The 130,862-nt window shown below is 43.2% G+C and overlaps 2 protein-coding genes across 4 annotated transcripts in view; one reads left to right on the plus strand and one right to left on the minus strand.

The window, feature by feature from the left end:
• LOC308141293 (ubiquitin-like protein 7) overlaps positions 1-1,457 on the plus strand; it is a 3,423-nt gene extending 1,966 nt beyond the window's left edge. For both annotated transcript variants that reach the window (XM_080511384.1, XM_080511385.1), the window contains exons 7-11: positions 1-98; positions 379-428; positions 522-698; positions 827-940; positions 1,112-1,457. The exon at positions 1-98 is cut by the window's left edge and continues 36 nt beyond it. In XM_080511384.1, coding sequence (XP_080367510.1) covers positions 1-98; positions 379-428; positions 522-698; positions 827-940; positions 1,112-1,252 — 580 coding nt within the window. In that variant the 3' untranslated portion in view covers positions 1,253-1,457. The remainder of the gene's footprint in view (positions 99-378; positions 429-521; positions 699-826; positions 941-1,111) is intronic.
• A 10,520-nt stretch (positions 1,458-11,977) lies between these two features.
• On the minus strand, positions 11,978-118,827 carry shf (Src homology 2 domain containing F). Of its 2 annotated transcripts, XM_080494250.1 has the most exons (7): positions 118,074-118,827; positions 101,668-101,803; positions 43,090-43,308; positions 42,248-42,346; positions 22,250-22,424; positions 21,989-22,108; positions 11,978-12,165 (listed from the first exon to the last, which is right to left on the minus strand). In XM_080494250.1, exons 1-7 carry the CDS (start codon positions 118,506-118,508, stop codon positions 11,979-11,981), a joined length of 1,371 nt encoding a protein of 456 aa, XP_080350376.1. In that variant the 5' UTR covers positions 118,509-118,827; the 3' UTR covers position 11,978. The 2 variants fall into 2 exon arrangements, with proteins under 2 accessions (XP_080350376.1, XP_080350377.1); XM_080494251.1 differs by lacking the exon at positions 42,248-42,346.
• Positions 118,828-130,862: the final 12,035 nt, after the last annotated feature.

Genomic DNA, 130,862 nt, shown 5'->3' on the forward strand with positions numbered 1-130,862 from the left:
CATACTGGTCCTGCACTCGGTGGCCGGCAGCATGCCTGCTCAGTCCAGCGCAAGCTCATCGCGCAACGTCTCCACCAGCTCTTACAGCGACATGCCAGGTGCGCAAGAAATGTGGTTCGGTAAAAGTAGGCAGAGCTTACAAGCTTACAGGAGGCGAAGGAGCGATCTCATTACATTGTGGTCTTACAAGCAATCATGAGGGTATTATGCAGGATTGTTGCCTTTTTATTTATTTAATTTTTCTGTGCCAAGCCTTTCTCAAACCTACTAATTGTAACTGTACAGCCTTGCTTCCTAATTCCCCCTTTTTGTCATCGAGTTGAATTCATTGGAATATTCTTTGGGGAATTTACCATAAAACTGTCCGTTTTCTGGCAGGGGGCTTCATGTTTGAGGGGATGTCTGACGACGAAGAGGAATTCCAGTCCGTAAGTCGATACTCGACTTCACCTATTATCCATTAGCATGTTGCGGGTGGCCGCGCTGTTATTTGATTTGGCGTGTGTGGATGTGTGTGACAGGGGAGCCCAGCAGGTCCCTCCAGCAGAGGTGGCGTCACGGCAGGAATGCGACCCGTATCGCTGAGCCACAGCGGCGCCACGGGCCCTCGGCCCATCACACAAAGCGAGCTGGCGACGGCCCTGGCCCTGGCCAGCACCCCCGACAGCAGCGCCGTCACGCCAACGACGGCGAGCCAGGTGAGGCACACAATTACACATTAAAGACACCTTCGCAAAATCACGAGACCCCCCCCCCCCCCCACCCCACTGGCTGCATTACCGCTCTCCTTTGTTTCTCCTTTCCTGTCCCTCTGTCTTTGGTTAAGGCGGACCCCTCCAGTGGCGCCGCTCCCATGCCAGCAGGGACCCCGGTCAGTAACGATCTCTTCAGCCAGGCGCTGCAGCAGGCTCTGCAAGCCACCAACATGTCGGCTCTGCAGGTGAGCCACCAAGCACATCCTCGAATCATAGGGGGAAATATTATTCTTCAAAACGGGCTTTATATGCTAAGCAGGGTATCGGGGGGGGGGGGGGGGGGGTACACTGCAGCTGGGAGGGGAGCCTTTGAATCAAAGACTGGTGATCGGACTGTGTTTCTTGTGCGCTGGCAGGGCCGCTGGCAGTCCCAGATGCAGCAGCTGCGGGACATGGGGATCCAGGACGAGGAGCTGATGCTCAGGGCGCTGCAGGCCACAGACGGAGACATCCAGGCTGCCCTCGAGCTCATATTCGCCGGAGGCCCAGGACTCTGAGGCCGGACCCCGGTAGACAAGAGGCTTTTGTGGCGAAGAGGGCAGAAAGAGAAGGCTGGTCATCCTGCTGCAGAGAAATGATAAGAAATTATGACTCGCAGTATTCGAAGCTCTTTTTGTTCACGTTTAACTGTAAATATAAAAATGGAACGATTTGAGCTGAGCTCCAGGTGGTGACAACTTGTAGCCTTTCATTTTGATGATGTGACGGAACTTGTAATAAATTTGAATGATGTTTACCTGATCCTTTTGTTCAGTTGCAGATATCATATTTACTGTTTGTTTGCTCTTGTATTGTCATTTCATATCATCAAGACCCAGAACTTATAATACACAATTCCTTTCCATTTATCTTTGGAGATCCTGAGCAACTCTGAATATGTAAAGAGACAACAGATGAATTTTTTTTTTAAATATATATACTTGACTGGCTTTAATGAAGTACTATTCTAAAAATCATTTATTGTCTTCATCCAACTCACTGGGAAATGACATGGACAGATGACACAATGGATTTCTGTTTTAAAAATGAGAGACGGGTCTCCAAATTGTTTTAGGAGGGCAACGTTTCAATGGTAATCCAGATTATCCAACACATTGACCTAAACGTGTGAGATGGTTTTCAGAGCCACAATGAATTGAAATCTTAGTATCCTTGCTCAGCTTTTAAAATCTTTCAATGTAAGAAAGAAAATTACATAAACTAGCATCTTAACTTCCTGGGGGACGATCGCCCTCTTGTCTACTTTCTCTCTCTATTGTTGTCAGATCGAGCAGGGATGATATTACTTTCCCAACATGATGGTTTAAGCTGCTTCTCCAGCAGACTGAACAAAGCAAATTAACCAATGGTCAAAAAGAAAAAACCTCATCATAGCCTTCTAAAATGTGAGGTAAACTGGTCTTTTAAGGAGCTAAACTTATAACTATAATCCATTATAAAAGAAGTGCCTTTTTGATTTGATTATAATGGCTGTCGGTTTGAAGTTCCTTATAAGTAATGATGCGAAAACATGGTAAGTGCACAAGTACAAGATGAGGAAAATGTGTTTTCTGTGACATGATACATTTTATTTAGTGTATACACAAATTAAGTTTGATTGACTTTACAAAAGCGATAAAAGCAGCTATTAATATGCAGAAGAACTCAGTAGATATGTTGCATTCATCATACGCACAATAAAGCTCTATTTCCATTGTCTTTCTTTAACCTTAAACACAAAACAAATATCAAACTAAAACTGCTTAGGATTCTACAGTTGTACTCTTTTAAAAACAGACCACAAGAAAAACCTGTAAATAAAAAATTGTCAGGGGTAAGAAATCAGATCTCAACTAAGTTGGGAGATTTGACTACGCTGTACATCTTACTTGACAAAATACGTATATATTTCTGTGCTGAATTAATTTAAATAGTAATATCTGAGCTTTGTTTTCTCAATCACTCATTTGAGACTGATTTGAGCTTTGGCTCTGTAAAGCAGATGTAATTCCCCAGTCCGTCCACTAGATGGCAATGCTGTAATGTCTATATTTCTACTAAGACACACCTGGTGGTCGTTCAAAGATGCAGGCAGACTGCTGGTGTCTTTTCCCTACTATTTAAAATCAGGTTCTTGAACTGCCCTCTGCGTAATGCGTCTTGATAAATGCTCTTTTTTTATTTGTGTTTCTGTGCTGTCATCGTTCACAGAGGCCAGTGTGCGTAGACAGTCACACAAAGGAGATAAGGTGATAGTTTTATTGTCACCCACTCGGCTGCTGCTGTGCTTCTGAGGGCATTGTTACCATTAGCTGAGGCCTTATTACAGGCAGATACATTTGCTTTGTCTGGTTGTCTCCCATCAGGGTATTTTAGGGGTGGACATATTGTGTTTTCCTCCCTCCCCTCGGATACCTACCGTCCTCCATCTACAATAATTGCCCTGCTTAGTTTTATTACTGCATCTGCGAATGTGACAGCTCAATCAGCGGATTGGCCTTTCATGAGCGCAGCACCCAAACAGCGCTTTGTGTCCGTCTGTCCCCATTACCGTTTTATATGCATGCACACCTGCGGGCAATTTCCACCTCCAACTGCCTCCAAGGGTATTTAAAAAAAAGAGAGAGAAAAAAGCATTTCTATTATGCTGATGGAGACAGTGTCACAGCTCCACGACTGAACAATGGTGAATAAAAGTCTCATTGCCGTCCAAGCAAATTAAAAAGGAGGCAGTGGCGGCTGCTGAGAGAAAAACAGTGGAATTTGAAGCCAAGCGAGAACAATGTGGACTTGATTTTGTTTTCGTCGCTCCGATTGCCTCTGAGCTCGGGGAGCAGATGTAATATTCACTGTAGTATATCACATATATGAGCTGCTTTGACTGTATCTAAAGCTTTGTGAGCTTTACTGTTGCAAATCAGTGTGAAGTTGTCATGGAGACGGTCGATGGTGTGTGTGGAAAGCCAGCATGTATGTGTTCTGGAAGCTAAGTCATTACCGAGTGTATTAAGGTTCTCTTTGTTGTTTGTAGAGCGTCCTCAGTGTGTGGTCTCAAAGGTCTATGTGAACTGCAAAGTTCCATATGAACTGCGTTGGCCTGTCGACTTTGAATTCAGCCTCACCTCCTTCCAAAGCCTTGCCTCTTCACATGTGATGCTCTAAAAATCTACAATATCTATAGAGGGACGATGCATCCAGCCATCAACTCTCTCTCTGCTTTTTAGGAAACTGCTTAACAGTCTGAAAATTAATTCATTTTCCAAGTAGAATATTTAAATTCACATCTCTCTGAGTATTTTTTTTTTTACTATATCTTTAACATTCCGTCTGATCCATGCAAACACTCTGCTGGGTCCAGTCAGGTTATGACCAGTCGGATGTATCGCCTCTAACAACCTAATATCTCAATCGGAAAGAACAGACTCATTTTCCCTTTGCATTGGAAAGAATGTGAAGCACGTCACGAGTAATTATTTGAGAGCCAGTGTGACATTATTGTGAAGCAAAGGAAACATTTTGTGTGTTGGAAAAAAAATTAATAAGCTATGTAAAGGTTTGTACTTATTCATTCCTCTTCATTCCTGATCAACTGCTAAGACGAGATTTTGTGAGGGGAAATATATCAAGGTCATTCAAGACAACTGCGTGGAAACACAAAAAGTATAGTTCCGTAATACAGGAGTTTTAAAACAGACAAGTTTTATGAACGTACATAAGGTATTGAAGGTGAAAGTTGATACAGAATGTCGAGAAGAAAGAAAAGGACTGTGAAGGCACTAAAATCTACTGTAAGGAAATAAAAATGTTTCACGGGATCAAGTGAGAATCCAAATTATAATGAGGAAAACCAAAGAAGAGAGCCCAAAAGGAACCCAGCTGTATTGCAAAGGAACACAAAACCATTGTGCGATATTAAAAAAAAAACAATCTCCAGGAGGTTCCTTACTATTTTCTCTAGCTCACCTTTAATTCTTGTGGAAAGTCTGCCTGGGTTGTGTCATGGCCGCCTTCATGCCACTCCAGTCTTCTCCAGTCCAAAGAATCATATCACCACAAACATTTTTCCCAGACCTTCTCTGCTTTTGAGATTGAGATATTGTCAGGCTCGTGCGGTGAGGGCAATTTCAGGTGGACAAACTCACTTGTGAGTGAAGAGAGGAAACATCTTAAACACCTGGTCAGAGGGCGTCATAATGAATCCAGTCTGGAGCTTTTGAAGCTGCTGCAAATCTGCCCAATTACTCCCACAGCGACCCGGGGATTCAGGTAATGAGGGAGGTTTCTGTCATTGCAGCCAATATATTACGCCAACAGAACTGATCAACGCTGGGCTTTCTGAAACGGTGTTGAAGCTCATCTAATCAAGCTCTCGCAGATGAGCTGAACAATGCCAACGGCGTTCTCTGGAGATGAAATCCTTCGACGCGCCGAGGCAGCTTTAAAAGACAAGAGTCGGCATAATGGCCTCCATCCGCTTTTGTCTTTCTGGAAAGAGGCAACTCACGTGTTATTAACATGAGGTCTGTTACCTGAGATTGCTTTCTGCCCGACGTGACTGAGCGGAATATGAAATGAGAGTCTGATGGGCACCAGGCTGTTTTATACTCTTGTGGCCAATTCATCGCTTTCAAGCCCAGCTTTTATTCTTACCCCCTCTTTTTTTTTTTTTCCACAGCACTTTTTGTCCACAAAAGCTTCTTTGATGCATTTCATCCCAGGTGCTTTAACCCTTGATCGAGCTTTTCTGGAGGAGAACAGAGCTGTTGCTGAGGGAGACGCAAAGATCAGGTAGGAACAACCGAGACAGCCTGATGGAAAAACTGGAAATAACCTTTTTCCAGTCCTCGGTTTTGACTGAAATTGAGGATTTGATCGAGTGGCGAGGTTCGCAAATCCACAGATAAATCGGTAAGTACTTTTTATAATGAAAGGGACATTTTAGGTTTAAAAAAAAAAAAAGAAGCTCACGTTTGCACGCAGTTGCGTGGGTCTGTGGCCGCAGACACCGGCTTTCTGTGAGGAGCTGTCATGGCTGAGCTGGCGGCGTGTGTCTCTGTGCCGACAATCAGACGCCTCGAGAGGCTGCGAATGTTCAACGCTTCCTTTCATCAACCCCCTGCCTGCGCGCATCCTGAACGTCTGCCACTCGTTTTGTGTCCAAAAGGTTCTCGGTAAAAACAGGTTTTGTTGTCATCAACAGTCCTCAAAGTGATTTTCAGTGGAAGGGATTAGAGATTTCACAGTGCAAAGTCCCCTCTGCTGGACTTGACGCTGGACTGGAGGCCTCGGTGTCATAGGTGTGGCTGAAAAGCGAAGACGACAATGTTGTACCTTGCCGTCTCATTGGGAGGATGTTTTTCAATCTATTACCAGGGTTGTTGGGAAAGTGGAAATCTGTAAATGGCTCACTTTGTAAGTTTCATAGTATATGGATGTCCTTCTTTAATTATGTTCAAGAAGTAGACTTCCAGGAGATCCATGAGTGACTGACAGCATATTGCACATTTCAGTTTTTATATTTTTATGACATAATCAGTGATTTATTGATACTGCTTTTCTCTCTCTTTCTGTCTTTCTCTTGCCTTTTCAGGCCCTGTTTACACGACAACGATTACGAGTCTATCCACAAAACTTACTTCACTTTTGGGGGGTTTGTTTACACGGCACCAGTGTGCGAATCCACTGTATCCGCAAAGTTTGTAATCCGGCTCCCAAGGTGGAAAGATTCTTTCACGGCTGGTAATCCCTCCTGCAGAGACTGCTGGAGGCTATTTAGCCTGTGCCCATCTCTCCCCCTCCCTTCTCCTTCCATCCCTTGTAAACAAACATGGCGACCTGCAGTGGTATGACTCGCGGTCAGTATTCTCGTTTTATCGTCCATATCAGTAGTTTAATAGTTGATACTCTCGCCTGATAGCATCCGATGTGTCATCAGTCCATGTGGATGTCGGGTGCTCTTCATTTTCTGCATGTTTATAGCGTATTGTTCTCTGCACACGTCTGCGTGGTTTCATTCCAAAATCAAGCAACAGCGCCCTCCCATTATTTAACGGATTAGGTGTTGTCACGCGAAACGCTGTGTAAACAAGGCCTAAGTCATATTTTTTCCTTTAGGGTTTTTTCTTTTCCAAGTTTTTTTTAGCATGATTTTCTTACCTCTTTTTTCTGCTTTTCTCCTCCCTTGGTTTGGTGTTCATTGTTCATTGTATATAACTATTTGTTCATTATTGTGAAGATACCAATAAACAGATTTGAGGAAAAAAAAAGAAGGCAATGAAATTGTATTTTGCACAGCTGTTGCGCGAGATATCTTCTCAGCGAAGATAATAGCGCTAAGCTTACTAAAATGACACCTGCAAAGAGTTGGGGTGTAACAAGTGATGATGCTATAGTCTGTGTTTTTGAAGTTCATGTGCAAAAATACTATAAATGAGTTACACAGCCACACAATAGTGTTGTAGTAAAGTACTGTCACCTCACCTCACCGCAAGGCGGTTGCTGGTTTGAGTCTGGGTTGATTTCGTGGGGCCTCGCTGTGTAGTTCTTTTTCTGTGGATACTTTGTTTTCCCCTCAGATTAAAAAAAAAAAAAAAAAAAAAGCATTCTCTTGTGAATTACCTGTCGGTGTCAGTGTGAGTAACTGTCTTCTCTTTCAGTATTTGCCCTGCAACCCATCCACAGTGTACCCCACCTTTTCCATATTCAACATCCTGCAACCCAGAATTGGGTAAATATATACAGGTGGCATGCTTCATAACTGGCTCAGAGCATTTCTGGTAATGCAACAATGGAAAAAAAAAAAGAGAAAAAAAAGCCCAAAGAAAGGATGACCAGTAAGGTGTAGCAGGTTAGAGGTGTATGTGATTCTATGGGAAACATCTAATCAAGACATTGTAGTGGAACTTACTCTGATGCAAACAACCCACTTGTAAACCTCTGACATGGAAAAGTTTGATCAAAATGATGGTGGAATTCACTGATTTAAGATGAAAACACCCTGGTTCCAATACAACAGAGCGTTTGCGATGTGTGCAAGTCCACTGCAAAGGAAGCATCCACTTTACAACTTTCAGGACTTTAAGGAGACACCTTGAAGTATTTTTATTTTCACAGGGTCACTCTGGGGTCTGAGGAGTTGATGGTTTAAAGCAGTTTTGGTATCACCTGGGTGACCGACACAACATTAGCTGGGTGGTTTTAATGGTGAAAGTGATCGGCGATAGGAAAAATGTTTATCAACTGGACATCTGGTTGTTTCCAAAACATAAATGTACAAAATGTGTATTTTACCTATACATAGTGCAAACAAGCAAACAGGAATTCCCAGAAACCTTAATGAATAGTTTGAAAAATGAAAAAATAAAAAGGTCTTGAATCATATACGAGTTACACTCCATTAAATCCAGCCACGGATTAGAAAAGCTTATACGCAGATGTGTTGCCGCTATAATCTCGGTTACAGCAGCAAAACAACAACAGAGGCCTGCAGTGTGATAACAAGGAACCTAAACACTCGGTCAAGGAGGCTTCTGGCATATATCAAACAAATGCTACTGGGATGAACGAGTGAGTGAGTGAGTGAGTGCGTGAGGGGGAATTATATACAGGACTGTGCTCCAAAGTGGATCAATAGAAGACAACAAGTGCTGGAGTACTGGCTTGATAATAGCTTCAGCGCTGTGCCCTTGACTTAGACAATGGTGGCTCTTTGCTATTTACTGAAGGGCTTCACCATGGTTACTGGCAACCGCAGAGTTACCAGGTCCCCCCCCCCCACCTTTTTCTTCATGATTGTGTCGACTCTTTGTAAAACAACAGAAAATATGGACTCACGTGTTAAACTCATAAACCCAACTTTATTTAGTTTGAACCTCGATGCCTCTAAGTCCCCATACAATACATTCAGTATATACATTTGGCCATGAGGGACTGTACAGAGATATGTTATAGTAGTGCATACATACGTGGCACAAAAAATGTACACAAAAGAAAACTCATACAGGTACGTGCCACTTTACCACAGTAAAGTGATACACAAGAGACACTCGGGACAAGTCAATGACTGATGGCTGCTGACAGCAGTGCACACACACACACACACACACACACACACACACACACACACACACACACACACACACACACACACACACACACACACACACACACACACACACACACACACACACACACACACACACACACACACGCACAAGATTTAAGACACTTCTGAGGGAGGAGAAGGAGGCTCTTTCATGTTCTCATAATACAAATATACGAATGTGAAGAGTGCGTCTGCTGACTGCAGCAAATCCCTCCCCCTCACCTCTCCCTTTTTCATCCTCTACGTTTCTTCACCCCATCCTCGATTCCTTTTTTTTTTTTTTTTCTTCTTCTTCTTCCAAACCTAAGGCCTCTCATCAGGCGGTACGGCCATCACGCTCAGGCTCTCTACTCGCGTAGAGTAATACTCATCAGCAGCAGTAACTAAATAAAGACGCTCTACTGTTTGATCGACTCAACAGCGAACATTTGGGACATAAATGATAGGTCACACATAACTTCTTTTAAACTTGCATTTTGTTTTAGGATATCTTCTCTCAGGGAAATACATAGGTCCACTTTGACAACATACTGTTCCTCAGTAAAGCTGTAGATGCCACCAGGAGGCAGCCTCATCCGATGCACTTGCTGCACCAGTTAAATAAACTTCAGAATAAATCCTACTTATTCTTTTATTTATTAATTTTCTTTTTTTTCTTTTTTTTAAATCTTACTAATCATGTCACTCAGCTGATTACATCTTGGACAATTTGTACCATCACATTTGTCATAAACATCTGTCAGAGGCACAAAGTCGTTTCATTTCCCGTTCAACTGACTGCAGTACATAGTTGCATAGCGCACAGCGGAGATAGTCAAAGCCAAAACCGTAAATTGACTTTGTATATTCAGTGGTCATGCTTTTGTTAACGTCAGTTTCTTAAAGTGTCAGTCATTTTTTTTTTTTTTTTTTTTTTTTTTTTTACTTTAGCTCAGACGAAAACCTTCCTCACAACATTTATTTGTTCAAGAAACCACTGGATACTTGCAACTCATAAAATGATAAAAGCTTCCTCCTCCGAAGAGGCCTGACCACACATGCATTAGGCTCATCAGGCCTTCTTCACTCCTGTTGGCAAATCAGCTTTTATTAGCTGTACTGTAATTGGTCAGTAATATTAGATGTTTTGAGCTGAAATAGTATTATAACGAAAAGCTGCAGATAGGAAATAAAACAGATACGTTCTTCCTTTCAGCAGCTAAAATCAAAGGTGGTAATGAGGGGATTTATAAATACAAAAGAAAATCAGTGAGTCACAAGGCAATTTTTTTTGTTTTGGAGTTTAAGGGAGGAAAACAAAATTGAACAAAAAAGAAAAAAAAAAAGCTTGGAGCAACAGCTTTCAACAGGTACCAGCAGAGTCAAAAACATACAAATCCCGTACACATGTGCGTGTCGGACACGCGCACACCCACCCACACATGTATAGAGGGGCATCTGGAGATTTCATTACAGCGGTTGAAGTTAAGTGTTTATCTGGTTTGGAAAGGCTGCACTGTGATCGATGTCGGGGTAGGAAGGTGGGAGGTGGTCCGCCATCGTTTCCCACACGTTGCCGCGGTGTTTTGTTTTTTATTTTTTTGGGGGGAGTGGGGGGAGGGAGGCACAAGTGACTTGCATCCCAAAGCGAGGCCGAAGCTAATGTGCACAGACGTGCAGAACTGGAAACAACAACTAAAAACAAGCAAAGCACCACTGCAAAAAATTAAAAAAATTAAAAAAGAGAAGGGTGGAGTTGTCCCCAAAACACAATTACATCAGCACAGAACATTAAGGGGGAAAGGAGTGGTACAGGGAGAGGGGGGCGGGGGCACGGGCCAGTCACAAAGGAGTAACACATCAGTAATAATTACCCCAGAATAAATTACAGTCACAGAACAATTGTTAAAAGCAGAACTGGAAATCAGCTGATCTAGCGGACTGATTTGACCCATGCATTATAAGGCATTAACCAAACATTTGTTACTGACATCACACAGTATTATAATAGTGACTATACATACAATTGCTGATCTGAAAAAAGTCTCTCTCTCTTTTTTTTTAATAGAAAAAGAAATCCCAGGTTAACTGTATTAAAAAAACATGTTCCTTAAACCGATGGCAATTTTTTTTAAGGGGTTGGGGAATGTCGTGGGGGAGAGCGGATCGATATCTGCAATCCCATTGTACCTATTGATCTGCAGATGGGCGAATGAAATGGATTTTCTGAGGTAGACAATGCAGGCATATTTCATTCTCCCGATGCAAAGCCATTCTAAGCCTGGGTAGTGGGGGTAATTTGGTCCATTTGGACAGGCTCCGATCTCCAGCCTTGGCCAATTGTACTGTGTCAGACGGGGTCGACCCATCCATCACGCTCCCCCCCGCCTGTCTCACCACTGCGGTGCTTACACTGTCATTGGTGTGATACACCCACTCACTGATGGATAGCAGACAAGACGGGCTATGACAAGATGAAGAGATCAAGCCTGCACAGTTCACAGGCCCCGTTGTCTTCCCCACAGCTGGGGATGCACCATTCATCCGCGAGCCGGATTATTCAATATCCTGGACACTTGTATGAGGCCCATGTGGACAATACAGCTCAATGAACGTCATAAAACGCTGCTTTCCTTAAATGGCTCCTTGTAATCTTCAAGTCCCCTTTGAAACACAACTACAGTATCAGCAGAGCCTAGCCAAATGAGCAACTGAAACAGAATTGACACGACGTGCACTCACAGGAAAAAGGTACAGCTTATGATTCCCAGTGACAAATACTTTGTTGTACCTTGCTTTCTCTTTGAGTGTTAAGTGCTATGGGTAATCAGCTCAACAATCAATGAAATGATGCTCTTCAGACAGTCAGTCTTTGATGTGATAAGCAGATGTCCATCATAAATAAAATAAAATACAATAAAATAGTACAAACCTCCGCAACACCGAGTCTGTATTTATGGGCGAGTATGCAGTAGGCCTTGGAGACAGGTCTGGATTCTGCCGGCCTGTGAGGTGAGTCAGGATCAGCAGTTTGGGATGCCACTGTTGGTCTAGCCCTGAGCCTCGCGGGTTTCTCGTCTGGACGGACGGAAAGCGAGGACCTACAGGGGGCAGACAGAGGAATGCTGCAAGCCTGTAACTCCTGCGGGGCTCCAAGGGCACTATAGTGTCCTGATGGCCACAGGGTAGAGCAGGGACATGTGTTCGGCACCCTTGATGGGCAGCTTCCGGCTGGAGTAGAAATGGATGATTTCAGGCACGCTGTCAAAGGGGCAGCTGTTCTGGCCCAGGATGTACTTGTTCTCCTTCGTCCGTGACAGCTTCATGTGCATGAAGCCCTGGCTGCTCCTGCAGATGGACAAAGACGGGGAAAGATGGTCAGAAAAAAATGCTGATCCCAATATAAAAGATATTTCACTTTGAATGGTGCAACATATTGAAATATTTGAGAAATCTAAAACTCGAGACTCCATGACAGCTGGTAAGATGGTGAGCCTGATGTCAAATTACAAAACTGCAAGTCAACCGGATCAATGCACCTGAAATGAAGATTAGCTGGAAGATATCTAATCAGAGTAAAGTCACTGGGAAGAGCAAGTAAAAGATTTAAGTTGAAATTATTCAAGAAAAGCAGAATGTCAGGAAACAGTCGCAATGCCAGACATATTGTGGCTCAGAGATATCTGTCAAAACAAACCTTCCCCGGGCAGCCTAGCGCAGCATCACCACTCTGTACCATGAGGTGGCGTATTGAGTCACTAGCATCTGTCCTCAGTTTGGCCGCAGAAGAAGCAGAAAACCATGAGCATGAGGAAACTGCCAAAGCTCACACTCTGAAGGCAGAGTTAATGATACAGTGACTTGATCGTGCAACACAGAAGTGGCATTACTAAGCTGTCACATACTTTTGATATTGTTAAGTTATTAATATGTCAATAATTGCATTGGATCCAAAATGTGGGGCCATGTCAATAAAAAAATAAGTCGAACTCTACTGAGTCAGTTGTGAGCTAATATATTGGTTAAAAATAAAGTCTGTCAAGGAAAGAATCGGGCCTTTGTGCTGAATGTGTAATCCATTTAATAGCTGTTGAGATATTTAAGTGTTGACCCAAGAGGTGGCCCAACCTTTTCACAGGTAAACCTTGTCCCCGGGAGCCACGCCACCAGTGTGGCTTATAAACTAATTTTAGGAGAAATAACATGTTAAAAGCCTCAAGATATGGGACTCTCTGCAGATCAACCCTCTGCGACATCCCCGGTCTCATTTACGCCCACGGCAGCTGCTCCCTACAGTACGTGACAATGTTCTGAAAGCTGGATTACCTCTGATAACTTCACAGCTACCCGGGGACGCGGCTAAAAGGCCGGTTGCTTAAGGTGCTGGGTTTTACATGCAGTGCATAAGGATGAGGCTAATGAACCTCCAGGATAAATCACTTAAGCTACAGCAATAAATGCACAGCAAATTAAAAGCTCCCCGTGTGCTTTCTCTGCGCCCTTGATCGATACATGTAACAGCATGCCTGTAATCTTCAGCTCTGGAATAGAAAACTAGGGATTAGGTGATGCTACAGCGTGTTGGCCAGGCAATGATATTCTAATACGTTCTGCAAAGAACAACTATTGTGAATTTTGGTTAAAGAAATAACTTCTCTTGAGATGTGATTAGAATAAACTCCAAGGTCAACATGAAGTGAACCATGTGTTTTCTACACACTCAATTCAAATGCAAACCTTATAACAAGAATGTAAAGAAAATACAATTTGAATAGTAATGTTTTGAAGGGAAGGAAAAAAAAAAAACCATCCTCAAAGGATAACTATTTTTCACTCACATGTCAAGTAAGCATGACATGTGTGAACCTGCTTAGGTACCTAAAAGGGGGTACCAGCCGCTGCTTATCAGCACTTTGCATTCTGCGCGTGTCAAAGTTGTTGTGAGCAGGATTCCCGTCGGGGAACGAGCAACATGCAGGAGGCGTTAAGGAGCGGAGATGTTGCTTATTCCACCAATGCATCTGGGATGTGGGGATACGACTCTGGCGGAGATATATATACGTGAGCGCACATTTCTGGTCCGATGAGATAAATAAAAAGAAGAAAAGCTCAGCGGTTTAGTCTGGTGATGATGGTTTAGAAACTTCTGTGGCCTGTAAGTTTTTCAATTTTAAAGCAACTGAAATGAACAAGTGTTTTTTTTTTTCTCCACATAGAGTGAATGTACTCCAAGTGTAAATATACACATGTATTTATAGTTACACTCATTATCTACGAAAAACAGGAGCAAGAACTTGGCTTTAGGCACCTTGAACGTCAGGCAAGTCCATTCTTTACTTATCTGGTAATTGCACGCGTAAATCCAGCGGATGTATTTTGTCCCTGATGCACAGGGAGAAACCAGAACGAAGATAACACCACGGAGAAGGAGGTAAAAAAAAAAAGACTGTTGAGGGTTCAATTCGAGGACATACATCAAGAATAAGGACACATTTAAAACTGAGAGAATATTCACTATTTCCACAGATTACTGCGTTGAAGATGAGTGTGATTGCTATTATTAGCGATAAAAGACATGAAGTGGCATGAAGCATCGTATCGCTGTGCACTTTATATGACACCAGATAAAGAATAGACCAAATGTGTCAGAGCGAACACTCTTTTTTTTATTATTATTATTACACAAGCAGTAGCTTACTGAGCAATAAAAGGGGAGTAAACACAACTATCAGGTTTTTCCATTAAGGCGCCTCCAGCCTTGATATTTGTCATTAACGAGTTCATCACAATCTTAGGAGAGAGCAAGAGAAATTTCCCTTGCCACAGGTCTCTACGACTCACTGACTCTGTCAAGTGGCGCCAGGAGAGCTCATTTTGGAGAAAAAAGTAATAAATAAATTACAAAAAAAAAAACCTCATCTGCCCTGCAAAAGTGCATTTGATGAATCTTCACGTGGAGCGCCCTGGAGGGAGGTGTCATGTTACACGGGAGCCACACTTAAAAAGGCAAACACATCAATAGCATCGTTTTTAGATTCCCGGCTGATCCTGAAGTCGGCGTGCAGAGCTGCTTTATCAGGTTACCGTCCTGCAGAGACACACACCAGGACAACAGCAGCGCCGATAGAAGGAATACGAGGCTGTTTTTGAAGAGGACGCTGCCTTCGTGGCTTCGTGGTGTCATCAAATCCCAGAGTTTGTGGCCTTCTATTTGTCTAATCAAGATTAATCTCACCAGGGAGGTCTGCTGTCTTGTTTATTGAGGTTTATGACTTTGATTTGAACCGAGGAGCACTCGGACGGCCTGACAGCTTATCTCCACCTTCAGCATATTGGATTGCGGGCTGAACGATGCTCTCCGTGTTATGAATCTATGGCTCCAGAAAAGCAAAGTCATCCCACAAAATGACAGTGATCCCTGGAGGAGGCGATGACCCTTTTTAAACATTGCTGGCCATCAGATATCGAGTGGGTCTATAGTTTCATATGAACTGGAATTAAACAAGTCTAAGAATGGCAGGTTGGAGCACTTCCACCTTTTAGCATGATTTTCTATGGAGGCCTTTCTGTGTAGAGTTTTCCTCCTTAACTTTCCTCAATGTTTTTTTTACTCAAGACACACACTTGTAAACTTCTCCTAAATGTGTTCTTACAGGAAACTGCTGAATGAATTGGCCTTGACAGGGATCATCTACAACAATCTTTCAATCGCAACGCCTCAAATACAAATTGAGAGAACAGTTCTGGCAGGAATTACTTGGAGAAACATATTTCAGTTTTATTTTAGTAGTTTTAGCTCGCTGCTGATATGAGTATGAGTAGTTAACAATATTACAATAACCTGCTACAAAGTTGAGTCCAATGTTAGCAAACAGAGCACGCAATGGCAGATATTGATGAACTCAACAACCATCAACTTTGCATCATGAGAGAGATGAAATATCCTTAATCTTAAATATGTTTTCTCTCGGTGATGCAGAGTTCAATGGCAATTGCTATGCAACTACTATGATTTCTGCCTGAAATACAGCTACTGTCACAAGAATTACACTTCTGTGAAGGCTGAGTATATTTACTATCTTATATGACTACACCTGATCTGTTTATAAAAGTGTTGCATTTACACTGCAGCAGCAGACACACTGACAACGATGTAGTTATCATGGCGGGCCACAGGAGGGCGCTGTGTGCAGAGAACAACACGCTATCAACATGAAAAGAGAGAAGCCAACATTTGCATGGGCTGATGACAAATCGAGTCTCAACTATTAAACTACTGATATGGACAATAAAACGAGAATACAGACTGAAATAAGTTTCTCTTTATATATATATATATATATATATATATATATATATATATATATATATATATATATATATATATATATATATATATATATATATATATAGTATTAAAACTTCATGGATGCAGCGTGTTTGCACACTGGCGTTGTGTAACCCCCCCCCAAAGTTGAGAAAGTTTTGCGAATACACTTATATTTGTTGTCGTGTAAAGTTTTCAGCAAGTGTTGAGCAAAATTTGGACTGTCTGTCATCCTGGAGCTCACAACCGAAAGTAAAAGTTGGCTGACTTAGCAAATAAAATTGCAAGAAACAAAAGATTCCAACAGTTTGAGGCTTTTCTGTGAGGAGTTTTCACTTCTCTCTGTGTCGTTGCATATTTCCTCCAGGTAATTTAGCTTTGGAATAACTTGAAATCGCCAAATCTAAAATTCTGACTGCAGTGAAATAGTATGTATGCCAACATGGGATAAATCAGGCATCGTCCACTGATGAGATTTCAGAATTCTTTTGAGAAAATAAATCCTGTACAACGTAGTTTTACATATTTTTTATACTTGATATTTTCTATGTGTTTCATATATCGAGTATATGTCCATATATATTTAGTATAGTCTCCTTTGCACACATGATGCACCCCCCCACCAAAAACTTGGGCAGCACGTGCTGCGCTGCACATTCCAGCTCGCTAATGACTGTATCAGTCATATTTTAATCACGTTTATCATGTAACGTCGCTACTGCACGAGCCCCACAGCTCATTAACACGTCGGAGGGCGGGCTTACATGATGCACCTGAACACATCCCTCATAGCGGTCAGTGACGAAGCAGCGTTTTAACTTTTCAACTGTGCAGCTTATTTATTTTCATAAATACATTTCTGAAAACCGTATTTCTGAAGACCGTATCTGAGGCGCTCCACGGTGCACCCTTGTTGAGTTAGCGCTGTGGGCAGCTGCACACTTCACCCACAGCAAAATCAGACAACGATTATGTCTTGTGTCTAATATACTTAATAATCCTTCCAAATGTTTCAAATATACTTTCAAATTCAATCTTTCAAATCAATAATGCTGAAAAATAAAAGTCATGGACGAGTTTTCGGGAATCACATTTGTTGTCCACAAACAACTGGGTTAGATTGGGTTAGACTCTCTGATGAGGTAAAAATATTGTAGTATTTGCCGGTGCTCTGCTCACCAATCTCTTGTCAGTGTTACATAAAACACCCCATCCTGAAGACTGTCCTTGGAAGAGGAGTCGAATTACAAATGCAAAGATGTTTTGGCATGTTCTATGAAAGTTTCCGTGTGCACTCTGGCATCAAACAGTTTCTTTTGAATGGATTTTCCTCTCTGGCTAACAATCTCTGGGCCCAGCCGGTGGCTGCACGCCGTGCTCGGCTGTCATGAGGTGGCAAACAGGATGACACTCTGCTCTGAAAGACTTGTGAAGGGTTTAATGTGTTTCAAACACCTGAAAGGGTTCCTCTCCACCGAGATAATGAAAAAAAAAAAAAAAGAGTGAGAAAAGGAGAGGTGGGAGAGGAGGGGGTGCAGTTGAACAGAAAGAGAGGCGAGGAGGGCAGGACGGACAGAAAATGCTTTCCGTCGGGCCGCAGGACCCTCGAGGCTGGAGGTTTCGGCGACGTCTGTCTTTATCAATAATGCAATACACATAGGTGCCACTTCACGGCCTCATGCATTTTTCAGCAACCCCCGACATGGAGGATCTTCACCTTGGGTTCCCGCTCATTTTGTGAGGCAGCGGGGGCAGAGGTGTGTGTGTGTGTGTGTGTGTGAGTGTGTGTGTGTGTGTGTGTGTGTGTGTGAGGAGCTTGAACTCGCAGTCACCTCATGGCTTCAGTGTCCTGGCACCTGTCATTCCTCCAAATCAGCTGCACTGATCGCTTTCTAGATTTGTTTCTGACGGACGCCAAAGGGCGCAGGACGGTGTTCTGTGAAACCCCGGAGCTCACACACACACACACACACACACACACATGAAAGCACACGCACACAGAAGCAGAAAGCTTCAGGAGACATTTTTAGTGGAAATGGCTTGCCTGAGTTTTATTTTTTATTTTTTTACTTCTGCAGTTTCTTTCCGCTGTCAGCGACTCAGCAGGCGAAGACTAAACGCTGAGCAATTTTCTACTATTAGTTCAGATATGAATATATATATATATATATATATATATATATATATATATATATATATATATATATATATATATATATATATATATACTCACGGTAATCAGACTTCTACTAATGGTAGGAGATCAAGTCTTTTTCAGTTTCTAGACTGTCACAAAAAAACAGCCAACATTTTAAATCTGTCAGGGATTCACAGTTGTTCTTCCTATTTATGGTTCAAACATGAACAGATGGCATGGAGGGATCTTTTATGACAGTTATCATGCAACAGAACTTTTAACAGCTTCCCCTGCAAGACCACGTGCTGGGACAAATGCACTCATGGGAATGATATGATGGGAATTTTTTTCCAGGTGGGAATTTATGATTATTTCACAAAGGGGGAGCCTCTTTTTTAACAGTCTAATAAATATCTACTACAAGGATCTATTTCAGTCTGTACTGTATTCATACTTTTATCAAACCCAACTGGATTGTTTGGAGCTCTCCAGCGTTTGTACTCCAGAAACTGAGAGGGCAATCGCTGAAACCTGCCAAGTGTTAATAGTGTTTTCTTAAGGTCCTAACGGCGTCTTTTAATCCTCATTCTCAGAGGGTTAAAAAAAAAAAAAAAAGACTTTGGGCTGACTTGGCTGCTTGAAACCTAACAGTCATAAAGAAAAGTATTTCGAATGGTTAAAAGTCTGCACCACATCATGCAGCACTTCGCACTGAGTCACAAATATGAAACACATTCACTGCACACAAAAACAATCGCCTCAGCTTGGCTTTTTGCCTCTTTTTCTTCTCAGCGTGACGAACCGTTATTACAGGCGTCACAGAAACCATCTAACCACTCGCTTCTGGTTTCTGAGAGCCGTGACCTTCGGTGAAGCCCGGTGCCATGAGATCAGAAAATGGTCCATTGACGCCCATTAGCACAACATTTTACCGGCTGCTCTCTCCTGCTATTGGCTTTAACAGTGCAGCCTGTTATTGGGGCTCATCTGGGCATGTTTTTGATGGGACTGTAATGAAACCACAGGTTTAAATGTGATTTAACCACGACAAACAAAAACCTTTCTTGATATCACTGTTATTGTTGCCTGGTTGAGCTCAGTCTGAGGGGAATAGTCAGGTTTCCGTCACACCTTTGTGTAATCTTGCAATCTGCTCTTTCATTTGGAAATGGCTTCAGGTAACTCCTCTGTCACTAAGGTGGAGGCGATGGATAGATTAATTCTCTTTTATTTAAAAGCAGAAGGAGGAGAACAGGTTGGTGCAAACCGGAGGACAATTTTTTAATCATAGAATTGAGATTCATCCAAACTGGTTTTAGTCCTTAAGAACATATTGACACATATTCTCTGTTGATATACTGTATGTAATTCTCTGAGCTAATTGGTCACAGTTGTTTACATTTGATTATGGTGTGTGGAGCAGAACCTTTTTTCTCGTCTCTCTTGTATTCAGGACGAACAACGTTTTGTTATTTCTATTCGTTATTTAGTAAATTACCTGTTAGGCTTAAGTACATTTACACAAATTTACCTGTTTCAATGACACACTCATGGTTGGAGCTCTGTAAACTCACATTTCTGCTTAACAAAAGCAGACTGCATTGTTTCCATCATGAAATTATTTTGTATACAAGCTGTATATAAAACAGCAAACACTTTCCTACATACTTATGTATTCCAGCAAAATCAACAGGTATTATTTATTGTCTTGCTATTAGTCGAGAGGAGCAATATTTGATAAATTGCGAGATTTTTCATGTTGACCAGCTAATCTCAACGCGAACAAATATAAATCTTCGCTGGCATATTTCAGAATTAAAATGCGCATATGATGGTGTTATTGCAAAGAAACAATTCCAAATACTCGCGCTGCAGCAACTGAATCAACACACAGCATGTCTTTTACCCAGCTATCATTCTCGCGTTGACCCATTATATATTTGTATTTCTACGGATGCAGTTGAGTGCATCAGGTCAGCAGTTTGAAAGTCTTTTCATCAGCCAATGAGATCGAAAAAAAAAAGAGCATCACATGCAGACGATCAGTCAAACGAGACAGAGAGCTGAACAGGCCATCAGCTACTGCCACGTGAAGCAAAGTATGGAAGCAGCAAACAGCGACGGACTTTCCAAGACTCTAGCAAGATGAGCTTCATTGTAAGATGCTCATCAAAGTCTCTGTGAATCCTGTTGTTGCTGCAGGTGAAGACACGCTCACACATCTTTTGTCGCAAAGATGCAGAGGTATCGCAGGTGAGAGGCGAGGTGCAATCACCACAGTGGATCTGAAAAGCTTCCTCAGTGTTACAGATCTCCTGTAATGTTTCTGACACTGTTGCCACGGCGCCCGGTCCCGACACCCGGCCGAGAAAATCCTCACAACAAAACCCACCTAAGCTGCACATTCCCAGTCAAAGGAGGGCGTCGCCGCCGTGACGCCCCCTCCAGACGTCAGACTACCCTCGACCAATCAGAGCCTCTTCTTTCAACCCTCCGCTGGGCGCGGCGGGGGTCAGGGGTGGCCGATGAAAAAAGGCGCCAGTAACTCAGTTGTGGGCACGTCAGCAAATCAAGAAGCGCAACGCTGTGACAGGGGTTACCAAGGTGGGCTGGAGGACGTGGCGGGGAAGGACGGACGGTAGGAGGGAGGAAGAGGTCTGAAGGGTGAAAGTGATTACCATACAGGACAGGAGGAGTCAGCACTGGACACAGGTGCACGTGGACCTGGACCGTGTGAATTTGTTGCAGCCAAGACATTTACATCTATAGATTGTTGTACAAGTCAAACAAAGCCAACTTAAAAATACGTTAGGATACTGAAGTAACTGAGTTAGCAGCAGTTTGGCGACAGGAAATGTGGATGAAAACAATAATGACGTGGCAGCGAGTCCTTACAATTTAGTCCTGACGACCACTGTGATTTAATTTAATTTCATTGCTGTAGAATTGTCCAAAAAAAAAAAGTGAAACAAGTCAGTCCTCCTGCCCCTTTGTCCAAGATAACGTCTACTTTTAATAACCGACATTCATTCAGCGTGAAGGTCCTCGGAGCACTGTAATGACCTAGATATGGGTGAAAAACACTATTCCTCTGCTTTCTAGTAGTTTCTTTCAATTTTATTTTACACTATCATAAAAGGTCTGGGAGTTAAATTCATGGTAAAGCCTATTAGGGAGGAATATAAGGATTGAAGAAAGAATGAAGAGGGGTTCATTATGGAGCGATCGAGCAAACAGAGTAAAAAATTCTCCATCAGTGATATATTGAGTTGTAATTATGAGCTAAGATGTTTAAAGAACAAAAGAATATTGGGGAATTTCTTGACACGGCAGTTAAAAGAGTAATGCATTAGTTATTATCGTGCGCTCAGGAAGGACTGAATTAAGAAGATCATTGACTCTGAACACAGAGGAACAAACCAGAAGAAAGAAATCCAGGGCTGGATTCTGGAACATTTTGTGTGGTTTATATGTATTAAGAGGCGTCGGTTCAGGTATTTGGTGTGTCGGTGTGGACGTGTGTTTCCTTATTAGCCTTGTGACAAACGAGCGACCTGCGTAGCGTGGACACTGCCTTTGGCTGGCACCGGTACCTCAGTCTATGGAACTGCTACAGATGATGGAAGGAAAGGTTGGACTTTCTCAATGAGGAATCAAAGCTAAACTGTTATTACATTTCAGTTTGTGTGCGACAGTGTCGGCCTTACTTCAGAGAGAGGGAGTAGTCGTTCTTGCTGGTCTCGCTGTTTCTAACAAGGTAGCTGGCCTCCTTACACAGTCTGAGCAAAGACTCTGCGTCTGTTCGGCTGATGGCTCCGTGGTACCAACTGAAGGAGGGGGAAACAGATGGAAGGAGAATGAATCACACAACACAAGAAATCAAATTAGAAAACAAATAGTGCACGAGGACCGAAGGGGTGTGAGGAGAAACTGAAGACGTGACAAAAAAACGTCAAAATATGACTCACAACTGGCTCTCCAGGGGCATGGTGGGGTCAATCCGCTCTCCCAGAGACGAGCCGCTGTGCTCCAGTGACGCCATCTTGGTGTTAACCAGGCAGCCGCTCGAGTGCCGCTGCAGCGGCCGAGTCTTTCCATCCTTGGTGGGCGACATCCGTGACTTCTCCACACCGTCAAACTGAACTGTAACGAAGGAGAAAAACACGAGTCTGCAAGGACATACTTGATTTATTTTCCTATTTACAGCTCTCATGAAAACACTGTACGTCCTTGTAAATGCACTTCAGCTAAATGTCAGGGTGAAGGTCACCTGAGGAATCTACTGTGCTTAATAGGAAGTAGATTTGTAAAGGTCGCAGTACAAATTGGTGTCACATAAATCTGCTCAACGAGATCGGGGGAAAGCTGTGGCAACTTTTCTGTTGTGCTTTTTCACACACACAAGTGCTAACACACACGCGCACGCACGCACGCACGCACGCACGCACGCACGCACGCACACACACACACACACACACACACAGCAGTTTGGCAAATCAAACATTAAACTGACTTTTCAAACTCTCACGGTCAACTGTGGAAACGACAAGCTGATTTGGCAACCACACAAGGAAGTGTTTGATGGTATGCGGGGGCTCAGAACGCGGCTGGTGGAGGTCATGGGCGTCTTTGTAGCCAATCGGCACACAGAAAGGACATTTATTTACCAACACTAATGTGAGACAAACAGAGTGGATAACATTCATGAGGGCAAATGAAAGTGAATTTAAACTTCTGGTGAAGGGGTGTGAAGGCCGTGAGTAATGAAAGGGCGGGAGGAGAGGTGGGAGAAGTGCTGGTCATCTGTGCGTATGTGTGTTTTTTTTTTCTTCTCAGTCATCCATCACTATAATTGATGTCAAAACACCCCGAGCTTTGGAAAAAGTGTTTAGAGGCACTGACACGCTTCCCAAGCAATAACAGAAGGGTGGCGTCCTCCATCAACCCTGTGACAAGCTTTCAATGGGGGTTGTTGGCTGCTTTCAGGCTTAATATCAACACATCAAGACTGAGCCTGATGGAAGGGGTTAATGCAGCATGAACCTCACCGTCACTGGACAATGTCCACATCTTCGCCGCTCCGTAATGGCGGGTTTAGAACCTAGTGTTTAATTACCCACACTGAACATGCCGAGCATTATAGAGACAGACAGGCACTGTGATCTCGACAACACATCGATGGAGACGGATCTAACGTCTGTCTAGACTTTGCATTCCAGTCAGAGGATTGCATTACACTTTACAGTTTGTGAGCTTGCCAAGTGCTCTTGTATCATGCTGAGACGATGGGCTGTTTAAATCAATCAATTTAGGCTACAAAGAGACACCACCAAGTCAACAGATTTGAGGCAGCTGGGGGAAACAACTACGAGGGTCCGGTGACGCCTACAGACAGCAAAACGTCACAAGCTGGACTTTGCGGTCGACACACTTTGTTGGAGGCAAACTCCATAATGACAATACTTTATTGGACTCTGAGAAAATGGATATATTCAAGAACAAAATGCTGTTAGCGTGAGTCACCCATTTGTATGATTATTATTGTAAACAATAAAACAAAGCAAATGACTCCTTGCAATTATTATGTGTATAACTCTAACCCTAAAATCCAAAGAGGGACAGAAAAGAACGTGAACCTGATAAGAAAGCGTCCTTTGGGATTTTATGCAGTTTTCTCATCAGTTGGTTAATAAACAGATGTTCTATTATCAGTATGGGACCCTAATCCAAAAAACATAGCCCTGTCACAACCTGGTTCAACAGCCCTGATCATGGCTTGGATCTGTCTCGCAGTGCAATGTAATACTGAATGTTTGCATCACAACCAAAAGTATCACCAGTGTTTCTTTTGTGTTTAATCTAGGGTAACCCAAAATTGTCTTCAATGAGAAAACATATGACTGCTTGTTAAGTTCCTCGATTCTTCACAAATTTAGAAGAACAACTAGTTTGAATGTGTTTTTTCCCCCTAATACAGCAAACAGACTCGATTTTCAAGTTACTTCTCAGCCTGCTTCTTTCCAGAATCACACCTATTCGTCATCTCCTACTCACTGAACTCTGATGGAGAACTGAAGCCTATCACAGCTGATTCAGCAATTTTCATCAAACAGTCTTACACCATACCTCATCTTGCATTACTCCGAATACAAGATAAGGTATGTTGGAGTTCAATTTCATCACTGCTGGATTTCTTTCTGAAATAAAAGAGCCGCGTCCTTCCTCCTCTATCGCCTGTGGCGGAAGGACACTTGTCAGATTGTTGTTGCTACAGCTCTGAACCACCAGGGGCTCCCCTTCACCTCCACACTCTCCTCTGGGTTGAACCTGGTGGCCTCGGGATCACTGATGCGTCTCCCCAAACATAAACTCATGGAAATGATTACTCCAAATGACTCTGATCGTTATCTTGGCCTCTGCTCTGCTGCTTGTTAGAGAGCGACATCTGAGCCCCCAAGCGACAGCCAAATTGTGCTCTTGCGTGACAGCTGGCCAAACTGTGGGTCTAACCTCAGACCTGTGAGTTGAGGACGAGCTGCAGCTCGGCCGAGACCTGCCGACGCTCCCGCGCTGCACGAGAGTCCATGCGAAAGACATTATTAGTTCCCTGCTCTTTCATACAGACCATTTGTACGACACTGACTGCTGGGAATACAATGCGAGCCTGCCGAACATACAGTAAATGTGTAAAGGGTGAGGAATAGCGTTTCCATGGAAACTGACCACAGGGACACAGGAGATGCGTGTTTGTTCCACTCAGCCGCTGTCAACGCTGACAGATCACAACACCACGATGCAGCCAATTCCTCTCCCCGCTCGGCTCTCAATTTCTCCCTTCCTGTTTGCATATGTCCGGCCCTTCCTCTCCTCCTCCCCTCTTCACCTTCTCCTTTGATCTTCCCATCTCACACACTCGAGGGGCCCCCGTCGCTCTGACTCTCCCCGTCTCCTTCGCTGGGCTCTCCTGCTTGTCAGGTAGCGAAAAAGACGGTGGAAAATTAACTGTGCAGGAAATCTCTCCAGGAGAAAAGAGGCAGTGAAAGTACTTTGATTTGATATCTCCAATATGTCTGGTGGTACTAATGTGATGTTGTGCTTCTCAGAACTAATAAAACGTCAGAACTCCAAATATGAATTCTACTTTCAACACCCTATGATTGTTTTTTTCAGTTATAGAGTATTTTTAACTTCAAATGCTGAAATGTGTGGAAGAGCTTTAAGGATGAATGTTGGCAGGGAGGGCAGAAATCTCACATCTTTGTTTGTTGGGGGATGTTCAGAATCAGAAGACTGATTATTTTTAATTTAACAGCTTTTGTTATCCTATAGTTGTATCAAGTTATGTATTTTTTGGGGAAAGGAATAGCTTTTCTGTCCAGGACCCACAAATTCTGCCAAATTGTAGCCCCTTTTTTTAACCCCCACACACTCAATATGTGTATTTTATTTGAAGCTCGCTCAGCGACCTGTCTGAACTCGGCTCCTCACATTTCCTCCATTTTCCTGTTTCCCAGATGAATTCTTCCTCTTGCACAGATCTGACAATCAGTGCTTTATTTGACCTTGATTAAATGACCCCCCCCTCCCACACCACCATGAAAGGCTTGAGTGGCTATTCTCTGCGGATCTCACCCCGTCAACCTTTCCTGTCAGAGCTCAGATTGCTGCTCCACAGGCGGAGTGCATAGTTCTACAAGAAGAGTATTACCTCTGAAGAAAGAGTCTCCAAAACTAAACGGAACGCTATCCTCTTATTTGCTTGAGTGCCAATGGACTCGTGTTCGTCTTGTTCGCCAGACGTCTCAAAAGCGCCGGCTTCAAACTGTTGCATTATTATGTTTTAAGGCTGAATAACAGTTTTGGCGACAAACCAATTCCCCTCTTTCATTCTGCGGGAGCGCCGAGCACCGAGACACGGCCGACAGGAGATTGACGAGAGGATTGGCCTGCTGGAGAACAAAAAGCCCTGAAAGGCAGCTTAGGAAGGACGCAAGGATGAAAACATGCACACGCGCACACGTGACTGCACATAAACACAACAAGGCACGTACAGAAATCATCACGGGGCATCTGTGTGTGTTATCAGGATTGTTGCTTGTAAAGCACAGCAAATGGAATCTGTGTATCAGATTGAACTGTCAGTCGGATGGTGACTGATGGCTGAAAGACCTGTCCCCTTCAGACACACAGTTTCCCTTGCAGAGAGATCGAGAAAAAATAAAGAAAGAAATGAAAGGCAAACACACGGAGGTGGAAGGGGGGAGGGATGCTGCACGAGAGAGTGAGCTGATTGGGGAGGACAAAGATAAACATAAATGTCTAAAGGACATTTCCATGATTGCGCTGCAACCAATCCTCAAGATAAAACTCCAAGTGGAGCGAAGCACAGCTCCGACCCACAGTGTGGGAAACTGACCTTTCAAGTCTGACATGCGGCTGCTCTACACGGAAATCCACCTCACACACCAAATTATTATGTGTAATCAGTGGTGTAGTGGTTAGCACTCTCGACTCATAGCAAGAATGTCACCGGTTTGACGTCGGTATGGATGCATCTTCTCCTTGCAATTGCATGGGTTTTTCCTCCGGATCCTCTGGTTTCCTCCCTCAGTCCAAAAAACACGGTATTTTAAGACTAATTGGTAGGTGGGAATGTGTGGGATGGTCTGTCTCGCTGGGTTTGCACCCTGTGATGGACTGGTGACCCTTCTAGAGTGTATCCTGCCAGCTGAGATCGGCTCCAGTGACCAGAACCCTGAAGTGGATGAGGCAGGATGAAAGATACACGGATCATAATAATAGATAGACCACAAGCTAAACAAGTCCAACCATGGGTATGAAGTGAAAGGTACTTCATCTGATGCTGAATTTATTTGTGTTTCCCATCTGAATATGCCATTTTCTTGACTTGACATGTTCCTTATCTTTGTAAAAACAATGAAATCATGTGCAAAAGACATACTGTCCAAATGGAAAAGCACCGTGGAGACGCATGCAGTTTAAAGTAAACCCACTTCTATTTTTCTTTCCGTAGCTATAAGTTCCACCGTTCACCTGAACGCTCCACATGTATGGGTGGATTCAACACTACGCAAATGGTATCAAAAAGCCTTACAGGAATAAACTGCCTCCTATTTACCAGTGCTCTCTCAACGTCACACATGCAGGAATAAACACAGCCGTTGAGAAAAAGTCCATCAATACGTCACGTATGTCAGTGAGCACCTCAACTGACAGACGGCCCCTAAATGCCTCACATGCAGCGTAAAAGCCTGAAATGTATTGTTCAACAGTATTATGTAACGATGCTTCTGGAAAGCCATTTGTAGATGCAACCACTTACAAACACATCCCATTTCTTGGTAGAGGCTCCTGTTTACTGCTGTTCTGGTAATACCTGCATGGGTACAAGCCACAATGTGTCCTTACTGCCTCACTTACTTCATGGTTCTCTGTTTACCTGCATATTTAAGTTCCCGTAATGCTTTAAGCGTACCAGTAGACGCAAACAGCAACAGATTGTCCTTTAATGACTCATACTAATTAATGCAAACAATTTACAGATTTTTCTGTGAGCCCCCTCACATGATACAAGTTATGTAACTTTGCTAAATATTGAATATTTACCAGTAGGAGAGGGCAGAGCAGCTGCTCAAAGGGAAACGTCTTTATTTAGACTTCAGATTTATGTAAATTACATTGAATTAACTGCTACTTTAACTAGTAGGTTGAGTGAATTCACCTGTGATAATACAGAATCTTCTATAAAAATTGCACCTGCTGAGTAGAAATGTCCAACATATTACAAAATAATTCCTCAAGAGCAGAGAGAGAAGGTCTTACAGTGGAGATCCGATACCAGATAAAAGGGTAACGCTATAAATAGCCACAGGGTTGAAAATGCAAAGTGTGAAAAACAGTGAAAAAAAAAAGAAACACTCATCAGCGAGGACAACCTGGCTCCTCCTCGACACACACTCCGGCACAAATTTCTCTAATTAAGCTGGCTAATGAATTCTCCATTTACCGATGATACTCCTATCAAAAAGGGATGACTCGTCTGAGGGGTAAAGGCTGTCACTGAGCGCCACTTTGTGCGCTGGAAATTAAGTATTCCTGCTCGTATATATGAAATGATTACAGGGTAGGCTTCTTATTAAGATTCTGTACAAACTCAAAGTAGCAATCAGTGTACCCTGAAACAGCACACATGTGCACACGACATGCTATGCACCAGGAGCTCAAATAATGATTTCTTCAATGGCTTTTAAATAATATATGTTTTGAACTTCAAACTTTTTTTGCTGAATCCTCAAATCTAATCTCAAGAAACCTACCCATGAGGGATTATGTTCCAGTGTTTTATAAGGATTTGAGAATGAAACTAATTGGGTTTTCAAAGACAAAAGGACTGACCTTCCAAAGTGTCAGCAAGTGAATAGATTGAAAATTAAATCTGGGTATATTTTAATGACTTTGTTTTTCTTTGAGAAGTCTTCTCATATTAGTGCAGTGAGAAGGTAAGAGAAGGGCTTGAACGCGTGTATAATGAATTTGTGTCAAAAAACAAAGGCTGAAGGCTCTTTATTATACTACGACAAAGTGGCCGCCATTAATATGCAGATGTAATATCTGCTCTGCCAATTTGCATTTAGGTTTAGATAATGAGGTTTAACTAATGAGGAAGTTTTCCCACAATAATGGAGATGTTGCCCCCACCTCTCCCATAGTAAACGGCTGAACAAAGCACAACAGCTTTAACAAATACTCTGGCTCAGTAAGTCTGGAGTGCGTAAGTAATCCTGTGAAAAACGCCTTGGTGTGTGACTCAGTGTGTGTGTGTGTGCTGAGGTCAGGAGAGTGCATTGTAACTGTATTCACAAGGGTCGTGGAGGCCGTCGACACCCCCCCCACCCCCTCCCCTGCCTCCTCCCATGTCTGCCACATGGACCTTTGACCCCGACGATGTAGAATGGGGCCATGCTGCCTGAGACAGCGAGGGGATCACTTTACAGCTGGACGCCAATCTTAAATCCGCTCGCATCTCGGAGGGAACCAGAACCTTTCCCATGGATTTATGGACATAAATCAACGCCTCGCCCTGTCCTCGCCTACAGCACACAGTGGTGTCCTCTTACATGGCCTCACTCCCACTCGGCCGGGGGAAATCCCATTCCTGGAATTAGTTCTGCTGCATGTCCTTTTTCCCTGGGTAATTATGAAAGTCATGGTGTGAGCGGGTGCAAAGGGAAAGCAACTTAGAGCCTTTTGCTCATCTGTCGCGTTCGGTTACGAAGGTAAATATGGAAGCAAGTCGGGTGCTGAAATCGCCTTAAATCAGACAGATTTTCTAATTCTCACAAGCGACTCGTCAAGAACAGCAGGCCAGGGGGACATCTGGGACGGTTAAGAGCATGTTGACAAGAGGAAATGGGGGTCACAGCGAATGGCAATTACACATGCAGAAGGCAGTTCAGCACAATTAAAACTAATGAGCCTTCAGCCCGAAACCTGCACAAGAGTTAGTGATTTTCTGCCACATGTAATCCAGATGGAAAAGTGCAGTCATTACTGAGCTAATACCTACAGTCATATCATTCGGTGCTACTTCCGGATGTGAACACTTTCAGGACGTCATCACTGGCTGTAACATTTCATACAAACATGATCATAACATGCCCTCTCCAAATGCCAAATTTTTACAAAACCGATGAGCTCAGCTTGTTTGAACTTTGAACTCTCCTACAAGTTCTAAACAAACTTAAAATGACTGAAAAGGTGCAGAAATGTAAAAAAAGGGCCCGTGTACGTGTGTGTGTGTGTGTGTGTGTGTGTGTGTGTGTGTGTGTGTGTGTGTGTGTGTGTGTGTGTGTGTGCGCGCGTCATGCTTAACATTTGCACATATCCAGGCACCAAGTGAAAACTGCTTGCACGTTGTCTCCTGTGAAGATCAATGTGATGAGGACTCTTGCAACTGTGTCTGTGATGATGTTTACAAAACAGACATTTGAAATGAGTCGATGTAAAGTAGAACTTTGTTTGAGAAGCTTTGTGCTCTGGGTCTTTATATGTGTAGATAATGTATACCACTCTATCTGTGAAAATCAAGATAAATGACATATGAAGAGCAAATTAATGGTATAATAGATGTGTATTTGGCTGATGCCACTTTTGTGTTTTGTGTGGTGGAGGTGATTCCACCTCATCTCGGTTATTAGTTTCAAAACTTTAACCATTGCCATCTTTGTCTTGAACATTTTATATAAATAACTGGAATATAATTAGTAGACTAAATGCTAAATATCACCAGATAGGAGTGGACAAGATCAATCATTGGTTTTTTTTTTCCTTTAAACGTTTTGAACTAAAACCATGACGTATTGAACCTTCAATGGGAGATAGTGGAGGTTAAATCAATTCAAAATCTCACTTCATAACAAACAGATGGAAGGATGGATGGTTGGTTGGATGGACAGACAAATAAACGGGTGGATGAGTAAATGAATGGGTGGACGGACAAATGGCTGGATGGACAAACGTACAGGGGGTGGGCGGAGTGGGGCGGTGGGGTAATGGATGGGGAAGATGCTGGACAATGTGAACACCAACACCCACCCTGGTGGTGCTGGTCACAGCTCGTCTGTCCGGGCGAGGCCTGAGCTGTCTGTGAAGGAGACTCCAGCTCCTCCACCGGGGGAGGGCTGGTGGTGAGCTGGCCGACGGGAGGGGGCCAGGGTAGGTCCTTGATCACTTTAATCTCTACTGCAAGGGCCACCGCAGGAGAAGATGGAGGGGAGGAGAGGGAGAGCAATGAGAGGCATAAATGGACAAACGACAAAAGGAGTGAGGAAGGAGAAGTAATGAGAGGAGGGAAGAGGAGAAGCAGGGAAAAGAGTAAGCGAGCGATTCTGTAGATAAGAGCACAGGACTCCAGTCTTGTGATAAAGAAAAAAAAAGAGGTGGCAGACTCAGCAGCTGTGGATTAGAAAAGGAGGGAAAGAACAGGACTGAAAAAGAAGTGAAGTTAGCTCTAAAAGTAGGGCTGGATTTGTGCACAGCTTCACCTTTAGATCAAGTTTCAAGCTGAAAATAGAGACACCGGTGATGGCCTGGAAATAATAGAAGACAACTGAAAGGCTTTGGATTCGATATGATGATTGGATAGTGAACTCTAATTCAGCAAAATGCATTTTATCCTCAATTTGTTGGGAAATCTTCATCCCCACTCAACATATCCAGTGTCCTGGTTCACACCCAGCCTGAGTAGCTACTGCCTGCCTAAAGTCAAGGCACTGAAACCACTGCTGGTTAAACTTTATTATCCAGATTTAATATATTGCACAGCATCACCTTTGACACTTACAGTGTGGTTATGCAATGCAGCGCTTTAGGAAGAAAAAAAAAAAGATGCTGCATTTCTCCAAAAAATATAAAACTGCTTCAAGTCAAAACAGAGTTGGCGACTGATACAGTCCATCGAAATACAGCTTAATGGTATTCCTAGTGACTCAGGGCTCTATATTATGATGAAGAAAGTAGATTATATGTGTCACTAAAACGAACCTCAGAATCATCCATCCAGGTGGTGTACACTGCAGGAGATTTTCCCCTTAAATAAAGTATGTTCTCTGTCCAGCCGGGATATTAAAAGCCTAAGTTGAAACATCCTGCAGCAGCACATTTGATTCCAACGAGGGACGATTTGTTAAACTGCTGAGGACGCTGAACAAATGACAGGAGGAGCGGAATGTTTCATCTTCATCCAAGAGGAGGGCAGCGCTGGAAGCCAGGACAGATAAATAAATATAGTCCAGCAATGAGCCGGGGTTTGTTCCTCTGGAGGTTGTGTGATGTATGGCTCGATGAGGTTTTTTTTTTTTCTACATGGTTTTCTAAAGCACGTCCTCCAGCAATGCAACTCAGAAGGCTAATAAGAACAGCTTAATGTCACTGTCCATGGTGCTGGAGATGCTATCCATACCGAATGAATGTGGTGTAAAAGACAGAAAAATCAATGTGCTTTTACTAGCCTGGCTGATAATTTAAACTACTGGTGCATTTAAACAAATAACCCCCAAAAAACAACAACAATAAAACCAGAAGCATCTGCTGCCATCAAGACGGACAAGAACAAATCACTCAAGTTGCCCAGAAAAACCCAAATCTACTTAATACAAACCAGCATCATTCAGGGAATATAGCAGGAGAGAAAATCTGTATAACAGTAGTATGAAACTCCCTCAGTGGCAGTCTTTGCTTTCATTCATCAAAATGCTCTGAAAATGATTAATGTGGGAGCTGAACCACACATCATCTGCAACATCAGTCACGAGAGGGAGACGTCGGCTGTTCGTGACTCAGTAGGATATGGTTAACGGGGTTAACACCAGTTCATGCAAATATTACATGGATTAGGGAGCTTTCCTTTAAAGTGTGATATTCAAGTTTTGCGTTTAATGGTCACTGTTGTCTTTCTCCTCGGTCTGACTTTCCCATGTTTGCTGCAATCTCATGCCTTCTTGTGTCCTGTTGCGTTGGTCCTGCATGGTTTAGAGGTCTCACTCCTTCAACACACAAGGATCTAGAGATAATTTAATCACCAAGCTCTTACGAAAGATGAATAAAGAGTTGTCCATTGCAGTGGCAGGAGCTCTCCAGAACCAGGATTGGACACCCCAGGATAAAAAGCCACAAAGAATGAAAACATTTTGTATTTTTAAGTGATAATCTGACAGTGGACTGGTTGGACCTGTTGTTTTCATTAAGAAATCTAGTAGAAATTCCTGCAGCAGGATGCCCAGAAGTCTTAGTGATGTCATCCAATTCGCTCTGTGCAACCTAAGCAGAAAATCCTCCTTCAAATATAAGATTTTTCAGTCTTATTGCATCATGTCCATTATCAGTAGTGGGACTCTGTATATGACTTTCAGTTTGAGACTGAACTAATAAGTCAGTTTGTACCATTAAGTGCTTTGTGAAGGGCTTCAATTATTTTGTCAATGTTGGAGTGGAGTTAGAGTAACACCCCTCATTTACAAAGAGTCGACTACTTCTGCCGCCCAAGATGAAAAGAGTGCGGCTGAATCCATAACCGCCACTGTCTGCTTCCACCCGCAGGCTGGATTATAGTGGGAGGGTGAACATTATGCTATGGGCTTGTCTATATTCCACCCGGTAAGAAATCGAAGCACGATGGCGGTACAGGACACACTAATAAGAAGCAATATCTGCGAGCTGGATGAAGAGAGGGTGGGGGCCGGAGAAAATTCAATCCGACAGGCAATTAAAATATCTGGGCTTAGAGTGTGGAGGGGCTGATCCAGGGGAAGGTGGCTGGAAGGAGGTGCCACTCGCCGTCTTATCCTGAAGGGAGAGATGTAGTGGACTGGAGACAGAAGGTCAAAAACTCTGGGAGATAATATAACTTCCCCCGCTTTGGGGTGAAGTGGGAGACTCTCATCCTATGAGATTCAAAAGCCTAATGCTCATTTCTCATTGCAGATTAGCGTGTAATTGTTTGGGGAGCAGAAGGCTGCCTGCACTCTCGCAGCCTGGCTGTGGGGACGAGGCGATGACTTGGCCGAGAGCGGCTCCGACTCGCCCGGCTGCACCGCTGAATAATAGCATTTAGCAGGGTGAAAATTAAGGAAAGCTGATTCAATAGTCAAGTGTTGTATTTTTTTTTCTTTTCTTTTGAAACTTTGGGTACCTCATCACATAATATATGCTAACAAAGCTGCAGCGCAAAGGCCTAAAGTAAAATAAATGAGCGTACCTCGACACAACGTAGGGAATTCAGACCACAGCAGTTGCACAAACACACTCCAGATGATTTACACACGAAGCTGAACGCTTTCAGGGATGTGCTCGCAGAATACCAAGTCAAACGGTTCGTAGATTGCACTTAAATTGGCTGAATAATGTGTTTGTTTTCGTCTGTAATTCAGTTGATTGTTTCCTAATTGCAAAACATTGCTTGTGCACGAAGCACAACTTAAATTGTTGCCGTCGGAATCTATAACAAACAATAATTTAAAGTTGAATTATTCTCTTCATCTGCCGCAGCGTTCGTGTTTTGCCCGGAATGATAAGTAACCGAAATAACGTGGATGACTTTCTGAGGGAGAGTATGAAATACACCCAATCTTGTGTGCCATCTAATGTGATTGAGTAGGGATCAATATGTCATCCCTCATCTGCATAATCCTCAATCCATATTAGTACACAGCCTCTGGTGTTGACACAGGAATGGAAGCCATTACCGATGCAGGATCGACAAAACACCTGTCGCTCAAGTTAAGCAAACACAAGAGGCCATGGTTAGAATGTGAATAGGAAACCCAATCGCACAGTGACGTTGTGCATTTCTCCTGATGCGTCTTCAAACATGGAACATTTCAATACTGTCACATTTATGAGTTAGGTAATAGTACCAGCATAAACTTAAGCACACAATAAAATAAAGACACAGACTATAATATTTTCAAAGTACGGGCGTTCTGCTGCAAAGAATAGATTATACACTTATGGAATAATTTAAAATGGATGCAAAACCTGCTTTTTCCTTCTTTTTTTTAACATCTGTGACTTTCTAGAGTCAGTCAAACAATGTTATTTCAAGATAATATCAAAAGGTTTAAAAAGAAAAAAGTAAAATTCATCAAAATTAGTCATAGTGTGCAGCCCGAAACCTGCACAAGTGTTCTAGTGTTCTACCAGAAAACTGATGTGTTCTGCCGTGAATGTGAACTTACTTACTTTTAAAGAAACAATGAAAAAGCTGGAAATGACCATATATGGTCAGTTGCCCAGCAAGTGTTGAAAGGTTGTGAATTTTTTTTTATTTATTTTAGTCACATTTAAATCTGGTATCAATTATAAGGAGATTTTTAAGTTGTGAAATAAAATGTTCGTAATGTGTTTAACATTTTCGGTCACAGTTGGACCCCCTACTGGTGAAATGGACACATTTTTGTGACTCATACAAAGATATTAAAGTTACACACACCATTGCTTGAGGCTGGAGTGACTCACTACACCAGCTTGTGGTACAAAGTACTACAGGACAGGGCAATCTTATTTCAAATTGATTGGAACTAAAAATATAAGAGGTTATATCTTTAATGTTGCAGTTTCTCAAAAACACAAGAAAACAGAACGCCAGAACAACACATTTCTTACAACTTAACATATTTCCGCTCTATTCTTCCAGAAGCAGATTTATTTTAAAGCCAGGTATTTGTTTACCCAGGCTTTTCATTAGCCCATGGCACTTCCTCACTGTAAACAGTGCGGCACCATAAATCACCAGCAATGTTTGTCTCCACCGCCGCCATTTAATTTAGTTCTGCTTAATTTGGTTGGCTAATTGCATGCATATTCAAAACAAGCTGGAAGATTGTGACGTTTATGCCACACATTACGAGCGGAAGAGCTCACAACACAAAACCTGCCTGTTCTGGGGATGCGTTTGTTGCATCGACACTCACATCATTACAGATAACAACTGTGTAATGCTCCGGGGGAGCTGAAATGCCACCTCATAATTCTCCCCAGACTGCAGCCGTCACATTATGCGCTCCAGATATTTTTCAGGGAAACGATGTGCCGTGTTTGTAGAGGAAAAATGAAGGTGTCGTGGAGAACGGGAAAGGGAAGAGACGATAGGGAGGCCTTTCTCCTCGTCTGCGCCGAGAAAGAGTGGAGACGGGTGACGAGGGGCCTGCGAGCTTCGCTTCTGCACTTTGTGAACAAGGTTTGCAACCGTGTGTGTGTGTGTGTGTGTGTGGCCAATGTGTGTGAGTGAAGATAAGACGTGTGGCAGCGCTCGGTGGGAAACGGCAGGACGCATTCGAGGCTCATGAAAGAGGGGCTGTCAGAAAGGTTATCGGCGGGGCGGCGCAGCAGAGGCCAGGACGACGAGGCCGAGCCGGCGAGTGACGGACAGCGGGACGGGAGGGAGGGAAGCGGATCAGCCAAGCAGAGAAAACACAGGAGCAGAACAGCTGGCCTCTAACTCGGGTGCAAGTAACCAAATCAATTATTTATTTTAGGACATTAGACTTGAGTCTCAGATTTCTGGATCGTTAAGTCCGTGAAGATTCATTAAAAAACCATAAACCCGAAGGGCTGAAGCAGCAAGCGACAACAACGGTGTCTGATCTCCTGGTGTTAAACTCGCGGCGCCCCCCCGCTGGCCCGGAGCCAAGTGTAAGGAGCCACGAGCAGGTAACGGCGGACAGGGAGATTAGGTGACGGTGACTCCCAATCCCAGTCCCGCTGTGACGGGGCTCAGATTGCCGACTGTGAGCGATTGAGCCAAAACATACACACTGATGGACGTCTTCTCTTGTCCTGCCATGACGGATGTTTACAAACGGTCACATTTTTGTGTGTCTTCCTCGCTCTTCACCACCAGACTCATCCATCACCCGGCAGACGGGTGGAGGGAGGGGGGGGGTCGGTGTGGTGAGCCTGTGCTGGGTTTAGTGAGTGAGGTGGTGTGTGGTGGGGGGGATCGGGGATGAGTGATTAACCAAACCGCAAGTACACAGCCTTCCAACACCCTAACAAGGCTGGGAATTTACATTCCATTGCATACCTGTCAGGAGATAGTCCAGCGGTGAATAATAACAGCGGAGCAAGTGTTGTGAAGAGGCGAGCATGCAGGCAGGGAGAGGGACAGACGGGGATAGGGCTGCAGCAAGGAGCATTACTCTGCCCCCCCCCCCCCCCCCCCCCCCCTATCATTAATGAAGACAAATAGTCCATTCTACAGATTACATTAGGCTGTTATACAGTGGTGGGAGGGCGGCGTCGGCAGCACTTGGTACTGATTTAATCCTGCTTTTCTATTTCTTTTAAATCCACTTTATTCAGGTTGTGTATCTTTTTTCATCATCTTACTTTGGTAGATACTCTCAATTCCCACATAATTGTTGGAATATAAACTGCGACGGTTTTGCTGCATGCTGGAAAGTGCTTCTATATTCTGCATGAGGATGAACATCATTAATCATCAATGTTAGAGTTTCAGCAACTACAGAAACGTAACTAAAGAAAAGCTATCTTCTACAAGCCCAAAGCTATGTGAAGCTTAAAGATTTGCTTATGCGATTATGAGATTAGTAATTTCCCCACAGAAGCTGTTGAGCGATGACTGGGATTGAAACGTGGTGACATTTCGGTTAATCACTGGCATCTGCCGCAACCAAGCAGTCAAACGAGTTGGAGACAAACATCCAGCTCAAAAACTAGATTCCCAGTAAGGCTAGGCCAGTAGCTGTATATAAGTCAAAACTCAAAGGCTGCGATTTGAAAGATACGTACCCCCCCCCCCCCCCAAACACACACACCACCCAGCTATGCAAATAAGGGCCCGTCTTTCATCACTGAGTGACAAAGTCTTTTAATCATTAGAGTGAAGGAATACTGCTAAACAATCATCTACCTCCACCTCGAGCCACATGTGGATCTTCCCACCAGCAATACCTGAGCTGTTGAGCGCCGTGACTGATGAAGGATTGTGCAGGGCCGATCAGATGGGCAAGTCAATTCCAAAGAAGCACAATATAGAGAAGCTGCTCTGCAATACGTATGGCGGAGTCGAGAAGAGGAAAGATAATTAACCTATTTGCTCCAGCACTCAAAAATACACCAGCGGACTGGAACCTCGGCCGTATTTAGGCTGATGTAGATTATTTTTTCACCCACGTAGCAACCAATATTGTAATAATTGCAAATAGGGGAACAATTTTTGTTATTTTAACTATAACAAAGCCAATGATACAATATCTTGCCAATAGTGCAATGAAATATCCAAATAATGTTTTCCCAAGAGGCTGTTACAGTGTTGTACTGAAAATATCTTTTAGAAATGTAATAACTATAGCCAATAATAACTACAAAAACAGGACCTAATTTCTTGTAAATAACATTTAATGTTTTGCACTTTTTGTGCAGCTTGTTTATGAAAAACAGGCACAGTCACAATCATAGTGGCTCTGTGTATTCAATGAGGATACTGTATGTACGATGCATTACTTTTTCTCAAAGATGGAACTGAAATTGTATTATACTCATTATTTCATTGGCTTGATTACATTTAAAATAGCCAAAATTGTTACACCAGACTCATTGTCTTGCTGAGTGAGCCGTGTCTGGAGAAATCTGTGATGAAAGACGATCTAAAAGATGATTCCAGATGAAACCCGAGCTTTCACCTGAAGGTAGCGGAAAAGGGAGAAAGCGTGTTTCAATCTCACCATGTCTGGTATGGACAGTGGCCCAGAAGGGCCAACGGCACGACACAACAGTAAAAAGCCACAACACAACAAGAACAAGTCATAAACATAATATTATGACAATTTCAACAATAGTGACTTCTGAAAACACATAATGACATTATTCACAATCATCATCGTGATCAAAAAACGCCATCTGCTGCCACTTTTGTTGTTGTGGCTTTTTTTTGTTGTGATGTGACTTTTGCAGTTGTGTTGTGCTGTTGGCCCTTCTGGACCACCGTAGGCACCGACGCTGTTTCCTCACAGTTTGTTGCAAAAGTATTCTATTCACACTGAGAAAATAAAGACATAATAGGTCTGGATTTACCTTCATAGATTCATATTTTGCCACTTGCATTTTCAATTTGGATCATTTCAGTGTGAAAACTTTTCAAGAGACAGAACCAAGGAAAGATTATTATATCTACCGTAACCCGGACCCACAACAACTTGAGCAATACATCTGCAAGAACCTCTAAATTACAGAAAACCAAAAAGCTGTATGGCGGCAGTCCGAAATTTCATTAACTCCACGTAACCCTTCCTTCAAGACAAATCAATAGTGCCTCCCGGAGACCGCAGAACGGCCCCATTAATGTGAGTGAATGGGAACGGTGGGACAAAGCTCAGTAAGCTTTAGACAGAGCCAGGAGGGATGACTGCTGGGAGAACCGGCTCACAAGTGGAATTATGAAGCGAAGTGGTGCGTAATTTCTTGACGTTGGAGATAAGCTGGTTGCAAAGATCAGAGACTTGGGAAGCTCAAACCTTGAAAGGTGGGAAACTTTGTTTTCTAAGCCCCTTGATGTGGGGAATCGGGGGCCGGTTTACACAGACACCTGTGAAGGCAACAGCCATGTGTTGACAGGGCTTGTCCCAGACGCGTCTTTCACATCTTTCCTCGCCCCCGTCCCTCCCCCCCTCCCTCTTTCTGTCTTTCAAACAGCGGGGAATCACTCCCGCATGAATCGAACGCAGCGCAGGGCGACGACGTGCCATAAATCAAAGAAAGTTTCTCGACTGCAGCTTTCTTTCTGTGAGCGACGTCTACGGGACTCGTCTCCTCAGCTCCCCGCCAACACTCTGACATCCAGTGGAAATTAAATTAATCATCATCAAAAGGGGGATGTTGTCTGTAAAGAGGAACGTGTTAGTAAACAGCGCCCTAAACAAACTCTTCCGAGTGGCGCTTGACAGAAAAATAATGAGGGAGAGAAGGAAAGTGATTAGGAATGCAGTGACTTATTTAACTAATCAGAGGCAGAACAGCAGGCCTCTCACCACAGAGAGTCAACAGGACAGAAACTTCACAAAACGTAAAAAAAAAAAAAAAAAAAGATATACGTCATACTTTTAATAAATACTTAGACACAGTTTTACTAGTGGCTGCCTGAACCTCAATGCACTCCTTCTCGAATCACAGTGGGACTTCTTCCAAAGCAAAATAAATCCCGCCGAGTGTCTCCCGCCTGCTAAAAACCTTCAGCCAAAAATCTTTCAGTGGACTGAGATCATTTCCTCGTGTTCGCATCTGTTTCGAGAAGCGATACTATCTTTAAGTACTGATGGTTGGTACAGAGCGGTACTCTCATTACCTGCAGGTATGCACTAAATACTCCCTGGAGCCTCTTCTTCTCCTTCCACAAATGAGATTGGTGAGCCTGCTACCATAGCGAGGAGATTTTACACACACTTAAACACGCTACATGTGACCGCGTGGTGCTGATCTGTCGTTCTCATGACGACTGAGAGACTTGAGAGCAGATCAGTTCACAACTAGACTCTCATTGTGTTCGTTCTGGTGATATTTGATAGAAATGTTTGCATCTGTCCAGCTTGAAATCTGTGTCTTTAGACTTGATTATGTTTTGCAATTGATGAAGTATTTGCATACAAAACAAAACTGTGGTGCTTTTAGATTTCAAATTTTAACTGGAGCTACCCAATGTCAAGATGTGATATTATTCACCATATATAGAAACACTTTTTCACTTCTTCTCTGTTAGACAATTGATTTATTTGAAATATTTGATTATGTATTTTTGTTTGGTGTGTATGTAAGACAGTATTTATCACAGCTCAGTCAGTTATTTGAAATATATATATTGCAAATGTTGACATTGTGATAACTATGAATTTGGGATGTATTGTGGAGCCATCATTTTAAAAAGTTTTGTAACTTTGCTTTCACCATGAGAAAAATAATCCAATCTCCGGAAAAATAACATTTTAGTCTTCCTGACGTCTGCAAATTTGTGACTGAACACACCATCTTGTGGTGAGCAGTGGTATTAAAGGGCCTGTTTAGTTGGTTTGCTTGCAAAGTTTTGGAGATATTCGTGGAGCACATACACAAATACATTTACTACATTGCTGATTCTGGAAACGAACAAAAAACAAAAAAGCTTTATATTTGTAATGTAATTTGCTGGAAATGAGATTATTGTTCCTCCCTTTTTACCAAATTGATTTATATCCTTAATGGTGCCCACTGAGATCGCTGGTGTATTTTCTTTCTCCAAAATAAATGTTATTGTCTTTAGATGCTTGTTGAAATGATGGAGAAAAAACTGCCGGAGGTAAATCTCAGAACAGAGTAAGGAGGTCATACTTAAAATGGCTTTAACTGACATGGAGATTCTCTGTATCATTGAAACTCGTGAATGCAATGAGAATTTCCTTTGGGGGGAAAAAAAAAAATAAAAAATTACACAAGGAAGAAGGATTTCTGGGGTTTCATTGATATTTGGGAGTGAAAAACACAATATTAGTTATTTATGTTTTCCTCATCCTCTGAAATATGTGAAAATAATGTGCTTGTGCTTTATTTTCTCATTTTGTTTCCCTGCGTGAGATCTGATTTCCAATCTTATGAACCTCGGTCTAAAAAGCAACTTACTCCAACTGTACGCTGCAGCGAGCCTTGAGGCGATGGATAATCTTAATGTGTGTTTCTTTTCCCCCATTCAGCTGTAATTAGAAAAGAAGTGGCTCATTCGCTGATGAGTCAGTCGCCTTGATCTTATCAAGTGGAAGACGCTTTCACACTCAAGACTTTATGAATCTTTAACAAAATAATGATCTGCGAAACCTATTATGGTTCCAATGCTGGCGATGGCTTTTCATTTTATCAGCTTTGCTTAAAGATGCACAAGCGTGGAGTGAATATGTACGAGAGGCAAGAGGCCACAGCATGTGTCAGTGTTTATCCAACTGCACTGTTTTAATTATTGCCTTTTAACTGGATTGCATGTCGCTCACTTCACCTCTTCTTCTGAGGACCAACAGTAAAGTGTGAGTACTAATTCCACAGGCTGCGCTCACACGTCTGTTTAAAGACCGATCTGAAGTATGATCACCACACCTTTGTCTTCTTTTGGGCCCCGACGTCCAGCACCGGGCAAAGCAGGTAGCGTAACAGTAAAATCATTCCAATGAGGGATAAAATCCAGAGCATTTTTTTTTAAATGGGTGAAAGTAGATCAGGATTTTATAATAGATGACATTTCAAACCACAAAATACACATGATATTAATATTTACCGGCTATTTCAGATTTAGGAGCTTTGAGAAGAAGAAAACACATCTGAAGTGCAACTCTAAGGTTCAGACATCACTGTCAAATCTAGAACAAGAGTACAAAAAACAGAGAGACAATCCCCAACCCCGTCTCCAATGGTACCTGTGAGAGATTTAGAAGTGGAGTCCTTTCTTCTTTGGGGACCTGATCCAGTGCCACTTACAGAGCCCTCGTAGCTAATGCAGTCATAACAAAGCAGAGCTGTTCAAGGATGAAACAAAAAAAAAAGAAAAAATATATAAAGAGAAAAAGGGGTGATGAAAAATAGAGTCAACGTTTGCTGATTCACGTTCAGTTAAAAAGATTGTTGTCCCCCCCTCCCCCCCAAAGTTTTGCAGATTTTGGGAGCACACCTAAATTCCAAAGCCACAGTCTTTCCAGGAACAGCCCTGTTTGATGTGATGGCTGTGTTAGCCATGCTCAAGCTCTTAAACCACAGTGACTACCTGCACCTACATGCACCTGCACAACCAGTCATGCCCCCGTCCCCAGAGAAGCAGAGGTATCAACTACAGTTTAAACAGGCAGCAGATGGATCAGAGCTGCATAGAGTAACCTGGACACCTGCAGAACCAAGGGAGTGGGTGCATTAAACGGAAAGAGAGAGGGGAGGGGAAAAAGAAGAAGTTTGAAGCAGCACAACCTGACAAGAGGCCATAATCAAATTGGTTAGAGCTGGAAAAACAGACCATTGCGTTAGTAAAGCCACAGAAAAACACAGGTTGAGATCTAACTGTGATAAGATGAAGCAACCCTCAGATGGATAGAGATCTGGCTCAACTGGTTTGGAACAGTCAAAAGCAGAATTCACCGATACGAATACTGACAAGCAGGCAGAGCTAAAAGACTTTGCAATTTATATGAAGTATCTTTAAGAATTAAATATGTATGCATATTTCTTTTTTTCCCCTCAGTGAGTCTTAATATTCTGTGCAGAACGTTACCTGCAAAAGCTTTGGAAATCCTCTCCTTCTTCCACTCCCAGGGCTGGTCGTACTCCTCGGGCGGTCGCTCGTCGTCCTGCGGCAGCCGGCTTTCCCTGGGGCAGCGCGACCGCTCCGGGTCCGAGTCCCCGCCGTTCTCGGTGGGCTCGTACGGCGTGTCGTAGAGGGGCAGCTGCCTCACAGAACCCTCCTTCTGGCTTCGCCCGCCGGACCTGATCTCTGGAAGAAAAAGAAAAAAAAAAGAGAGGCTGATTGTTATTGCTCGGTCTGGGACATAAAACTTTATAGATGAAAGCTATGAAGTTGTGCCTGTAGGTGCAGCACGAAACACAAAGGCAACACAATTCATAATACAAGACATATAAATAACATCATATTTAGACGTTAAGCTGTGTCAGTATTGGTTATTCGGCGGCTCGATTTCAGGTGCTGGAGTCACATTTAAAAACGAAAAGGCTCAAGTTCATGTTATCGTCGTGTTAGTCTGTGATAGAATAAGATGAGGACAAGCTGGGCTTCGCCAAAAGAGAAAGGAGAGATGTTAAAAGAGAAGAAGGAGGAACTGATGATTCCAGAAGACGCCTGCAGACGGTTCAGATGCCGTGGTGCCAGCTACACACTGTCAACAGCAGATGATGGGCACTCTCGCCTGTTCTCGTTTTTAAATGCAAATCTACCTGCCAGTATTACGAAAGATGCAGTGCATGTGCATAGTGAGGAATGAATCAAACGGCGGGTATTATAGATGGCCATTATCCTGAAGGATGGCGGCAGTTTGCCATTGCTGCGGCGGCACAGAGGGGGAAGTGAGACAGGATTGAAATAAGGAAAGAAGAAGCTGAGCGTCAGCAGTTGCACACAAGGGGTACAGGGAAGAAAAAAAAAAATCACATATGAGATCTGGGCCTTGCTGCAGGCTGCACGTCCTGCACTCCCACGGCGAAAGAGAAACCGGCAACGCTTGAGGACTGACTGCATGTCTGTAGTTTTAATCAACGCGCATGTATCTAACGTTTTACCTTCAAATAGACTCCAAGTAATATTAAATGACTTGATTGTGCCTAAAATGATCATCATCCTATCTGTGGATCCAATCATTTCAACACTTACATGCCTGCAAGGCATAATTACAAAGTTTCATTGTGATCAACTTCACACAACGTTGCAAGAAATTCTCCAAAATTACTGTACAACCTCAGATAGAGGAAATTCCTCGACGAAAGAATGAAGAATATTATATATATATATATATATATATATATATATATATATATATATATATATATATATATATATATATATATATTCTGCTCAAGAGCTCTTGAAGTGCAGCCTCTTGGAGGGATGAACTACTATGCAGCATGTGCCACTCACCCAGCCACAGAGGAGAGGGGGAGAAAACAGTTGCGAGGAAAAACTACTACTGGTGCTTCAACGTGGCGGGAGATTCTCTCTCCCATGGCGGCTTGGCCAAAAACAAATGTGGGCGCAGCAGGATTTCACCTCGAGTCATCTTCACACAGAGCAGAGACGAGAAGACGCCACATCTTTTTAGATTTTCTGCAGAATTTGCACCAGTAAACAGTTTCTGGACTATTTCCAGATCTGCTGCTTATCTGAAGTCAGGAGTTTGAAAAAACCCCAAAACAAAACATAGATTCTACTGCACACATATACACACACAGGATAGACAGAGCCTGTCAGGTTGATGTTTTTACACTGATAATAGAATGGGAGACTTGTTAATCTGAAGGTGATTGAGTTAAAAAACTACTCTCAAGAGTGTTTTTAAGAAATGTGTATTGTTTAAAGGTAAGGCACATGTATTTATAGAGCACCATTCAAACACAGGGCAATTCACAGTGCTTTGCAAAGATAGAACAGGAATATATTAATAAAAGAAATACATTAAAGCTTTCAAAGAAATTAAAGAAATGCATCAAAGCAAGTAATGAAGAATCTTAATCTAAAGTCAGTGTTAAACTCTGATGTGCCATTTATACACTACAATAGGTTGAAAAAAGTTCACTGCTATAAAAGAATGACTACATTCTATTGAGCACCATTGTCCTACTTTATAATACATAAAAATCAAAAATATGAATGATTAAAAACAAAGCCTTTTTTTGAAACGAGCACAAGTTTTATGGATATTTTCAGTTTGTTTATTTAATTTTTTTAAGTTAAATACATCAGTCAGATTAATTGAATGAAAGGAAGATATGTTTTGTTGAACCAGCATCTTGTTGATCATCATGACAAATCAAATCATGTGTTATAGGACACAGTTTGAAAGAAACTGAAGTTATCATATAAAGTGCCGCTCTCAACCTGCTGCAGTACTCAAGCCTATTCTTTTAAAACAAATCATAATTTACCCTCTTCCTGAATGTCGCCTTCGGCTGTGATAAACCCTCTGCACTGCCCTCCAGTCCAGTGAATTTCATCCACAGTTTCTTCAACAGACACGAGTCTCACTATTTGAACGTCACCCGTTGATGATCGATGATCAGGGTCACGAGTTCAGGGCACGTTTCCTTGTTCTCAATCTACTCAACACCCGCCCACCAAAACTAAGTTGCATGCAGACCTTTTTAGTCGCTGTAAAAGAAGGTGAAAGAGACCTGACTGCTAATGAAGGCTTGTGCCCTTGAGAACCCCTCCTCCTCCTCCTCCTCCTCCTCCCCCCCCGCCGCCGTCCTCCACTCGCATGAAGCTGTTAGCAGCTCTGCACCCTTCCTCCTGGGCCATATGAAGCTGTTAGCAGCTCCGCGCCGCCATACAACTATGCACTGTGAAGAGAATGAAATATTATGCCACACTACTGCATAATTGCCTCTTAGCCCAAGGGAGCTCTTGCGGAAAAATGAGCAATGCGTTGAGCCTAATGGAGCTCCCTGCTGCTGCTGGTGGTGGTGGAGGTGGTGGTGGAGGTGGTGGAGGTGCAGACGGCGAGGTGAGGCTGCCAGGTCCCGCATCTCTGTGTAATCCCGCATTAGGCAAACTTGCACTCTTTGATCTGAGCAGTTAAAAGACTTGGTATTATGAGATCCTGGCACGATTAAGTCCTACCTCCCTTGCAGGAGAACAAATAGCCCTGGAGGAGGGTGGAGAAAAGGGAAATGAAGGCTGCCAATAGGGGCAGAGTGAAAAGGCGCCGGGTAGAGCGATGGGATTCTGTATGTAAATAAATCTTATGGTAAGGAACCCTTTAATTGGTGGCATGCTGCCTTCAATAAATTGCTGCGGTGGACGGAGGCTCCCTGCTGCCTCTGGAGGACGAGGGCAAAGGAAGTCCTACAGCTCCCTTTATCTTCCTCCTGGCTCTGCGTTTGTTTCCGCCTTCTCTTCCTCTTCTTGCTCCTCCAACCAGCTCCTGTTGAAACCTGCTTGGCGAACTGGGCCTGGGCGCGTCCATCAGGCTGAATTACAGTGATTGACATGACAGTGGGTTGCCTGCTGCAGCACAGCTGCAATCCATCTCTCCAGTTTTGACCTCTAACCTCAGTCGAGGACCAGAGGTCAATCACTACCCTCCCTTGATGTACCTCGTACGTTCCCCTCCCCGGATGTTGCAGTTTCCGTCCAGAACCCTACTTTTTTTTTTTTTTTTTTACAACCCCGACACTCGTGCCTCTCCTGAATGGTTGCAAAAGCTGATCTATTCACTCGGGAGGCCAAAAGGAGGGAATGACGCTCAGCAGCATCTCTGCGTCTGACAACAATGCGCTGCTGCTCCAAAGTCCTAAGAGCTCCAAGTATTTTAGGAAACAATTAAAGTTTATATAAGTATAAATACAAAGTGTGCTGCCACCAGCGGGGTTTCAACGGCCGTGTAGTGGCGGCGGCCTCACTGACCACAACCATCTGTTTAGTGCCACTAACAGAGATGTGGGTGTGTGTGTGTGTGTGTGTGTGTGTGTGTGTGTGTGTGTGTGTGTGTGTGTGTGTGTGTGTGTGTGTGTGTGTGTGTGTGTGTGTGTATTGGGGGGGAGGGCAGGGCAACGTGCTGACAACCCAACAGCTGCATTTAAGCTCTGACCCATTCCTCCTAATGAGCGAAAGACGAGGATTCTGCATGATATAATGTGAGCATTGTCAAGTGAGCTCCAAATCTGAACGCGGTGACAAAGACGCTTTGACACAAGTGGCAGATCCAGTCTTGCTTATCATTTTTTCTGCGGCGGTTCGTGAACTCGGAGGACTAATTCCGAGAGAGAAGACGAGAGGAACATTTCTTTTCGCAGTAAATCCGCGGAGGCTCCCGTTCCACTTACGACAGGAGGAGCCCTCGGGGCATATTACCGTGGCAGCAGCGCGGGCAGACGCGGAGCTCTGGATTAAATCAAAAAACATTAACTGCAACCGACCTGGCAGCTGCATCCTGCCGCACAAAATGCACTAACCGAGACATCGAGCCCTCATCAGCCACACTCGCCGTCTACTCAGATTATTGCCAGGATTGCATTTGCAAAAAAAAAAAAGAAGTAGCTTTACATTATGAGACGTGAATGAGAGGTGTATACGTTCATCCATCTCTCTGACAGCATCAACCCTCTCTGCTGCGGTGAAGCCCTCGCAGGGGCGCCAGGGAATATCTGGGTTTGACTGAGGGCATCTCTCGTACTCTAGTGAAGGATTAATTGTGATTGACTTTACACCCCTGCAAAACAATGGGGACGGAAAAGCCAGGCTTTAAGGATTAACTCTGCCTGCACCATTGGCTCTATCGCTCTTAAAGAAATTAATTATTACCATTTGAAGTGGCTGAGTTATTCCAACACAAGACTCGGACGACGCAAAGACAACATAAGTGACTGACTGGATTTATATTACTTAGATTACATAAACCCATTGTGCACTTTTCAGATCATTTTTGATTGATAAAGAGTGTTAATATGATAGTATTCCAGCTAATTCTGCAATAAACAAAAGCCAGCTGCTGCACAGGCTCAGGCAGGTTTGAGTGTATTCACACCATGTCACACCATTTTGCTTTTTCAAAATTTGAGGAATCATTTTTTTCTTTACTTCATAAATAAAGTGTAAATGTTGAGTTTAAAGAGAGAGGATCAAGCAGACAAATTGTAGTTGAGCTCAATTGTTCAAATTTCAATCTCACGGTCAATGATGAAAAAAAGTTCAGAATTTTTCTTCTTTCAACTTCAACAGTATTTTCTTTTGCAGTTCTTCCCACGTTAACAAGATCCTCAAGAATGGAATCAAATTGAATGCTTTTTTTCTGAAGGTTTCCACTTTCTTTTTTTGACTGTCACTATTTCTCTGGTTTTCTCCTGAGATAAACATTTGGTTGAATTCTCAGGACTAAAACCTTGACTTCCATCTCGACATTGTGAGTTTATTCTCAAAAATGTGCTTTTGAATTTTTTTTTTACATGCAAAGTCCATTCTGAATTCATGACTTTATTACAAATGAAAGTTTCCTTCATTCAACGTCGTTCAGACAAAAACGATTTTAAAATACTACTGGAGCTGCTTCACACCACAAACACACTATAAAGTGTCTCTGAGGTTCCTGCAACAGCAGGAAAAATGTGGGGATACATGGAATTTTTAATATTATTCTATATTAGTTGTTGTCTTTTGAGACAAAATCATCATGGAAACAAATAAGACAAAGTTGAAACTAATAAATACTGAATTGCACGTGTAGTAGAATTAAGTTTAAAAGGAGGAGCCCTATATTCAACCAGAAACGATTGTGATTTGCAAAATGAAAATAAAAAGATCCTGCTCTTTATGTGTTCTCTTCTTGAATCTAGTCCTAATATACCGTCATGCACACATGGCAGGAGGCCACCGAGGCCATTAACAAGCAGTCCCACTTCCCTGCACCTCTCATTTCACTGCGTTTGATTGCCCCGGCCTGTGAAGAGGGCTGATCTTGAGGCGGCAGAAGGGGATTTGAGCGATATCGGGGGGCCACCCACAGGTATTGTGTGTGTCAGTCAGAGAGCCGGCTGACAAGTGAAGGTGTTTGCTCCTTGACCCGTGGCGGCCCACTGGTGAGTGTCATTTCGCTTAGCGAGTGGAGCTGAGAGCAGCCTCTCGCCGCCGACTGCTCCTCACACACCTCCAGGAGAATAGCTGCCATAAACAAAGACAAAAAGCAACCCGGCAGCTTTTGTGCTCGCGTCTCGCCCCGGTTTTGATTTTCATTTTTACATCTTTTCATTTGTCTCTTGGACGAACAAAAGCTGCAAAGACAAAGGCATGAATTAGCATGCGAGCGTCTTCTCTGGGCCTTTTTTCAACAGCCTGGATGATTTGATATTTGTGTGTGTGCGTGTGTGTGTGCATGTGCGTGTGCGTGTGTGTGTGTGTGTGTGTGTGTGTGTGTGTGTGTGTGTGTGAGTGTGTGTGTGTGTGTGTGTGTGTGTGTGTGCGTGTGCGTGTGTGTGTGTGTGTGTGTGCGTGTGTGTGTGTGTGTCTCTCCTGCAGAGGCAACAGAAACCATCGTCCTTTGTCTCAGTTCACAAAGCTCCAGGCTTGTTGAAACACAGAAGTCTCAAACCTTTATCATGGTCCCGGTCCAGCGGCTGCAGTATTTTCTAGTTTTACGACATTACTTTTGGTTTGTGCCTTATTAAAAGAAAAAAATAAGCCTTCCAGTTTTCCCTGAGAGCTCCACTCTCCAACAGATAAATGTCAGCGAGGGCTACTTTCAGCCAGACTCACTCGCTAATGACGGAGTCTGTGTAAATTGTCTCTAAACAAGCCACAAATGTGTTTTCATTTGTTTGCAGAAAGTGTAGGAAGGTAGAAAATTAAAAGAAAGAACTGTGCAGGAGTCACATGTACTGGTCGAGGCGATGCACATGTCGGAGTGTTCACTTGTCTCTGTGTAAATTTGTTGTTTCCCAGGGCAGCTGGAGGGAACAGAAGCAGGGGAGCGTCTTCCACGACATCCTGGCATGTATATGGATTCACGCTCTCACTGGAGCGGAGAGTGAGCCTGAAGAAACAACGCAGAAAGGAGACGGAGGCGGGGAACGATGGAAGTACGGCAGACAAAGTAACAGAGAGAGAGAGAGGGACAGAGGACGAGAGGGAAGCTTCAGAGGGAGTGGAAATGCAGAAAAACAAAAGGCAAAGAGCCGTAGCGGGTGACAAGAAGGAGGGAGGGAAGAAATTGAAAATTAGAGGCAGGCAGGTGATGTAAGTTTGTCACAGAGGGGGAAATCAACACGAGGGACTGTGACAGGAAGTCGGGCAGAGTGATGGAAAATGAAAGTGGGAAGCACAGACGGAGGATGACAGTGAGAAGAAGAATAAATATGCACAGCAGCAAATGCCTCTTCATATCCAGAAGCTAATGAACTTGTATCGGTTGAAGACTCCAAAAATAGCAGCGAGGTGATTTTTGAAGCTCAGTATTAAGTCACTCCAGTGAGAATCAGTAAACTCGTATCCAAATCAGAAAGAGGGTCAAAAGCCTGGTTCATGTGCCAACACTTCAACATAGCTTTAACCATTGATAAACAAAACAAATCCAAAAGCACCAAACTGTACCAAAAAAATCCTCCAGTAGCTCCTGATATATTTCAGTTGCAAAAAGCCAAGCAGGTGGTGAAACTGTATGAGATCCAATACAAGTGTGGAAACGGGATTACCAAAGTCAATACAACAAAATTAGAAGCTCATAGTAAAAGCCTCCTGGCAGTCTGTTCTACAGGCATCAAGCTGTGTCACAGAAATGATGAATTATGGTGATATATAGCTTTATTGTCATTGTAACAAGTTCAAATCCCCAGAGAGTGAAAACACTGAACTGTTGTGTCACGAATGTCTTACGGCTGTAAAACCGAAGGAGAAAACCTAACATGCACATTTCCATGCTGGAAGTCCCAGAGTGGGACCCTGGTTTTAACCACTTCACCACAATGCAGCCAGCGTCACAAGAAGAAGGAGAAGGTCAGTAATTTCTCGCTGCAATATGCTCGCTCATGTTTTCCCAATATGATCAATCTAAACAGCAATCCTAGCGGGACACTTCAGTCTGGACAAAATGATGAAGTCCTTCCCGACAGGGTTGGCTGCTCATTTCCCAGCAGTCTTTGTGGCTCACGCTGCATATCTTCAAGTGCTGCTATTGGATTTACAAGCCTGCTTTGGTGAAACGGCCCGAACACATTTTAATTTCAAGTGCTAAAGCTGTGTTTTGTTTTTCATCTGGGTGGTGGACAGTGTTGCCACAGTTACCTTGAAAAAGTAAGCTGATCACTGACTCCTTTAAAAAGTAACTTAGTTACTTTACTGAGCACGATAACTTAGACTATAAGTTACTTTCAGCAGCCCCCCACCGTCTCAAAATAAATAGAACTGGTTTTTCCAAAAACTCTGCTGATCCCTGCTGATACATATTTAACCCTTGACCTTCATCCTTTATTGTATTAATATCTGAGTCATGCTTTTATTATCACATTTTTACTATTACTGCTATTTATTTACCCCGAGATGTAGTTGTAGTCTGTTGTTGCACTATTTATTTATTTATTTATTCGCACAACCTGCTCAATGCAACATTTTAATTGCCCGCCTCTCGTGGACAAATAAAGTCTTTTATTGAATGATTGATTGAAAAACAAAAAATACTATAACATTTCTGCAATTGTGTTATTGATGCAGTGTTAAGGTTTAGCGATGACAGTTGTTGATTCCGATTCTTTTGTGTCACCTGACCACACCGTTAGCCTGTGACTGGCTGAGAGTGGAGAAGGGGGCGGGTCAGATGACTGCATGCACTGCATGTGTGTGTCTGATTGGAGGAGAATGAAGGAGCAGCCCAGTTCTGTTTACTAATAAAGCGGCTTTGCAGCCAAGAAACTCATCCTGAGAGACGCTACAATAGAAACGCACAGTGACTGGGAAAAGTAACTTTAATGTGATTACTGGTTAGATTAGACTCGTTACTGAATACTGGTCATATGAGGGTAACGTGTTACTAATTAACTCGTTACTGGCATCACTGGTGGTGGACACACAGTTCCTGGTGGTTTTGAGTTACTTTAATAATTTTGTTCCCGGTAGTTTGTAGTTATACACCAACCAGGTTTTGGGGGGTGTCGTCCTCTTGTAGTCTGAATGCAAACAGCTTGTTCTAAATCAGGCTCCTGCTTTAAAACCAGTCCTCAAATCTGGGTGGAAAAGAGGTATATGTAAATACATGCTTACTCCAGGGCCGCTGCATAAAAGGTGGCATTGATCCCCAGCGGCACGACTACAATTACATCTCATTAGGATGGAGGTGAAAGCTGATTAACGGAAGATGAGCGGGGACGGCGTATTGGAAAGGTACCTACATGAATCACATAATAGCCCCCACAGCGAACACGCGCCGCTCGGGTGTGAACAAACAAAAAGACACGATGCACTTCAGCAACAATGACACAGTGACAGCGAGCATCCGTGCAATCATTTTGCGAATTGCTGACAACTGCACAGCGGTAATAGAAATTCCATTTGGCCGACAAGGACACACAGGGAAGCTGAGACGTTTCCTGGGCTCGGTGTGAAGCTGCGACAGGCTGCTTTGGATGATGCTGTTGTGTGCAGAGTGTCCCACAGCCTTACGGGAGCACAGAGATTCTTCCACAGGCGGAGGTTCTGAGCCTTGCATGCTCTGTAGCTATTGTTCCGGCGCTGAGATAAGACTGGCGGCGGATTAGAGGAGAGTGCACCCAGAGTTCAGGTTGTGTGTGGATGAGTGAAAGGAGGAGACGGCATTGAGAATGGGAGAGGAGATAAACAGAGGACTGGGAAGAGGAAAGGAACTCAAAGCAAATGGGATGGAGAGTTGAGCACCTCTTGTCACAATGCCCAGTTTTGCCCAGGAGGTCGCAGAGGAGGAGGAGGAGGAGGAGGAGGAGGAGGAGGAGGAGGAGGAGGAGGAGGAGGGGGAGTGTGATGACACGTGGACGTGTCCATGATGAATCGCCACTTCATGCTGCCATGATACTGGGGGTCAATGGCCCATTATTGAAGACAGGCCTCCAGCAACAGTCAGCAAAGTCCCACTCGCACCCCAGTCAACCTTCAACCAGCTCACATTCCCCCAGGGGAAGTCAGGACTGCTCATTTCACTCATCTCTGTCGGAAAGAGAATGAGTGGAGGAGGAGATGACACGGGGAACGAAAAAAAATCCTATTTGTGGCACCGGGGGAGCCGCGTACAAAGAAACCCTGCAATAATACAGACGTGGGTCAGAGAGGGGTCAAACACAATGTACATGCTCGATGCTGCAGCGCAAAGCAGAAGTGGGCCACGATTCTCATTCGAGGATGCTTTATTACACGCTCGGATAATGTCGAGAGCTCCCGGTGGGAACTGAACCTGTGGCTTTTAAATCTGCAAACAAAGCCAAGAGACACCTAGACTGTCAGACACTGGAGGAAGTAGGCCAGCAAACGGAGGAGGAAGCCTTTGTGTACCGTCAGGTATTTCAATTCTTTCTTTGGAAAATTTCCTTCACACTGTGATAATCCCATAATCTCCTCGCACCGGCGTATGCAGAAGCAGAGAAATCAGAGGAAAATATGAAGTTCCATCATCCCCGTGCCGAGCCGAGCTGACAGCCGTTGTTCTCTCCCTGGGTTGCCGCTCATTAGCTGCAATGGATGCCACTGAAACACTGACATATTTTACTCCCAAACTGGGTTAGAGACTGAGAGCACGGAGGCAAATGTTTTTTCTTTTTTCTTTTGGCAACGTAGCACAACCTGAACTTTATACGACCTTCGTTTCAAGACTGGGTACCAATACACAGCAACTCACGAGCCCAAATATACCTCAGAGCATAAAACAAAGCATAATGCCATTGTTAGTGTTGCTGGACTTCAAAGTCGAGGCTCATTATGAGACATAAAATAAGGATGAAACTGCAGCAAACCAAAAAATAAAACTGTGTAATTAGTTCAGCAGAGAAGCATAAATATTTATTACGTCAAAATGAAAAAAAAAAAAAAAGATCCAGCTGGATCTTGGGGCTAAAAGGGAGTGAGGCAGTGAGACGCCACAACGCTCAGTATTGATTTGTTCTCTTTATCCGAGATGGCTACGTCTGCAGGAGCAGCACTGTGACCTGTTTACCAATCCTTCCAGTCCAGAGGACGAGCGAGTGTGTCCTGGGGGGGAAGAGACACGTGCATCAGCCAAGGCTCTGGCAATGCAAATAGTTGCACAGCAGTGGCCACGGTCCTCGCTCTCTCAACGCGCGTTTGCTGTTTTGACCTTCAGACGAGTGGTCGGCGCTCCCCGTGTGACTGTACACGCCGGGTAAATACAGTACGGGTGGATTATCACTGTAAGCTGCTAACCATGTTTACATGAGTGTGTGCGAGCTGATCCCCGTCACCCTGCTTCTGGGCAAATGAAACCCAACATGACCGCCGGCAGATTAAACAAAGGGAACATAGAAAGAGAGGGCCTGGATGTTTAGGAGAGGTGGCGCTACACCGCGTTAATTTAAAAAAGGTTTCTAAAAGCAGCTGCTCCAAGTTAAAGAGCATAAAAATCAGTCAACCAGTCTACTTTTACAATATATGCTATACAGCTATTAAAGTGGCGTAATGCCACATGTGTCCCTGACTCAGAAAAATGATGTTTTACGGACGACATTCACTCCAATGAGGAGATCATTTTGTACAGTTTTTTTTTATTAAAATGGTAATACAGTGGTGATGGGTGTAATGGCTGAGATACTTCCCCACACTGTGTGGCTTAATGAGGCATTTTACACATCTCACTTACTTCACCACTTCAACAGAAACAAAACGCTCGCCCTCCATTCACACGCTCGCACAATAATAGTATTAGAGCGGTCCCCTCATAACCAGCAACTTGGGGCTCAGAGTCTTGTCTCTCTGACACGCCTACAGGTAGAGCAACGGTTCAAACCCCCAGTCTCATGACTGGAGGGCCCACCTGCTCTTCTGCCATAATTAGAATTTTATAGCAGCACAATAATCTTCGCCTCTGGCCATCAGGCGTGTTTACATCCTTTCATGAGAATGAACAGAAAATCCTTTAATGTTCTCTTTTTTACCCCCAAGATTAGGATAAATAGATAAAGCCAATTTTTTTTTCATGCTTTATTTTCCCCGCATAGCAGCATGATGGATTAGTGGTGAGCACAGTCATCTCTCATTTGATTGGATTTTTGACTGTTGGTGGAGGTGTGATGCTCTCTCTCTCTCGCTCTCCCTCTCTCTCATTCTCTCTCTCTCTCTCTTTCTCTCTCTCCATATTAGCTCCCTGAACTACTGGTGACATGTCCAAGTTGTACCGTCTTTCCCGTGGTGTCAGTTTGTATAACCTCCAGCTCTTTGTGGTTCTGAAGCAGATAAAACTGATGTGGATGGATGCTCCCCATTGCATGCACACAGTAAATGAATTGTCTATGACTGGAGGTCATGCATCTATTGCATCCAGAGCAACCAGGGGTTTAAAATATTAGATTTAGTTTGCAAAGAAAACCCACGACATGCAAGCCTCACCAATGCAGAACAAAAAACATGATACGGATCGTCTCTCTGCTGCTCCGTCTAAATAATGTCTCCCCGCTACAGTCCTTGTCTCTGCGTATTTGTGCTGTGTGTGTGTGTGTGTGTGTGTGTGTGTGTGTGTGTGTGTGTGTGTGTGTGTGTGTGTGTGTGTGTGTGTGTGTGTGTGTGTGTGTGTGTGTGTGTGTGTGTGTGTGTGCGTGTGTGTTCTCTGCCCTCTTCAGCTCCTATTACATCAGACATCAGACAGCCTGGAGAAAAACTTCTGATAAAGTCCAGTCAGACCTCTCAGCTGTGTTGGAGCTGATTCTCTCTGACAGTGCAGACAGAGAAGTGCAAGCGGGGCACAGGGAGTAAGACCTGGCTGGGATGCTAAAGCTTTCACAACTGAACTAGGAAAGCATGATGAACAGTTTTACGTGCAAAAAAAGGGGCCTTTCTACATAAAATTAGAAACTGATTAGCCACTAAACCTCTTGAACTTGATGTTGGCATATTATACACAATTACTGTGAAACTAAGCAAAAAGGTGTGTAGAAATAGTTGTATTTTCTTTAAAAATCCGGACAAAAGTGTTTCCCAGCATTTCATCAGTCAGAGATTTTGAGCCAGTGTAGTTTTCAGAGTGTGCAACACATTTCAAAGTCGTTATCTTCTGTCAAAACTCAGATACATACATTTTTACTGCAAATATGGTACAAGCGTAAGCACATTGAAGTTGGCGCATCAATAAACGTTCAGATAAAATGCTAAACGTAAATCAAGTTAATAGTTTGCCCAAATTTAACAAGCATGTAATAACATAGTTTGTGTGTGTGTGTGTGTGTGTGTATGCTTTATAACCTATATAACCATCTTGTCAATGAATGTACAGATGACCCACATTAATATCAGTGGGAGCAAACATGTAAAAGATGCAGCTGTTAGCAGACCAGAGGAACAAACAGTAGTAGCAGATGGTCATTTGCATCCTTTTCCTGTTCGCCATCGTAGCTCTAAGGAAAAAGCAAACACACAGTATGGGAGCAGGTGTTTCTGGCTGTACCAGACCTGCTTAGGATGAGGAAAACGTATCTTCATCTTGATGGTTATAATGAAGGCAATACGTCAAAATACATGTTGAGATAGGCTCTGGAGGACACATGTAGTGGGATGTTTCACATATTTGGATTCTATTTTCATGCCAACGAGAAAATAAATGCAAACAAGTATGTGGAAAAGTTTGAGAATGCCGTTCATGGAGAAATAAGCCTCGCCTCTTTCTTTCATCCACACTTGTCTTTCAAACGAGTGCAGCAATATCACAGACACGCATTCCATTTAGCTTTTATCAAACCTGTTCTTTTTGTTATTTCATTACACATTCTTGGCTCTGACATTTTGTATCTCTCATAAGCTTCTGATTGATTTGTCACACCACATCAAAATCAAAATTCCAGATCCCTTGTTGGTATTTGAGTCAATATTTGACAACACTGCATGCGAGGATGCATCTTTTTTTCCCCCCCTTACAAGGGATACATTTTAAAATTTCATTAGCTTTCACGCGGCTCACTGTTAATCAAAGGGCTTTAAAATTCATGGCGAGAGCGTGCACATCAATACTGCTGAGCACCGGCCCCCCGAAGGAGTAAACAACATGACACAATAGCTGGCGGTAAAACAGAACACAGACAATGACAAGAATACATTTTAGGGCTGTTGTCAATCTCCGCTGTTTGACCAAGCGAGGCCGATTCTACAATCACCTACTTAACAGTGACGTGTGGTCATGGTGACGCGCTACCAAATACCTTCGCGCTAGGATTGTGTGTGCACCATGACAGCCAGCGACACAACTCAAAATACCGGCTCACTTTTCTTCCAAATCAACTTCCTCGTTCCAATCTTCTTCAGATTTGCTTTATTCACTCTCTACAAGGAGCTATCCCATAAAAATACAAAAAAACAAGCTCATTTTCCTTAATGACTCAAACATAGAACAAAAACTGCAGAAGACTGAGACAATGAATGCAAATACACCCTGAGGGCACGTTGTAGAAAATACGCTCTTGTAAACAAAAGTGATTACCCGCAAAGGAAAGCTGCAAAGTAAACCTTGACTAAGCTTCTGTTAGCGCTCTGCCACTCTTACAGATGGTCTGATGTACCGTAGTTCATAAAATGGTTTATAGGCTGCAGATTGATGGTGTCTGGGAATTAGAGTCAATTTTTTATTTTTTATTTGTTTTGCTTATTCCTCAGTGGACTTGGGTTGACATTGTAGAAGTAAGAAGCCTTAGAATTTTTATTTTAAAACTCGATCTGCATGATTGCTTCTGAAAATGTATTAGAACCACAGCACAAGGTGAAATTCAGTCTGTTTCGTGGATAACATTTTTGACACTCTTGTGGTTTACAGTTTATTTCGGCAGCTTCTGGTTTTTGTCACTAATATGTGGAAACGTATGTGGAAATGTTCACATAGTGCTACTCAACCATGCCCAACGCCAGCACCCATGTCAATGTGGTAAATAAGTAGTCTTGCTGATCATGTGGAAAGAAAAACAAAAAAAGAAAGAAATCCCAATATTATGTCAACCTTGTCATGCTAGTATAACAAATTCCAAAATCATGCTTGTAATGAAAAGCTCCAACCCCTTCAGCACTGTTAAAATGACCATGTAAGGAATAAGACTTGATTGGCTGAGATTACGCAAAGACAAAGACAGATGTGTTCATTAGCGTCAGCACGGTAATAACACTATGTTGCTCCAGTTTTATGAGTCTTCTCTACTGGCTGGACCCCAGACATGTGGCTGCAGCGCGCCACGTGGGCCGCTCCAACAACTTTGCCAGCAAGCAGCACCAGTTGCTCAGGAACTGCTGCCAAACATCCCTCAACACATAACAGATTTTTTTTTTTTTTTTTTAATCTACAGCGAATTAAATTGCAGCTCTCAGGCTGATCGTTGCCAAAGCTGCATTTTGGGCAAAGGCAGTGTCACTGTTGCAGAAGATTTAATAACATGTGACTGGATTCAGTGTATGGGAATTACATAGCAGTGCCCTATGGAGTATCTTTGTACCCTGTAGTTGGAGAAAAGAAAAAAGTCAATGGCAATCCCGTAAAAACACTCATGCCAATAAAAATGAGTGAGTTGAGTGAGTAATTTCTGCCCCATCCCATTCCCGGATCCAATAATGTGCTCCTGCCATTGTGAAGAAAAAAAGTAAAAAAAAAAAAAAAAAAAAAATCACAGCTGAATGTGGATTAAGTCTGCCAAACCACAGCTCACCGCACTTACGAAGCAGCAGCGGTTTATGTGACAATACATGTCAAAATAACTGCTTGTTCAACTCGTACACTTACAATGTCAAGGGAAGAAATTGTATTTGTCAGAAAAAACAATTCTCGGATGACTTTTAAAACCTAACTCAAAACAAATTCTCGCTGGTAAACGTAACCGAGTGAGTTTTGGCTGCTGCAGTTCTTAGAAGCCCACAATTAGACGCCCCCCCCCTTTTTTTTTTCTTTTTTTCTTTTTTTAATTTAAGGTTTAAATGAGGGAAGCCGTTGCCTGCAGTGAACATGCAATAAAGATGAGCCCAAGTAGGTTTTACTCTCTCACTGCATCCTCTGTTACCCTCAGGAGTGGAATAATCCTGTGTGTGGTTTGGCCGCCTCCTCTGGGCTCGGCAGGAACTCCTACTATGTCCCCCCCCCCCCCAAAAAAAAAAAATCCTTTTCGCAAAATGTGGATGCAAGCGAAACAAAAAAGGGCCTGACTGAGAAGCAGGATGAAGCTCGTTCAGTGACTGGGGCAGGGAGCACGTTATCGCGGCGTTATGAGCGGCTCCCGAGCACGTTTTGCAAAAGGAATGCCAATGTTGACTCAAGCCATCTCCCTCTATACGTCATGCTAATCGGAAGAAATACCACGTCGCCCATTTTCTGCAATAATTACCCTCGCACAGGCATAAACATAAAGGCCTAAAAACTCCGCCTTGTAGGGTGAAACCATCCATTACCATGTTCCAAAATACCACGACAGGGCCTCACTAAACTGCATATATGCTGTTCAGCCGCTGAGAAGGGGGGAAAAAAAATAGTTTTTTTCCCTCCTCCAGCTGTGTGGGTGACTGCACTCGCTCAAGTTAAAGCTGAGGAAAGGTCAGCGATCCTCCACGCAATATCATGAGACACACGGCTCCCCGCACACAATGAAGGGCGCCGACGACTGGCACCAACACCAGTACAGTAAACAAGACGGCCTACTGAGGGCAGACAACCACACGGACGCCCACGGACGTGTCACACTGCCCGCCTCGATGCACCTCCTGCCCCCACCCCCCCCCCCCCCCCCCCTCGCCCACAACCCCCACGACTCCTCCCCACTGTGTGCCAAGGGTGGGCTGACAGGACCCATCCCGCTCAGAGCTGCGAACACATTCCTGCACCTGCTGCCTCCCTCCTGACTGCCGCTCATCTGCTCTCCTCGGGGAGAACACACACACACACACACACACACACACACACACACACACACACACACACACACACACACACACACACACACACACACACACACACACACACACACACACACACACACACACACACACACACACACACACACACACACCAACTGGATTCCACACCCGTGAGGTGGCTGAATGTCGAACATTCATAATCTGTCTGCTATGCGCAGTTGTGCTGTTAACCTCTGACAAGTGTAATTCTAAGTCGAGTTCTCTGTTTTCTCTGATGAATAAAACATGTTTTAACTTCTTTTTTAACAGACCGAGTCGCCGAGGGGACCGACAGGAAATTAGGCAGATGAAGAAAAAGTTTGGGCGCAAGCAATCACTGCCAACTTTTAAGAGAGACTTTTTGATTTATGCTAAGTTTGGAATCTATACTGTGTAATCGAGTGTCAGCTAGACGTGCGTGCGTGCGTGCGTGCGCGCGTGTGTGTGTGTGTGTGTCTGTATGTGTGGAAGAGACAGAGGCTCCAGTCCTGTGGGCGTGGAGATGAAAGACTGAGAAGTCTGACTTCTTGCACTTCCCGCTGAGCCACAGGAAGCTCCCCGAATCCTGTCAGGAACAGGAGGGGCCGACTCCTTCTGGCTCAGATTCTCCACAACTTGTCAGTCTTTCCTTCACACACCACATCCGACCAGAAGAAGAAGAAGAAGAAGGAAAAAAAATAGTGTGACGAATGCCCGTTTCATTGTGTACAAGGGGAGATAACGGCACCAGAAGAACATCTGAAAAACCTCACATGTGTATGAAGCAAGAGTTGTAAGATTTGAAACCTGTAAACCCAGAGTAGAGAAAACTGTGACAAGGCACAGAATGAACCCTTTCTAACACAATCAAGAAATAAGCTACTTTTTTGTCAGGACAAGAGGCGATTTTGTAATATTAATGCTGCAGTATTGTAGTAATATCATGACTGAATTAATCCTGAATGACTTCAATGAGCTTAAACACAATCAGGACTTCGGCTCACAGAGAGTCAACATTAAACACTGACATTTTGAGTGTAAAAAAGGAAAATGCTCAGAAACATTTATCACAATTTAGAATCAATTATTTTCAGACATTTTGTATATTGAGTGTATCAAGAGCCATTTTAAGCCTTTATTTACAATTTTCAACAACTGTATCAGATTTTAAACGAAGTTTCTTAACGCAGTAGTCTGGAGGTTAGTATTTACTGTTCCTGCATGTTGTTGTGTTGTCATGTGTTAAAGAAGCAGATGTTGCAGCATCATTTTCATGATGGAGTGTATTGTCTCTCAGACTGGGCGGAACAAAGGCTTAACGATATCGACCTAACCTGAGCATGGTGAGCTTGCACTGCGAGGAGCAGCACATTTAGATTCCCGTTTATAAAACAATGTTTATGCGTTTTTTGTTTTAGAAACGTTTTGTGTTCACATGTCAAGTTTTTATTCTTAATCTCGTAGTTTTTTTGTTTGTTTTTTTATTTTGCCTTGTCTCATCAATACAAAGACCCTGAGGGTTTAGTTTGTCTGTACAGTGTATCATTCCCTTTGTTATTGTCTTTGTTATTTGTGTATGTATGTATGATTGTTTTGTTTAAATTTAAAAGGAAGATGAAAATGATATCTGTTTACATGAAAATGTCACAAACAACATGTGGTATCAAGTCCCAGGAGACTATGGACTGGGAGTCATGACACGGCTGCCGTTGTTGTTGTTGTTGTTGTTGTCAAGCTACTCGCACATGTGCAGAAAAACTATTTACTCTCTACATGCTGTTGTTTTCATTTTCTGGATAATCATTCTGCCAATCCTCACTGCTTTAGTGAGACGACATCTCTTCGTCTCTTAAAGTTTGTAGCAGAGACATGCTTTGTAAAGTTTATGTACTTGTATGAAAGTTGAGAAGAGATAGTCGAGATACTCACTGAAGTAATAGTGACTTAATCAGCCAGTCATATTTTACTGATTAATCCATTCACTCATACATTCATCCTTCCTGGACCTTCCTTGATGAGCCAGTCAAACCGAAAACCAGTGTGATTCATCACTTTGTGTTTCCTGACCGGCTGCTCTCTGGCAGGTCTTAATCAGTGCGAGATCGACAGGACTAAAGTCAGAATGGCCTTAACACCACACTCTCGCCACTGACATTTTCTACAGCAGCTGTGTGAATTCTTGAGGACACTCTCTGGAAGAGGATGCGGCACCGGCAAACACATCCTCCGCTGGCTAAATGATGGCTGACCTTTATGGCTGGCAGTCTGCGGAACAGGGAGCCCAGCTCAGGCATGAGTCCCGTCAGGACACGAGGAGCAGAGTGGCAGATGAGACTGAAGAAATATTGACGACTCGCGAGGTCTCATGAATAAAAACATGAAAGGGTGGAAACAGATGATGTGGTTGATGCGGATGAGGGAGGATTATCCCATTGCAACACTTTTGTTCTCTTGAAATGGTTACTTCTGAATGGCTGTCCACTCGCATTAGAGGGCTTCATTAATAACATTCATGAGCCATTCAGGGTCTATTTGGACGGAGCACCAAGAATCGTCAGCCTCCTGCAGGGCTCTAATCCTGATGCACTTACACAGGCCGTGTAATGCCTGCAGGACAATTCAATTAGGAAAGAAGCATTTGATCACCATTAAGACTCAAGAGTCACGTCCTAAGAGCATAATTTATCACTATCAAGGTCTCCCGTATGACAGCGGTAGATTAGGTGTCCTAAGTATTGTCTGGAAGGTGACACATGGCTTCGTAGAACTGTTAACGGTAAATAGGATTAGTCTTGTATGCTTCTCTTCTGAAAATGGATCCCGGCACAACAAAGAGCCTGGCTTGTTTTTTTTTTTTTTATTCTTACCTACAATAGATTCTGGTTTGAACATCAGCCATTTGCTGGCCTTCTCATCATAATTACACGGCTTTCAGACGGAGACAGAAATCGATCAAAATGAGCCCGTAAGCGAAACTCGCTTTAAATCATCCACAAATCAAGGCCATGAACTATTTTCACCTCGAATCAAACACAGGAGAAACTGTGTAGAAACAAAAAAAGGACTTCATGGGCTGTTTGCACTGGCTGAGACTTTGCCAAGTGGAAGAGAAACGAGTGAGAGTAGACAATGAAAATGGGAAACGGACACACAAAAAAGAAGGAAAAATTTTGATGCCAAAAAGCGAGAGAGGGTATTGTGGGAGCTGGTTTCCCCATCAGCTGACCCCGCTGCTGGCAGATCTCGCTGTTGGGCTCCGAGCTGCTCTAAACAGTATCCAGGCGTGGAGGGGGTCCAAGGTAATTTGTCCACTTGTTAGGATAATCCACCATCTGCCTCATGCGTACGGCCTCAAGCTCATCCACAAGCCTTTATGTTGGACTGAAATGCTAAACATATGGGGGTGAAGAAAAATAAAGTCCAGTTTTCTCCAAGGCTGCTTGGGGGGGGGACCCAAAAATATTCTCATTAAACCAACCAACAATGTTGTAAGTTATGCGATCGTCATTCTAACAACAGTTTTGCTTTTAAGAAAGTGTTTCTGATCAATGAAAAGCCTATTCCTCCTGCTCTGAAATGTTTGCTGTGTGAAGTGAGCGTAACGATCCAAAGGGGATGGGGACTATTTTATGCTTCCATCAACTCCAACATCATTAATAAATCATATCTTTTTGCAAGTCAATGGGTTTATTCAGTTGTTTTTACACAGAACATGAATATTCTAAAAGATTTGTGAAACTTTTCAAGTTTTTATACACATATACTAGCAATCAACTGGTCGAGCATGGATGGACCTAGAGTTTTCACAAGTAGTCCAAGCAGCCCTGTTGTCATTTCTGCATCATTAAATGTGGCATTAGCATCCTCAGAGTCAAACAAGTCAAAATATGACTGGAACCAGCTGCAGTGCGGCTTTAATTCCTGCGGGAAGCAGATGAGCATCGCTCCAGTTTATCCAACTCAAACAACTCTAATTAACAGAAGGCTGATTCTCGTCTGAGTCGGTGGTTGTAACCACAGACCAACTCGATTTGAAATGCTGGCTGCTGTTATACCTTCAGAACAGAGACTTTTTATATAAATGCTGACCAGCACCTCAAATGATTCCTACAAGCATGGTTTTACCTGGATAGTTTATTTGGGAAAATTTCACTCACTATGAAATCTTTTTAATTGAACGCATCGCTCCAATGTGAAATATTTTAGGCTTTTCATATATTCATTGATAAATAGAGGTGCTGATGTACAGCATACGTAAAACATTTGAATATAAATTTGAAACACAGCATCAGCGACCACCACGGCTGTTTACATTCTCTGCATCACAATGTCCATTACACATCTTGTTTACAACAAATGCATCAAGATGAGTTCCTGGGACTCGGTGGGAAAAATTGCTTTTCCAAAAGTATATTTCCCATACACGCCGTCATTCATTCATGCACTAGTAATTTCCCCGTCGGTGGAGGTGCTGATTAAATGTGTGTGGTGTGTGTTCTTAGCAGGAACACAATAGATACCGAACAGAAATTGCAATGATGATGTTGGATTTTCTGTCACCTTAGACTGAATCAGCTCGCAGCAGCATCTGTGCTGCAGTTATTCTTTCATCAATACCATTGCCACCTCCAATCTTACTTAGTACATCGTCTCTTCTCCGTCTCCACCTGACCTGGCGCCTCTTCAAGCATGAATTTGCAAGACGTCAAAGCACTGAGTGGTAGAACTCCCGGAAATGTCATAGAAATACCGATGGGCTTAATGGCATGTGGGGACTATCTATTTGACTCACAGCTTTTCCATTAATACTGTAGATTTGATCACTGGACCCAGCAGTTTCTCCAGCGGTGAACAATTAAAATACTGTCTGCCTCTTAACTGCACACTCTCTGGATAAAAGACCATCGGGATCCTCTGATGTTGTAAAACAGCCTGACGAGGAACCGAATGCACTCGAGTGAATCGAGTGAATCACAGTGAAAAAACCACATCTGCATCACACACACCAGCCTGAGAGAAGAAGATATTTGCAGAGGTAAACGAGGCATAGAAGGATAGGACAGGATACGGAAATGTCACAGAAACCCATCTCAGAAAGGTTTGCCATCCTATCAGAAATTATTACTTTCAATTTCCTGGATGTTTGTAAGGACGGGGAATAGAGAAACATGTGACGATTTATCTGTTACACGACAGGGTTCCTAAATGACCTTTAAGAAAGATCAGCAGAGGGACTGAATACTAACGACAGTTCTATTCCAGCTGGCTGTCAGAAATACATGATGACTTTAAAACGATCACCCAAACAGGCAGGGAAATACGAAAGTGTGCTGTACATCATCGGCTGAAAATAAAGTCCTTTAGCCATTTAAAATGTGATACAGCTCACTTATTGCACTTAAAGTGGTGGAGAAAAATGAGCAGGTGGGATGAAAGGAGACGAATGAAGCTTTGAATGAGACTCGACAAAGAGAAATCCACCGAATGACTTACTTTGTTGCACGCCTCAGATTGTACTTCACGCTATTCCTCTATTGTATTTCTTTGGACAACAGAGGAGTGCGGCACCGTCACACGGTGCTTTGAAGAGCCTTGAAATAACACAACGAGCACTTTCAGGATGTGTTGAGTCTCCGGTCAGCGGAGAGACCGGGTCTAAAGATGATTATGGAGGTAGTGAGGGGTGAAGGTTTCAGTCTGGTGGCTCATATTGGATGCTGAAGAGAAGCTCCAAGGAGAAAGTGACGTCAATTCAAGGTCACTTGAAATCGTAATCACAAATAAAACTTTGTCTCCTTCTGGCAACACCTGCAGGTTCCAAATAAAATCCACAGAGGACACGTCACTGTGCCTCTGACTGATTCGGGGTGATGGACGTCTTCCAAACGCCTTCATCACGACAGTGGAGACACTCGGCAAGAACTCCAGGATATTGTTCAAAAAGAGGTCAATGTACAACAAGCGACTGTTTCTCAGGGGAAATGTGTTGTCACAGAGTGGAAAATCTCCCTCAAAAAACTTCCCATTTTGTCTTCTTTTTGTGGTGCCATTTTGCGGATGTTGTTTGTCAAAGGATGTTGCTAGTTTCAGGACTTGTATGGGGTACTTTTTAAATCTAGGACAAAAGTAGGGAGGCGTTTTGTTAAGAGCCACTGAGTGCCGTTCGAGGGCAGACTCCCCGCTGTTTGTCCTCAAACAGAGACACATTGCCTGTGGGAAGTTCAGAAATATATTCTGATATAAAGTTAATACTGAGGATCAGGAGCAATGCTGGGAAATTTAGAGAAGAACGTGGTGTAAACCGCATTTCTGTAGGGATGCAGAGATAAAAGACTGCTCGGGTCAACGATACTGAGATAATACAAGTATCTGAAGCCAACCAGGACTAAAGTAAATACTGATCAGAGTGATTGTGAATCTGATTGTCTGATAGCTGAGGCATCGAAAGAAGCTCCATGACTTGATAACACACTGCCACTTTGAGAGATTCTGTTAAAAGTTCATGTTCGATTATTGAGTTGAACTGGGAAACAGAATATCACTGTTTAATCATTTAACTTTAAAAAATAAGATTTGACAGAAATTGTGTTAATTTTTGCCTTTTTATTTGCCTTTTGCTCTCGCCTTATGTAATGTTTGTTTCATTTTTTTTCCTCTTTGGAATCCATTTTTTGAAGTGACATTAAATTCTTTTGGTTTAACTTGAGTGCAGATTTCTTTCGTCTCAGTGGAGAGCTTTCACCAACTGGTGACATGGAAGTCGGTAGATAGATAGATAGATACTTTAATGATCTCCAAGAGAAATTCAGGGTAATCACATTTTTTGTTAACTAACCCTAACTAAAATGTGGCCTGATTGAGGCAAGAGACACACTAAAACTCTCAAAACCTCATTATAAATTTTATTATGAATCTTGGTGATCATGTATTGTTTGAGTTTACCATCACGTGCAAAATATTTTCTCTTGTGACTTTGAATTTTCAGCCATTTATTCAATTGAGATTGTTGTTGTGTACCTGGCCAAATGGAATCAAGTTTATGCATTACCAACACCTGTTGCCTGAATGTACAATTTGCCAAACACGTTTCATGAAGGTCTCTGTGCCAGCTGAATGACAGCAAGTCATGTTTTTTTTTTTTTTGAAGAGTGGAACTAGTTCGTTTTCTCAATGCTTACCGGTGCAACTTGAGCAACTGCACACACTCTCAGAATGCTGAATGAGTGCAAATTGCTATAATGAAGCTATTTCATTATGGGGATGAGCAGTGCTGAATAAACAGGAACAACAAGGCAGAGTGCTTCATTGAGCCATCTGTGGAAGTACTTTGGCAAAGAGTGCTGCTGTGTTTACAACACTAATGGCTGGCAGGAGGACAGAGACGACTTCTGGCTAAGTGGAACAACAGTCAATCTCAACTTCAGCTGATCTACAAATACAACCAACGAACAGCAGGAGACGACGGATGGAACTGGAAGGAAGGGCCGGGGAGCACAGGTCATTAAGATCCACCGAGAGTCTTGCTGGTGCAAACTTTCCTGAAAGTTTATTGCTGATTCTGTGGATCAATGACATGCCAAACCTTTGCAACGACACGACAATCAGGGTAAAATGTATCGACGAACAGAGACAGAAAAAGGGACATTGCACTCAAGCAAAGACAGAGATGCTTTTTTCATATTGGGTACTTGAAAATACTCTCCTGACTCCCCTAATGCTCAGGGACTGGGCATGACAACAATATGAGGTGAAAGTGATACAACTACACTAAAAAAGCTCCACTTTTGCTGACACCAATCAGTGTACAGGAAGCAGAAAATAAGCCAGAGGCAGTCTCAGCATGTTTTAGAGTTTGCCATGAGAAGCTGCGTGAGAATGAAGGAATGATAGGGATGGATCGAGGTGTATGAATATTTCTATTGCACCAGCCACAAATGCGCTTGCAACATTATGACCAGTGTATTTTTTTCTGCTATAGTAAGGTGTTTCACATTCAGGAGACTTCAGGTGCTCTGAGACTTGTAGGAACTACATTTTGCCCTCATTACTAAAATAAGTTATGTTAAAGTCAAAACCTTGCCTGATGCAGATCAGCTCTCCTCTGTTCGTATTTAGGATTTTAGACCTCAAAACATTGGTTAGGGGCTGTGAGAATGATTAAAAAAAACTTCCCACAGAAAAAATGAAACACATTTTTCAGCTAAAAAAAGAGGAATGCAACCCGCAGCATTTTTACTGGCGACTTTGACAACGTTTTCAGCATCAGCGTCCAGTAAAAACCAAAAATAAGGAACATTTTTAATGATTAAAATGGAGCCCTGCTTCAAAAAAACCCCTAAAAATCCGTACCTACTGTGCTGTAACAGAGACTGTATCAATCAGTGGCTTTTTATTCGCATCATGCTCCGCAGATGGGCGCCGGCTAACGATGGATATATCCCCATCACATGAATTGCTCTCCTCATTAATGCGCGGATCGGCTCATTTTCATGCTGGAGTCACATTCTCCAGACATGTCATAATTACTTGTCTCCTGACATTCATTAAGTAACATGCTGATTTCCCGCCTTCCCTCAATTGGGCTTAATTGACCGCTTTTAAAAGCCAAGCCAGTCCTTCCATTAGAACAAAAGCCAGACGGCTAAATGTGTCACAAGTGAGAGGCACGTCTGCACGAGTGTGTTTGTCCGTGTTTTACTCACTCTGCAAAGTCCAAAATGTGACAAAACAATAAACGCAGAGGGTCCGACCTATTTTGAGAGAAGGACAATAGAGAACCACAAAATGTTTTAACTATTTCTCGACGTTAAGACATGATGGTCATTATTGAACATTATGTCGCGTTGAATGTTATGGTAATGGGCTAGATAATCCTGCTGTACATAGTTTGTGTGATAACTTGTAATTCTCTTTATGTGTCCTATAAGCCTCAAATTGGCAGCTCAAAAATGCACGGCTCATATCATTTAAGCATTACTATTGGATTAATGTTCCATTCATGCTCACATGTTAGGGTCAGGCACTTATTGGTCATGACTAAGGTTAGGGAGACGCGATAGTGAAGGCATTATGTAAACATGAACGAGCCTCAACTTTGGTGTAGAGTCATGTCATGGCGAGGGTTGAGTTGAGGTGAAGGTAATGGTTAGAGATTGGCAAGTAGTAGTTGCAGCTGAGTAAGTAGGTCGGCAGGAAGTAAATATAAGTCACGGTAATCCTCGTGCGTGTGCACCATTAGAGTCAAAACAAAAGAGAACACATCCCTTTTCCCGGCAACATTTCAAATGTATTTAAATGTTAGTATGTAAGGTCCGGGCTACCAATTGAGTTCAGGGTGGGGTTCGTGGTTAGAGTACTTAGGGCACTTTAGTTGTGACAGTTAGGGTTAATGTATTGGTCTTTGTAATCCCTTCTGTTAATGAGAAGGACCCACAGAAACTGAGCCGCCAGTGTGTGTGTGTGTGTGTGTGTGTGTATGTGTGTGTGCGTGTGTGTGTGTGTGCGCGCGCGCGCACAGAGCTGTAATGACTCGGTGCAGCTGTTCTTAGGTCGGCCATCATTCTTGTGAAGATGATGAAGGCTTTATGGCCAGGCTGACCGCAGTCTGCAGCTCGCACGCCTTATTCAGGCATTATACTGTTTCTAAACAACACTGATGCAGAAGCTACACAACATGGGGGAACACTGGCAATCCTGAATTCGTCTGGAATAACGTTACAAACGTCATCAATGACTGTGCACAAACTGTTGTACAATTTGCATCTGAATCAGGTCTGAAATAATCCCAGACAGAGCAGAATGCCGGCGGCCATCGCTGCTGCTGCTGCTGCTGCTGCTGCTGAGAGTTTGTCGGTTCACAACTTGCCGTTTCTCATCCGATGTCGACAGAAATTAAACAAACACTAAATTTCTCTCCTAATCACCTTTCTAATGTTAGAAAACCAGATGGGCTTAACCCACAAGGCATCTATCTCAGGTCTGAACAGTTATCAGATCAACACATTCAGCAGTAACTTAAGCCTGGCTCTCTCTCTCTCTCTCTCTCTCTCTCTCTCTCTCTCTCTCTCTCTCTCTCTCTCTCTCTCTCTCTCTCTCTCTCTCTCTCTCTCTCTCTCTCTCTCTCTCTCTCTCTCTCTTCTCTCTCTCTCTCTCTCTCTCTCTCTCTCTCTCTCTCTCTCTCTCTCTCTCTCTCTCCATGCTTCTGTCTACGTGTCACGTCTCCATTACACCTGCTCTCACTGAGATGATGGGAGCGCCTTTAACTCTTGTTAATAACATTACAGGTCGCAGCCAGTCGCCCCATCACACGTGAACGCAGGTTTCAGAGAGCAGAACGATCTCGTCTCAACCTCATCCCCATTTGTTTAGCGCTCCCCTGTACAGAGAATGAGCTGATTAAAATATCTTTGGCCACTTGGGAAAATTGAGGACATTTTAATTAAATGCGTCTCGACTGAAAAGGTGTGTGCGCTGCTGGAATCCAGAGTGGCAGTCAGACTTCAGGCCATGCTATAATTGCTGGAGAAAAACAAGGTGGACAAAGGAGGAGGAGAGCAGCGAGGGTAATTGAAAGGTGGCTGGTTGGATTCTTGGTAGTTGGAGGAGGGTGTGTTGATGCTGTCTGCAAAATACCTCACTGAACATCTCTGAACTGTAGTCGGGCTTGAATAAATGCATGTAAGAATAGTAATGAGTGCCGTTACAGGAGATCCTGTGCATGAGAGAGCCATTGACCTTTTCACTAACCCCCGAGCAGCATGCCTCCAGTCGTAGCTTAGCAACAAGGGATGCAATGGATCACTTCTTCTTTTACCGCTTTCAGCAAAACATCCAAACCTCGGTAAGGAATATGACTGTGATGTGAATCAAACCAAACTTAAAGACCTCCTATTGTACAGCTTTTCAGCACCTTCACATGTCTTGTTACTCCAAAAATGTTGTATTCAAAGTTTATTGCCCCAAATTCAGCTTTTTTCTTGATTTTCATTTGAATGTTGGCTCATATGAGCTACAATCAAAATCTGCTGTGGTCGGTGTGAGCTGGACTGGCTCCGCCCACACATGCCCATCTTGGAAAGAGGAGGAAGTCCTTCTTCTCGTGGTGCCATGTGCCAGAGCAGAGCTGCCTGAGTGTGAGAGGGTCAAAAGGGAGGAGCCTATACCGGTTGACTTCTGATTGGCCCTTTGGTGCAAATGGGGATGATTATTACTCTAGGAAATCCACTAGGAAGTGAATTTTGCACAATATGACCCCTTTTATCTTTTAATCTAAACCAATAACTTTTAACATGACGGGAGGTTGTATCATTTGGTCATCTAATTGTTATCATGATAACTTGCATATATTTGCTTCTCCTTTTCAAGGAATTCAAAAAGTTTTACTGTAAAAATAAAACAACACAAAACATAAGAAAACAGATTATATGTGCTGCCAACACTTGAATATCATGCTAACTGGAACATGCAGAGGTACGTTCAGTTCTAAAAATGCATCAAACCTCCAATATTCAGTGGGTTGATGGGTTTTGTCAGATAACATTGAAATGTGACTGGAGGCTGCTCTAAATGGTTCAGTTGCTGTTGTTGGGAGGACAACTTTAATCCATTACTCCTCGTATTTCGTCTCTGGACCTCCACAGGAAAGTTGACCACCATTCTGACAGAAATGTACTTGATCGTGCAACGTCTCCAAGGAGGCGCTTCGCTGGGTCAGATTCTTATGAGCTCACGTTTCTTACCATCTTCATACTTGTCATCTACTTAATGAAGGAAATCTTTCACATCCGACCAGAAACACTCCATCACATAATGAAAGTAAATATTCACATCCATTAACTCACGGCAGTGGACAATATTTGGCTGTCAGAATTGGATCCCTCAAATTACACATATACAAACTCAAAAGCAATGCTGGAGGCAGCTGAACACCAACAACTCCCATATTTTCTGGACATGTCCTAAAATCCATTTGTTTTGGGGAAAAATATGTGCTATTCTGAAAAAGATTTTAGGTTATGATATATAACTTGATGTCAGACTCCTATATCTGGGTAGACTCGCAGAGAGTAATTGGTATGTAAAACTTTGTTAGTTGCCTGTAAAAAGGTGATTGCCAATAAGTGGTACAAACCTCCTGACCTCAAACAATGGATGGATGTGGTTAAAGGACTATTAACAATGGAAAGAAATTAATTCTCTCCGAGAAGTAGAACTGACTGTTTCAAAAATTGGGAAAAGTGGATTATGTACTGTGGACACACTGGTTAATTTAATTCTATTTAATTTATTTGAATATGAATACACTTGTATCCCTACTATCCTCTGTTCTGTCGTTTTGTCTTGGTTTTTTTGGGGGGTTCTATATAATGCCAAAATTATCAACAAAAAATAAAGAGTTAATGAAAAAAAAAGAAATAAATATTTAAAGCAACTTGGTATTTATTCACAGTGATCCCTCCCAGTAAGTAGGGCAAGTGGACCCAAATATATCTCCAATATAATTGGTCCAGCTTGTTTTGTCCTGAAGGCTTGCCAGTCTGTAATTTATTTTCACCTTTCAAAAATTCAATTTACATGAATAATGACTTGAAAGTCGCTTTTGTTGATCCCAGCATGAAATACCGAAGTCAGTACCTGCTGCTATATTCTGCCTGTAAACAAGAGCACGCGTACTCCACAAGGAAAGAGAAACTTGTTTGTACATAAGAAGTTTAATGTTTACAAGTAGTTACTGTCCCTGATTGGGCTGAGCCAACTCTCTGGCTAATCATATTTCCAGCGGGTAAACAAGCAGAGAAGTCAGTGGAGGTTTCCTGGCTTATCTTCACCTCGTATGACTTCAGCACAGTGTTCCTCTTATCATAATAACCGGCCAGGCTGAACTGAAAATGTCCTTTCTGTTTATTTAAAAAACACTTGAGCAATGCAAAAGTGGAAACGAAAAACTTTGCCAGGAGTGCTCCATGCCTCATTTCCCTCATGAGATTGAGGGAATCGTTCTGACTCCACTAAAGAAGACTGACAAAGATTTCTCTTTCTGCGTCAGTTGAGACGCTGTAACAGCCTCTCACAGGTTTTTGAGAACCTGAACCTCTGACAGAGAGCAGTCAGCTGTCAGAATCAAAACGCTACCACTTGGCTCGTGTCTGCGACGTCTGGTTTGTGGCATACAAAGATATTTTGAGCAACAAAAAAAAATAAAAAATGACAGGCTCTGCTTCAGTATTAGCGATACAAAAGCAGCGCTGCAGCGGCAGCGGCATCGACTCGCCGCTTGCCACGACCTGCGAGGTCACATATTTCATCACTACAAATTATATTTGACACCTGCAACATCTTTATCCGGTGATGCTGTGATGTGTGCACAGCCCTGTTTTGTAGGAATAAAAGAGAAAAGGGTTATCTTGTATGTAGGCTAAGTTTAGAAGAAGCGGTGACTTGTTGTTTTTCACTTGAAGAATTGAAATTAATCGCAGTGTTAAGTTGCATAGGAACGTAACAGTGCAGGCTTGGGGAAATTATTAGCATGAAAAAAAAAAAAAAACCCACCACCGCTGTGCTTAATTTAGAGCTTCTGCAGTGTTTTTTTTTTCTTTTCTTTTCTTATTAATACCGCTGTTGCATCAACGTCCATGCAGGAGCACTGTCTTAACTGTGTTTATCAAGCACAGGAATCAGCGGGCTGTTTCTGTACAACGTGTACAACCAGATCTTTCAAATATGAAAATGTGAGGTCAGGTCAGGGCCGGCGTGGACAAACTCTATGAATATAAATCAGGTATGAAAGAGGGCTGCCAGTCCGGGAGCTCAGATTTGACAGCTGCACACTCAGCCAGATGGAAGTGGGATACATGGAGTCTGAGGAGTCTCATAATGGCACAGCAGCCAGTGACCACAGCTTCTGGGTCAATAAATGAGGACAGAAATGAACACAATGGAACCATTTTCATAATAATGCAAGCCTTGCCTCATTTTCCAAATAAAACATGGCCACGTTTTACTGGAACATAACCACGGTGTGTGGAGCCGGAGCCTCCTCTCCAGCGTATTGTATTACAACCGTGTTTGCACCATTTGTCTTCCCGCTTGCAACATTAGTCAATAAAGCTGGAATTGTCGAGAACCAAACAAGTGCAATACTTGGAGTGTGCTTTAAAGAAGTCTAAAAAGAATACTTTTTTTTATTGAAGAGTAAGAGCTGCACCGCTTCATATGAGCTCTGGTGCGCGTAACACACTAATTCAGTGCGAGTCGTTACCATGGCCCCAATATAATCGCTGTATGTGTCTGTGGCAACTGCTGGAATTCAAATCCAACATAACTGATTCTTGGAGACATTTTATGCAGATTTTTTATTTTTTTTTGCTCCAAATTCTTTGTTATTTTACACAAGATAGAACGAGGATACACATGCAAACAGAAAATGGCTCTTAAAATCACATTGCACCTGATTACAGCCAGTGTGGAGAGACACACGGAACTGACTCACTGGCCAACCTGCAGAACAAACAGTCTGGAACACTATATATTGTTTCAAGAAAAAAGGTGGCAAAAGCTGTCTCTGCAATGTTTTTGAGAACAGCAATATTTTAAATGATACTGGAGTCCATTTTTGGAAAATTCTTTCAAATTTGTGAAATGAAAGTCATTACAATGGTTCTTAAAAAAAATTATATTACGTTTTTTTGGCCAAAATCAGGATGATCGAAGAACACATAGCTGCACATAGCTTCTAACAATGTGAACTGCATGTTTACATATTAATGAAAGCAACATTAAATTAACATTAAACATTAAAATATAATTTTTGCCTTCTGAGAAAATGCAGATTTTTGCCTAATTATTTGCAAACTGTTGTATTACAGTCGAGTGGCACACAGAAGTGAAGTCAGTGAATAATGTTTTATTTCATTTTTTTTTTTAGTTGTGTACAAAACAAATAATATGAGAATACGAGTGCAAACAATATGAACAGCAAAAAAGAGACAAGTATCCATGGGGTCTTGAATTAACTTGTATCACTCGACATGGGCTAAGTGTATGAATCACAAGGCCCATGTACTCAATAATATGTTTACTTGTGTGCCTAAATTCAGGTTTTTAGTCGAGGAAAATAATCAATGAGTTCAAACTGACTCATCAAATAAGAACAAAAGTTTTTGTTTTCAACACAGTTTATCTGTAACCAGAAGATCAGACAGCTACAATCAACCTAAAGTAGAGGCCTCACTGAACATTATACTGTTTATTTAGTCTATTGTTGGTCACAATTATAATGTAACATCAAAAGGAACTTTCCCTCTCTTGTACATATTTGCTAGAGCCAACCTTCACCTGAGTACGACTTGAAAGAAAGAAAAAGATATGATCCGATACTTTTTCAGACCACCACCTTTGTGACTGCTCTTCAAGTCGAAACATGAGCATGAAGAAAAACAATTTAAGGACAAGCTCAATTCCCAGTCCCATAATGACCCATCTTATCTCCAGCTCAAGTCAACAGGTACATTTTCTGAGCTGCTGTCAGGAGAGTGCCACTGCTGAACAATCCTTGTGGCCCATATCTGGGCCAGTCTGCAATTCAGAGCAAGATGAATCCATTTTAAAGCCCCTATATTCACCCGGTAGGAGACATAACTCCAGAAGCAAATACCTCAAATACTTTCAAAAGGCAAGACTTAGTTGTGGACTAATCAAGATTAGTTTTATTTTATTTTTTTAGTAAAGACAAATTTGAATTGAATAAATAAGCGAGGAAAGCCCTGTGATGCCTCGCTGTATCACAACACTCTCTCTTAGGCGTTTTCTATAGTGTCAAGTTTTCAGCAAGCCCAGCATTTAGAATGACCTCACTATTTACACACTCATCTCTTTGATTCAACACTTTCCAGGGCCCGCCTTGGCTCACTTAGGCTATTTTAATAATGCATCATCCACTGATCAAAGCCAATTAATAGGCAAAGCAGCCTTTTTGACTTTGTGGCTCTTAACCTCGCAAGGCCTTCAGCGCTGCTGAATAAATGATCAGGCGGAGGAATCTTGAGTTTGCACACTGTTGTTTGTCGATTGAAAGGTCTGCTGCGTGGGTCTTCTGTTAGACTTACTCAGGTCTCCTGGGGAAATCTAAAAGATTTAGTACGTCTGCAGCCTTGGCAATCGCTCTCTGTGTAAGAACCGCTGATAATCATCTGCTGGAGCGGTCCCACCTCGGCCTGTGGACAGCCAGTCCCATTAGGAAACATCATCAGCATGCTGACAGGGCGATCGGGGCTCGACAATAGTGATTGAGATTTTAGAAGCCTTCAGAAGAACAGGTATTCTCAGAGGGGAAATGGCGAGAAGACAGTTTATTTGTGCAGGAAAGCATACTTGGCCTTTGCCAGCGTGACCTTGTTTCAAATTCAACTATTCCTACGTGAATCTGACCTGCCTGGAGCGGGCCGTGTCTAACAGTTGTCCCTTAACAGTGTACAAACCTGGGTTCAGGGATTGAATTCAAAACTTGAATAAAAAGGGAGTTTCCCCGAAGCTAATAATGGACCGAGCTTTAATGCCCTTTAAAAGCCTTGTAAAACAGACACACCTGTCGTCTCCTGTTCTCATCCCATACAAGGACAAGCAGGGACACATAAAACTCACTTTCACCCATCGATGCGCATCTATTACTGCACCGCCTCCTGAACAATGTGCATAAACACAGTCGGCGAACACGTAAATCACAGACTCCATCCCAGAGCGCTCATGCAATATGATTTTATTAGAAAAATAAGAGTTTGATACAGATTCTATATTGTTTTTTTCACTTGAGAATAGGTGATTTTCTGTCAGATTTTTTGGGGTTTTTTGTTCAGGACAAAACAAAGTGATTAGTTTGTTACCCTGAATTGAGAGACAGAAAAATAAAGAAAGGGGGATCGTTACAGTTGGTGCCGAGACAAGCGGGATGCAAGACTCCCTTCTCTTTTATTTTGTTTTAAGTACATGACCTATTTCTTTCACTGACTCCCCTGTACATTTCGTCTTCTTTTTCGTGCATTCACAGAGCAGCGGCCTGAAAAGAAATGGGAGGTTTCATTCCGGATCTCTTTTTCAATTAAACTCCCTCGCTTTGCTCGGAGGAGAAGAGGTGTAGCTGTTATGCAATCTTCCTCATAACACTGAGGTTAAGTGGCAGAGAGAGAGAGAGAGAGAGAGAGAGAGAGAGAGAGAGAGAGAGAAGAGAGAGAGAGAGAGAGAGAGAGAGAGAGAGAGAGAGAGGGAGAGAGAGAGAGAGAGAGAGAGAGAGAGAGAGAAAGAGAGAGAGAGAGAGAGAGAGAGAGAGAGAGAGAGAGGGAGGGAGAGAGAGAGAGGAGTGAAAGGAGTGCAGGAGGGGCAATCCCCATAAGAGTCTGGCACTGTCTGACCCAGTGAGTGGTTTTCCTTTGTCAGGATATGGAGAGTGTGGGTGGGAGGGAAGTGGGGCGCTTCCGTCTTCATTCACACGCTCACTTCACAAGAGCGGTCACTCTGTCGCCACACGACTTGCCTCCATGCACGTTCTGGTAAGTCGAGCCAGGCGGCAGGTAAACACAAGAGTCACCTCCTCTGACATCACCAATCCTCTCACAGCCTCCAACCACTCTGATTAACAAGTTTCTATTGAGTTGGGGCTGTAGTGAAGGCAGGGTTGTAATAAAGAAAAAAAAAAGGGGGGGGGGGGGGGAACTGCAGAGAGACTTTGATAAATATAGAGGGGTGATAAAACTCCCCAGGGAGCGGAGATAGAGCTCGGATGACAAATGGAGAACAAAAGTGAGCCGCAAGGTTTTGGAAAAGTGCTGCGGTGGCTTTGCATTAAAAAAAAAAAAAAACCCTTCCTCTTCTTCCGTTTCTACACCACCACCACCGCCGCCACCGCCACCGGCCCCGTCTGCATCATCGGAGTGCTCGGCTGAAAATACTAGGTCAGATTCATCGCCTGCAGGCTGCTCATGCTGGGAGTACCATCACTCCAAGAAAGCCCAACGAGTTCAATTACACAAGATAGACGTGAAAGTACACTGACCGGCACTGTGACTCGCCGTATATTTCAAACGCACTAAAAGTTATTTAATTCACAATTTAAGTGTGATGGCGGAACTTCAGTAATGGACCCAGTGTTTTACAGAGGAAAGCGTTCCGCTCTCTTCACACACCGACAGAAGTGCAGACGCTCACTTTACTCTTTGCCCGCAGTCGCCTGCATAATCATTACCTGCATGCATGAATGTAATATTCACAGCAAACAATCCCACCGGACAAGCAGTCAACGATGAGGGGAGGCTCAGAAGAAGAGAGGCCGATAAAAATTCAGTGCATCTTTCAGGTGATGGGGATGAAGGCTGCCGCATTTTGCCCTGGGATGTATGCACACGGGGTGGAGCGGCTCTGCTGCAACGGAATGAGAATCCAAACACGGTATGTGCTTTGGACTTTAAAACTGTAACAGCAAAAGCTCAAACGGTTTAAAATAGTCTGGGTTCAACTCAGCAAAAGAAACGCACACTAAAGTGAGAATTTATTTATTGATACAATTTCCAATTTCTTCTGCTCATCCGTGCCCAGAGTGAGCAGCAACTCTAACATCTTTCACTCCAGCTGCTTTCATATTGACAGAAAGGGTAAAACAGTCTGCTCAGTGTATTGCTCCATTCTGAACCTGCCCTGGGGTCTCTCCAGTTGCGGACGCCTGGAATATCCTGACAGAGAGGCACACGAGGTGCATCCTAATCAGATGTCCACTTCCAGATGCTCAAGTTCGTCTTATCTCCAGTCAAGCTCACCTCACTCTAACCTGTATTTGCTCTCCTTATTTTTCCTTCGTCTTCTTCTCCTCTCAGTCAACAATATTCGGGAGTTCAATTTCATTCAAGTGCAGGCGTCTTCTTGTACAACATCTGTTAGGTGGGAATTAAAAAAATCCCCGGATTTAATGATAAGGAAAGTTTTCACTGGTCAGCATTTTTAAAATGTTTACTCTCATTAAAACTGTATGTGATTACCACACTTTGATAAAAACATTTGTGACGACTGCTACCTGTGTACAACGCCACAAGAGAGGAACAAGCGGGGGAACATATCTTGTCTTCAGTTGACAAAAAAATGACTTAAATTACTGTATATTTAGGAAAAAAATCAATTGAAAGTTTATTTAGTTTGTGACAGTCTTAGAAAATGAGTAAATTGGGAAAACAAGCTTGTTACAAAAGCATTTGATTATTTCTGTTCTATATTTATTCCAGTTCATGAGCTGGACCTTATATAATTGATGGGGGGAAATGGTAATAAAACATTTGTATGCAAAAGCTAAATGAGGAAAAATAATAACAAAATTAAAAAAACACTGTTGAATATAATAGAGCAGCTAATACAATAGCAAAAATAACATTGAGCAGTGAATAAAAAATAAATAGTATTAATGTCAGTGTGACATAATGAGTTGCTTCTACATTTCTGTAGAGTTCCAGAAAAAGAAAAAGAAATAGTTTGAAATGATTTGTTGAGTATGTACAGGACTTGTCAACAACATAGTGAAAATGTCTTCCTTCAGACCCTCCTGCAAATTACCCTGAGCCCTGATTCTTAGCCAGAGGGGCTTGAACCTCTGGCCTGGGGTAGGAATTATGTCCTTGTCCCAGAATGTCCTCTGTATTTTCTGACATTAAACAGTGGATTAGATTTAGAGGCCGATGACACTCACGTTCACAGATTCACATTTTTACTATCATCTGGCCCAAAGCATGCCAGAGGCCTGGGAGTCATGAAACCACAAACAAAATGTTAATTTAGTAGCTTGTTATTGAAATTTTCTACTCTTATTGATTTGAACCTAGAAACTCGGTTTCCACCACACCATGTCCTTGAAAACAGCCAGAATCTCTCCCAAATCAAATTTGCTTGCTGTTGTTTACTCCCCTTAACACTGCCGCCACAACACTATCATGTTTATTTGATGCCCTTTGAGATGGTTTTGGTATTGTAATCATTTGCCGTGTGCTCTGCGTAAAGGCGTGATCCAGGATGAAAAGAGCCCATTGTTATTCTGATGGTCCTGGAGACTCGACACGGCGCCTTTGTGTGGTCAGGAAATGACCCACCTGGTGCAATCCAGCTATAGAGGTTTTACTGCTCAAGTGTTTTGTTGTGCTGAATGCTGTGGCTACTGAGCAGAGGGTAAGGGTTTCTCCAGATAACCCCTGCCGAGGCTTGGTAGGTGTCCTCCCCGGGGAGTTCATCAGTATTACACATCAATGCATCTGTACAGCTGTGAGAGCGTGCAAGTGTTCTCAGGTGGGACGCATACCCAGTTTAAGATGGGGGGGGGGAATGAAAATGAGATCAGCGAAAAAGCATGAATACACCAATTGCATTTTATGCATGCATGTGTGGCCTGCACACAAATCACACCCTGAGTGAAAGCACTATTGGCAAGAAGTCGGACTGCCTCGGCTTTAATTGTATTTCCAAGAAGCAGACGAGTGGAAGCTCTTCGTCAGTCTCTTTTCTAGTTTGGTCACTCTAAGCACATTAGCCCACTTCATTCCTTCACACTTTGAGCAAAGAATCAGAGCTACGACTCTGTTGAATTAACATCACATGTAATGAGAATTGACTGTATATTACAGTCATCTCTCTGATGGCACTGTGAATACCGGAGAAAACCACGTATAAATGTTATTTTGCACTTGTCCTTGAATGAGAATTGCTATTCACCACCAGTGTTTGGCGTTGAAAACTGTGGAGAATCATTTTGACTAAAGTTATTCACTTCAGCCTGCTCTATTTATCTCGTTTATTGTGTTTACTAAATCCAAACCGAGAAGGCAGCCAGGGGACACAAAAGCTGCGGAAAAAGAAAAAATGAGGGGAGCAAGAAGGGAAAGACGCGGAGCCAAGTCTCCTCTCTATGTTTGTGGGTGCTGATGAGCTGGGCTGAGAGGATATGGAGAGGGTTTCCTGCGGGGCAGCAGTCTGCTCTGAATGGACCAGCTGTTCTCTGCTCATTCTCGTGTCCCAGTGCCCGCTGAGCAGCGGGGTTCTGCCAAAAAGAAGTACAGACACAGCCTTGCCACAGCGAAGGCAGCGACAAAGGCTGCTTTTACAAGGCGGTGCCATTCAGAGGTGACCAACAGGCTCCAGGATAACTAGGGAGGACCATATGCTCTGTGCGGGGCAGAGCTTCTGCTCCGTCTTCATCTTTCTCCTCAGGACGCAGACCACCTCCATTCAACGCCGTGACCGGCCAGGCCTGACCCGGCACGGTGGTTCAGTGGGCGGCATCGACGTCCCCGGAGAGGTGTTGATGGGCTTGGAGTCCGAGCCCTGGCGCCCTACTCGCGGCCTGCTGACAGTGACATGTGGGCTTGCTGACGGAGCACCGAGGGGAGTGTGGTCAAATAACGTGGCAAGACATCCGCGGGGCAGCCGAGGGTCGGCCTTCAGGCGGAGGGGTGGAGAGTAATGGATGCCTCTACTTTGTTTGTCAGCGAGCGCGAGAAGCAGGCGGCTTACAGGCAAAGCGTAAGGACATAATGGACCAATTGAGTGCAGCCAGTTAATCATTCACTTCTACGAACTGACTCTCTCAGTTTGTGAATGGCAGGCCTTGAACGTTTTCACTCTGCTGGGAATGAAACTAGTGACGGAATGCAAACGATCACCACGTTCAGGCCGAGGCGTCACAAGGCAGTGGTTCAAAAGGAACAAAAAAAACCCAACCAAGACAGAGCATCTTCTCTCTGAAACGGTCCTGCGATAAAAGGCAATATGTTTAGATAACTGCAGCATCACATTGAATGATGACGTGGTCTGAATCGCCTCACACAATCAACGCGAGGCAGCGCAGGAACTGTCCTGAGTAAACAAACTGAGTGAATACATTCACAAAGCCATAATCACTGGCTGTCGAGATGTAATTGCTTTTTAATTTCCCTTCAAGAGGAACTCCGTGGCAGAATCAATTCTTCCTCAGAAAGAAATTACGTGGTGCTTATGCCATTGTATGAACTATACTTGGGGTTTTAAATGTACGGTAATATAACAGCGTCGTCAGCGCTCGCATGACTCTTCTGTTCACGTCCGGCTGCTAAGCTACAACATAGGTAAGCGTACTGGATGAGATTTTTTTTCTTCTCCTTCTTCACATTTGTCTGCATGGTGTCTGTACAAATACACTTTATCATGACTCACTGGAGCATACAATTGGCTGACAATCCTCCTGCCCTTTCACAAGTTCTTGTACCTGAAATTCAAGCAAGTGAAGCCCAACAAGAAGATTTGAATGTCTGAGTTCAAGACCCGAAACAGGGGTGTTGAAAATCTGGAAGATGTGAGCCGAATATTGACAAGGTCACACAGCATACTACGATAAAAAGATACCAGTATCTTCCTTTTTGAAACCTATTCTTCAAACCCTTTCAACTTAAACCTAAACAGTTTAAGACAGTCAATATATGAAACCTGTGTACTCAGAGAAAACCCACCAAAGGCAAAGGGAAACATGGAAATTCTCCACAAGAAACCATGAAAGAAAAGCCAAGCAAAAAAAAGGAAAAGACCATACGACAACTGTGCCTCACTTAAATGTAAATACAAACATACAGGGATATACAAGTACTACACCTGCTACTAATACTATGCAGCACTACTGAGAAAGACATTATAGGAAGACGCAGATTACCTATATCCCCCACAGATGTGCAGTACGCGCGACATGCAAACCGGCCTATCTAATTCACCTGCTGCCTCATGCAGGCAACACATCTCTCTGTCTGCCACATCTGTTTGGGCTTAATGAGCTCTGAGGCTTCATAATGAAATTACTGCCTGCAGAGAAAAGCACAGAGAGGAGGTTTCCCTCCTCTGTGTGCACAGAGGACCAACCAAAAACAGACGTTCATATGCTGTCAGAACCCATTAATGGGAGTGCAATGCTGACGTGACTAAGGGGGGAGAAAAATCAGTATGTATATGACACGTAGATGTGTTGTCAGCCATCTTGTCTGCACTCGTTACCCGAAATACACTGACGTGTATCCAATGTAAACTGGTGCTGTTAGCAGTGGAGGAGGTCTCTTTTTCATTTACTCATTTTTTTGTGCCGCACGTGTTGCCGCACTTGAAGCGTCTCATTGGTTTTAGTTGTCTCTGACAGTGACCGCTGCTCCGTAAAGCCACTCGTAACAGGATGGAGGATTTCCTGCTGTCACTGAGGCCTGAAAAGTGGAAATGTCAGCAGTTGAGATTTTCTGTGATATTTACTATCAGGTTCCCCATTCATAGTCGGCCAAGCACAAAGCTTTACGTGCTTGTCACAGTGGCGGCTGGTGTCTGAGCCAAGCGCACGTCTAAATATAATGCAAGCTGACAGCGATCACAACAAACATGTTTTGACATTAATTGAGGACATGATGTAACAGTTTATTTTGTGTTTTCCGTGCGTGTACTGCCAAGAGGTCAGATATGTCTGCTTTATCTCATACATATAGGATTTAATATAACCTATTACCCAGAATGTGTGTCTCTCTCGATTTGCAATCATTTCCATAAAACTATTTTTTGTGACAACTAAACTGGAGGGCATTCAGAAATACATTCTATATCTATCCAGCTCCTGAGTCATCTTCACCATCCAACGCTATCCTCGAGGGTCAAATCCAGTTGAAAGTTGGTAATCACAGCTTATCAGTTGAGATAACAGATCCCAACCCCCACATTTCCTGGCAAAGTAGCCGAGTATGACAAATTATAACAGTGGCTCTGAGAATATAAACAAATGCAATGATATACGTGACGAAGATGTTTTGCCCACAGTGAGGTTCTGATTACTCAGCAGCCAGTGTCAGGAACTTGCTATAAGTGGCGCCAGGAAAGTTAGAAGAAATGTTGGGAGTGTGTTTCTGTGTGTGTGTGTCCAGCATTGCTTGCTCTCTGGCGCAGCCAGCAGTCAAGTAACAAGGTGCCATGTTTCTTCCGATGATGAGTCAGACCACAAATGACACGTCTGACTGGTTAAACCAGGACACATACTTGTTGAAAAGTCGGACGGATGTCATTTGAGGCCACGCCACTAATTATACAAGCTCATGGCGGACGGCAATTTGGACGGGACTTTTGCTGGAGCTTATATTTGTCAGAAGCAAATGCTTGTGACTAATGGAGCACTAATTGATTCATATGACATGGTAAAAAAAAATAAAAAATACTGGTGAAGAACATGAATCACCCTCATAGAGATTACATAATTATAATTTTTTTTATTGCAGAGTGCAGCTTTCTGCTGAAGATGGCATCAAGGTTACCACAGTTTAATGAAGTGTTAAAAAAAAAAAAAAAAAAAAAAAATCCTTGTTGTTTTATCCCCAGTAAAATTAAATACCGGTTCTGTATTCTGACGGCATGAGCCAGTGCAATCAAAAAGTTTAACCGTCCATTCATCAAGTGTGACGATCCCCCGAGCCGAGGTCACCTTCCCGCTGGATTTCTCTCAGGTAACTTCACATCACACATCTTGCTGTCACTCACCGACTCACTTGCACTTCTCTGATTTCTATCCCCGTAGGTTTATTTTTTTTTCTTCATGTCCCTGACTACCCAAGATGTCACTCTAGTCATGACTCAGTTCCAACACGTTTGTCCTGCCGGTAGATAGCCGGATATGGAGGGGAAAAAGCAGCTGGAGATAGAATCCAACTGTTGCACAAGCCAAACGAGCAACGAGATAAGACAAAATGTGAATAAGAGCCTTTGTATGAGGAACTGAGAGGCGCAGGATACAGAGAGTGCGACAAAATTACACAACGTTCACAGGTGCATGAACATATCGCAGGATCTCACTGTTGATTCACCCTGAAGCATTTCTGCTCCTTCTTCCACTATCAACTCTCCCAACGGTCACACAGCTAGAAGATCCACAAATGAAACAACGCAACAGTGCAAACGCAACTCATAACCATTGTTCAGTGAAAACCTGCTGCTTACTTTTTGGTTACGAACTTAAAGCATCGTTTCAAAAATAAAAGCTGCCAAGTGTTTCATTCAGTCCAAGTATCATTTCTCTTTCAGTTTTGTGTAGAAATAATGATCAAATAGCATTTTTAGAACCTGCATTTGATAAAAGTTTAAACTCCTGTTATCATGACAGCCGTGGTATAGAATTACTGGTAGTATTTACTCTAGATTAAATATCACACAGATATCTACAGTTAGGCAAACGAGGAAAATTTGAACCGAGCCCCAGAGAAGAATACAAACATTAAGCAGGTTATGTGGCTTTTTTTCATCAGGAAATACACTACAAACATTTCCTGTCACAGCTGCATGAGTAAACACAAGGAAGTGACGTAAAACTGGAAAATAAAGAGACGGCACTGGACAAAAGAAATCTATCAAGCTGAAATAAAGTTTGTCGGCAGCAACATTTCAAAGAGAAGCGATGTGGTTATATTTGCATCAGCCAGGTATTGTTCAGGTCTAAGAAATCTCAAAAAAAAAAAATGTACATGATGTACTCGAGAGGAACTGAGTAAGAAAAAGAGGCAAAAGAAACAGGTGGATGGAAAAAAACCAAAAAAAAAACCCCAGCACTCATGTGCTCTCCAGCCGCTGTTCCACATGGATGCAGCCAGCAGTGTGTTCAGATCACTGAGCTGGAGGGTTAACTGTGGCCCGGCGCTCTGGACAAAGGTCACACAGGACAGGGTTTTCTGTGAGGTCCCACCACCAGAGTCTGAGTTTCAGTCTGGCTCCCTTTAATCACCGTGACCAGAAAGTCAATACTGCGCACAAGTCAATTACCTCAGGAGCAGAACTCGAAGGCGCCACGTGATCCAAGAGTTTCCCTTATCCAGACCACCAATCTTCCTGACAGCCAAATCATGGGCAACTTATTGAATTCAGCGGAGAAGGAGATCTTTGCATTAATAATTCACTCTGTCTGTGGCTGCATCTCATCTCCCTCCGCGCTACCGAGAGTGAGACCCCACCGATGTACACCACGGGCGAGAAAATGCATCGCTCGACTGGAAATGAACCTCTCTCGCCAAGCCGCCTCAATCTCTCACTCTTTGCCTCCTCTGTCTTCTTATTTTTTTCTCAATTTTTTTTTTCTCTCCACCGCCTTTTTCATTCTTATCGACCTGTGAAGGCAATCCTGAATGTTTTGAATGTCTTTTCACTGCCACGAATTCTCAATCTGTCACGCTCAATTCAAGTGAGAATCCAAACAGACAAATATCTGGACGAGGTATATCTTCTGTATTTTCATTTCAAAGATTTCTTTCTAAGCGAAATAGCAAGTTATTCTGAAGAAGAGAAAAAGCTAAAAGTTTACTCTCATTTTGTGCTACAGCGATGTTGACAGGCCCGTATTCCCATCTCTCCATACATTATCCTCCTTTCTCTCTTCATCTCCTTTTGCTTCCATCCCATTTCTGTCTTGCAGGTGGGACCCCGCTGGTAATGCAGAGTCACATCTCCCTCTGTGAGCCGCTGTCTCTAATGAGCCTCCTCGGCCACACGCCGTATCAAATTAACAGGCTGCACCAAACTATTACAAACCCTTAACCCACCAGCCGGGCCCCGGGCGGACCCGGCTCCTCGCCACTCCGCTCCGAAATATAGACACCAAGCTGGAAGCCAGATTAAAGATAAACACAATTTTATTTCCTCCTGTTAGGAAAAGTATCTGCCTTTACAATGAGTAATTATCCTCTTAATGGAATAAGTAATGAGGGGAAAAGGTTGAAGATTGCCTGGGTGAAAAATGTCAGTTTTCTATCAGGCAGTGGACACTGCCAAAGACTCTCAAGGCCTCTCTAAAGTGCTTAAGCTTTGGACAAGCAGGCCATCTGGAAATGTGTCTTTTCCCCTTAAAATGCATGCTGCAAAATTTTTAATTTTTAATGTTTTCAAATCCTTGTCTTTCAGCATCAGGCTTAAAATTGGCTGCTCGGGATGGGGATGTATGCACTGGAGAGTGTGTTATGCTGTAACCATCCATCTGGCTAATTGGATCTCGAATCTTGGAACACACACTTGACATGCTCTGATAAGGTTATAATCTCCCCTGTGCGTTTGTGGTGCTAGTTCACTATTTTAATTAATTAGTCACATCAAGTTTAAGCGTGGCATTCCTTTTTAACTCTGTGCGCGTGTGTGTGTGTGTGTGTGTGTGTGTGTGTGTGTGTGTGTGTGTGTGTGTGTGTGTGTGTGTGTGTGTGTGTGTGTGTGTGTGTGTGTGTGTGTGTGTGTGTGTGTGTGTGTGTGTGTGTGTGTGTGTGTGTGTGTGTGTGTGTAGACTGAGTCACAGTGGACTCTGCAAGCATTGCAAATGCATCGGAGTCAGAATAGCGGCAGGGTGATACAGCACTAATTGATATGGTACACATCTGTTCATTGTCCAGCACGGAGAGCCATGCAGACGGAAAGGGTAAATGTTTAAATCAAGCTACAATAATGACTGGATTACTCTGCAAGGAGAGATAACGGCGCGTCTCTGGAAGAAAAAGAAACCACAGAAGGTCATCCCTGAATAAATGTCAGCAATAAATTAGCTTCCACGAAGGGGAGAAAAAAAGACTGCGGCGTTATTTTACAAGACAACAAGGTTCCCATAAAAGAACTTGGTTCTTGGTCTATCACTGGAAGAATGGGAATGTCCCAGTCTACTGCCTCCTGGCTGGACTGATAGAGCCTCAGAAATGCTGTGCAGGAGAGACAGACGCAGAAAAATACACCGCAGACAGCAGAGGGACAGAATATATTGAAGACAGATGGAGACGGAAGGAAGGGGAAAGATAGGCCCAAAAATGTGGAAAATTGAGATACGACACACAAAAGGAAGCAACAGAGATGGAACAAATTAGAGAACAGAGACAAAAGAGGGCGTTGAAATGCCATAAACAAAAGAAAGTGAGAAGAAAAAAGAGCTCTGAGGGTGAATGTAGCGCTGGTTTGAAATGCCCACTGTCTTTGCCAGTCGGCCACTGCGGCCGCATTATTCACACAACAGCAGCAGTTGTGGGTTGGAGACATCGGATAGCTCTGCTCACACACACACACCAAACAAAAAGACATGACATTTCAACAGTCCTATTTATTCATGATCGACGTCTATCATCAAATGAATCCCTTCAAGATGACTTGTAATTCTGAAACGCTTTAATTTATCACTACTGGAAAAGGTCCAGTTTAAAGGTTCAAAAGTTTCACCGACTACATTTGATTTCTACATTTCCAAATCATATTTGCCACAAATTTGAAAGCAGCATTGAAGTGAAAACTTAATTGCCAAAACAACTGTGTGAAAGAAACATGTGTAGAGATCCGCTTCGTGGCAACAACAAAAACAAAAACGTTCATAATCTTCATGATGATTCTTATTCAAAGTTTCAAATGAGAAGTTAAAGTTCATTTGAAATATAAATGTTTTGAGATCGTGTCCTATTCCTGGATCTTCTGCAACGGAGAAGCTCGTAACAAAAGGCAGCCACCTTCGATCCAGCTTTTCTGTCTGCAGCACGGCGCATCTTGTCCCCCCCTCTTCTTTAATCCGTCTTTCAGACTCACAAAGAGCAGGCCTTGGAGTGAGACGGGATACCGGTCCCGGGTTATGATTGAAAAGCCTCGTCAAACAACTCAAGGACAAGGTGAATCCCGAGGTATTGATCCAGTGAGCTAAACTGCAGATGAGCGTGCCGCAAAATAGAAGGTTACTGCTCTAACATCGGCTCGGAGTTCAGCCTCCCTGCTTTATCAGACAGTTTGCACAGAGTTTACGTCACACAGGAGCAGAAAATCCTTCCACTGCGCAAACTGCCCGTACTCATTTGACGAAGCAGGCTTGTGCACACTACAATTCAATTCACTCCGATCTTTCACATTCGTGTCTCTGTGAGAAGTTCATCTGGCATTCCTATGTCTTTTACTTTTTTTTTTTTGGGGTGGGGGGGTGGGAGGGTGGGAGGGTGCGCCCATCTGTTCTTGTTGTGCCCTTCAACAGCTGCAGAGTGCAAGCCGCCCACACGACACACACTCGCACCTAAAAGCTCCTCGTCCAATCGAAGCGTCAATGGGCCTGATTGCCACACCAGCTGGCGAGGGCAACAGGCGATTCCCCTGTACATCACCAAACAACTGATTCTGAACTGCTCCGTCTTCCTCACCGACCTATAACCTCCAACTAATAATCACCATCGAGTCACAAAAACTGCCACTTTAAGGGAAAGTTAATACGTCGACATATCAAATGACGCAGAAAGAAAGAAGTGTGCATGACAGCTGCTGACATCAACATCTGCGTATTAGCATGTGTGCTGCAGGGCCCGCGGAGCCTGCAGCAGGTATGAATTCAGCCCGGTCCTCCTCTGCAGTGGCCCAGACGTGGATTAATGGTGTCATTAATGTTACCTTTAAAATGAATGACTTCAGCACCTCCAACCTGCACCAAAGTGGCTGCCCAGTCCCTCGTCTCCTCTCTCCACCCTCTCCCTTCCCACTCAGCTGTGACCGATAGGTACTGAGCCTGCCATCCCATCCATCCTTGGCCTGGCACGGTTTGGCACGGTTTGGAACGGCCTGGCACAGTGGGACATCAGGGACCAGCAAGAACTCTTCTCGGGCTTTTTTTTTTTATATATGTCTTCATGTAGTACTTTAAAAGTAATTCAATGCAGATCTGAAAGCTTGTCAAACAGAATACTTCGAGTCCGACTGCCTGAGACTGTAGACAGCAGCTCAACATTGCGCCATAATCGATGGCAACAATCCAACAGGGGCCAGAAATTAGAAGCACAAAAGTCTAGGAAAAAGCTCAAAACTATAAAGTCAACAACTACTTGGTAGGCATGCGATCAAGAGAACATAAGAACTATAGTGTAGTTACGTCCAGTTGGATTGGATCCACAAAGAGTATTGTTAATTGGAAGTTAAAAAAAATCTCTAAGCACAAAGACATCAAAAGCATATTGTGTTTATTCATTGCTAGTCATATCACAATCACACCTTTTTGAAAGAGTGAGCACATGTTCTCAGTTTGAAGTGATTCTTTCAAGTTCAGAAGGAAAGTTTCTGACCACACTGGGTCATGTGGCCCCCAAACCCCAAAACTCAATGATTGTTAAATGAGAGTTTGTGGTTAAATTACTTAAATCAGTGACAAATTGATGGTTGATCTATTGATTAGGTGGCTGCGTAGTCGTACTGCGTCAATGTACTCCATCTTTCAGAGCCTGCTGATGGTGCAGTTCAGTGCAGTTTTGAAGCCATTGAAGACCCAACGAATTGGCAAAACTCCTGAACAGTTTGACGGATTATACAGCACATGTGCCATATTTTGCTCTCCCCGGTACGAGTGTCAATATCTCGCAGAAATGTCAACTATATCGACAACTGTGCGACACACAACTGCACAACGTCCACGTGTGAGGAACACAGAGCTCCGGAGCGGGGCGGCTTTCAGCGCTAAGCGAGGGGGAGGGAGGTTATCAGACTGCGCTGGAGATTTCTCATTTCATCAATAAGTCGTCAGTCTTCCTGCTCTTCCCCTCTCCTCCCACCTCCTACACCTTCCTCTCTGCAGCTCTGCCAAATGACCCTCCACACCACAGACTCTGCTGGCCATTATCCAGCGAGTCAGAGCCATAACACTGCTCGACTGTATGTCACTGCCACAGTCAGGGAAACACAGCAAACTATTTTTAAAACATCACTTTGAGGAGGAAATGTGCACGTGTGCTGTTTTTCTCTAGCTCCCCTCAGTTGCACGTCTCGGTACGAGCGTTCTTCGTTCACTGGCCACTGAGCATTTACGCAAAAATTACACCCCTGTCATGGAAGCTCAACAATAACGCAAAGTTTCCACACAGTCCTCTCAAACTTTCCTGAAGATCCTCTTTAGCTTCTTCACACAGATACGGTTGAGCGCGGGTGAGATTTTCTCAAGACAAATCGAAGAAATCAGGCAGGACAATAAGGGTCGTAGGTGTCGGTAGAAACGAATATGTCACTGGAAAAAATATTGCTTGAACATTTGTGCCCTCGTGATTGAGGACAAGGCTTCACAAGTGAGTCATAGAATTAGAGGAGAGAGCAGAAGGACTGTCAAAGTTGACAAATCTGGCAGCTGTAAGGAAAATGTATTAACGCACGTAACAGTTGGACAATTAATTACACGCATCATCAAGTCGACAGAAAATATAGCAAGTTTACTTCATTACTGTCGCACATATTTTGAGCAATGAAATGTACACGTCTGTCACATTGATCAGTCAAACATCACCCCTCCATTCATTAAGTAGAGGCGAAGGAAAGGCACAACATAAACAGGCCTCCAATTCGAACGTCATCAAAATACAATTTGCAAACAGTGACGCTGCAGCGGTTGCCACGAAGAAAAACAGATATGGAGCTCTGCTCTGAGAGCAGGGTCATAGTCCATGGGGATCTTGTTACGGTTCGGTTTCCCTCTTAAAGCTCCTGCTCCCATTACACAGTGCATTTCTGTTGACGAGATCATTTAAAAAAAGTTTGAATAATAAGTTTCTAACTACAGCATAATGCTCGAAAAAAAAAAGGGGAAAAAAAAAAACACCTGACACCACCTCTGGGATTGTGGAGGATTGGTTTTGCATCACTCCGTACTCTCCTGTCAGATCAGTGCGTAATAACTGTCAGTCATTTCTCATGGGATCATGTAGATGTGACATAAACAGGAAGCTCACTTCTGACAAAATCTGGCAAGCACTGAATGGGTCGCTCAGATAATGATCGTCGGGGAGCAGGGGAGAAGAGAAGGCAATTCCACTATGTCACCAGTTCTATAACGACATCACAGCCAGTTTGTTTGTACTCACGCAGTACAATATGAACATTACAACAATAACTTTCAGAAAGCCAAAGCTGTTGATGAAAAAAAATCCTGTTGTACCTTTTGTACTCATCACTTACTTCCAGGAGAACTCAAAAGTACTTTCACTTCTCCTCAGCTTTGACATTACAACAGGAAACATAAGTCATCGTTAGTCATGAACTCTGCACAATGTCTCTATTCTTATGAACACTTAAAACTAAAACAAAGGCTTGTAAGCGTATAACCTGCCAGGGTGCTTTAGTCACTGAGCTCCACTCAGCCTCTGCTCTGCCACTCAACTAATAAACCATAAATATGGGATTATGCTTCATTTTTAAAGCAGATTCCAAGGTGTGGATGCCCTTTAGATGGCAGGTTTTGTTCGTTGTGGTTGCTGTGATGTTTGTTATAAAACTCTTCAGCGCCCTTGATGACCTTAAAAAAAGCATTTCCTGTCGAACAGGTTGGTTCTTACATGGAAACATCTCCCATATCTCCGGTTCATTTCGTGTCTGTCACCACTTGTGTGGCTTAAAGCCCACACTATGAATCCTCCTTTTTCCAGTGTGGCTCGAAAAACTTTCATTTTTGATTTTTGAACTCATTACTTCATCTCATAAATGTTGTTGTAAAGGAAATCTAAGGTTTTTCCAAAGAATTATCGGCATGTCATTTGGTATTAATGCCTTGTGTATAGAGAGTAATGATACAAAACATTAAAATTTATGCTACCAGAAAAAAAATCCTGAAAATACTCTTCCCATAAAAGGCATAAAAGGAGAATAAAACAAAACACGAAAACAGGACCATTACCATTCATTTCTATACAGTTCAAACCCACAGTTTACTTAATTGATCACATCAAAGTCAATTTGTTTCCAGACAAACCGGGATTCGTAGCCATCCAGCATGTCTGCCGCAAGGGTTTCTGGGACATCAAAGATGGCGTTGTGGCAGCTCAAGCAAAAAGATCAACATTTGACCGATTCAGCCTCAAAAAAGACAGACTTCCTTAAAGAAAGAGTCTTCAGTCCATGACAATAGTCTGAAATGTTGTGAAAGGGATCGTAGATTGTTTCAAGTGTACAAACAGGATCTTGTCGACAACGCTTCGGGAAAGTACGGGAGATTCCGTGAGCGCCATCATGACGAACAAACCAGAGGACGTCCCACGAAATTTAAATGCTGAAAATTTGTGTTTGTGTGAGTGTAATGACGGACTTCCTTCAGAAAGGTATTGACGATGTCTTGACAAGGTACATCAACAATTAAAACTGGGTCCTAAAAATGTTCATTTTTTCCCCCTGTGGATTCTTGCAGTGCAACTTTAAAGCAAAATGTAGAGCAAGTCTCAGTAAAAGAAATGGCTTTCAGCGTATCCTGCATTGGGAAAAGAGCAGCTGTGAGTTGACCGCACAACCCAAACACCCTTAAACAGTAGTTGTGAGACGTGAGAAGGAGGGGTGTGTGTGTGTGTGTGTGTGTGTGTGGGGGGGGGGGTTAATTATTCACTTCCCCGTCCAGTTCTCAGCTACTGGCCTTGCAGCTCCTGCTTATTTATATCGGCCAATAATCAGCACAGGTAATGCACAGATGTGTGGTAAATGTGAAGTAATATCTGAAAAAACTTCAGATGTAAACAAAAACCAATCATGAGAAAATATGCCAGGATTATGAACAGCTCTTCTACCGTTCCCACACATCTAAAAAAAAAAAAAATTGAGAAGTGCCAGTGTTGGAACATGCTCCGGATATTCCTCAAGTTACAGCTCGGGGCAATAAAAGGAGGGTTACAGGCCAAGATATGCGCCGCCACATGTACCTGCCGTTGCCTGGGGTGAGTTTTCACTCTTGTGAACAAGTTGAGGAGGAGATGGAAACCATTCTGCACACCATGCCGCAATTCTTTTCTCCTAAATAAGTCGCCATAAACCAGCCCACAGGTGCTGCAATGTGAATTTTTTCCCCAGCCGCCCATGCCCCGAGCTCACTCCCTCATCACTCCCTCTCCCTCTACCATTCTTTCTTGACCAGTTTCGCTCTGTTTTGGTCCCACAATTCCACTTTCCTTTTCACTGCCTCCCTCTCTGTATGTCGACACCTAACATGTTCTCCCACCCACTCAGACCAGAGCCAAAGCTGCTAATGTTCCTGGCATCAGTGCTGCAGAGCCAGTGGGGGCTTTGCCGTGCATTATCATGAGTAATTGAAATAATCAACTCCGTCGCTAATGACTCATCTCCTTGGCACTGGATGCTACAGACTGCACATCATTGGGAGTGTGGTGCAGAAGGTCCCGGTGCCGGCAGACATTTCCCAGCCCATTTCTCAGACTGGGGAAGCGAGGAACGGCGAACGCAAATCCACCATGAGTCAACCATTATGGAAAACATCAAGATTTTCCTCTCCAGGCATTCTTGCCCCGTTGCTCAAGCCTCCCGCTGCTACATGACGAAGCACAACTTGAAAGATGGGATGTGGACAAATTGAGGTAACAACTCTGACGTGGTGTGTAATACATTCACCAGTAGGCTGATGCACACTTTTTGGTGCAGTGGCATAAATACAGCTTGAGGACTGTGCAGCACTGGAAGTTTGTTTGTTCGGGGGGAGGGGGGGGGGGGGGGGGGGCAATCATGCAGGCTTGTTTGCACAACAGCAAGCCTCTTCTGCACTGTGGGAAAACTCTCACATGGTCGCCGGCCTGCCTGGCTCACGAGGAAGCATGAGGGCGAGTGTGTTTTCATTGAGAAGCGACCTGACGCAGTGCAGCCCCATGTGCTCGTCAGGGTAACAAGTCTGAACAGCTACAACAATGTGTGACGAAAACGTCGAGTCGAGCGAGGCAGATGAAGGAACACCGTGAGGGTTGATTCTGGTTTTCCCTCCAACAGATCCTCCTTTGATGAGGTGTTGAGGTTTATGGGGAATGGCCCTGCTCAGAGGTGTGTGTGTGTGTGTGTTTAATTGACCGTAAAATGACAGGTAAAATCTGTCACATATGTTCAAAGTGCATAAATATAGAATGAAAAAAAATAGGATCCTTTGTTGGTGTGTTACGTTTGACGGATAAACACGGGGTTTAAAGATAGCTCAAAGGACGGTCGACGCGTGTAGACATGACAAACATTTAAGGCACTCTGGAGACACACACACACACACACACACACACACACACACACACACACACACACACACACACACTTGTTAAGAGACATCGGCTGTGCATGTCTTCACACACATGACTGCAGGTGGTGCACTGAATCCTGGCTGGCCGGCAGGCAGTGTGGAGGATAGATGAGGAGGAGGTGGAGGTGGAGGAGGAGGAGGAGGAGGAGGTGGAGAAGGAGGAGGAGGAGGAGGTGGGGCTGGCTTTTCAGGTTAAGGAAGTTGTGACATGTCCCTCCAGCAGGCTCATAAATCAGCCGGTTCAACCTCACTAAGGACGGCTCTTGGGGGGGAAAAAGAAGAGACGTGAAGTACACAACTTACGCACACACACGCACGCACGCACGCACGCACGCGCACACACACGCACACACGCACACACGCACACACGCACACACACACACACACACACACACACACACACACACACACACACACACACACACACACACACACACACACACACACACACACACACACACACACACACACACACACACACACAAGCTGCTAAGCCTTTTCATGCTCATGTGCAGAGACGCGTTTCTTGCCCTCACATAAGCCAACACAGGAAAGCACCTAAATCCCAAGTATAGCCTATTTTAAAGCATCATAAACACGTGAGAGCCAGCCATGATGGTCTATAACTCAAACCGGTTCTCAGACACATTGTTGCACAACTACACACACAAACACAGTTGTATTGATATTGGCATGATTTTTTTTAAATATAGGAAAACTGTCATTCTGACCCATATATACCTACTTCTCCCCGAGCTGTCTTGAGAATGAACATTATTAGTGACGATCTGTATAAAGTCACATTTCCTGAAACTTTCCGCAAACTTCTGCGACGAAGGTTTAACAGGTCCTCGCGGAGACAACAGCACAGTAGCCACATAGTATTTGGGTTACGCCAAAATGCAAGCAGGAACAGCCAAACTTCACCCTCTGTTATGTAAACGGCCATGGTCGCCTTTGCCCGCAGGCCCTACATGCCACACCTCCTAATGTGTTGTTGAGTGTCTTTATATCACCGAGGTGTGAATGTTGTGTCGTAAAGGAATTATAATCGTATCTGCCCATTCCCTTTTTGTCACTTCCTCCATTTCATACAGGTTTGTGGGCTTTCGATTAAAACTTGTTGAAATGACAAACAAAGCAGGAGGAAGCAACTCGGTGCGACAAGTCGTTCCACTTGAACAGACCGGAATGCCTTCAAACTAATTTCTTCTCTTGTGGACAATTAAGCTCAGGAAGGATTACTTTCCCTGTCAGGGATTCTTCAATACTTTCCTGCACTTTTCTTTGCAAAATAATGTTCAAGGACGGAATCTGCATCATCAGTATGTAAAGAGTGGAACAAGCTTTTAGAGCGCGCATCTCGGTAATAGATTGTCTTCTTGTACTTGATTACACTGTTCGCAGTGAACACATGGCGAAGCGCAGTAATCAATCAGGTTGCTTAGCTTGTGAAGCTGCAATGGCCCATAAAATGTAAATGTGAGGGAGAGTCTGCAGGAGTGCGGCGAGCCTTTTCCAATATGCATCTGAGCAACGAGACTGATCTCATACTTGTTGACGATGATGTCAGGGTCTTAAAGCACCTCCAGCACATCAAACGATGCACCGTCGTTCAAAGCTGCAGGCTTTGATAATACAATATTTGCTTCTAACACCTGCCTGCAGCAATATACAAAAACAACAACAACAACAACAACAACAACAACAACATGGCAAAACAATCCATGCTATCAGAACATTTTAAATCCTAAACACTCCTTGTCTGATGAGTTTAGACTTCCAACACACAGACAAGGTTTAGAGTGGAAATGTAAAAAAAAATCCAGAATCTGCTGCAAAGAACAAAACTGCATTGCACAGACATATATGTTTGGATTTGTGCCAGAGTAGAAAATGGTGACTGATCAAGTTCAGGCTGACCTTCTGGTGGTTTTCATTCATAAAAGCTGGAAAAATGCAGGTAAGCCGTCACAGTATAGCTTCATTGTTTGTGTTAAATCTCTCCAATTCTGAAGATACAAGCCTTGATCACGTAAATGGTCTTGGAATTCTTCTTTGCACTTCACATTTATATCCAAGTTGTAAGCTGTACATAAAAAAACATGCACTCTTCTACAAATACACTGCAACAAAATGGTGACCACCTTTTAATTTCCCATGGATAGTTTCCGAACAGTAATCACCTGAGCCCGAAACTTCTCAATATGTGGATTTATAGATGGAACAGCTTAGTCACACCATTGCGTTACAGAGCTTCCTATGCTGCAAATCCCTTGTAAGAGGAGTGCAAAGCCACAAGTAATGACTCAACAGTTAAGATACTAATCTGAGGCGCGCAGTTCCAAGAGTTTATGACAAGTTTGGCTTCTCTGTGTTTCAGAAAGGGTTGAAATTAGAGCCACAAGAAAGGATGTCAAAAGATTGATATCTAGTCCTCCTACATAAAATAAAAAAGTATTGGGATAATTGGGAGAGCAAGTGTGTGTGTGTGTGTGTGTGTGTGTGTGTGTGTGTGTGTGTGTGTGTGTGTGTGTGTGTGTGTGTGTGTGTGTGTGTGTGTGTGTGTGTGTGTGTGTGTGTGTGTGTGTGTGTGTGTGTGTGTGTGTGTGTGTGTGTGTGATTCACGAGGGCTGAGCTCTTAAGTAAATATTGTGTTGAAACATGCAAGCTGAAGGCTGTGTGGGAATTCACACTCATAGAGTCAGAAGTAGTTTGATTTACTCTCGTTCTACTTGGAACTCGCCAGCAACACGTTTCAAGAGGAAACTCTGTTTCATGCACCTTTGGATTTTACAAGTCAAGCAAAGTTAAAAGTCACTTTACGAGAAGCCAGACTGACCAGTTTATGGGTGGTATAAAAGTGGTTGACGGTAATTAAATAATTAAAAACTTGCTTCGACAGCCATAAATAGACAAGTTTGTGTGGCGCTGGCAGGTTTGTGTGCGTGTGTGTGTGTGTGTGTGTGTGTGTGGGGGGGGGGGGGGGGGGGGGGGTGTTGGTCGTCCATCTGCACCCATCTGTGAAAGCATGAGCTGAGGAGCTGCAACTCCACCAGTCTGAGAGATGAAGAAAATTGAATAATTTACTACGCATGTTGTCATTGTGTGGAGAAAAACCTTGTGAGAGTGGAGGACATGAGGATAAAAAATAGTGATGATGACAGAATTTGAGTTGGGTTCTTCCTTTGTAATGTGTCAGTAGCGGCTGGAAGGGTCTTGCTCCTTTTTAGCCGACTGATTATTGAGTGTGCACTTCTGCCTGACCAGTACGCTTTGAGAATCTGAGACAAAGCAATTATTCATTATTTTACAGCTGCAGCTGCTGAATTAATGTCTTGGTGGAAGCATCCTCAATCTCATTACTTTGCTGAGAAGTTTGTAAGCATTTGGATGAGGCATTTAACCTCCAAATACTCGAGTAAGGCTAAACAAGGCTGCATCCAAGTGTGAATTTATGTAACTGTGCAAACATAGAGAAATACATTTCTTTTATGAGGTGATTGTGCTTAGTGTGTCTGCTATAAAGTGTATAAAACTCGACTGACGCCACTTTTGTGAGTTTGCCCTTTAGCATCTAGTCCCTCAGTCTGATTCTTATAAATGCAATCCCCTATTTGCAGCCACAAAGAACTGATTCTTCTCTCGTTGGACAAAACACATCATGTGGTCAAACATGGTCTTTCAAGCCTGAACAGGCCAGAGGAGCTTGTTTACTGACTTCAGTCGGATTTTCTGCAGCAGGATAGTTGGTGACCTTTGACAGGATGTTGTCATCTCACATATTGCTTGTCTTTGCATTGCAGCTGTGGAAAAAATAAGCAACATGCTTCTCTAAAATAAACACCTATAAGCTGTCTTAACAAGGTCTTTTAAAATATAAAGGCTGTAATCATGATGAGGATTGAATTCCAACCCACTGTAACTGCAATTGACCTATATACAGAGGGAATTACCATATTTAGCAACTTCTACATATATTTCTTTTTCTTTAAAACCCGTCAACATACACCTCATGCTTCAAAAATAATAAAGCGTGTATAGGCAAATAGTCCAATTTATAGTTTGAAAGTTCTATTTAATAAAGTCAGAGATTTGTTGAATTTACAAAATTTTGGATGTAGAGATGGTAAAACATGAGTGATTCTGGTCAGTTCAATTATTTCCAGTGGGTTCTACTATAAATAAATTGCACATAAGGTTATTTTTTGGACATTTTGAATTGCCTCATATCGCTGAGTGGCATTTTTCTCTTTGAGGAATATTCTGTAAAGGGTTAATATGACATGTCTGTGTACCTTCTGTGTAGACAATTTGCTAATCACCCAGTTTGGATGTCAAACTATTTATTTTCTCAAAGAATAAAATCTCTTTTCAGACGGGTAAGATCATCCAAGTATTGTCAAAGACCTGATATGATCTATGGCTCATTATGAATCTTAACAACGTAACAGTAGTGCTCCACTAGTCCACCAACAGCTCTATTTAAAACAGCAAACCTGTCAAAAAAATAATTGGCAATCAATACACGTGATGTATGAAAGCAGAGAGGCTGAAAACAGAAGCACCTCAGGTTTCAGAGACACGACTTGCCGGAGAAATAAACTGAAGACTTCATCAGATCAAACAGGATCGTTTATCAATACACCCGAATGCAGAACTGTAAGAAAAACCTGGACGCTATTCAAGATTTAAGTGATACAACAACAACAACCCCCAAAAAAAAGCCTTGTTGAGATTTTTTTTCCCCCTTTACAGCTTCCTCATTCTGAAAGAGGCGATAAATCTTGGGGTTTTGTACTCTACTGAGGCAGTGAATGGGCCAGAGGTGAAACCAGTAAGACAGATCAAAACAAGAGATTGTCGGGAGGCCCATTAAAAGAAAATTGCCAAGGAGGGACAGAAACATTCATGCTCTGCCTCTCTGGCAGGACCGGGAGCGCCGTGAAGGGGACGCCGCTATCTGGTCGGTGAGGCGGTTTCGTCAGTATATCAAGGCCTTAATACACGAGACGTCTTGCAGTCCATTCCGTGTTCTAGAAACATCTATTTGAAGTCTGACGTCCACGCTGCATTCCTGCCTGCCGTACTAAGGTCTCTTCCGGAGAAGGAAAAACAGCTGCCACATGTTTTGTTTGCGCTGCATTTTCAACACTTTGCCGCATTTTTTCCCCCCCGCAGATCCCTCGTACTTCACCGTGCTGAGCCACAGAGTGAATACGCTGGGACAACGCTGTGTGGGGAATGCGGTCGGGTTAAATTCTTATGCTCGCGTACAGCTATTGTTGTCCCAAGAAAGAAAAAAAAAAATCCTTCCTGGAAATCCCAGCAAGCAGCCGTCTCCACGTGCACACAGTTCAGTAGGGGAAAAAAACCAACACACTTCTCTCTGTATACTGGATTAAACGCAGTGTATCCCTCAAAGGCTTATATGTGATTTCCAGGTGGAAAGTCATGGGTTTAGAAAATGTTTTGACATGGTTTGTGACACACAAAGTCATTTCTGCGCCGCTGCATCTGTCATGTAAAGTGACATCAGGGCATCTGAGTTACTTCATTAATTCATACGGCCGGATCACACTGCATTTTAATTAACCCTGCACCAAGAAAAACAACGTGAAGTCCGACTGAAGACACAAACTGATCGCCTGACACATAAACCTGCAATTACCGGAGGTGTGAAGGTGAGAAAAGGTACAAAGCACAAAAGGGTTGGAGGCTGTGGCTCGTCTTCCTCACTAAGCGAAATGCATTACAAGTTCAATGGTTAACTGTGTAACCAGCAATTAATATGAACTCTTACTCAACCTGAGCGATTTGAAATAGATGAATTCAATATTATGTTTAGTGTACTTAAAACAACTTCTATTTTCATATTATTACAACTTCATGTTTGTTTTTGTTTTGTGAATTAAGTTTGCACAACCTCAAGGTGCTTGAACAAGTGGAGTAATTTGAAGTGCTTACCTGTGTTATACAAATATATTATTCTGTCACAACCTTGTTTTTGTCACATGCTTACACTGAAAACATGAATTATTCAATGAAAAAAAGGAAGGGTTTTAAGTTTATGGCCAACTTTCAGGTTCAATCTTTTATCTTATCTTTGAATAACCAGATCATGTGATTATGTTGTCCAGAACAAAGCTAATGTCACTTTCTGTCCTGTCAGATGTCATATTAGAAGCATGCACGCCCTTCCAACTCGTGTCCAAAGACACAAGCCTTGGTGTAGCTACAAGCTCCGACACAAAGAAGACCAACTGCCATTTTTCAAGCTTGAAAGGTTGAAGCTCATTTTGATTGAATACTGGAGATGAAGCTTGGACACACACACACATATATGTAAATATACATATCATTATTGTTAAAATGTACCATTTTTGCTTTGCTTATGCTTAATGGACTTCAACCCAGCAAAGTGTTGAAACTACCTTTTTATTCTTGATTTGACTTACGGTACTCAAAATGTTACATTTTACAGTGTAGGAAGCACCGAAGTGTTGACCGACCTGCCATCATCTTCTGCGCTTCGTACGGCTCCATGTAGCCGTCGTTCTCAGTCGTGACTTTTTCCGTGGTGGTCTGAGTGCCGCCACCGGCCTGTTCGGCATCGAAAGGGTCCGCATAGTCTTCAAGGATAATGAGCTGCAGGAGATAAGAAAAAAGGAAAGGTGAGACTGAGGCAGGCTGGCGGTGGGGGTGGAGGGGAGGGGGGGGGGGGGGGGGAGGGGTCATTTTGCTGCTCCATATCAACACAACAACAGAGGCGTGAGTGGAAACGCAATGACAGATACCGCTGTGGCCCGGGACAGGACCGGGCGATATCCACCGAGCCAAGCCAGAGGATAAAGGGAGAAACACATAAATAAAACCCCACCTCCGTGTGCCTCAGCACGCCACCACAATGCCTCAGCTTTTAGCCGTGCAGCGCGCTCCCTTCTACTGCTGGCCTGCCTAATTATATGATCGCCCAGTGACAGGCCCACATCTCAAAAGTAGAGGAGAGACGACCACAACTGCTCAACTTTCTTCGGAGAAACAATTTGGCAGATGTACGCCGAGCTGGCAGTGAGCCACGGCTAATTGCAGTCTTGCTCTTTTGCCCAGTATTTTGTGCAGTAAATGGCAATTAGGTGGACGTCCGGAGACCCAGAAAAACGTTTCAAATCTTTAGGGAGCCGAGCAAAATCTGTGCCTGTAGTGCCTTTGGGGGGGGATATTTGTTCCTTTAAATTGTTTCCTTCATATATCAGAACACGGCTCCGGAGGTAAGAATATCTGGCATTTGAAGGGAATGAAGTCTGATGTGACCAATGCATCATCTTGGACATTGGATCAGAAGAGTCGGTACACACTGCCAGAGAACACAACTCTCCGCTGAAGAGGCTCTTGATGGTCTCGTCCTGAAAGAGAGAAACATCCATAGAAGAGGACTTTGAAGGTTAAACACAGCGAACCGAACCAGGAACACCTAAGTATCGAGTACCGCGTACGTGACTGGCATTACACCCTGTGAGTCACGCGTAACAGGAAAGGATTTGGTCTCATTACAAACAAGCTCATCACTCATCTGGCGGCTGTGGACGGGCGGGGCAGACTGGAGGTGGACTGAGCCCTCCTGCCCGCCGCGCTACACCTCCGCCAAGCCGGCTTTTTCCTGAGAACAACCACTGTCCATCTTTGCCACAGAATGAGGACACTCCCCAGAAACAAAAAAAACGAAAGAAAGAAAGCAGGCCACCCATGAGTGGGCCACAAAAACACACACAGACACACACACACACCTGCCAGGCCACAGGAAAGCCCACGAAATGTGGAGATACACGGCTCAAACCGGCTCTTGGGAAAACACCCGGGATTTTCTTTTTCATACAGTCCTCATCGAGGTCGTATGTTATTGAGCACACGAATGCATTTTATGAAAAGACATGTGGAAAACTTTAAACACTGGAAAGTTCTCCGGGGATCATTTGTAAGCTGCTTAGTGACAGAGAATTGCTAGCAGGTATATTTCAGCACAGATCATCTCCTCTATACATGGATTAAGCAATAATAGCAGGGGAAGTGAAGCGCCCTGGATGTGTTCATAGCTGCTGTGCGTTAAGTCGGCCCTCCTCAGTATTCTTTCTCCGTCTGTTTTGGGGAAAATAACTAGGACTTCTTTTTTCTGCCACAGCATAATTATGGGTTCCTTGAATGTTTTGCTTCTGTGAATTCGAGCACTGAGCAAGAAAATAAAATCCAATACAAACATTGTCCTGATTTGTTTTCGCGCTGCAAGAGAAAAAAAAAAAAGTCTCCATATTCCACTTGCAAGTTTGATTAAAATTCAGCCATTCTGATAAGCAACATCTTTGCAGTCCCAGAACCCCCCTCCCAAAAATTATGCATCACAGTCCCCGCATCATTACCATCTTGCACCTTGTCGCATGGAAACTCGGGCATCCATAATTACATCTCCAGCCAAATCCGCCTCAGATACAGTCACTGTGAATGCAGCCCAAGCCTAAGAATAAGCAACCCGAGCTAAAACAACACAGAAATCACTTATATGGAAGAGATATGGTCCTGTACTCATCTCACTGTGGTCCGCATACTGTAGCAGAGTGGCTGGTGGTTTCAGACCAAAATCCACAAATGGGATAAACACTTAAAATGCACTAGCTGACGTTCCCTTCACCGCCAGCTTAAGTTTAATTTATTCTAATAAACTGCATTTAAATGTGGGCATAGTTGTGTACAGTGCACAGAAGCAGTTGGGTATAGATGTGCTGCTCCAAGGTTCCCCGACCTGCTGCAGATATTCTGTATATTTACACACATTCGCATCCCATCTGAGCTCTCCTCTTCATCTTAACCACCTCAGCACTTAATGCACCTTTAACACAGCCCAAAGGATGTTTGGGCATGTTTCAGGAAATAATGGCAGTCACTTATTGAATTATATGTGGAGCCACTCCAAAAAGCATGACCTCATCTCGTTGCTTTTCCTGTTGACATAATGCTGGACAAATAAAGGCGGGGCTTGTGATGAAAACTTTTGATAGCATCGGACAGAGGGACACAATACAACCGCAGTGATTAAGGCCTGATTTACAAGAGGTCCATTTTCATAGCTTGTAAAATTTCACAGGCTGAAGCAAGGGTTGTACTGGAGGGCAGGAAAGGTTGATGACCAACATCGGGCTCCGCCGAAGTTGAACGAGCCTGCTGAAACATGAATCTGCAATCAGTCACAAGTGGCTCCAGGCCGTTCGGCTTCTCTGCAGAGGCTCGGACACTATTTGGAAAGTCCCTCCAAACAATTCATAAAATTCTTCTGATTTGATGGTGAAAACATGATTTCTCTTGGTCAGATTCTAGAGAGCACGTTGACAGCTGCTAACAGTTTAATAATATGTTAAAATAAAGTCTTCACATGGGGATTGTTAAGCTGCCTGGTTTCATTATGTTTTTTACTGCAAGAAATTGACTGTAGAATATGAAGTACTCTCAGGTGATTCATGTCATGATTCAGTGCGACCTGAACTGGAGGGAAATAATAAAAAGGATTTGCATGTTACCAGCATGTGTGTTGTACATTTAGCTCAAGGCTGCGCAGTGAGGACATGTTCCTTTCTGTCGCAAACAAAAAAAATCTACTTTTCATTTCCCATCCATTAAATGTGGAGCCATCCTGTTCCCACTGAACAGAAATGAAACAAAAAGAAGTCAGTTATACTCAAATGTACTTACTTTCATTTTCAGTTCAGCCTTTTATAATCAGAATTGTTGGTTTGTGGAGAAAAGAATCTCACTTTTAGTTTGCTGTAGAAGTGATAAATACGCCAATGGCTCTGCAATGTGGTAGATTTTATCGAAACAGTAATAATATGTAGATAAAAAAGTCCTGTTTTTGAAGAAGCATCTGTACAGGGAAGTTTTGTACATAAAGTCAGTCTAAATAAAATCTCAAAATGTCATTTATATACAATGAAATATTTTGGAACGCGTAGAAACCACCAAAAATAGTAATTGACAAGGAACTGAGTAAATTGTGTTTAGACACGTTTTAAAATCACAAAGGTAAAACAAAAGAAAAAATTCTAAATCAAAAAGTCCAAAACAAAGTGTCACTTATTTCATGGGGATTGTAATTAAATATAGTCAAAACGTTTTCCAAGCATGGTCCGTCCGACTGATCAGGGCTTAATCAAAGTGGGCCGTCTGCGGTGTGCAGCGATCAACATCTCCACTGGTGTTACATTCATGCCTCCACAGCCTCTATTGTTGCACATTAACGGACAGGAATATTATTAAAATCAGCTTTCAATGGTCCTTTTGGGCATGTGTGAATTGTAAGCTATAAACCATTAGAAAAAAAAGGACTGCCTGTACACGCCCCAATCACCCAGCCCCTGCAGGGTAGTTTGTGTTGAGGTGGAGGAGGTTGGTAATATTTCCAAATTGTTTCAGCGTGTCCTTCCTGTCCCACTGCACTAATGACTGCTCGACAGCAGGAGGAGCATAGGGTTGTGAGTCGAGGGGTGCGAGGGAGCGGTGGCTTCGCCTGGGGACACACCATCTGTCTCGTGGCGTGCCAGGGTGTGTCAGGACTGTGGCCAAACCAACACTTGTCACGAAAGTAAAATTCCCCCTCCTCAGCAGAGACTGCAGCGCCGCCATAGATCAGATCTTTGCAACGCCGTGATGTAAGCCGACGTGAATCTCGGGAAGCCGCCCAACAGGGACGACGGCAGCGTGGCCCGTTACCGGCCCGGCGCAGAGTGGCTCAATTACTTTCACTCCACAGCTCAGATCCTGGACGACCGTGTCGCCAACCTGTCACGGCTCTGGCAGCTCACGAAATAGACGGTAAAAGGACTTCTTGAAATGCACCACGTGCTCTCAAGCAATGAAGCTGACTTTAAATCAGTGGGACAGAAGGAGAACATTAGCAAAGGAGGGAGACTTTAACAGGCACCTGCCACTTTGGCTCAATGATGCTCAAGCTTCTAGAATTACAATCCAGCTGGGCCCGGGTCCTCCATTAGAAGCAAGAATAAAACGACTGCAATTCTCCTCCTGCACTTCTCATGCACAAAGTGCTCAGCTGGCTCATCACACAGAAATAACCATAATAATAAAGAACTAAAATCCAACAAAGTGCATTAGTTGAAATTTGAGCACAAAGATGGATTTTTTTGGCTGCAAAGAAAACACAGAGGCCTGCATTTTAACAGCATAATGCATTCTCCGAGCTGCTTTGAGGTTTCACCAGGCAACAACAAAATAAACACCTCAAAGCATGTCAAAAGATGGAAATGCGGACCGCTGTGAATTCCTGCTGAATAAAGGCACCCGGGACTATGAAACTGATGCCGTGTCTGAAGGCAGAGTTGAATGCGTCAGGGGCTAGTCAAGGTTGAAGACCCTCCTCGACTGCCAGGACGGCGAGCGGGCTGCAGAACGAGGGCGGAGGACTGACGCGTGTGATTTATGTCGCACGCCACCAGGGATCTCAGCCACTGATAACCTAATACAACTCAGTGCTTAGCAGCTCGATTGCATTAAGGCATTTCAAAGGGCTTTTGTTCTGCAGCGTAACAAAGAAAGAAAACACGCCACTATTGTGAGGACAGTCGTGTTAGAGAAGATAGGAAGGAAGGGAGGAGAAGACAAAAGATGGGGTGAGACTTTTTTCTATTTATTATCTGTTGACAAAAGAAAACTGGTGAATAGGCTGTCATGTATGAAGTATGTTTACTCCCACTGGGGGAGAAAATGTTTTAAACGTTCTTGTAAAGCCGAGATCTGCGCCTCCTCCACCTTATCTTTGTCTACATACAAGTGATGAACGCCGTGAATGCAGCCATCCTAAGATAACTTGGCTGGGGTTTTCTAGAAGGGAACACATTGGCAGGAAAGGCTCCCTCGAGGCAATTTATCTAAGCAGAAACGACCACGGCTTCTCTGTTGACATAATACAGTTACTATCAATAAGATACTTTCATGTTTCTAAGAAGCGAGCGCAAATCTGGTTACAATTCATCGAAGGCTCCCAGTGAAGGCAGAGCCCTGCTGGGTTCTAAACCTCCCAAACAGATTAGGGAGATGGAAACCCAGCCTGTATCTAAAGGACAGACAGCGCAGGAGTGTGTTTCCCACTATAGGCCTGACATTAATGAAACTTTATTGAAATGTTTCCTAAAAATTGCAGTCGCAGCTCGAATCTTCTGCTCCTCTCAGAGCTCAAAAGACCGACGAGTCTCCTTTAAAAGGGGCCTCTTTAAAGGAGTCTGCCGGGGGAGCTAATCAAATTAATATATTTGCTTTAAAGGCGCCATCTCGCCATCAGTCACAAGCTACCACAGTCCACACACCAATGACGAGCACTTCGCTTGAGGGAAAACAATTTTCAGGTACATTTGCTTTGCTTCTCATCTAATTGGAGAATTGCTCAAGAGCTGCATTTCAGTGTCAGCAAGGGATGTGGCTCGTCCTCGTGAATCAACAACAACAATAAATTAATTTGAGACTTCATAGGAAACAAGAAGAAAGCATACGCTCACCTCCGCACGACTTACTACTGAAATTAGGGGTAGGCTTATGGAGAAATCTCTTCCATTTGCTTTTCAAACTCCCGTCAGGTGTAGCAACAGCTACCATCAGCAAGCTTGGCGTTATTACACAGTCTACGCACAACATATACTTAACTACGTATATTTTGAGGATTAGATTCCACATTCCCCTTTACACATCAATGTGTACAGCCATCAGTTTTGCACATGTCTCCACCCCAAGAGGCATCTGCACTGCGGGTGCCGTCCCATTTATCAGATCCCAGATCCCCCCTTTCGACCACATTAAATGTTGGTTCTTCTGATCTCTGCACTCTTGTGGCCATGTGGAGCGGCGTTTGCACGCCACCAGGGTGAAGCGGCCTTATTTGCCATGAGCGATTTTAGGCTGTTGTTGATCATGGTTTGTGTACAGGAAATGCTTCCAGATGCTGCGGCAGCAACACCAATATCACAAGGGCAGAATTCTGAGGGGATGAAAGCAGGAAAATCCATAAAGGAGACGAATTGCAAAGAAAAGCAAAGTAAAATGTATCGCAACCGTCACACCTTCCTCTGCGACAATGAGTTACTGTTGCTTTTTGACACTTTTATGGTCCCTGAAGTCCAGTATGCTGTAGGTAATAACCACTGACACACTGACACATAGTTTAGTGCAGGAAAAAAACACACTTGCATATCAGGTGTGTGCGTGTTTGTGTGTGTGTGGCCTTGTATTACTCTCTGTGGGGTCCAAAATACAGGTAAAAATACAGTAATGGCAGATTAAGTTTAGAAACAAGTTTAGGTAAATGGCTAGGAAATATATCAGGCCAACTAAAACGTGTACACGAATAGCACTGAACATCTGTGTGTGTGTGTGTGTGTGTGTGTGTGTGTGTGTGTGTGTGTGTGTGTGTGTGTGTGTGTGTGTGTGTGTGTGTGTGTGTGTGTGTGTGTGTGTGTGTGTGATTTCAGCAAGCCCTCAATCAGCGCCTCAGTGGGATGTCTACTGTAAGTTATCAGTGCTCATTCAAATCAAAGTTTCTAAAGACATTCAGTCCGTCTCGGGCGCACATGTAATCACAGAGAACTTTCTGAAACTAAAATCTTTTTTTTTTTAATCATCTTTAGACCTGTGAGAAGTTAAAAATAGGATGATCTTCTTATATTCCTACTCCCTCTCAAGACAGCTGCCTGTCAGTACTACATAAACAAGACTTAATAAATGCTGCCGGTGCGTTTGATCGAGTCATTCACCGTATGTCGATGACACAATAGTGTAAATACAACATAGCATATGCAGATATGACTCGATATGATTGACATGATATTTTGTGTGACTGATCTCTTGCTAGTGGAGTCACATCACTTTTTTTTTCGAGAAGGCATACATCTGTTGCAGCATGCTCATTTTTTTGAATGAAGTGTTGCAATAATACTGTGTTTTTTCCCCTGTGAAAATTATAATATGCGGTTTAGCGGAATGTAAGAAAATGTGGTGCCGTTGAAGTTCTGAAGCTGCTTTAGATGTTAATATTTACCTTACGGTATCTTTAAAAGACAATTAAAATATGGATGCGTATGTACACGATGAGCTTTGATTGACAGCTCAACACCAATTAATGCCAGTCAGGTTTGATTCCAGGAACAAACACAGTAATTTCCCTGTTCACTGTGATGACTTGCTTGAACTTTGTATTTTATACAATGTGAATGAGCCATGCACAACATAACAATACATATTTATGCAAGTTATGGCACATGTACCTTTATCTGTCTGAATTGGCTCCAATATATACTGTATTATATGCCATTCAATTGGTTTTTGCTCATTTGTAAACAATCTGTCCCAAAACTTTTTACAATTAAATGTACGAATAACTAAAATACAGGCAAGAATAAAGTTAAAACTTGACAGTGTATGAAGCACCAGAGAGCTTTTCATTGGAAACAAGAGCTTTTGTAGTTATTTTGCCATGATTCAAGAAGATGCAGCGTAACTCCTTGAACTTTTGACACAGATGTGACCACACTTCTAAATTAGTCCACAGCAAAAGAAAACAATGTCTGAAACGTGCCTCCAGCCATGTTTTCACACATCCAAAATAAATTTATGTTGCATACATTGTTTGCGCGCTTCGGTTTGACGTTCAGTTTTGGCAACACTGGATCTCGAACGTGGTCTGAATGACTATTAAAAAGTGTGAAATAGTACAACGACTAACATTAAACCAACAATTGAACATTAAACATGCATCTGTTTCATCCTGAATCAGCCATTCGGTAAATGAAGGTAACTTGCGTGTTACTGATGAGTCACTATGATTCCACAAATAAGGAGATAAACCAAAACAAAACACACAACACGATGTCCTCCTCATTCTCTCTTTACAAAACAAACCTGGTGGAAAATGTCAAGTTTTTATAAAAGAGCTAAATGTGCTTCCTCACTCTTCACCCGCCTCAATCTCCTGATGTATGAAGGCGTCTCTTGTTTGGCATTCAAGGCAGCAAAGCACAGAAAAACACCTCAACTGGTCCCTGAGGACTCCCTTCATTGAAATACACTCCACACAGCCACTTAAGACCTCCGGCAGAGGACGAGAGGGAGGAGGAGGCCGCGGGTTGCAGCCTATGAAGGTGCTCTTAATATGCAAGAGATATTCAAGATTAAGTACTTGACGACACGCTTGACAAAATCCAATTTCCTTTCTCTGTCCCCGTCCCTGTGTGACAGATTTATTGGCAGTGTTTCTGCCACATATGGCAAGTGGTGCGGCACAAGGGTCGAGAATAATTCAGGTGCCGCAGCGGAATGTTGGAATTTCATAGAATTTAATAATCCCGTGGCCGTGCGAACAAGTGATTTGTCCTCAGCATGACTACAAATTTCTATCATCACTTCAACCTGAATAACTGCTGATACACCAATTTTTTTTTTTCACTCCACCAGACAATATGGGAGTGGGGTAGTGAGAACAATAATAAAGTTGTTTGCATACTCCTGATATCAGCGACGTGCAATTTACTCCCATTTTACATGGCTCCCACGATGTGCAAACACTATTGCTTGTCATGCGAGGATGGCGCAAGCACTTTCACTTTGAAATAGAAAATCATAAAGCAGTGAGGAAAGAAGGCGACAGTCGGCGTGTAAACTAACGAGGAGGCTTGATGGTGTCTGACGAGGCCTTGATTGAGGCTGGAGGCTCTGGGGCCTCCGTTTGCCTCCGAGTGTTGAGGACGCACCCTGAATGTCGCTGAAACAAGAGATCCAGTGTCCCTGCCGTTGCTTCCCAACTCTGAACGGAACAGCAAGAGCCAGAAAAAGGCTATATTTGAATGGTGGGCTGACAATTGTCAGTCTTTTCCCTCAGCGGAGCACACAGCAGCAATTGCTCTCAACACTTGTCACCATTTCCGACATCTAGGTTACTCGAGGTTGAAACAGCCGAGAGCGTTAACCCCGGTTACATTTTAGCAGGCCAGGGAGCAGCCGCAGTACCCCGCCCACGCGGAGGGGCGAGTGGAGACTTGTCAGGTTAAAAAGGGAATGTCACCAAGTTGTAAACACTTCCTGTCAGGAAGGGAACACTTCCTTAATCCTGGAGAAACCGAGCCATTCCCGATTTTCCGCCAAGCAACTGCAGGCGACGCTTGGCTTTCTCCCCACTCACTATTCTCACTGGATGAACAGTGACAACTGAATGAGTGGTGCCCACCTGCCCACCCTCTGCCATTAGAAATAACTAAATATATAAATCCTACAACTGGTAGAAAAGGGGACATTAGTTTAAAACAAAAACAATACCAGTCTTATTAAATGTACAAAAACGTTTTCAACCACCATACCAAACGTGAATAATAAAGACAGTGAACTAAGTTATCAAAATTGTGAAAACATTCATTGGAAAACCAAACGCTCGATGTGGATCCCAGTCTACGTTGAGGATTCATTCCCAAGATGAATTCAGTGCTAAAAAGCAGTTTTTAGGCTGTTGCAGGAACTGTTGGAGTCGATTCTGCAGACTCATATAAATTCAGAATCCTATAAATCCACTTAGGAGGGGTTGTGGTCGGGGTCAAGAGAGAAAAAAAATGTGATGCATCACTCAACTTTAACAGAATGTTTTAAAGAAAAGTGTTCATCAATGAGCTCCTTATATGTGGAACATGTAGAAAAAGCTCTCAGAATGCTCTCTGCATAAACACAGATCCTAGAAGCCCACTAAGCATAAATAAAACGGTTCAGTTTCCCGTTCAGCAATCACATCACAGGGAAGCTGCATTCTCCAGACAGAAGTCTGTCTGCCTCCTGCAGCGAGACACAAAAAACAACAGCCTGCACTCACACTGGAGATTAAAAAAAAAAAAAAAAAAAAGGCAAATCAGTGTGGATCTCTGACCTCTGAATCATCACCGGATTTCAATGCAAAAACAGTAATTTGGTTATTCATAAAATTTGCATGTTTGACTCCACTCTGAAAAACCTGGAGGAACTCCGAACAAAATCAGTAGTAAAAGCCACTTCTCCTGCAGGCTCCCGGTGTTCATGGTGGCATGCAAACTCATTTGTTTCTTTTTAATCTGTGCGCAACGATCTGCCTGCGGACCGGGGCTCCTTCTCGACTCGGCTGCACACGCTGTCATTACACAAAACAGAGCCATGTGTCTACGGCACCACGGAGGTCAGAGCAGCAGCACTCGTCTGCAGGCTAATTGTGACCTGGTGGAATCATGCGACTGTTGTTCCGGCACAAAGCTAGAAAAAAACCAAAAACAAATCGAGCAACAAACACAACCGACTCCAGCGGGACCCTTTAGACTAGAGAGAAAGCTCCCACATGGAAGGAGGAAGGAAAATAAGCAAACAATGGCTAACGGCTATCGTTTCCAGAGGCCTATAACAGGCGCGCACATACAGTGGAATGGCTGCTTGTGAAAACCCCTACCATGACTGATTATCACATGCAGTTTACACTGCCGGGATGTAAATGGAACAGGATTTGGAGAAAAGGATACCTCGGTGAAAAGCCAAACCTTTTAAACGCATGAGTAGACATTACATTGTGGCCTCCAGCTCGCCGTCTTCTTCAACATGACTTCATAGTGTTGAAGCGGGGGCGGAGCTGCAGCCTGCATGCTGCGAGGCTCTGTGCGCCTTCCTTCCTTTCAAAGTGCCCTTCCAGGATTCTTGCTCAGGTCAGGAATGCACTGTAATGCTCGTTTGTCATTTACAGTAAGCCAGTGACGAACAATGAATATGGGCCGTGTTCGGAACAGTTTAGGGCACTGGGACTTTAAAAACAGTGTGAAGTCTTCACACGGGCCAGGATGACTTTGAGGAAATGCTTCACATGTTTAAAATAGTTCAGGAAATGCGTGGCATTCTTTGACACCTTGGTAACTTGAGCTGGAAATGAAAACTCTTCACAATCATGCCAACAGCTTCGCAGTCTAGACTTGTTTTGGATCAACAGTCACCATGGCAACGCACCAAAATGACTTATTCCACACAGTTTATCACAGTTACCTAAAATGATTTGCTTACTTGAAGATTTCAGTCACAATATGCCCACCACTGCTCAGCATGGCTTCAGAGAAACAGCAGCTGCAAAACTTCCAAGAGCTGCATGACAAAGCTTTCCCACCAATCTCTTGATTATTTCACTAAGAAGAGTCACAGCAGCAGTGGAAATCCCTGAAAAAAACATTTCACATACTCTCAGTGGTTCTGCTGTTTAATGTGTTTAATCGCTGTCAGACATGACAGTGACACTCCATGGTTATTTTGAAAAGGTAAAGCAGCTAGGCCACAACCACCGCAGCCCTCAATTAATCTTACAAGCCTCCATCTCACACACACACACACACACACACACACACACACACACACACACACACACACACACACACACACACACACACACACACACACACACACACACACACACACACACACACACACACACACACACACACACACACACACACAACTGCTTTTAGAAAACACGATGGTTTTATCCATTTTCTGGCCGGGTGTCCCTGAAGAAAAGCGCTGGCTCAGATCCAGGTGATATTGACGTTCGCGCTTGACATTTCTCCTATCACAGGCAGAGATGAAAGTGCGAGAGACCAGTGGGACACATTTATGAAACTCCACTGATGCCTGGAGTGTCAAGGTGAAAGGCCAAGTGAAGATATTCAGGGTGTGGGGAAACAAGAGCGAGCAGGCTTTAGCCATGCAAGTGTCGGCGCTGCAATCTGCAGGCCAGGAGAGGAGGACTTGTTCTACCCGCAGTGGAAAAATGCAGCCTGCAAGACGAAGCACCCAGTGAGGGTGTAATTAAGGTCTTTCACAAACGGAGCGCTATTAAAATGCACTCGCAGGTATGCAAGAGACAAAGGGAAGGAAGTCAAAGGAGAGTTTGTGTGGACTGGAATTCAATGCCAGCAACTGCCGTCGGATGAAAAACCATTATGTTTTAAGTTTATGTCATTCGGGTTAACTTTGTATTTCCGAAGGAATTTTTATTTATATATTCCCAGATCTGACATAAACATTTGTCTCATCAGGCATGAGCACATCATATAGTGGTGGCCAAGTCAATGCAGGTTTATGTCTGGTCGTATTGATAATAGAATCTTTCTATCACACTTGATCTCTTTTATTAAATTTCTCAATGTCTTAAGTCTGCACTGCACAGATTATGAGTCTGGACAGACTTTAGTGTAAAGTGAAACTTCATTGAGTGGTTCAGTACTGTGAGTTTGGTTTCTTTTTTCTTTTCAATGAATGCTTGAGGAATGAATCAAGACCCTACAAAACCCTGAGGGCGAGGCACACACCTGATCGGCAGGTGTAATGTAGCGCAAACGTTAATTAAATCAATGACAGACACTTTTACTACGGCTTTCACTTTACTCCTTCAATCTTGACGCAAAGTCACTTCAAAACTTAAAGCAGATTTATGAATGGAGAATGTTTGAAAGCACTTGGCAGTGGCGTTCGCCTCTGCTGAGGTGCAAATTAAGTTCAGCATCAACAATGGTGAAATTGTGACTTCCTGTATCTGTTTCAATACAAAATCCACAAAAACCTGTTGATTAGTTCTTAACTACTTCGAACTCTAACATCACGCATCCAAACTTTCGAGGATTATATAAGAATGGGGACCCGCCTACGTGAAAATCAACTCAACTGCTGCGCTGGGAAGGTTGACGGAAGAAAAAGGAAGAAAGGTCTATTGCTCCAGACGCCTCCGTCGACTGCACAACAAGAGTCGGGGGAGAGCGAACCAGCTGCATCCTTCTATAGATAGATATGCAGGCCGACTCCTGGGATCATTTGAGTCAAAGGGACCTGGAAGCCTGAAGGCAGCCAGAGTTAGATTGGAAGAGAGGCGCTCCCCAGGTGCCTGAGCAGATACTGATGATGACGGGCGGCGCTTCACACGGGTGCCGCAGCCTTGTCAGCTGCGCGCCGCCGCTTTTGTTTACGCATTTCCAAGAGGGGCCTGTCGTCGGTTTCGGGGATGGGGGGGGTTGGCTGTCCTTGAGAGAAGTTAGGTTAATGCTGAGTAGAGCGACGAGCCGGGGAGATGAGGCCGTTAATTAGCTCCGAGGCAGGATGATAATTGATCACCTCTCTCAGCTCACTCCACCGTGAAGGGCCGGGCGTCATCACAAACAAAACACATCACAATGCCTTGGAAATTTAACACTGCGACTAATGCTTCCTGATACGCATCAAACAAAATGAAGCACCATATGAAAGCTCCAAATCAATACAAAAAAAAAAAAGACTAAAATACTTCTGGACAATATGCACCACTGTGTAAAGCCTCTTAAACTCGCCGGCTTTCCCTCATTGAGGCTGGCGGAGAGACACAGTGGCAGGAAAATTCACTTGATGCTGCTATTGGCATTTCAGGCATTAGGTCGGCAGTGATATAATTAGCATTCATGAGTCAAGTAATTAAAACATCAATGTAACCGAGCAGAGCTGCTGAGGCTCTTTACTCAGTCTCTCAGCAGTTGGCACTCGTTGCACGCTGTCCAAAAAATGACTGTCACCCCGAGGAGCACGTAGGTGTCAACATGTGCATGAGTCCAACAGGCACCGGTATGCTTTTTTTTTCTCTTTTTATTCACTGTCCCTTTTACTTGATGGGAACACTGCCTGGTATTAAAAAAAGAGCCTATAAAGTGTGTCAACATGAAGCATCCACAATAAAGAACATCACCGACTTTTTTTTCAAGCTTTTAACAGAAACGCCTGAGAGGAGAGAGTGTGCACATCCTCCCACAAAGACCGTACGAACAAGCGTCTGCATCCAGGGACAAATCCTTCATTAACAGCACTTTCACCTAGAGAGTGGCTCTAACAAGGATTTACAAACAATTATCATGGGCAGCCACAGTCGGAAAGAAAATCCTCCGCTTCCAGACAAACCGTAATCCTCACAAAAGGTTGAGCATAAAGCCTCACAACACTCTTTGAGGTAGTTACTAAGGAGCGTGGAGGCTTACCTGAAAGGAGTTTTCTCTACTAAATTAAAAAAAAATAAAAAATGCACCTGATATTTAAGAACATAATGACATGTGTTATTTGTGTGTATGGGTTCATTTAGGACCCAAATAAAACGTGGCGACAAACATGTCAGGCGTTTTGGGAGTTAATTCCTCATGCTTGATCTCCCTTTCTTACTACTACATCACTTTTATTCAACCTTCTTCACCTGACAAGAAATCCTTAAACCCTCCTCTCCACATATTTCTTAAGCCGGCCAGCTGTCAGCACTGATTTCGCTGGTCCGTAACATGGTTCATACTCCTGGGTGTGAGGCATTCAAGCTCATGCTATGCAATCAGCCGCGTGGTTGTAGGAGCCATATGTGCACAGAGAGAAAGAGAGCAGACCGAGAGGCAACCGTGTTCCTGAGTTGGGGGGGGGGGGGGGTTGATCCGAATAAGCTTCAATTAACAAGACACAACTGTAATCTGCTTAATCAGCTCCGACAGCTGCAGTGGCTGAGAGAAAACTGGAAAGTTTTGGTTTCCGGCTGTTTTATTTTATTTTTTACTGAAAACACATGGCTCTTTAACCTGCATACCAAGTTCATGACTGTGACTGCTGAAAACAGTGGCTGACAGTGAGGGAAAACAAACATTGCAACAGAATATCATTTTATAATCCTCAATGGGTTCCTGATTTCTGAGTTAGATGATGACTGTGTTTGGGGTCAGGAAAGAAGAAGAAAAAACACCTTAATGCAACAGTCTTGCAACAGGTTGCAGACATGGTGGAGTATAAACAGAAATGTTGCACAGAAACCAACTGTGAACTGGCCACATGTCGCAGGGCAGGTGTGAAAGCAAACCCGGGCGGAGGTGGAAGTAGCATGGAGGTGACATGAACACAGACGTGACTGAAGGGCGATCTGAGCAGTGTGTAGATTCTCACAGGGCCGTGCTGCTAATGGACTGTGGAGATGGCGGAAAACATTCTTCGCCTGGATCACACTCTCACAGACACCGAGCATCTCCACTGTCTCCAAATGAACACAGTGCGTGGATTCCTGAGAAGCCTGACATGAATGACTGTGTGCTCCAAGGCACAGCCTGCTTTGCCTGCTGTCTGTCTGTTTCTACACACACACACACACACACACACACACACACACACACACACACACACACACACACACACACACACACACACACACACACACACACACACACATGCACAAACACTTTGGTTGGAAAAAGCAAAGAGAGGATCATAATAAACCCTTATATCCATAAACTTATCACAAGTAATTTCCCCCTGGCGTCTCTGTTATGGACATTCTCTACATGGCTCTGTCTAGCTAAATAAAATTAGAATAAAGATGAATTAGAGGAACTGAGCCGAGATTGCACTGCTGCTTGGAAATAAATAAGCTTTAAGAAGAGACGGGGAAATAAAGCGCAGCTGGCGCACAAGAGAAGAGTTTGGAGGGAACGGAACTGTCCAGGAACAAACATAAAAATACATTTCAACATTTTCTAAATTGTCATGTAGAGGCGTGTGTTTGCTGGCTCCTCCACAGCACTCCCTGGAGTGGAGGTTGGATATTAGACGGGTGGATTTCGCAACCGGTGCGGATTCCCTGAGTGCGCCTGTGATAACAAGTTCTGCCGGCTGTAACGAGCAGAGCTTCAAAACACACCACGTTTTTATTTTTATTTTTTTAAATATATATATATATGTTTTTCATTGGCATCATTATTAGAAGTGGTTGATACACATTTACACGAGAAATGTTGAATTACAAAGTTGAGAGTTGTTGCGCGCTTGGACGCACGTGACGCACCAAGACTTGACCCACCTTGTCCTTGTTGTCGTGGTCGGATGGAGGAGAGGTGGGGGATTTAACGCTCCCCACCGCCACCGCCTGGGTGACCGTGACGCCCCCGCCGGGCGCCGGGCTGCTCTTCTCGATGGTTTCCACCTTGATGAGTCGGTGCTTTGGCGACACGTACTTGATATCCGGGGAGCCCACCGTGTTCAGACTCGAGCCGAACGAGATATTTCCACCTGGAGTGTAGGGGTCCTCGAAGTCCAGCTCCTTCTGTAGTTTGTAGGCAGCGAGGATGTCCGGCTGAGCGGGGCTGGGGAACGTGGCTCCGGAGCCGGTCTGCTGGAAGCCGGGCACACCGCCCGGCACGCCGGTGTGACAGTGTCTGTAGTCCGGCTTCGGAGGCGCCGGAGGGGGGGCTTTGGTGGTTTTGAATCCTAGGTGCTCCTTGAACCACTTGGCCATGCTGCCAGTGCATCGCTCACAAGTCAATGAATGTTAGTTTACTTCCAGTTTTCCTGACAGTCCGGTCGTCAGAGGAGGAGGAGGAGAGGGGGGGTCTCTCTCTCGGGTCATCCGCGGCCAGCGCGCAAGCCGGGGCTCCGGAGCGCGTCGCCGGCGGTCCCGTCCGGACTCCGGCGGAGCGACGAGGAGAGAGCCGGCCGGCGGGAGGGCAGCCTCAGGCACTTTGTTTAATCCGGATCTGCCCCTGCCGCAACTCTTGTCGCTGCCACACACTCTCTCATTCACTCAGTCTCACACACACAGGCGCGCGCGCACACACACCGCGGTCTGCTCCGGCCGCGCTCCACGTCAGGTTTCCACACGACGCAACACCGGAGCGCTTGAGCAAGAGCAACACACGCCCCCCAACACACGCCGAGCTCAGCCCAACAACCTGCCCTCCCCACCTGAGAACATCCACTGCCACCTACCGGACTCGCTACAGAGGAAACGCGAGGAATCGGGCGGATGAGGCGAACCCGCGTCTCACCAGCCGCAATAAATGATTTATTATGGAACCAGAGGAGGAAAACCAGACAATTGTAACTACAACCATAAACTATACAATAAAAGTGTTGAGGATACTGAAAGTAAAAGTACTCATCAACTACATCTCATTTCATTTAATTGTTCATAAACTTAGAAATGATCTAGAAATGAACTTATTACTGGTTTGAGCTGTCGCCTCGCCTTCGAGCTCCAGTTCGGCTGGAGGTCCTTTCTGTGGGGAATTTGCACGTTCTCCTGTGCACATGTAGGCTTTCCTGGGTACCTTTATAGTCCTCCCATGGTCCCAAAATATAGATATTTGAGGCTAGTTGGTGATTTAATAACTTGTTGAAGGTGCGGTGGTGACCCTCCAGGGCAGACCTGGTCATCCTAAGGTCCCGTGGCCCTTTAGCTCTGCTTGACCGGCCCTCAAGGTGTCACTGGGAAATACTTATAATCAAAACCTAATGACTGTTATTAGTGGCTTTATTCCATCCAAAATGGACAAGTTTTTCACATTACTTACCATTAATTCATTATTTATTGCAACACAGTATTTAGCACCTTGGAAGGCAGAGCCTGAAATTTTCACCTTAAAAAAATGTGTGTTTCAAAGTTGAAAAATAGACTGCGAATTGCAAAAAAAAAAAAAAAATGTATAGTGTTCATTTACTTTTTTACTGAAATCGAAATTTAGAAAAAAAAATGTATGAGGATTTTAAGACAAAGGCTTGGAAGGACAAAAGAAAAGAGCACAACAGTCGCTCATACAAATATTAAAAAGAAAAATAGATAAGTTCGATACTGAACAAAACTTTAGACAATTTATGTCTCAGCCCTCAATAATAGTAGTATTTTTTCATGTGGCCCCTTGGTAATATTCATGTCCCAGCCCTGCTCCAGGATGTACCATAACTTCTATACTAATCACCTGAGGTCAGCTCCGAAACCTTCAGACTCCAAGCAACACATTTATAGCTGAATTTTTTCCCCCCAATAACTGAATAAGTGTATTCACTGCTAAAATAGGGTATTACTCAACGTTTTAATAACATAAACATATTCTCTGGTGATGATTTTAAAAGTACTGAAGTAGTCTAAACTGCTCTAATACTGTATAAATCTTTCAAAATGCTACTGTAGAACAAGAATGTAATCTGTTACTTCCACCACTGTATTAAACGTCGTTAGAGGCAATGGGATGCCTGCTGTGGCAGAAACTAGTCTCTACTTTCTGAACATTTAACATAAATCTTAAAGTAGAATTATTAACTAAAATTCCAGTAAGAGTGTGTAACATTCTTTTCAAGTAAAGTGTCACATTTAGGCTTTGACAGCCAAATAAAGCTCAGTGCGTACACTACATTTTCCCACCAACAGAATGGCCACGTGTACTTGGCTCCCTCTCGGTCCTCTCGTGTCCAGATGGCCACTTCAGAGTGTTTCAGCAGTGAATTGCATTGAAAAATGACCAGTGAAGAGGATGCTGAAGCCGATATTAGCTCTGAGCACTGGCCCAGCGAAGTCCATTACGGCACATTCATGAGCAGAGGAGGAGAAATGTCCAGAGCAACAATGATAGCAAACAACGGTCTTTTAATCTCTCCGATGGATGTGGTTGCAGGTTCGCGTGCTTAACACTAATTGCTTTTGCAATCAGAGGACAGAAGAAGAAGAATAAATACCCTCAGAGAGACAAACCCCAGCAACAATGTGCATTAACAGGAGTCATGGCTGCAGCACAGTGGGTTTTTATGAAGCAATATTTCTTTTTAATAACGCCACACACGCGTGCGCACACACACGCACACACACACACACACACACACACACACACACACACACACACACACACACACACACACACACACACACACACACACACACACACACACACACACACAAAAGGCCTTGAGCAAGTCACAGTGTACAGATCAGAGTTTAACCCTGGCAGGCCCCTGGGACAGACAACTCCGAGCTCAAGAGATCAAAACAAAATCTATTATTTCTGTGTTAAAACTCCTGCCTGTGCTGCTCTTTGGGCTTGCAGGGGAATCCACCCAGTGTAGTTTCTCTGCATTTCTATAGGAATAATTTCCCTCCACAGCCAGGAGATTAATCTGATTAAGTACTGTATTATGCATGAAAGCTTTAAAGGATCCGGGGGATGCTGGTTGTTTTACTGCAGCAACGTTCTTCTTCTGGGAGGGCAAAAAGAATCTCTCAAACAGAAGTGCTCAACAATTAGCTCCAACGTATACATTACACGGTGTAAGTTTAATTGTGCACATAGTGTGGGTGCAGCCTCGCCGCTGCATTTACCTGCACATGATGCCATAAAAAATATTAGCGTTGCTTCTGGATTATAACCTCCCTGATGCCGTTGGTATTCGCCGGAGTGTGTTTGGCAGGAGCAGATGTGTCATTTAGTTTACAGACTGTGACTCACATTATAGACCTTCTATTGCATCGCCACAATTACTTTCCCTAGTTTCTTCCAGCAGCCATCGTAGACAACCTTTAAAATGCAAATCCTGTAATCCACCACGTCACAGGCTACAAATAGTCTTTTCAAGGATCCTACGCAAGCAATACACGCCGGGAGGTTTTTCTCTGTCGGGATGTGTAAGGTTTTGAAAATGGTGGCATAGGTTGTGTGATACTGTTGCAATTTCTTAACAGAAGAAAGGATGCGAGTGACAACCTTTTCTTGCAAACAAAGTTGTGAATGTCATCTACTATCACTCTCGTTGTCCCTGATGACTGTTTCCCTCTCTCTTACTGGCAGCTTTTTCATTCCTGAGAACTGTTGCCCTTCTTCTTCTTCACCTGCGTTCAAGGGCAGTTGTCACCCGTGAAGTTGTACTACCGCCACCTGCTGGTTCCAGCTCCATACCATTCCCACAGTTCAAAGAAAGAAAGAAGGAAAGAAAGGAAGGAAGGACCGTCCCATCAGCTCAATGAAGCTACCCACTAAGTCTGTACCTGCTGTCTGTCTCCACTGAACAGAAGCTACTAATTATTAGTTAATGATTAATTAGCTTGCCGGTTCTGAGCAAACTTTCCCTCTCTACATCAATGTCGGTGTATATTGGATGCTGGCATGTACATTACAGAAAATTAATTCAAAAAGGCGTGCAATTTGCAAAGCAGTGACAAGATGACAGCTTATGTTCGCTATAGGCGAACGTGGACGGCTTCCGCAGTTCCCGCTGATGCCTCCAACGTTTGACATGCTGTGCAAGACATATGACAAATTTATTTTCTACTTTAAAGGCTGCTGGCACGAGAAATGATTTCTCAGCAGTACGAGGTACAAGTGAAGCACTGGCTTTTATATCTATGAGGGTAGAATTTTTTTTTTAATTTGTATATAGGAGTTTTAACCCTTTACATGTGCTTTCATGTTTAGGCTTTACAACTGGACTGATGGACAGTTACTGCATATTTTTAGCAAGCTCACTGGGTTTGTAATTGAATTGCCACATTTCCTTGCCTCAGCAGTTCAGCAATAACTGCTCAACATTTTGTGTAAAATGCTTTAAAATGTCCAAATACATCACCAGTGTGGCATCCATGCAGTACTAATGTGTCAGGCTGGAGGAAGGGTGCCAAGTAGACCTTTTTCATTTTCAATGCAGTTTTTAAACCAGTTCACAATACCTCTCACTTATAAAACAAGGGAATTAATGTATGTTAAAAAAAAAATGCTGAGCATTTCTAAAATATTAACTGTTCATGCTCAGTTTGTCTACATTTCACAGAGGTACGAAGCAAAATCCTGAATGATGCCAACATTGCTCTATTTATGATTACATTTTCTTCCAGACATATGATGTCATGTTCATGTTCATGTTACTGCACTGCTGTCTCACTATATTGAAATTTGCAGAGGTTTGTGCATTCCTCCTCTGTCACCATTCTCAAACTCTAATGTGTCAACTACAAATCCACAATTAAAACAGTAAAAGAACTGTCAATTTTTCTTTCTTTTTTGTTTCTTTTCCTTGTCTTTATTCCTACATAATTGTCTATAGTCAGTTTATAGTTATTACCTCTTACTATTTTATTATGAGTCTAATTAAATGTGGGGGTTTTTTTCTAATCTTTTTATGATGTTGTTATGGTGAGCACTATTTCCACTCGTGAGAAACTCACAGAAATGATTTCTGCAGTTACTGGACATTCAAACCCATCAATAAGTGCGAGGCATCAGACATTTTCCCCATGTTTGTCCATTCAGAAAGGTGGGTTTTATTCTTTCTTTCTTTTCGTCTCTCAGACTCAGACTGAGTGAAATTGGAACATTTCATGTCTGAAGGTGCAAGAGCCTCCTGTCTGTCAACAACTGCATCGTCAAGGTCGTCAAGCAAATAAATCAATATGAAATTGCTCAAGGAGAGAGGAGACCACTCTCACGCCACGCTGGATCATCCAGTTGGAAAACATTGCTGGAAAGAGTCTAAACGTAAGGCGAAGCAGCTGCCGGTGATCGGGAAATATTCTTCAATCAATGTCTTGCGTAACAGAGGAGTGGATGAGCAGTTGTTCTGTTATCATAAACCAAGCTTGTGGTGCTGCACATTATGCAGTGTTCGTTGAATTTATTCAAAGAAAGAAAGAAAGAAAGAAAGAAAGAAAGAAAGAAAGCCATCGATCATCTATGAGTCTTTATTATCCAGCATGCACAGTTGCTCTTTAAATGGGGGATTTTATGTCATGAGACATAAAATCCTTCAACTTTCCCTTTTTATGAAAACCTCTATCTCACAATTTATGTACGTATATCATCAGATCAGACTTGAAAACTAAACTACTGCTAATGACACAATTCATTTTAATGACTCCAACAAACAGGGAAATAAGTCATGGTAAAATTGGTGGGCAAAAGATTTTCGAGCCCAATGAAGGATTTGGGTTTTCTCTTTCTTTGTTTTTTCTTTGTTCTGTCTTTGAACGTGACTTTAATTGTTCAGGAAAAGCTGGTCCCTGCATGAGCTGAAAAATGACTGATGCCTCTGCTGTGAAGATGCAATTAATACAAGCTGTAATTAACCTTTTTTTTTCTTTCTTTCTTTCTTTTTTTTTTTAAAGCAACACAACTCTTTTTTACAGTAATGAAGAAAATCTTAGAGCTTTGGAAATGCTATTGTTAGGGGGGGTGCAACGACTGCAATGGTAAAATATGTAAAAATCTCTCCCCAGTTTTTACTGTTATCAAGAAGTTTCACATGATTAAATCTATTGAGATATTCTTTTTTCAGAGTGTTGTACATTTGTATTTATATGTGATACAATGATGGAGGTCCTATTGTACCTCAGGTACCGGATTCATTCATCTGTTATTAAAACAATGTTCCTGTTCAGCAATTACAACATGCAACCTTAGAAGATTGAGAGTTTTTTAGTGAAAGGACTTCAACAGGAAGCGATAGGACAATAGCCGCAGTGGGCTTCAGTTTGTGCCTCATACTCACTATGTTTGTATGCACACAATTATATGATCACTGTAATACCTTTATATGGTGATAGTTTGATTAAGGTGTTTATATGTATTATCTGTGCTTGAAAATGTAAATAAGTTAATAAATAAATAGCAAAACAACATGTAGCAATAAGTACCTTACATATTTTATCACATGAATAATAAAACGTTGACAATTTCTTTGTAAAAAAAAAAAAAAAAAGAAGAACTATACATACCACATAGAACAGGGCTCCCACTGCAGCAACTCCATTTGGTTCCCATGAGAAACATATAAAAACAAGTTTACTACCATGAAAGAGAGAGGAGAGAGAGAGAGAGAGAGAGAGAGAGAGAGAGAGAGAGAGAGAGAGAGAGAGAGAAGGGGAGGGGGGTGGATATGTGTTTATTCATATGCATTCATTTGTGAAAACATTCACAGACAGAATACTATTTAAAACCAGGCACACTGGTTGTTCTGAGCAACACTGTAAGTCCTTTGAGCAGCCAGAAATCACTTACTGGATTTATTGTTTAGTAGTATTGATAGCCAGAACAAGCCTTGGTATTGGTTAGTATTGATGGTCAAGGCATTGACCCGTCTGCAAGTAGCCAATTTTCCCCTGATTACATGAGTATGTCTAAGGTCAAACCATTGCTCTTAAGAATCACGATGGTCATTAAAAAACGTTATTGTGTCTCATTTAATCAGCAAATACAAAAAATACTAAGTTTCCTGAGTTTGTGTTGCTTAATACTTCAATGCCCCTTTGAGCTTTCACATGCAGAGCCCGATAATGTTTGTACATAAAATCAAGAAGCATGGAATATTTTTCTGGCTGTTTTGCATGTTCAGTGTGACCGGAGCTGCAGAAATAACTGGGATATTTTCTATCTGAAGTGTATGTCAGACCGATGGCATAAATCAGGGCTGGAATGGCCTAGTTTATAGAATCATTTAAGGCATTCCCATGCTGCTCCTGAAAAGACTTGTTCTTTGCACATTCGTACAAAATCGCCAGACGCTGGTATTGCCAAGTAAACAGTGTCTTCAGACGGGAACACATCTAATCTCGGCAGCTTCATGTTGGCCGAACGTGACCTTTTTCTCTGTGGCAACTTCGTACCGGTTTTGGCAGTCCCAGCTCCGGGTGGGCTTCTGATCTGCTCGTGTCTCGCTGGACTCTCTCTCTGGTCGCCTCTTTACAGATCTAACGGCATATAACAAGTAAAAAAAACTCTCAGTCCTGTCAATTATTTAGGTTTTGCATCTGTGAAACCTCCGAAAAAAATATTCTGCTTGTCTTGGTTTAATGATTCTTCTGTCACTCTCCCTCTGAAGTACCAAATTTGTTGGCAAGAGAAGCACTCAAGTCGACACGTTACCTTTTGAACCCGTCTAAGTATGTCACCCAGTTTGATAGAATCCACGCTCTCAGACCGTGCAAAATAAGGATTTACTGCCTATTAAGTGGGATCCAAGTGTGTGGTGGAGGCTGCAAACCCTCGCTGGAAATGAATCAGAATATTTGGCAGTCATCCCAAATGATCTATGGCATTGAACATTAAAGGACGGAGCGAGGATGAAATGCTGATGTGTACATTCTGAAGACGGGCTACATATTTCAGCGGCATCTGAAATGAACTCGGTGAAAGGCGGGAACAATAGCTCCCCGTCAACTCGCACTGAGGTTGCACTCCTCAGGACGTCTCTGGCGGGTGAGAGGATGACAGTCGTTTAGCATCGTGGCTCGGCATGCGAGTGTATTGTGTGTGACTGTGATGAATCAGAGCACCACGGTTCACCAGTCTGCATCTTCAGCCAGTGTGACACAGCCAATGGCCTCTGACGAATGAAAATTTACTGCCGAGCTCTCCTCAAGGTCCCCTTAATATGCACTGCCGCTCCGCAGAGCAGCGTCTGGATACAAGTGATCGTACATCGTCTAAGTTTGTTCATGATTCTCCTCAAAAATATGGAGAACAATTCCCAAAGTCCATAGTTCCATTTTGTATTAGAGAGTTACTCTTATTATTATTTCGGAGATGATTAATATGTCTATTTCTATAAATAATACTTATCTTTCCCCTCACTCTCCCTTGTGGTTATAGCCTCAACAAAATGATTATTATGCCAGTCATATTTCACCTTGAATACGATTTCATTATTCCAAAGTACAATTACCAAAGTGAGAATTGCCAACAGTTAAAATCATATTGATTGCTCTACTGGAAGAGGGAATGATTGGATACCCCCCCAATGCAACCACCCTCATTTTCTTTTTCTTTTTAATTTTGATTTTGAATGTATTTCTCCCACAAAGATCATCTCCAACTGAGCAGGTAAACTGCGGCTGGTGTGCGATAAGGGGAATTTGGCAATCTTAAAAGCTGGTCTCATAGCAACCTATTAGCGCCAGTCTTGTGGTAGATAGTGAAACAGGCTCCCGGGCTCTGGCCGTATATAGAGAGGGAATTTTTGCTTAATAGCGGCGCCGTGGAGAGCTGTAGCAAGTCTCTGGGGTGTTTCTGGCTGAAATACTCCGTGCTGCAATTTTGGGGAGGCTGTAAAAGATGAGAAATGTTACCCAGTGGCTTCTTGCATCACTGCTATTGTCATGCTAATGCATCAGCCATGACTGGTTGCGTACGTATCAAAACCAATATCTGGTTTATTGAGGTTTTCATTTCATGTCAGAAGCCAGAGGATTCACAGGCGTATCGTCAATCTTATCATCAGTGATGTGTTTCATCCGACTGGTGGTCTTTCTCATTTTCCCCAAACAGTGAACTCAACAGAGAAGAGTTCACTCTGCAGGCTACCGGGAACCAACTGAAGACAAAGACCCTCGATGGGCCCGGTTAATGTGTCGTTTGTCCTCAATAGTCATCCGTGTAGCAATTGTTGAGGGATCATTTTATCATCAGAGAAAAAAACTAAAGTGCAGATCGGCAATCTGGAACAAAGACGGGTTTTAATGATGAAACACCAAAAGGGTAGAAGAAGGGTAGAAACAACCAACAAATATGAACGGGACCTCTCAGGTCCATCAACTGACAAACTGACAAGACTGGAGACAGGGAATATGATCGAGGCACCACAGACAACAATCAAGAGTAACGAGGATGTGGGAGCAGACAGGGCAGAGCAACAAGAAGCTGGAGGTCAAGGGGGGGATGGTACATGCATCGGCGAGACAGGGAGAATGAAGTTAAACATCAACTGTCACTTCAAATGAAGACCACATTTTTAAAAAACAGGGATATTTCTCTGTTTGGGTCGCACATCTATACATAAAAGCAGCTACAAGTCTCCACAAACGATTCCTGAAAACTCCAGCCACAGTGGTAACTTAAAAAAACTCTTCCAAATAGTCCCTCCGATCTCCTTTCCTGTCTACTTTTCCTGAATCCCTGGAAGAGTTTAAGTGGTGATAATGATAAGGAAAATTCAAATTCCCAATAAGCTAAGGACAGGAGGCTCAATTTGTCCTTTAGAAGCTCCTTAAGCATAGGAAACAATGATGCATCCTTTACCAAAGGAGATCAGATCATGTTGCCCTACAATTCCTTGCGGCGACAATTAAAAGGACTTGCTCATTCGAACATTCAGGGAAACTTACAATGACTCAACGCTGGTCATGTTATGTTACCAACTCAATAGTCTGCCTTGAACGACTTTAAATAATCTAAAACCCATATCCCAACTATGAATGTTATGCCGATGTTGTAAACGTTTTTGTGCAGCTTATTCTGAGTTTGATTCATTCTTTATTCATCTGGCACAAGTTTCACTTTAGTTCCTAGTCGTCTAGTAGCCTCTTTTTCTTTGATTTCAATTCAAACCTTGTGATATTTGAGATTATATCAATGGTTAGAGGCACATTTTTGTTGACCATTTTTGGTCATTTTTAGTTTTTTCACCACAGCCGACGTCACTAACCTTCACTGCGGTTCATTTATTATTACATCACCAACTGGAAGTGTGGTCTGATTGGCAAAACAACATGATCGCCTTTCCTTAACTCCTTGAGGAAGTTTCTTCACACCTTACCTTAACCACGTGACGTCATCCATGGGGTAAAGGAAAAGTGGATAGGAAAGGAGATAGGAGGGACTATTCAGAAGCACCCACAGTGTCATGACTGGCCATCATGGCTTCATGCTTCTCATTACACTGCCCCCGACAGGTCTGAACCTGCAAGCCCATGCCAATGAAGATATTTTTGTAAACATGAAGGGGACATATCAGTTTTATTAAGAACAATTGCACGTGTAAACATGGCCTGAAACTAAAACAGACATGAAACACAAAGGACTTAAACAACCACAAGGGTCTACCCAAAATACCAGGATCCGCATTGTTAAATTATCCATTTGTAAATGTAATTTGGAACAATAGCCACCAAATACTGTTTTGCAAAAGATGGGATGTGCAACCCAGAAAGTTTCAAAAGCTTAATTTTCTTTGATATTAACTTCAGCAATGTAAGACAGTAAAATGAAAGAAGAATGTGATTATTCATTATTATTCATTTATTGATCTCTGGCTTGTGTTTCAATGATGTGTATTACTTGCTCCTTTGAATCTTTAGTATATCAATAACTTCTTTGTCTTGTAATTGCGTATTGATTTAACAAATTCAATGTGGCTGTTACTGCAACTTTTTTTTGCATTGCTTTTACAACAAACTGAATCCCTTCAGCTCTGATACAAACTTAATTTTCTTTTTAAGGGCATACCAAAGCATTTATCCACCATCCAGGTGCTTAATGACTGTAATTTGCATACTTTAGGAATTTGTCAAGTGCTGGGAGAAATGAAGGGTTTTACTGTTTACATGTGAAAACAATGCCTAAATGCTGCAGAAGCACAGCTGCTGGAGGAGTCGCCTGCGAGATTTCACGTGCCGCTAAACATGAACATCCAGCATTCTTGAGTACCTCTCCAACACCTTCGCGGACAAATTAGACACAGCTCACTAACACTCAATGGGCTTCACCCATGGGAAATTATCGCAAGACAATGGGCTCCTCATCTTCGTTTTATGTTCTGAAGGGGAAAATGGATAGAACGAGTGAAGGGAGGAGAAAAAAAAGACTTTTGAGACGTCCCTTAAAAAACACAGGCGAGAGGCTGCCTGTATTCCACAATCACAGAGCTGTGAATGATAAGTAATTTCCTCGCGGGTTTGTCGGTGCAGAGGAGCGGAGCCCCGAGACTCCATAGGTGCGATGTTTTCCGAGGGATGATTACATCCTGAAGATGATGGATGTTGGCGGGGAAGTGTGGGAGACGGGAGGATGTCCAGGACGCTCAGCGGCTGACGGCTCGCCACTGGCAGCCATAACCACAGCCTCATTACACAACAGAGCACGAGCTAAACTCTTTATCCCGTGGCATGAACAATAGACAGGCGATCTCAGTAGTCCTGCTCAATTAAGCAGGAGCATTCACACCCCTCTCTTTCGGGCGGGAGTCTGTCACAGGCTTCCATGCCATAAATGAGGATATTACAAGAGGAAGAGCTGAGAATCTATGGCGACACGACTGTCTCAGGTGTGTGGACTAAAAAAGATGAATCCCCCACTTGGGAAAAGCCGGTGTGATTAAATTCAATACATATAAAAGTGAGCCTCATCTCACTTTGAGCAGGAATTTGCTTTTTTACTGCAGCCAATCCCTGGTGTGAGCTTACAAAGGTCGTATTAGCATATGATTTTGGGAAGCAGGCAGGCAGGTGCCATCAAAGCCTGTTATCCAGATCTGCTGACCTGTCCCAGGCTGTTGACCTAAACAATCAGCATTTCTCCTCCCATATTAAAGTTCAGTGATGGAGTGAAGAAGACAGCTGGAGTCCTGTAAAAGGAAAAATGTCAAACTATGTAAAAGGTTACTGTTCAAGAAAGAAGGAAAATAACATCGGAAACTTCTCCAACATGATGATTGGCAGTATTTGTCTTTTTCATCACTTCACATATGGAAACTTTTATCTGGGGCTCTTTTGGATCTGGGAGATTTTTCAATCAGAATTTCAGAGTGAACATTGATCTTAGCTTCTTCCATAGTTGATATGGAAGAAGCATCGAAATTGATATATAACAAAACAAAAAAAACAAAAAAAAAGGCAGAATGAGAGGTGGCCACACATTTTTTTCAGAATTAGAATGAATAAAGCACTAAACAACATGTGCAGTCATCATTTTAAAAAAGCTTCCGGAAAGTTCAGTGCATCCTTGAAAACAATAGATTGAGGAGGTAAGAACTCAAGAAAGCTTTTGGTTTTGTGGAAGAAACTGATGCATATTCCACCGAGGGTCACAAATATAATAATCTCTAATAACACAGAGTGAATCTCCTT

This window comes from Blennius ocellaris (genome assembly GCF_963422515.1).
Source record: "Blennius ocellaris genome assembly, chromosome: 1".
Classification (NCBI taxonomy): domain Eukaryota; kingdom Metazoa; phylum Chordata; class Actinopteri; order Blenniiformes; family Blenniidae; genus Blennius; species Blennius ocellaris.

Bases quoted from the DNA above. Each gene is read 5' to 3' on its own strand.
- shf (XM_080494250.1), bottom strand. From the start codon at position 118,508: ATGGCCAAGTGGTTCAAGGAGCACCTAGGATTCAAAACCACCAAAGCC. The intron at 101,804-118,073 runs GTGGGTCAAGTC...TATCTCCTGCAG, and splicing joins ACCACGACAACAAGGACAAG to CTCATTATCCTTGAAGACTA. The intron at 12,166-21,988 runs GTAAGGCCGACA...GTCCATCTGCAG, and splicing joins GACTACTCCCTCTCTCTGAA to GAGCAGCCAGGGCTTCATGC.